Genomic DNA, 121,896 nt, shown 5'->3' on the forward strand with positions numbered 1-121,896 from the left:
TCAAACGGGTTGGCTGGCCCCCTCAGCTTTCTGAGCAGGGAGAGGGAGGGGGTGGTGGTGGTGTTAATTAATTGGCAGGTGCTTGGCAGCCGGTAAAGCTACACCTTTTCATCAGGGCAGCTCTAAGCCCTGCCCCCAGTGCAGTGGAGTTGTAAAAAGAGCCCCCGAGGCAAGGGATTTACTGTAGACTAGAGCTGGAAAACACAACCCCAGGACCCAGAGACCTAACTCACCTTAGGAAAGGATGCTGGGAGCCTAATTTGAGAGGTAAAGCAGAGAGATGCTAGGGGAGCCTTGCTACCTGTGGGACCCCCAAATCCACCAGAATCACCCTTTCAAAGCACATCTGTGTAAACAGTATCACATCAGGGTAAAACATTGAGGGGGGCAGAGGGAGCTGGTCTTTGAACCAAATCTTCTTAATTGCAGTGTTAAATCAAAGAAAATTAGATCAAAGTTGAATAATCCTTAAAGTGGGCTACCTGAAGTAGCCAGGGCTGGGAGCCCTGAAAGCAGGACCCTGTAAAACTCTGAGGATCACCTGTAGAAGAGGAATCATTTCAAGGTCAAATGAGGGCCTTGGGGTAATGGTCCAATTATCATCATCTCCACAGCTGGGGGAGCAGAGCTGGGCTAGGAGAGGGCAAGTGACTTGTCCTCAATCCTGCAGGAAGTGGAAGACCTGGAAACCTGGAACCCAGGCCAGGAATGCTCAACCTGCCAACCTCTGTCCCTTAGATTCCCCAGCTTCCTCCAAAACTCAGTTCCCCTTCCCTGAGAGGCCTTGCCAAGTCTCCCAGCTACCCTCAGTTAGCTTTCTTTCTCCTCTATTTATCCTGAATGTTCTGATAAGTCCTTTCTCTGTTTAGACAGGAAGCTCCCTGAGATCAGGGACTGGTTTTGCTTTTCTTTTACATTGGGCAGATAGTGAGCTTTTAATAAATGCATATGGGTCACTCATTATCTCTCCAGCACTTCTGGTAAACCTTGGGGAGGGGTCCCCAAACTCTCTTCCAGTACAGCTCCTTCCCTATATGCTCTGCTTTGTCATGGGACTTGCTCTTTGGGCTTATTCCTCCAAAATCATTTGTTCATCTGTTCCTGCCTCCTAGACCTTGAAGAATGGAAGGCAGTGATGAACACAAGGGTCAATGAACACAAGGGTCAATTTCCAGGAGCTGAAATCTAGAAGGGGTTTGTGGGTGAGTATACACCCCCACACACACATACACTACACACAGGTACATGTGAGTAGGTGCCCAACAAAAACACCAGTAGAAATCAAAGTGAGCCAGGAGGTTAGGGAGCAGCCCTGAGGCAGCTTGAGTTAGCTTTGCCCTCAGCTAGATGAATCTGGGATCCAACTGTGGACCTTCCCCTTCTCCAGGAAGATGAAGATTCAGCTCTAAGGTCCACCCACCCTAACTGCCTTACTTGAGGCTTATTCCATTCTGAACTGCATTCCTCTGGGAATCTTTGACTATATTTTCAAAAAAGGATCATTTATTGAAATCCTGTGGTTTTGAATGACCCACAGGACCAAGAGCATAACCATGATCAATCAATTCAGGGGGAGATGTGCATATATAGGTCTATATAGTGATGGGGAGCTGAGAAGGCATGAGGGAATATCATTGAAGAAAAATTAGGGTTTCTGAGAGGCCCCCTTATGAATTCAGAGAAAGCCAGGAGAACAGTTTGGGTAGATGGCAATATACAAAAAGACTGGAAAGCTAGAAGGGGTCAGGTTGTAAAGGACTTTAAATGGGAAACAGAGGCCTTTTTTATTTGTTCCTGAAGGTAATAGGGAGCCACAGGTGGTTATTGAACAATGGAGTGACGTGATCAAATTAGTGCTCTAGGAAAATCGGTTGGGCTGCTCTATGAAACGTGAATTGGAGAGGACTGAAGCAGAGAAATCAAGGAAGAGGAGTTTAGAATAGTACAGATGAGAGAAGATAGGGGCTCCCATAACTAGAGAGATGGCTGTGTGACTGAAGAAAAGGGGATGGATGTGAGGAGTCAAAGAGATAAGAACGACAAAATCTGGCAGTTGAGTGGAGAGAGTATGAGGGGTCAAAAATGATGGAAAGATTGAAGGATGGTAGTGACCCTGACAGAAAGAGAGAAATTTGGAGAAGGTTTGGGAGGCGGTATCCTTGTTAGATAGAATGAATGTAAACTTTGTAGTGGTGTCCATGGCATTTGGTGATGTGAGATCAAGGCTAGGGATCAGGGCATAGAGATGACCATTGAACCCACATAAACTGAGGAAGCATCTACAAGAGAGCCTGGAAAAAGGAGATAGTCCAGGGCATGAAGAACATGAAGAGTAGCCAGACAGGGAAGAGAAGAACCAAAGAAGAGCAGTGTCTGCAAACCCCAGACAGGAGAAGGCATCCAGGAGAGGATATGCTGTATTACACCAAAACATCCTAGGAAGGAGGGAGAGGCTATAAGCATCCTTCCTCATATTTTGCTTCAGTAGCAAAGGCAGAAATGAAGTTTAACAGTATTTTCAAGGAAGGATGAGAGTGCTACCATATGCAATTCTTTCTACAACCCCAATACATGGGCAGAAGAAGCATGATTATTTCTCCATACAGACAATGAAGAAAGATAGCTCATCCTAAGAGGGAGAGTGCTGAGTTTGAGTCCTGCTGCCTCTAAAACTTCCTGGCTTTGTCTTCATGGGACTGTCTACTAAGTTATAGGTTGGTTGCAATTGATGGGCCTCCACCAAGCTCACATCAGCCAGATCAGATAGAATGATTTGCCCAGGGTCACATACAGAAGTGGGAGGGTCCTTAATAACTGACCCTCAAAAAGGGTGGGGGAGGAGAGCAGAGGATAGGACATACTTTTTATTTTTTCATTTTTGTAAGGCAATGGGATTAAGTGACTTGCCCAAGGTCACACGGCTAGGTAATTATTAAGTGTCTGAGGCCAAATTTGAACTCAGGTCCTCTTGATTCCAGGGCCGGTACTCTATCCACTGTGCCACCTAGCCACACCTTGATAGGACATACTTTTAAATAAAATGCACATTATTAATATTTTTCAATTAATTCTTTCGTCTAAATTAAGACAATCCATAAAATAAGTCAAGCCCTGATTTATAAGGATATCTATATATATAGATAGATAGATAGATTCATATTTATCAGTTAAACACTTAACAATCAGCTCTAAAGAGCCTGTTTGAGCTGAATCCAGAATATCCCACTTTAGGGGCCACTAGATGTGAAGTAGATAGAGTACTGGCCCTGGAATTAGGAGCTCCTGAGTTCAAATCTGACCTCAGACACTTAATAATTAGCTAGCCACGTGACCTTGGGCAAGTCACTTAACTCCATTGCCTTGCAAAAATAAAAAAAGAATACCAGATTATGTCCCCTTACAGACTTGGGCAGAGGTGGTATTGAAGACAGGTCTTCTGATTCTTTTTGGTAACAGCAATGGATTGAAAGTCAAAGGAGCTGTTTGTGGCTTCTATAATTCCTTACCATGCACTGAGGATAAGTCTCTTCTCTCCTTTTCTCTGAGTTCACTTCCTACTCAGAGATATAACAGAAAAATGGAGGCTGGGGATAATGGAGAAGGACAATAAAGACAATGATATGTGGTGGTGGCCAGGAACAGACTGACATCCATTATAAACAAGGAGTTGCCTGGGACAGGTTGTATCCCATCAAAAAGTGAAGATTCAAAATGGCAGTCAGGCTAGGCCCATGGAGTGAGGCATGACCATTGGGCCATCTGGGTCATGAAAGAGAAGTGCAGGAAGGCTCCCAGCAGCAATGGGGTGCCCCCCCCATCTGTAGAAGGTCGTGGACAGGAGAGGCACTTCAACAGAAGCAGGCCCTGATGGGACACCACCACAGAGGATGCCTTGATTAACATGGCAACTAGAGTAGGAGGTTATAAACACCCCATACCTGGCCTACCTCCCACTTCTGGGATGGGAATGAAATAAGAAAAAATCCTGGGGAAAGATCTAACCGCCTGCCCTGAAAGATGTGTTGTGAAGAAAGTTCTGTTTACCTATCGACCTGTAGACAGTGCTTCAAAATATACTTTTTCAGCTCTGCCTTAACCAAATGGGTCCTGGCTGGTGTTCCATCCCCTTTCACAGAGGACCAGAATAGAAACCAAAAGATAAGGGTTCCCTTGTTTGCCCTAGTCATGTGACAGGAAAAGATAACACCAAAGCTTTGGGGTGGATTTTTTTTTTTTGCACATTCTGTGATGATATCATGGGAAGTTAAATAATTTTGAAGAGGGTTTTACAAAAGTTCATTATTCAGCTGTTGAGCACACACTGCAATCTAATCAACTTCAACTGGACTTCCTAGAGACCAGGCTGGGCCATGGTGTTGTACAAATACTCAGGACAATTTCCATTTCCACTAAAAGTCCTTCAGAGCATTTGCAGACAACCTCCAGGCTTGGGGGGTCCTTTGGGATCAGCCCAGTGGGGGTGGGGGCCAAGGAAAGAACAAGTCCCAGGATTTGCTTGGCATCTGTGTTTCCCAAAGGCAGACCTTGAGAAGTTCAAACTGAACATTTTGATTGTGTTCAAAAGAAGCACCATCTGATCAATTTTAGGCCAGGCCACAGAGTTAGAATAAATTTCTATAAACTTCCAGTGATGCCATGTTAAAGGTTTCTGAAGTCTTACAAAAATCACCCCTCTCCACCCACATCTCCCCCCAACACAGACACACACACACACACACACACACACACACACGATATTTTCTATGAATACTTTAGAAAGGAGATCTGATAGGAAGAAAAGGCTTCTTTCTTTAGCCATAATCAAAGTTGGTAATGATATAGCACCTTAAGATCAACAAATGCCTTCAATCATCTCATCACCCCAACCATAGAAGAATAGATACCAAGAGTGTCTTTCTACCTAGTTTACAGATGGAGAAACAAGTGCAGGTGGTTTAAGTGGTCTGGCAAAGATCACACAGCTAAGCCAATGACTGACCAGATTTGAACCCAGGTGTTCCTGATGGCAAGGGCAGCACTGCAGTTGCTGCTCCTCCCTAGTTGGTTCTCAATGCACTTTGGGTCACTGAGTATACTGCCCCAGATCCTGGTCTATTCAGTTAGGGAAAGGCTGCAGAGCTGTGCCTCAGTAGTCTGCCCATTTGTAATGTCTTTCTTGTAATGATCTTAAAGTCAGCCCATGTGGACAGTGGGGGTGTGAAAAATGCCTGCAGGTGGGTTGGATTAACTATATTCATTATTGCCTTGTCACATGACCTAAGACCCAAGACCATACATAAATAAGGCTCTCCAGTCCTTGGTTCTGAGAGTGAGAATGAGCACTTTATTTTTATTTATTTTATTTTTTCTTTTAGGATTTTGCAAGGCAAATGGGGTTAAGTGGCTTGCCCAAGGCCACACAGCTAGGTAATTATTAAGTGTCTGAAGCTGGATTTGAACCCAGGAACTCCTGACTCCAGGGCCGGTGCTCTACCCACTGCACCACCTAGCTGCCCCGAGAACGAGCACTTTAAAAGTCTGTGATCTGAGTCTTTTGGGGAGATGCTGCTAAAATTGGCCCTGGTTTTACCACCATAAGCAAATGAGTCCCTAATCAGTCTCCAGAAAACTGCATTCTTTAAGAGTAAAGTGTCACCATAAACATCTTAATCTCTGTAATTATCCAACTCTATAAATGCTACTCTACTGAATAAGAAAGAGCCAGGAATCATGTTTTAGGAAGTCAAGGAGGAAGAATGAACAAAGATTGGATTTGGGTTCCATTCTGATTCTGTTGCTTACCAGTGTGAGACAAGGCAAATTGCTTCCCCTCTGTGTGATTCAGTTTCTTCAACTTGAAAATAATGGGGTGGACAAGATGGCCATTCCCTTCCAATCCTGACCTTCCCAGATTGAAGTCAGACTGTCATAGTAAAAGGCATGAAGCCTGAAGGTAAGTAAATGGAATGGGAGTCTTTCAGGGAAGCCAAACTTAGGAGAGTCAAAAGTTCAATTTGCCCATTTCTCTCCCATGTCTACTAGCCTGTGATTAATGTGAATTTTGATGAGGGTGGCCCCTAACACACAGTCTCCCAGAAGGAGTGTGGCCTAGAGAATCACAGGAAAGGACTCTGAAGGTCCTCCAATCCAAACCATTTAACAAATTAGGAAACTGAGGCTCAGGGACATAAAATGCATCATCCCCCATGGTCACCCAGCAAGTTACTAACAGAGCTAGGAGGACTCAGATCTCCAAGCCCCCAGGTCCATCCTTCTTTCCCATACATCACCATGCCTTCCCTGTCAACTTAGACAAAGAACAGGGTGACAGAGTTTGGTCAAGGAACCAAACCCAGTGAGGTTCCTCTATCATCTTGATGCTGAACTTTGTAGGAGTGGAAAGGCAATTCACCTAAATGGGCTGCTCCCTTCCCCATATCACATCATTTTTGGGGACTCAAGCCTTTTGCCTGTGAAGGTGCAGTGGGGAAGAAAGGACTGCTTCCGGTGGCTCTTTGGAGAATCTATCTGTGTGGGGCATCTACCCTGGAGTCAGGAGTACCTGGGTTCAAATCCAGTCTCATACATTTAATAATTACCTAGCTGTGTGGCCTTGGGCAAGCCACTTAACCCCATTTGTCTTGCAAAAACCTAAAAAAAAAGGATCTATCTCTGTTCTTTCCTCCCCATTTTGCATTCTTCTTTGCTCAACCTGAATATGGGTACATGCCAAGAACACTGAGGTGGTGGGGCACAGGAAAACTGGTCAGATCAGATAGTTTTCTTATTAATTTTTTTATTGTTAGACATAATTTTATATAACTTTCTGAATAAATTCCCTCCCATCCCAGAGAGGCATTCTTGTAACAAGAAATAAGCAAGAAAGGAATAAAAGGCAGTCCAGTAAAACTGGTCAATGCATCAAATGGAGCTGATGGCACAGGCAGGATTCCATATCCAGGGTCTCCAATCTCTGCAGGGAAAGAAAGGAAGTATATTTCCCTATCCCTCCTTCAGGGATGGTTAACTGTACAGCTTTTATTTCCTCCTCTTTCCATGTCCATTGTTTTCCTTGTGTATGTTTAATTTCTCTCAATATCAATACATAGCTTGTGCCATCCATCCTTTGCAGAATGTCTCCTGTTTTTCATTTCTTACAGCACAGTGACATTCTGCCATATTCACAGTCCATAATTTATATAGCCATTCTCTATTCTGAATGTGCTCCTACAAATATTTTAGTGGTGGCAGGGGCAGGCTCTTGTGGTCTCTGCCTGTTTGTGCATCTCTCAGTCTCTTAAAACTCATTTGACTTATCTAAGGTTTTCCCTATAAGGGATTATCAGGTTCTCATTTTGGAAAAATCCAATATACAAAATAAATCACATTTAGGATACCTAGTCACTTTCTCTGCTCCAAAGTCATGCTTAAAACTTTACAGATTCATGAGTGCATATCAACAAAAAATTTATTTTCACTTTTACTTTGCACTGAAAAATAAAAAAACCTCATGAAAAGTCAGGGCTTGTCCTGCTCCTGGTAGTCATCTTTTTCTTCAAGAAGCCTTCTCCTACTACTAGTTAGCAGCAAGATCCCTAAGAACTAAAAAAAAAGAAAAGAAAAGAAAAGAAACTAAGTGTGAGATATTACATATGAAAAACTCAATAAATGTAGGGGTAAAGTGCACAGAATAAAAAAACAACAACTGGTTTTTGGTGGGTACAGAGGGGACAGATGATACCCAGCTTCACATAAATGTAGCTCTTCAGATCTGAGGTTCATGTATAATTGTAATGCCCAAGTTTAACTCCTATAGTGGCCACTGGTCTTGAAAAAAATCAGCATCTTAGAGACAATATTTGGTCACCTGTGCTCAGGGAAAGTGGCAACTCTTTCCCTAGCGTCTGTCTTGGGCTCACTGAGGTTGGCATATGTACTATCTGATGTACCAACAGTTGCCTTAGCTTCCCTATCCCATGGAAAGTCCAAAGGAGGGCTTTCAAAGGTTGAATAAAAAAAAAAAGAAGACAGAACAGAGAGGTTTTTTTTTTTTCCCTCCATTAAAGTCCTCTGAATGGGAGGATCTGGCTGTTCAATGATCAATTGTCTTCACAGGAGGGAGAGGTCATACAAGAGCTCACTGGGAGCCTCTAGTTGTTCTTGCTTTTTATTTAGTTCCACAGCCCTCAAGAAGTCAGTGAAGACCTATCCCCAAGCATGTTCCAAGGGATAGCTCACTGGTATATTAGCATAGCTGCCAAACAAATGTTTTCCAGAAGGATTGGGAAAATTCACACTCTATCAATAGCTTATTAGTGAGCTAGTCTTATCCCAGCCCTACCAACAATGGCTATTCAGAGAAGATAATTCTTATCTCTCTACCTGATAAAGGTTGACTGTCACCTGATAGATAGAAAGGACAAAAGAATAAATCAGAATATCTTTGATAAAATATCTTCACAGGCACCAATGTACTCCGGGTAATTAAAAACAAACAAACAAACAAAGATGCCACAAAACAGAGAAAAAAAACACACCTCCTTCCCTTCCACCTTTTCTCCCTCCCCCCCCCCCCACCTCTTTCTGTCTACATGGGGAATTATATCTTTATCTGCTCAAAGGAAAAAAAAAATTGATCACTGATGACTCGTAAGATCTTGGCATTTGGGGGTCAACTTTTTATTCTATTTTTCTCTTTCCTATTTATTCTATCATTAAAAAACTGGTATGATTAACTCTTTTGTTCCATTTAGTTTTCATTTATGATTGCTTGAAATTGAATTCTAGAAATCGGATTTTGATGAAGCCCATTGGGATTCAGGTGGAACTACTGGACCATGACTTAAGCTCCAATCACTCTGACTCTCTGTAATTGGCCAGTAATAGGTCCCATCCCAAGCCTCACTTGATCAGCCTTTGAGATTTGATGACTCAGAGTAAGTTTAAAGAGCAATTAATCCTCTTTATTAAAGGAAAACACATCTGAAACAACTGAATTATTATTGTTGTTGTTGTTATTATTATTATTATTACATATTCTTTTAGATGAATTATATTATATGTCAAGGTCTTTCCCTCCCTGATTTTCTTTTTGGAGTAGGCAAACCAAACCAACTTTTGCCTCACTTCTTGCCTGAACACAAGTCACTGAATGGCTGTTGCCTCAGACAAAATGAGACCTGGGAAAGACCTTTCTTAAAATTACCAAGTTCTCCCATTGCCTCTGGAGTCCTCTTCAGTCATCTTGCTCTATGTCTAGTGAAGATGCAACAAAATGGAGAATGAATCATACCTTCTCCCTCCCAGCAGAAAATTGGAGGACTTCTGGGTTGAACCTGGGATTCCAACCTTCTGAAACTTATTTTTGTTTCATTATGCTTGTCTTTTCTCAAAGGATCGCGCCATCTGGAGGAGGGCTGTGATAAGACAATGTAAAGACAAGGCATCCCTAAAAGGCATTTTTAAAAGAAGTTATGTAAGATTCTATGTTATCTCAAGATCTGGAACTTGACAGGAACTAGGGATCATAGAAAGCAGCTGATTTATTTTACAGAGGAAGAAACTAAGTCTCCAGAGAGGGAAAAAAATTTGCTCAAAGTAAGGGACAGAACTGGGTTTTGAAGTTAGGTCCCCTGCTTCCTAATCCATTATTCTTTCCAGGCTGCTTTTTCAAATAGCATCAGTAAACTTCAGAAATGAAAGGGCCATTGGAGTCCATCCAGGTCATTGGTTCTGAATTTTTTTTTATTGTTTTGCTCATAGCATAGCGTGACTTTTGTATGCTGCCAGCTATCATATCCACATTATCAGGAGAGTCAGAGAATTGTATTTGCCACAGAGTAAATTTTATACTCTTCAGGAGACCTGCCATGGTCTTTTACTTTTAGTTTTTAGTTCATCTAGTTAATTTGGAGCATACTAATGTACCAAAGCATAGCTTTGGAGACCATTCATGTAGCCCAATGTCCTCTTCTTGCAAAGGAGGGTAAGTGAGAGAGAGGAAATTAGATGCCCCAAATATTGCTGCTATTAAGAGTGAAACCCAAATCGGTTGCCAAATCCAGTAATCTTAGAAAATCTTTCAGTTTCTGCAGTCTTTCATTTCATCATTCATGTTTTCATCATGATGCATTTCTCATTTTTCTATTTTGGGCCAGATTCACTCAGATGAACATATTTTAAAATCCTGGAGGACTCATTGTTGAAGTTAGGAAAGTATCTACCCTTGTGGACAACAGAGGCTATTGGAGGAATGAGTCAAGGTCTTTCCCAAAGCAAAGTTCAACCAGTGGGAAAGATGACCATTGAGCTTCCATCTTTCAGAGCAGCAGATGTCCTCTCAAATCTAATTAACCACTAGAGGATACTATCATTCATCACATATACTGTCCAGTGAAGAAAGGACAGAATGGGAGGGGAAAGACTACATTGTTCATCTTTATTTTTTTAAGGTTTTTGCAAGGCAAATGGGGTTAAGTGGCTTGCCCAAGGTCACACAGCTAGGTAATTATTAAGTGTCTGAGGTCAGATTTGAACTCAGGTACCCCTGATTCCATCTCCACTGCACCACCTAGCCACCCCATTGTTCATCTTTATATTCTTAGAAAGACTGCTTTTGCATGCCACATACATACATACATACATACATATATAGATATAGACAAACTCCAGATGCCTCTCCTTAAATCACATACAAAAAAAAAAGTATAGCAGAAAAATAAGTGTTCGGGAGCTTAATGTCTCCAACATTTGACATATAATATAATTCACAGGAGGGAGAGGTCATACAAAGGCTCACCTGGAGCCTCTAAGTTGATCTTGCTTTTTATCTAGTTCCAGTTTCTGCAGTCCTTCATTTCATCATTCATGTGGTCACCATGATGCATTTCTCATTTTTCTATTTTGGGCCAGATTCACTCAGATTAAGAGGGCTCATTGCTGAAGTTATAAAAAGATATGCAATGTAATTATATAAAATAATAATAATTCAATTGTTTCAGTTGTGTTTTCTTTTAACAACCCATTTGGCATTTTCTTGGTAAAGATGCTGCAGTGGTTTTTGCCATTTTCTTCTCCAGCTCATTTCACAGCTGAGAAAACTAAGGCAGACAGGATTAAATGACTTGCCCAGGATCATACAGTTAATAAGGGTCTGAGGCCAGATTTGACCTCCTGCAGATGGGTCTTCCTGATTCCAAGCCCAGCGTTGTCTCCATTGTACAAGATGCCTAAGTGGCATGTATCGAGTACTCAAGACAATACTTATGGACTGATGAAATAAGCAGCTACCAGAAGACTGAGAAAATAAGGCTGCTGATGTTCAGAGATGGCATCCTTATTTCCTTTCCCACATCCTGCCTGGTCTTCCCTGGCAATGGAATGTGCAGATATTTTCAAGACAAGTTGCCCTATGTAAGAAAAGGAAAGCCAAGGGCAGGGCTTCCTGGGGAAACTCTGTATCCTCAGGGGACACTCCATTGAAACAGAGGAGGGTCCTGTTTAGGAAAATCATGTCACTACTAGAGTCCTGGCTTCAAAATGTCACCCCAGTGATTGGATCACAAGCAACGACCAAGTTGGGGAGGTAGCATGTGTCCAGACAAAGGGACTTGAATCTGCAGTTAGAAGAGCTACTTCCAATTCTACTTCTGACACTCACTATCTATGTGATCCTGAGCCTGTTTCCTCACCTGTACAATGAGGAGTTTGGACCTTAGAGGTCAAGTGACTCATCCAGGTTCACAGTGCTGTGTATAATCATCTCAGACATTTGAGCCCAGATCTTTCTGTCCCTAAGACCATTGCCCTATCCACTGTAGCACCTATCTACTCATCAAAGTTTGCACCTGCCACTTCCTGACATGAGACCTTGCTCCAGTCACTTCCTGTCCTGGGCCTACGCTGCCTCATCTGCAAAGGGGGGACAGACACACTTGATCTTCTTAATTCCCTAAGCAGAGGTTAAGGGAGAGAAAGCAGCAATGTATGTAAGTGTGAGCATTCCACCTTCCACAACAACCCTCTTTCAAGGTGACACCTTGAAATAAGAATCTGGACCCTGGGATCATTGCATAAGTTCTGCAAAACTGGGAAAGTTTACAATTCAGGCTCACAATACATTCTGTGTCTGGGGTCCAAGGTCTGTGGTGGAGTAGAAAACTCGATGCCACCTAGTGGCTCATCAGGGCAGGGTCCATAAATCTACCTGGCAAGGTGTGCACCTGCCTTACAGGATGGAGAAATCATAGACCTCTGGAAGAGTGACTGACACGTGCACATCACTTTATCTGCATGATCTCATTTGAAACTCATCCCAACCCCTTGATGTAATTATCACTAGTATTCCCATCACCATTTTACATGTGAGCAGAGATTTGGAAAGGGCAGAGATTTGAATCTAGGTCTTCCGGACTCCAATTTCAGCCCTCTTTCTCCTATGCTATGCTGAAGCACTATTCATCAGGTCTCAGGGATCATGATCTATCTCCTTGGCTCACTATTAATGAAGGATTCCTTGTATATCTCCATTGAATTCCCCACCTGGATAAATTGTGAGGGAGAAGGTCAGAGCTAGAGGACAAAGAAGCAACTTGTGTCTTTCCAAATCCCTGCATCATGCTCCCAGAGTTATCAAATGAAAAGCTCAAATGACCCTGGGCATTATAGAAACCAATCTTTCCTTTTTTAGGGGGGAGGGATAACTGAGGCCCAGAGAAGGGAGTAATTTGAACTAGATTTTTTTTTTACAGTTTTCAGGGCAATGGGGTTAAGTGGCTTGCCCAAGGCCACAAGGCTAGGTAATTATTAAGTCTGAGGTTGGATTTGAACCCAGGTACTCCTGACTCCAAGGTCGGTGCTCAATAGAGCACTGTGCCACCTAGCTGCCCAGAAGGGAGTAATTTGGTCAAAGTCATCCAGAGCAGAAACAGGGCTAGAACTGTGGGTTTGCTGTCTATGGACAGCATTAATGGTCTTCTGCTAAGGTCTTATTATCCACAAACTGAAAAAAAGTTCACTTAGGTTTGAGGGATCCCAAGATGATAGTTAGGGGTGGAAGGGACATTAAAAGCCAACCTCATTTTACCTGGATATTAGAGTAGCCAGAAATTCTTCAGGGGCCTGAGCTTAAACTCTGGGACTAGCCTTGAGAAGCCCAAGCAGATTTCAAACAACAGACCAGGAATGGGGTCAGTTCAAGAGTAGATTGTGAGCCCCTCATCTTTCCTGATTCATCTTGTGGCAAGAAATCTCATTTTAGGAGAATTCAGGATACAAGTCAGAATGAGAAACCACAGAAGGGTTCAGAAAAGGGGACAGATGAATGATGGAAATATGAACAAACTATAGAAAATCTTTATTACATGTCCACACTAAGCAATAAGGATACCAAAAAAGGCATTCCTAGTCTCAAGGAATTCAAAGTCTAATGGGAGAGCATTTACTATATTATACTTTTTAAAGTAGAGAAGAAAATCAATAAACTACAAATAAGAAGACATGAGCTCTAATCCCAACTCTGTGCTACAAACTCTATGGGACTTTGGGTCATTCATTTTGCCCTTTGGTTTTTGGTTTCTTCATCTGTAAAGGGATTGGGTGTAAGATAAAGTTACCTTATTTTTATTGAACCTCTCTATGAAAAGAGGAATGGGATGCTTCCAGAGATTGCTGGAAATAGAATACTTGTTCAGATGTAGATTGGATTTAACAGCCTCTGAGATTCCTGTGATTAGGTGATTGTATGTGATCCGATTCCAGCATGGTGTTCCATGATGATGTTAATGACATTGATTTGCTGTCCTTCTGCCATTGGATGAACTGTAAAATCCTGGGAATGTATGAGATTATCAAACTTTTCAACAGCAAATCTTGCCCAGAATATCTATTCTTCAATCAAAGAAACCAAAAACCAAAGGGCAAAATGAATGACCCAAAGCCACATAGAGTTCATGGAGTACAGTTGGGATTAGAACTCATGTCTTCTTATTTGTAGTTTAGTGATTTTCTTCTCTACTTTTAAAAAATTATAGTAAACATACATGTTTTTTCCTTCAAATGTAAGTACTTGCCCTATTTAAATTCATTTCAATAAATATTTAGAACCCTATTATTGGGAATAATATGGTAAGGGCCTATAGGAAACACAAAAGTAATTAATCCAATTCTTTCTATTAAGGAGAGAATTAACTCTAACTCACCCTCCCCAGGGAGCTGTCCTTGGTCTTTAACCTTGATTTTTTTTTAATCAATTATTTCATAGCTCATAATCCAGTAGGAAAAGATTATACTGATTTTCTTTTGAGGAATTGAATAATACTCCCATGGCATGTCCAGCAGAAAGGACACCATTGACTCTAACAATTCTTACCCCAAAGTTTAATCCATGTCAATGAATTACCAAAACAAGGAGATTAAAAGAACCCAGAAAGTGTCTTAGTCAGCAAAAATCTGATTGCCTTGCCACATGGAGAGGAGTGGCTATTGGAAGCAACAGCAGGTTAGCCTATCAATTTATTTGTAAAATCTGAAGGATGATTGTTCTAAGCCAGGATAAGGAAATCAGAGAGAAGCAGTGGAAGGATCAAAGTAGCTTAAAGAAAACATGGGAAGATATTCAAAAAAGCTACCTTGTCCCAAGGGTATGGTGGAAGGATGACAAATAGTAGAGAAATGGGAAGGAATGCAGAAATTATCATTTATAACAGACGTGTCCAACCCACGGTCCTGGGGTACATGCTGCCCTCAAAGCCCATTCAGGCAGCCGGGTCTCCAGTAGGAAAAGGAAGAAAGGATGGGCGCATGTGTCCACAGCACCAATCAGCTTATCTACGGTGACTTTTTCAAGTAACTAAGTGTCAGCCTCATTAAGCAGTTTATAGACTATAGCAAGCGTCGGCATAAGGGACGAGGAGGGTCTCACAGACAACTGGCATTCTCAAAAAGTAAAAACTGACACACGTTTCCGAGGAGCGTCTTGCCCACATTGTTCCCGTCGCGACAACCTCGGTCAATCCAGGCAGGGCTGCACGGATACTGAAAAGGCAGGCTGGGCTTCCATTAGAGACCGCACGTTCTCATTTTTTGGTTAAAACGCAAATGGTTTATTATTATTACGCCATTATTATATTATTATTGTACTTCTATAATGATTCTACTTATACTATTCTCTCCTCCTTGATCACCTGGCACTCACTGGCAAGGCGGGGCACGCGGTGCTCCTAAATAGGATTCTACGACACAACCCCGCCGCGCGGACCGGACCCTCCCTGAGACCACGTCTCCTCTGGACTTGGGGGGCTGAGACAGAGCACCAAAGGGCTCCTTTTCGGGGCCGCAGCGGGGTTCAGTGACTTGCCCAAGGTCACCCAGCCAGCACAAGGGGTCTTAAAGAGAAGCCGGCACTGAAGGCACGAAGGGATCCTCGGACTCCCAGCCCCCCCCCCCCACTCCGCCAGGTCCCAGGCCCGCGGGCAGGCGCCCCTCGGCAGAGAGCGCGGCCCGCCCCGGGCGCACCCCCCCCCCCACCGCGGCCGGCCGTGGCCCCGCCCCCTCGCCGCCCTTCCAATGCCGGGCCTCTCGCCGCGGCCCTTGGCCCCGCCCCCGCCTCCAGTCCTTCCAATCCCCGCGCTCCCCCCTCCCGGCCCCGCCCCCGCCCCGCTCCCGTTGTCGCGAGATCCCGGCTCGGGCTCCCGGGCCGTGCGGGCGGCCGCGGGGACGGCGGCGCGGCGGGGCCGGGCGATGGCGGCCCTCCGGCGGCTGCTGTGGGCGGCGCCGCGGCGCCCGGGGCCCCCCGTGGCCGGGCCGGGGCGGGCGCTGTCGGGGCGGCCGGGCGGCGAGGCCGAGGCGGCGGCGCGGGCGGAGCCGGAGGCGCGGCAGGAGGACGAGGCGGCCTGGCGGCGGCGGCGGCGGCGGCGGCGCTGGGGGGAGCTGGGCGCGGCGGTGGCGGCCGGGGGCGGGCTGGTGGGCGCCGTGTGCCACCGGCTGCGCGGGCCGCAGCCCCCCGCCGACCGGCCGGACGCCGCGCCCGCCGCGCCCCCCGCGCCCCCCGCGCGCCTGCCCTTGGCCGTGGCCGCGGCCGCCAGCGGCAGCGCGGTACGTGGCCCGGGGGGACCGGGGCTTCGAGGAGGGGGCGCGGCGGCCCTGCCCGCGCGGGCCGAGGCCTCGGGGCCCAGGGGGAGCCGGAGCCCCGCCCCCGGCCCCGCAGGATCCGCGTTTGGGCCCGAAGCCTGGAGGGCGCGGGGGGCGCGGGGGGCGCGGGCACGCGGGCACGTGCCAGGGAGGGGCCGGGCGCTGTCTCTGCGCCTCCCTCCGGGCGCAGCCACCGCGCTCGTTGGAAGGAGGGCAGCCGAGCAGCGGCGCCCGGCCTGGGGCGGCTGGCCCGGGCCCCGGCCGTGCCACGGGAGCCCCACAGCTTTGCAGAGCCTTCCGTGGCGTCCCGGGCGCTTAGCGCGGGGCCCGACCCCAGCACCTGCTTGAGAAACGGAGGGTGGCACCGGGCTAACGGGAGAGGAGGGGAGCTGAAGCGGGCTGGCCGCGGGGCACACCCGGGGCACGGGGCACGGCCCCCTGTTGGCCACACAGCGCAGACCCGCAGGAGGCGAGGCTCCAACCAGCCAGGTTGTTTTGTTTTTAATAAACTGGATCTCTTCCACTGACCCAAGCACCCCGTGAGAGCAAAGACCCCTCTGCTCAAGGGTAGCGTGGCTTGTGTCAGCAAGAGATGGCTTCGCCAAAGAGCAAAAATGAGATTCACCGAAGGTGACGGAAGAGGGGCTCTGAGCAGGCTACTAAATGTGACGGACTGCCGGGGTCCAGGACAAGACAAAATAGTCTGGACCGAGGGCCAGCCAGAATGACCAGAGGGGTCCTCTTAGGATAAGACAATTGTCGCACAATGGACCCAGGAGTCACAGGAATGGCTTAGGGTCTTTGTCAGGAGTACCCCCAAATCCATGAACCCACAGATCCTTTGAGTATTTGTAAGAAACAAGCACCTTACCAAGAACTCTGAACAGCCATGAGTGAAGTTCCTCCCGTGTCCCCAATTGACAGGGAATTGCCCGGGTCAAAGGCCTATCCAAATTGCTTCATTCTCTTCCCATGTACGCCCAAATTCCCTATCGCATCTCCCCTTCCCCACAGTTTAGCACCCAGATCATTAGACTCTTCTGCTCTTATCTGGATATATAACAGACATGTGAATCTGACACCTAGACTTGTACCAGTTTATTCATTAATTCACCCCCACGTTCTAATTTTATGGTTTCTTGCTTTCTTGTGCTAAGTTTCTCTGCTTCTTATCAGTATAAGCAGACACTATGGCTTCCCCCATCCTTCCTGTTATACATCAATCCATTTTATAGTTTTCTCCAACTTCCCTAGCTGTTTATCTGTAAAACATAGATTCCTTTCCTCAGCTTCTCATAAATGATGTAGAAATGAAAACTAATCCCTTATTACAGTATTGTTGGTCTTCCAGAGGACAGACTCATCACTCTCAGTCAGAGTTTGAACCCTTTACAATTTGGTAGGTAGGTCCTACTCGAACTGGTCCTTATTCCTGCTCAGAACAGATTGAAGGAGGACTAAAGAAGTGGGAAGGAAGATCATCTTCCTGATAAAGCAACTTGCCTTCAGCCATTTGTCTAGGTACAAAGGGGGATGAAAAATGAGAGATATAGTAGGATATAGTCAAAATGCCTCAGGACAATTTTTCTAAACATTTGGAACTAAGAGAAACTCAGTTTAACAAAGTTTTGTGGATTCCCTCATAATAGGAGTTGATTGAGAAAACACCAAGTAATAAAAAGCTACTATGAATCCAGTCACTCCTTTAATTGTGTTTATATTTGTTAAAAAAGCATCTTTATAAATTTCAAAACTAGAATTGCATGTAATTTATGCATGTGTGTATATGAAATGAATGACTGATTCCTTGTTATTCTAGAACTTTTTTTCAGGGTTTTTTATTACTAGCATTTGACCTTAGTATTCAACTGTTCTTTCCAACATTCCCAGAGGACTGTCAGTTCCTGAATCCCATGGTCTTTTCTCCTTCCCCTGTCTTCTTCACTGACCTCTCTGAGGCCCAGATGCTGTGACCCATCCTTGCCCCAGATACTCTCTCCTCTCAGGATTTTCAGGACAAGGCCTTCATTTGGTTCTCCCATCTGACTGATCACTCGTAGTCTCCTTTGTTGAATCGTTATCTGTGTCATTCTTCCTAACTGTGGGTATTCTCCAGAGATCTGCTTGGGATCTCTTCTTTTTCCCTTCTACACTCTTGCTTGGTGATCTCAACCACTGGCCATGATTTTAATTATTATCTATGCAGATGCATAACCCATCTACAGGTCCAGTCCCAGTCTCTCTCCTGAGTTCTACTTACACATTTCTCCAACTGACAACCATTCATCTCAGAAGGCATCTCAAATTTTGTCTGAAACAGAACTCATTCACTTTTTTAAAAAGATTTTATTTATTTTGAATTTTACAATTTTCCCCCTATTCTTGCTTCCCTCCCCCCACCCCCCCACAGAAGGAAGTTTGTTAGTCTTTACATTGTTTCCATGGTATACACTGATCTCAGTTGAATGTGATGAGAGAGAAATCATATCCTTAAGGGAAAAAATTAACTATGACAAAGCAAAATTACATAATAGGGCAACAGGGTTGTTGTTGTTTTTTTTTTTTTAAATTAAAGGTAATAGTCTTTGGTCTTTGTTCAAACTCCACAATTCTTTCTCTGGATACAGATCATATTCTCCATCACAGATACCCCATAATTATGCCTGCTTGTTGCACTGATGGAATGAGCAAGTCCATCAAGGTTGAACATCACCCCCATGTTGCTGTTAGGGTATACAGTGTTTTTCTGGTTCTGCTCATCTCACTCAGCATCAGTTCATGCAAATCCCTCCAGGCTTCCCTGAATTCCCATCCCTCCTGGTTTCTAATAGAACAATAGTATTCCATCACATACATATACCACAGTTTGTTAAACCATTCCCCAGTTGAAGGACATTTATTTGATTTCCAATTCTTTGCCACCACAAACAGGGCTGCTCTGAATATTTATGTATGTGATATTTTTACTCCTTTTCATCATCTCTTAAGGGTATAGATCAGTAGTGGTATTGCTGGATCAAAGGGTTTGTACATTTTTATTGTAATTCCAAATTGTTCTCCAGAAAGGTTGGATGAACTCATTAACTCTTACCCAAGACCTATACCTCTTGCAAACTTACCTATTTCTCTTGATGCTATCATATGGCTCTCACCTGGATTCACCACATCAGGGTGCCACTGATGTCTCCCTCAATCCACATAGTTAATCTGTTGAGCCACCATGGATCTTTTGACCTTTCCATGGTCATTGCTCCCACAGCCTTCACCCCCCCCCCCCAGTTTAGTCTCACATTTCAAATGCTCTGCTTTGCTTTAAAGCCTTTCCTAGTCCTGCCCCAGTCTACCTGACCAGCCTGCCTGGCCATGACTTTTTTTTGCCAGACCAGCCTGCAAAGTGCTCCTCCCATCTGCCATGCCTTCCAGAAAGTATTTTCTCATCTCAGTCTCCAAAAATTCCAAGTTTCCTTCAAAACTCATTCAAATGACCACATTCTACTTGAACCTTTTTTTTGCTTCCCCCACCTACTTAGCCTCCTTCCTCCCCTCCCCTAATTCATATAGATTTTTATATCTGCGTGACTTTGCTGGTTAGACTGTAAGTTCCCTGAGGGCAAATATTTCATATTTGTTTTCATATTCCCTTGGATATGAAACCTGATGCATGGATGGCACTTAATAAATGTGTGGTAGTTGGTTGACTAAACACCAAAATCTTTGATTCTGTAGTTGTGGCAACATTTTTTGTTCAGAATGCTAGCAGATTAAGTTTTCATTTTCCTGATGTTCCTTTGGAAGAGGACCTCTGATGTCACAGAGCAATGTCTTGATTTGAGAAATAAATTTAAGACAGGCAGAGCCTCCCAGACATCAATTTCACTGTCCCTCCTCATTATGTTATGTTGGTCATTGAAGTCCAGTGTCAGGACAAAAGGATCCCTGGCAATGGCTCAGGATAAGGGGAAGACCAGGGCACCCTTGATGTCTGACCAACCTCTAGGTGCTCCATTGCCTCCAGGAGTCTCAAATCCTTCAATCCCCTTAGTCTGATTTAGCCTATCTCCTGGAATGGTTTCCTGGGCTTGGCTGCTGAATATGCTAGTTTCTTGGAGCTTCAAGTGAGAATTAGGTGAATCACTGAAGGTGGATGAGCAGCCCTGAAAAAGGCTCAGGAGCCCTCCCACTTGAGGTCTAGTCTTCCTCAAAGCCCTCACCCACCCCAGTCTACCATTAAGGCACATACAGATCCAATGTATTAGATCAGATTTTCTGTTGGGAAACATCAGAGAGCTCCCCACCAAAACTGATTTGGTACCAATCTTGATGATATCAGTACCTTAAAAAAATAGGTTCTTAATATGGTGAACTATTTTGAACAGTTTTTCTTTTTTTTTTTTTTGGAAAATCTTATTTACTTTCCAATTTTGCTTTGTATCTAATACAATTTTACTCCAACATCAGTCCTTGGAGTCCTTGTTAATGTGCATAAAACACCATATATCAGAAATTTTGTGTTTTATGAGAATTGCAGTTTAGATTATGTTTATCCAAGTTAGCTATTTTTAGTACCATACTTAGGGAAATGTCACTCAAGTTCAAAATTCCAATCTTTATTGTGGTACCAAATCACGACACAGTATTTATTTTAGCTAAGCAAGTTTTGCCAAAATTTTTGTCAGTAAATGGGGACTGAACTTTATTCTACTGAAAAGAAGTGTTGATACAGTTTTATTGAGTTACTTGGTAAAAATCTTGTCTTAAAAGGGGCATTTTTCATGGTTGATAAACTTTAAATGATGCTTCATCAGCTCAAACTTTTTTTAATTTTAGTAGCATCTAATCAACATTTAACCTCAAATATCCAATTAATCAATAGACATTTATAGAATTGTTTGGTTTTAAGGCTTGCAAAGTTCTTGGTTTATGCAAACTCATTGGATTAAGTGAAGTGATTGAGTCATATCTGCACTTACTTACAGAAAATCACTTTATCAGCTGTAAGGAAGGTACATCAGAGTCTGGAAAAAACTTGAGATGACTTGGAGGACTGGGAGGTGATGACTTGGGTGGTCTGGTGTAGTGCAGATAGAAAAGGGTTGGGAACTAGATATATAGGATGAGGGATCATGAATCTAAATCAGTGCTGAAGTTATAATAAACCTGGAAGACTGAAATAAAGGAGAAAGATTTATTTGCCAAAAACAGGAAAATTTGGAGAAGGAGTAGTTTGGGGGGGAAATAGAATAATTTCTGTTTTGGACAAGTTGAGACAACTTGCCCATATGCTCAGGAGAATGACTATGTATATGGGGGAGTTTTGTATGTTTATATTCATATATATTATATATGTATATGTGCCTGTGTATATATGTCTAGAGGAGCTGACAAGGTCACAGAGAGATTATCTAAAATAGAAAGAAGAAAAGAGAGCCTAGGACATGGCTTTAGGGAACTTTCCTCTTGGGGAGCATAATCTGACTAAAGAATCAGCAAAGGAGACAGACATGTTGGATGGACACAGCCAAGCAGTAGGAGAAGAGAAGAAAACAACTATCCTTTTGAATCTCAGTGGAGAGAGCCTAGGACCCTAGCAACAATAGTTCCCCTTAATCCCCCAACTCACCAACCCTACTTCCTGCCCTTTCTTCCTTCTCACTGTCTAGGGAAACATCAACCGTAGTGAAGACTTAGCCCTTTCCCCCTACCCCCACCCATACCTCCACAGCTGTGGCATCATCTGATGGCTCAGACACTAAAGAGGGTTCATTACTGTCTGCTCTGCTGCCTTGCAACATTGAAAGCTTCTGCTCTCTTGGGGAAGTGGGATGGAATAGATGACTGGCAAGAAAGTAGAAAGGCTGGAGAGTGAGAACTGTTGATAGGAGGGAAGGAAACCTTGACTGGGCACCAACCCAAGGCGAGGATGAGGCAGCTCTGAACAGAGAATACTGTTGGGAAGGAGATAAGAGAATTTCCAGGACTGAGGAGTGAAGTTGGGAGGAATTCTTCCTTCCTCACCCTGTAAGGTAGGTGCTCTAATTAACCCCATTTTATATATGAGAAAACAGGATGACAGAGGTGAAGTGAACAACTCAGGGCCATATGGCTAGCAGGCTTTCTGGTCATCTCTAGTCATCTTGAGCCATATCTGGTCACTGAACCCAGATGACTCTAGAGGAGAGAGTGAGCCTGGTGATTTTGCACCCTCCCTCCCTCCACCACCACCACTTAAATCCAATTATTTGCAAGTCAAGACATCTCCTTGCTGATGTCATTGGTTCTCCTTGAGAAAGAAGGACAAACAACAGCACAATCTGAGCTCAGAACTTCCTGACTCCCAAGTTGAATACTATCCATTGAACCATGTTGCCCTCTCCCTCCCCCCATCCTATTAAAGCAAATAACAATTTTAAAGAAAAAAATCAAAGAGAAAAATCAACAAAACTGATTGATTCCTTAATTAAGTCTGAAAATCCCTACAGTATATCAGACCCATAGTCCTCCCTGACACCTCTGCAGGGAGTACCTTCTCAGATCTCTTCTTTGGAACTTCTGCTTTTGATTGCTAGGTGGTCACTGTTCTTTCCATTGACTCTGTTGTATTCCTTGTCTTCTTTGTTTTCTGGACTCTGCTAGAGAATTCAGCTTCTGAACTTGTTTTGTAGAATATCTTAAAAACTTTCTAAGTAGTAGAATTGTCATCCTGTCTATTTTATATATTTAAAAACATAATGCCAGGGGTAGCTAGGTAGCACAGTGGATGGAGACTTGTAGCTAGCTAGAATCTGAAGCAAGATTTGAACTCTGGTCCTCCAGACCACAATGAATCCAAGAATTTTTTCCTGCAAAACATTCTACTGCCTGGTCAAAGGTGATGTATATCATGAGGAGGGCTGACCTTGGCCTGGTTAGATTTTTAGGTTGGCTTTTATTTATGTGCTAATGAATTTTTTCCCCTTTTTTGCCTATTGTGTCAATATGGTACATGCTTTTACCCTCAATCTTCCCAGTCCTAGAATGCTCCCCCTCTTCACTGCGGCCTCTTAGAATCCCCTGTCTCCTGCCATACTCAGCTAAGATACCCTAAACTCTCATTTTCACCCACCCAGTCGCCTCCTCACCAAATGACATGTCCTTTTTCTTTGTATATGTTTATATAGGTCTAGGTCATCACCTTCATAGAAGATGGGCTTCTCGAAGGCAAGGGCTGTTTCATTTTTGTCTGTGCCCTTGCCTGGCTGATATTGAGTCCCTTAATAAATTTTTGGCAATCTTTTCAGAATGATGTCCCCCGGCTCATATTGAGCCCTATATTAATGTAAACTATCATATACACATTCAGCCAGTTTCATTTTTGTTAAGTCATTTTTCAGTCATGTCTTCATGACCCCTTTTGGGGGTTTTCTAGGGAAAGATACCGGAGTATGCCGATCCCATCTCCAGTTCATTTGTTAGATGAAAAAACTGAGGTAAAAAGTGACTTATCCTCAAGTTTTCCTAACTCTGGGCCCGGTACTCTATCCACTGAACCACCTAGCTTCTCTAATATTATTTCAGATGAATTAGTAATTCTATAAAGCAAACATTTAAAAGCAGAAGAAGCAGAAAAATCTCGTGATTAAAGCTTTTAAATGGTTTTCCCTTTTAATGGTGTTAAGTGAATTTCTGAGTCGAGGGGGGGAGGGAAATTATTTTATCATCTTTTGTAAAGATGTCTTATTCGACCTTACTAGAAATCTGACCTAAGCACTTTTTTAACCTATGATGTAATATTTAGCTTATATAGGAGGCACATCAAACATATAATACAATACTAATTTTATTCTTTGTGTTTAAACATGTTGAGCTGGTTTAAATTTGAGAACATTAGTTCTCAGTGGTTTCCTGTAATTGTTGTGCCCCAATAAAGAATTAAGTAATTTTATTTCCTGAAATATAAACTGACTTGTAATAAAGCAAAATATATATATATAAACTAATTTATAAAAACTATTTAGAGTGTTTGCTCTATAAAATGAAAAACCAGACTAAATAAAGATGATTTATATTACTGCACAGTTTTCCTAGACATATTTTCTCTACCTTCCTATTTAAGCTTTTTAAAAACCTCCATTATATTATTGTGTATTAGTTACTGTCATGTAAATTATACACAATATGCTTAGCACTTTAATGATCTATATTCTTTTTTTTTTTTTTTAGATTTTTCAAGGCAATGGGGTTAAGTGGCTTGCCCAAGGCCACACAGCTAGGTAATTATTAAGTGTCTGAGGTCGGATTTGAACTTAGGTACTCCTGACTCCAAAGCCGGTGCTCTATCTACTGCGCAACCTAGCCGCTCCTTAATGATCTATATTCTGAGTAAAAAGTAAATATCAAGTACACTAAGCTCCCTCTAGGAAAGCCCTATTCTGATACTTCATGCAGGTATAGACAAGAATGACCTTGAGTTCTCAGGGGCTTTCCTGAGGTCAAGTTCCCTTGATTTCTATTAAGAAAATGACCTTTCAGTCTGGTCATCAAAGGACCAGTCTAATTGATTTTTTTTTTGACCATAGCGAGTCATAAAGATCATATGATGCCAGAAGATGCTGATATGTTTACGGAGGAAGGAAGCATGGGATATTCATGAACTGGAGTCTTTTGAAGTAATCGAGCTCTTGAGTATTTTCTGATATTGATTATCTTTTCTTGTGGATATATTTGTGGATTATTCAAGTGTTGGTAGAGATCAATCCATGGATCACTTCTCCATTCTACTTGGCTTTTGAGAATTTCAGTACTATTGAAAAATGATAAAGACTATAAAAGAAAAATGAAATTCTGGTTCGCTTTATTTTCAGCTTTAAGAAAGGACTATCCTGAAATGACAAAGTCAGCTCACATTTGAAGTGAGTTCCCAGTAGACCTTAGATGCTACAATCTCAGAATCTGTCACCAGCCTTGTGGTCCTCGGGTGCATATTGCCCAGGTAGTCACAAGGTTGAGTACAACAGTCAGTCATATGGGGGGAGGGGTCATTGATTAATGAAGCCCCACTAGGGACTCAGATTGAACCTGCCACTAAAGATGTTTTGTTGTTGTTTTGCATCTGGTATCTCTGTGGAGAAATAGAACTGCTCAGAATTACACAACTTTAAAGACTACAGTGAGTAGCAGGAAGATGTGTAAAGTTGCACAGTTACTGATAGACAGACTTCAGGAAAATGCACAATCCTCACCCTTGTGGCCTTGGCTGGCCTTACAGCATGATTTCATAGGTGTCACCCTAAGAGAAGGGACTGTCTAAGGTCAGAGACCTCATTATCATCCTTGTGTTCCCATAGGGAGCCAGGAGAGTCTGGGTCCATGCTTCCATCGTGCAGGAAGCTGTGTTAGGACCACAGATCTAGTACTAAAAGGGCTTCAGAGTTGCTAATCCAGCCCCCTACCTTGTATGGATGACAAATCTGGACCAAAGATGCTCAGGGTCCCGCAGGTACTGAGTGGGTCAACCTGTTCCACTGCTCACCATGAGGTGCCTGGGGTCCAGGGCCCTGGTGGATCAGAAGCAGTACAAGGCACCAAGAGGCCTCAAAGACAAGGGTCTGCATTTCTTTTATCTTAGCTTGCTTCAGATCCAGCCAAGCCTCTGCCCTCAGAAAGAAGCCTTTCCAGGGCCCCTGAATCTTAATTTCTTCCCTCTTGGTGATGGGCTCCCCTTGGTCCTGTCCTAGCTTGTTTGTCTTTAGTGCTTTGCTAGCTGGCTCTGCTCCTGGACTGAAAGCCCCCAGCACTCAGCCCATGATCTGGACATTTAATAAATGCTTGTTGGCCACTTGGGATGTTGTCTTTGGCCTGGCAATGCTTTTGAATTGAATCAAATTATGATTCCTAAGTCATGAAGTCTAGTAGAGGGGGAGCTGCTAATTGTGCTGATAAAGTAGAAAACCAGGGAAGGGGCCATGTTCTGAGTTTTCTAAAGTGAGGGTAGGTGAGCTGAAGAAGACAAGGTCCTGGCTCAAGGTTGCCCACAGGGTAAAGTGGACATACACTTCTTCTGGCTTCTTGTGGGCATTCTGTCCCCAGTTATTCAAGTGCATCAATTAGGCCTGTGGAGTGAGGGCAGCTATCCAAAGAAGACAAGAGAGCTGCTGATCACTCTACAAGCTCCTTTTTATGAGAAGTGGGGAACCTGGAAGGTCCCTAAGTGCTTGGAGCATAAAAAAAGATACAAACTTGATGGAGAGAGGAAACTATCCTCTGACACTGAGGCAGAGTGTTTCATAGCTGAATGCAAATTAGTTTCAGATGAATTGTTTGATCTCAAGCACTGTCGTAACTCTCAGCTGATAATATCTCTGTCATTACTTACATCATGTTTGGGCGGTTGGTTAAAATGTGTTTACAGTATCTGTCCTCATAAATATTTAAGATATTTGTGAATTGTGCTTCATTCCTTTCTGTTTTATTGCTATAGCAATGGCTGTGAGGGGACCTAAGGTCTTAGGGCTCTAGACTGGCAGTTAAGGCAGATCTAGGTTCTAATTCTGTCTCACTAGCAGTGTGTCCATGGGCAAGATATTTAAGCTCCCTGACCCTTAGGTACCTCATTTCTGAAATGGGAATTATTTTATAATGAGGTGATACTATACATAAGCTTAACTTGTATGAATTTAGCTATGTGCCCTAAGGCAAGGAAAAAAGGCATCAGCACCTGTCATTCTATTCTATGAGCTATATCATGTAGTGAGAATCAGATGGAAGAGATGGAGCTTTTTTTCCCCCTCAACTGGTCCCAGTTGCCAGTTCTTGGTGTGAGCTTCTCCCCATGCTAGATTTTAGAATCACTTTATCTTTCCACAGTCAGATTGTATGATCTGTTTCATTTGATGGGGTGAACAAGAGAGGCCAACCATTAGCACTCCTGCTCAGCCCAAAGGCCCCAGCTGTGTTCCCCTGACTTCCTTGTGTCTTCTCTTGCCTGCTATGGCTCAAGATGGGTATCCTTTATTCAAAAGAATTGTCAAGGTAAAAGAGTTGGGGGGGTATTGCAAATTGAAATGTATATTCATATTAGAGAAGGAAGAAGAGGAGGAGGAATGAGTTTCTGTCCCTCCCCACTTTTCTTCCCCTCCCTGCTCATCTTTTATCCCCCCTTCACCTCTACTAACTGATCCTCAAGTATACTTCATGTGAGGGAGGAAAAATATCAGTACATTGATGCATTCCAAAAATGTGTTGAGTGTGTAACACCTGTGGACCTCCAGAGAGAGGAATGAGAAAAAAGTCAGCCCAATAACCTACTACACAGAGGACAAAGATATTTGTGGCCAGAGATATTGTCTCAGAGTGGAAATGCTTCTAGTCTCATGAGATTGAGAAGACCAGATACTTGCAACATGATCTACATTTTATACATTTCAGTTGCCTCAGACTTGGTCTTTATAAAGGCTAATCTGGTTTGATAAAACTTCAAACTCTTCTCTTGGTCACTATTCCATGAGAAAGAAAGGTAAACTGAGTTACAAAGAATGGCTTATTCAAATGTGGAAATCCAAATGGAGATTTATGGTGGAAAGCAATGGAAATAAAAAACAAAATTTGTCATTGGAGTACACTATAGATGTCCTAGACAGAAAGAGGGGGGGAAAAGGAATTTGGGGAGCAGACCACAAGTCTGGAATGGTGTAATAATGATAGGAGAACTTCAGTTATTCAGATATGTCAAAAAAAAAAAAACAAAGCAGTTAATACCTTGTTGCTTTGCCATCCTTTTTTTTTAAGGTTTTTGCAAGGCAAATGGGGTTAAGTGGCTTGCCCAAGGCCACACGGCTAGGTAATTATTAAGTGTCTGAGACCAGATTTGAACCCAGGTACTCCTGACTCCAAGGCTGGTGCTTTGTCCTACCAACTAAGATTTTTAAAAGAAATCTCTAGAAGAAGGAGAAAAGACCAGGGAATAGATAAATGAATGAATAAGTATAGCACACTTCTGTAAAAAAGGTCAGAATGAGCTGAAGTTGACAAGGGAAGCAAAAATGTTTGAGGGGACAGGGAAGGAAGGGTCTAAGAAGGGAGTGTGCAGCCTGGTTGTGCTGTCGAGAGAATAAACACTAGTCTTGGAATCAGGAAGATCTAATTTCAAATTCAGCCTTAGACACTTACTTCACTTCTGCCTGTCTTAGTATGATGGAGACTATTATCACCTATCTCGCAGGGTTGTTGTGAGAATCAAGGCACTTTATAAATCTTAAAGTGTTAATATTTTTTTAGATGAGATGTTGATAACTGACTACAGAGGGAAGGTAGAGCTACTTAACCTTAATTTGCTGCTATTTTTTTTTCTGCCAAAGAGAGGGGTCTTTGTACTAAAAATGACAAGCAGAGTGAACAATGTAAAGAGGAGACAACAAGAGAGCACTTAGCTCACTGTCCTTTTTCACCTTGCCCATTCTGGGTGAATCCAGAGAAAACTCACTGATGTGATGGTACCATTAGTAGAATTTAAAAGATCATGGCAAACAGGAGAGGAATCATAAGAGTGGAGAAAGCAGAATTTGTCCCATTTTTCCAAAGAGGGAAGATAAGTCAACAAATTGTAAGCCAGTGAGTTTTCTTTAGACTTCTAAACACAAGCAAACAGATCTAGAAAGAAAAGCAATGAGTCTAAAGATCAGCCTAGCTTCATCAAGAGTGGGCCACTCATTGGAACCTGGTCCCAGTTCCCTCTGAGTGAAAGAGGGGAAGCCTGGGGAAACAAGATTTCATAAAGTATCTCTTCCCTCCCTCTGAAACCACTATGGTTTCATAGATTCAGTACTGGTGGGATAGTTGGACTCAAAGAGAAGCCAAGGATAGTTCAATGTCCACTTGGCAGGAGTTTTTCAGGGGAATGTCTCACATATCTGCTTGAATAACCCTGTGCTGTTTAACATTTTTTCAGTTTCTTGGATAAAAGCATAGATGTTATTAGTGACATGCTGATAAATTATTAACAACCAGTCCTCTGGAAAAAATGTACATGCAACACTGCCCTTAAACTTTTGAATTTAATCTATTATTAACATTTTCTCTGTCACTTTCTTAAGTTTAGACAATTGACAAAACAATAAATCTAGTCCTGATTATCATTTCCAAGGTATCGATGCTCACCATTAAAATTAAACAGTTGGTTCTTGCAATCCTGTCTGATCCAGTTCCAGCCCAACCCTGTATGGGCATGCTCATTCAATTTGCAGAGAGCTGGATGGCTAGCTAAGACACTAGATAATAATCATGTTCTGAAAAAGAGCTCAACAGACTAATGTTGGAGGAAATCTAATAGGCATACATATATCAGTCTTGGGAAGGTCACAAAATCTGTTTCCCAAGGACAGGCTGGAGTTGGTATTCTTTTTTTTATCTTTAAATATTTTATTTATTTTGAGTTTTACAATTTTTCTCCTCTTCCCTCCCCCACCCCCACAGAAGGCAGTCTGTCCATCTTTACATTGTTTCCATGGTATCTATTGATCTAAGTTGAATGGATGAGAGAGAAATCATATCCTTAAGGAAGAAAAATAAAGTATAAGAGATAGCAAAATTACATAATAAGATAATGGGTTTTTTCCCTAAATTGAAGGTCTTTGGTCTTGGTTCAAACTCCACAATTCTTTCTCTGGATACAGATGGTGTTCTCCATCTGCCGTCAGGGTGTACAATGTTTCTTTGGTTCTGCTCATCTCACTCAGCATCGGTTCATGCATATCCTTCCAGACCTACTTGGGAGTTTTGAGTGATGAGCATCAGTCAGCTAAAGGTTGGCCTAGATGGCCTTGAGATCTCTTCCAGCTCTCAGGTTCTGTAGTTCTGGGATGATGTGGTGAAACAGGATGAAGTGGTTATTTGGGAGAAAAGTCATCCTGTTAATGTGTAGTAATAGGAAGCAAAGTCTCCACCAAGAAGTGAAACCTGAACAGAATTATTTTTTACTCTCATAATCAATTTTCCTACAGATATAGAGAAGTTTGGAGGGGCAGGGGTGGTTTAGGGGGGAAGGACAATGAGTTCTACTTTGGACATGTTGAATTTAAGATTGGAAATGTCTCAAAGGTAGTTGGTGAGCCAGGCCTGGAGCTCAGGAAAGAGACTGATCCTGGATCTCTAGGGACTTGGGAATCATCTCTATGAAGATGAGAGTGAAACCCTGAAGCTTGGAGGATACTACTAGAAACAATCAATCATTTGTCCCACTTTCCATGATTTGATGCTTATTGTTGATGGGTTTATTTGATTATTGTCTGATAAATCTGCATTCACTTCCTGTTCCTGTTACTGCCATATGTAATAGATTTTGCCACTGGACCTTAGCTCTGACTAAATAGCCAAGAAAGATGTCATTGATGCATCCTTGTCTTTTACTTTGAGATAATTCACTGTGAGATACTCGTTTAGAAGGTATTTCATCTAAAAGGGAAGACTGCATGGCCTGGTTCTCATTTTAAAAAGTTATTTCTCAAAAAAAAAAAAGTCGATAGTTCCAACTTTGATCTGATCACATACAGTGAGTCCTGAGGAAAGAGCTTTGCCTTTAGTGTTCAAGGCTGCACTTGAATCCAGATTGTGACCCTTTTTGCTTGGGAAAAACCATTTCACCTTTAAAAGACTTATTTTCCTCATCCACACGAGAGGGTTAGACTAGCCAGGAGTCAGAGACCTTTAAAAAAGAATGTTGATAACCACACTTCAATATAATACTGTGTATTTCAAGGGTTCCACCAGATGCCTAAGAGCTGCATGGCCCCAAAAGAGTGAATGAAGACCCTTTCGCCTGGGTCCTTCCAACTCTAACATCTGAGTTTATGATTTCCTTCTCATAGTTAGTGATGGCCACTATATGCCTTCATATTGGCTTGGACATAATGGTCTGAAAATTCACAATTGGTTATTCATTTTCCCCAAATCTGATAAAATGCTGAAAACCAACTAGGCATAGTTAGTTGCAGCCCAACTGTGGTCCCCTTGCATTATCAGTGTTCCATGGGGTTCTTCTTGGTGATCTAAACTTAAAGGTTGCGTCATCTGATGGCTTCTCTGGACTGAATTGTTTCTCATCCTACAACTGGGGCTGGGAGGGTTGCTCACTCCCTCTCCTGCTCGGACTGCTTCCCACGACTCATTGATATGGTGGCCTTACAGTCTACACTGGCAGTCCAGTCTTATAAACTCTAACAGCTTTCCATCTAAACACAAATGTACCACGTTACATTTTGCAACACTGCTCTTTGTTAGAGTCTTTATCTGATGCCACTGCAGAATATTAGTGACAATGAGTCCTCAAAGTCTCTATTGACAGACTATAAACTGCCAGCAGGTATGGCCCACCTAGAAAGGCTTAGAGACTGGAGTTCCATGTGGCACCTCTTGTCCAAGAAGAAGTCTGGTGAAGTTTAGAGAGGCTCCTTGCTCCCTGGTCTGTGGGCAAGTAGAGTTGTCAGTCACAGTAAACCCCAAATACCATCTATTCAGTAAGGTTGTGTTCTGTATCATCTAAGGGAGAAACTGTCATGCAAAATCAGAGATTCTTTATTAAACTATAAGCATGTGCTACATTTATTTAAGTTTTTATTATAGTTTGTTTTACTATCATGTTAATCTTCTCTATATTGTAGGTTGGTGAATTTATATCTTGTACCAATGTGCAAATCAAAATATGTACCATTTGACCAGACAATATATTGTGCTTGAAAAATAGTGAAGTTTGGGGCAAGGAGGAGGGATGTACATGAAATTAACTTTTGAAATATATATTGGATTTGGGTAAGAAAATGATAGGGCTTTGAGTTCAACCAACTTTATTTGAAATATCATATTATGCAAAGTAGGTCAGCCAATAAATACAGGTGTACTAGTATTAGTTTGACATTTGTAATATAAGGATAATGCCACTAATCGGAGATTCGTGACACTTTGCCCGAGGGAAACGGGGATGTTTAGTTTGTAAAAGGCACAGAGTGTTAACATGATACAAGATCATTGTAGTTTTCAGGCAAGAAAGACATCCAAGAGGATTAGTGAGCTGAAGTTTGGCTAACCTCCACCTCCACCCCTCCTTTATTTGTTAGCTGCTTTGGGTTTTTCCCTGAACATTCATAATGGTGATGTTGAAACTTCAAAAGATTTAAATTTAGAGAAACTCTGCAAAGTTCAAAAGTGAAGTCTACCATTTCTTGTGACACTGTGGCTTTCTCCTGGCCTGAGGCTTCCTCCTTCCCTACTGTTAATATATATCTAATATATAATATATATATAATATATATATAATATATGTCTAATATATCTAATATATCTAGTATCCTTGACTGAATTAATTGGTTCAACTTCTTGTACATTGAAAGGTTAAACAAGGTCAGATTACCCTGGGAGGACAAGGGACTTGGCTTCAAGTTAGATTGAAGATAAAGGAATAGGCTAAAGGCTGTTATTGATGGAAAGACCTAGCTATGTATGTAAAGGGTAGTTTAGTGGATACAGTGTTCAGTCAGGAAGACCTGAGTTCAAATCCAGTCTCAGATACTTTCTAGCTTTGTGGCTCTGGTCAAGTCACTTAACCCTATTTGTCTCAGTTCCACTGCAAGTTGGAGAAGGAAATGGCAAACCATTCCAGTATCTTTGCCAAGAAAACCTCAAATGGGATCACAAAGAGTCAGACCTGTGTGAATAATAACATCTATGTAAGAGACATTGTGAAGGAATTAATTAGACAGTAATTGCTTAGACATGGTGGAAGATGGTAAGGAGTAAAGCATATTCTACAATTTCCAGCCTGAATTTGTAAATGAGAATAAAACTGAGAAAAATAGGGAAGCAGGAATAGAAACGGCTGGCCAAAGGTTCCCTGAAGAGGACAAGGCTGCAGGCTCCTTTGGTATCTCTTGCAGTGCTGAGCACTCAAGAAGGACTTAAGAATTAATCACTTGTAAGTTGGATGAAGTGGAAAAGCAGGGCAGTGATTCCAAGGGTTCAAGGAAAGACTTTTGCCTCATATGGGCAAAAAAGAACATGCACATGGAGAGCTGTGGCTGAGAAGACTCTTGTCTCCAGCCTCCTCCCACCCCACCTCCAAGCCTCTAACCTTGATCAGAATGTCCTAGTCAGTCCTTGTCTCCTGATCAGTCTTTCTCCTCTTCAGTTTACCCTTCACAAGTTACCACATCAGTATTATTATTAATAATAAGGAATCAATAAAGACAACCCTGACTCTTCCAAAATCTTCAGTACTTCTCTGTTATCTTGAAGATTAAATAAACATTTCTCTATTTGGAGCTTAAAAACCTTCCTAATCTGAATTTTTTCTATCCACTCTCCCCATTCTTATCAAAATCTCTGAATTGGATGTAAGCACAGTATACATCCTGTCCAACTCACACTTGTCCAAGAATTTCCTCAATAATATCCCCAATGAATGATCGTGTCATCTTTAATTGAAGACTTCAACTTGGACTGGGGAGAGAAGGAGGTTCTCCCCACTTCAGAAATAACCCACTCCACTTTCCTGAGTCTCAAGAACTAGAAAGTTCTTCCTGATACAAAGCTTAAAATGAACCCTACATCTTCCACCATCTTCTTCTAGCTCTGCCCCTCCTTCTTCCATGTGAGTCATCATGTCCCCATAAATCTCCAAAAAGTATATGCAAAAGTCTTAAAGCCCTTCAGAGCAGCGGCATGTGATGCTACAGTGGACAGAGCCCTGGGCCTGAAGTTTGGAAGACCTGAAGTCAAATCCAGTCTCAAACACTTAATACTTGTGTGGTCCTGGGCATGTCAATTCACCCTGTCTGCCTCAGTTTCCTCATCTGTAAGATGAGAAGGAAATGGCAAACCACTCAAGGACCTTTGTCAAGAAAACCCCCACATGGAATCATGAAGAGTAAGACCCAGCTCTCCTGCGTATGAATATAACAACACCCAGAACAACCCAATTGAAGTGGGTGGAGGGAAAGTCCAGGGCTGCTGCTGCTTAGAAAAGGAAAGGCTGACTCCTGATTGGCTGAGAGAATGCTGAACACAATGATGCATCCCTGAGTGAAGCACAAATGCTTCAAGAGAGGACCTTGAGAACTACATATTGAGAGGCAAGGACCATAGTCTCAGTCACAGATTAATAGAGCAGCTGGCCCCCTCATGTTCCCTGATTCCCATCACTTGTGATTCAACACAGCTAGGAATGAACTTCATGACCTTTGACTCCCATCACTTGTGATCCAAAACAGTTAATAATGGACTTCTCTTTGGGGAGAGCATTTCCTTTCACCCTGTTAGAGATCTTATATTACTCTTAGTTGAAGAGCTCATTTACTCTTGTGTATTTTTTTATATATTGTAATTGATATATCGTCTCTCATTTTTGTGAAGTTTTGCTTTGATAAATGGGTTTACTCATTATTTGTAGGTAGGAAGGGGCTAAACTAGCAAGTTAAGGACTATCTTCCTCCTGAGGGTTAGATGATTCAGATAAGACTAATATTTCTGGTGTGAGACTACTTTCTACCTTTGCTGCCCACCTGATTTACTCAACTCTCACCTGTGGTTCCAAGAAGCTCACCTGTGATTCCAAGAAGCTATAGCATATAAGCAGCCACACCCAGTAAACCATTTGGCAGCAGGCTAAACCAGGTTGAGGGTAACCAAGGGGTCTCAAATCCTTCATTGAGTAAGTGGGCTGTCCACCTCAAGCCTGTGAAGACTTCCCCCAGTGGAATGGGTAGATGAGAATAATTTGTCCGAACAACCATGTTGGAACAGCTGAAGAAGGAGCTTTGACATTCTTTGGTTAGACATGGAAGATACTCCAGTCATCCATTGCATCTTGGGCCACTACCAAAATCACTGAATTGGATGTAATGACTTTTGTCTCACCACTGAACTTTGAGAAAGGAGGACGATGACTTGGCACAACTCTGCCTCACATCAATTTATGCATGAGTCAAAAGATTTCCCCATCCCATTTTACCATTTTTACCTGTCTCAAAGACCTGTGGCAACAGACAAGTGATAAATCAGTAGCTGCAGATACCCTGGGAGCTGCAGTCCCAACCTCATATATGGGCCATAGAGTCGTCTTTTCAGTAGACTGAAATAGTAGAGGGATCTGGCAGCCCCCCCGGGAGTCTGAGCTGCCTTATAAGAAGACTCTGCTCATGTCCTGGTGTGAGGGTGGGGTTAGAAAAGAGTGCCCTGGGGTAGCTAGATGGCACAGTGGATAGAGCACCGGCCCTGGAGTCAGGAATACCTGAGTTCAAATCCGACCTCAGACACTTAATAATTACCTAGCTGTGTGACCTTAGGCAAGCCACTTAATCCCATTGCCTTGCAAAAACCTTTAAAGAAACAAAAGAAAAGAGTGCCCCCCCAAACTGTCTGCTTACCCACCTGACCTAGCTAGGTTAAAATGGTTGGTAAAGTGACTTGGGGGATGTCTTTTGACCCACTCATAAATTAGATTGTGAAGTGAAGCAGAGCTGTGCAAAGTTTGGCTCCACAGTGCCTGCTTCAGCTTTGTCCATGACCATTGGAATAAGTTCTCATTGGCCCATTCTGCTGGGGGAAGCAGCTAGGAATGAACTTCATGATCCTTGTCTCCCATCACTAGTGATCCAAAGCAGTTAAGAGTAGACTTCTCTTTGAGGAGAGCATTCCCTTTCACCCTGTTAGAGATCTTATATTGCTCTTGGGCAGACACTCCCTATTCACCAATGGGTTTGACACATGTGGTACACTCTCATCCTGGTTAAGTCCATCTGGGGTGTTACTACTGCCCATGCTACAGCTTCCTGTAGCCACCAGAGAGAGTTGGATGAATCAGGTGGAGGAGAAGTCCTCCTCCAAAGTCCTAGTTCCTACATACCCCTTCACCTCCAGGATGAGTGAGCATCTGAGGCTAGCAGCAGCCATCTTTTCCTCTTGTTCTGTCCTGAGCATTGATGACAAACCCATCGCCCTAAGCCCTCTTGACGTCCTCTCACCCGCCTACTTGGGTGCTTGTCAGGTGGGAACTCCTTTGTAGCAAAGGTTGCCTGCTCATGGTCTCCACAGGCCTCTCGCTCATTTTTCTAGGGGTGATCCTCAACATCTCTTCTTTGGGCACCACAGTGTGCCATGCCTATGGTCAGATGCCATCACCACATCAGCACTAGTGGGAGGACCAAAAGCGAGACCATCATTACAAGGATTGTGCAGCTGACTTTCATTGTCCCATTTCTGAATCTCATCCTAAATCATCACATAGCCATTCCACTTGATTCATATCACCCACTGGCCCTTGCAGCTCCTCCAAGCCTTCAGGTCACTTTTCTGTCCTTCCAAATGTCCGCCATGTGGATCATCTCGAATTGTTGTCTTTCAGCTTCCGTGCTGATCTCCTAAAATGGCTTCTAAGCCCCTGGAGAGATGAAACCTGAGTCTCCTACTTCATCAATAGACTCTGCTCTTCATATAGGAAGTCTTTAATAAATGCACATTAACTAATTGACTGACCTTCTGACAAATGATGAAGTCCCAGACTATGTGGAAATGAACACAACAGGAAGCCAAGACCTTTGGCATGACCCACTCCTCCCACTCACCTGCTGGAAGCTAAAGGGAGCCATTCACCTGTCCTGTATCTGTCCAAGGGCTGAAGAACCTGTGAGCAGGCCAAGGGAAGTGCTGAGAGCTCCCCTCAGTGATAATCAATCTGGTCAGTCTGCCAGCCCCTTATTTCTTTAATGCTCCCTATGAGCCAGGCCTCTGGCATCTCAGGGGCTAATGTGCTGGTGCTGGGTGTCCTCTCAGTAATGTGGAGGCCCTGAGGTCAGCCAGGGTCTCTCACACCAGGTCTGGCCAGCATCAGGGACACAGCCAAGCAACCTCTCACCTCTCAGCAGCTGCAGAGATAAATGTCAGCTCGGACTAGAATTGTAGACAGCTAGCACCCTAAATGCCAAGCCTCCTGACCCTCCTCCTCCTCCCACTAGCCTGGGTAGTGACTTTTGTGTTCACACTCTCTCCTAGGAGGTTCCAGAAACCACCTCCAGTTGCCTTCCCTTCTCATCTCAGTCCATCTCCCAGCAGCCTCCTGCTTCAGCTCTGACCATGGAGAACAAATGTCTCTGTTCCCTTAAATCCTCCCAGGTCTCACCCTGCTCTCCTGAACCACCCAGGACAGACAGACTCCAACATTTGATTAGATAACAGTTGGAATAGAAGGGGTTTAGAACCAGGGTCACACACTAGCTTCTGAATGGCAACTGAAAGGACAGAGTCTGTTCATTCATATGCTTGTTTCTGTCTCTCTATCTCTCTGTCTTTCTCTCCATCTCTATCCTCCTCCCCCACTGGTCAGGAAAGAGACCCAGAAGAGAGCACCCACCCTCTAGTTGGAAATGTGCAGGTCTGATGGGCAGAGAGAAACCTGCACTTCCCCAGGCATCCCTGGCAAAGAGCTCAGACCTCAGCATCCCCATTTGCTATCAATCCCAGAGGGGATGTCAGGAAAAGGGGGCATCTCTCTGACCCTCCAGTTCTCAGAGCTGTGGGACAGAGGAAAGTTTTTGCCCTTTCATTTTCCCAGCCTGTATCTCATGTGTCACTTTCTACAGCCTCTGGGTAGCTGTCTGCCTGGTTGCCATATGTAACTTGGATGTTGTCCTCTGGCAACACTCCCTGACTGGCAGGCCAGGAAGGAGTGAGTGTCTCTGTAATGAAGCAGTCTGTGAGAATTTGAAATGAGCTCTTTTAGTGAAAAACCTTCTGACCATTCTGGCCATTGCTTTTCTTTTCTTTTCTTTTTTTTTTGCAAGGCAAACAGGGTTAAGTGGCTTGCCCAAGGCCACACAGCTAGGTAATTATTAAGTGTCTGAGACCGGATTTGAACCCAGGTACTCCTGACTCCAGGGCTGGTGCTTTATCCACTACGCCACCTAGCCACCCCTGGCCATTGCTTTTCAAATTACTTGGATCCTGTTCTGTGACTTCCTCTGCCCAGTATCTTAGAAAGGTGGCATAATGAACCCCCATTGCAGTTCTATGATCTTTTACCACTGACACCAAGATACCCCTGCTTTCAGGAAAGCTGTGCTAGGAGAGGCAAGCTCTAGTAAAATTGAGAAGACTGACCTGTGATCAGGGTTTCTTAGAGAGGCCTGTCCTCAAGAGCTTGACCACCAGGGCAAGGAGAGGCCTGGGTTGATGAAATCAATCTCTAAGGATCAAAGTAAGCATATTATCATCACTGTCCAAAGAGACATGTGTCCCCCTCCTCAGGATTACTTGTGTACAGTCTATAGACAAACTATGCTTGGAAAAAAAGAAATGACTCTCCTCAGTAGAGAAAGAATTCAAGTTAGTCTAAAGTCACTTTTCCAGGAGGATGATTTTTGATTCTGGCTCTAAGCCCAAGGAAATATGCATTCATGTAGAGGTTTTTGGTTTTCAAAGATCCTTCCAAGAATGTTGAATCTGATGTCAGCATTTTCATTTTAGAGATGTGCAAATGAAGGGTTTTGACTCAGGTCTCCTCTTTTGCCCTTTTCTGGTTTTTTTTTTCTAATGTGCTCTAGTAGTCCCAATAGAATCTTGTACAGAAATAATAAATTAATTTCCCAAGCACTGGGATAGAGGTTATAAAACCTCTTACTCTAGGTGTAAAAGTTTCCTGTAGTTATTTGTAGGAAATAACAGCAAAATGATGAATGATGAAATAATGAAAAATCTCGTCATGGATCCTCATCAAGTTTAGGAAAGCATGTTTTGGGCTTTGATTTTACTACAAAAAAAAGAACTATCTACCAATTCTGTCACAAATTAACTTGTAATGAAATCTCCAATTATCTAGGTTAACTAGAGGACCTTCCCCAGGTGGCAGAATTAAAACTTTATTTCCATTTTGTCTCTGCTGGTACAGGGCTGTGTGACCACTTCATATCTGTGGACCCCTTCCATCTCTTGTCCATACACAACTCTCCTGTTTATTTGTTCCTGTACATCATTGTGGTCCTTTCGGAGAAAAAACTTTCAGAAAACAACCCATGTGTCTCTCCCTTTTGCAGGGAGCTGCCGGTAAAGCAGATAAGGAAGACTTGGATATCTTTGCCACTTCTCGGGAGAGACGGTTTCGATTATTTGCTTCTTTAGAATGTGAAGGACAATTATTCATGACTCCACAAGATTTCATTCTGGCTGTTACCACTGATGAGCCCAAATGTAAGTACAAGTTTAAAACCAGTTTATCTACTTGGTTAGCTTTCATTCTTTGCAGTTGATATTTCCAGGCCAGGGAATGGCCTCAAGTGCAGTGACTAGGGTTCCAAGTGTGACTCTTTCCCTCCAGCCAAGACTCCTGAGGCTCAAAGAGAGGGATTCACTTGCACACAGTCACCCAGTTCCTTAGGAAGGCAAGATTCTAACCTAGGCCTTTTCCCAATTTCAGGTACAACAAACAGGGTCTTCCCATTGTGGTGTACTACCCTCCTCCCTTGTAAAATAAGCATTGCTGGGGTCTTGTAAAAAAAAGCATCTAACCGAACTTATAGTGGGCTACAAATGACAGTTTGGGATATTTTCCATCATCAATATAAAGGAGGTGATAACATGACAAGCAAAGGAACTGAATTTGGGAGGGGCGGGGCTGAGCTAAGTCACCAGCCTCACTATCTCCTCCAAAGCCATTTGGGTCCAGGGACCAGAGATGAATTAGGATGACTGGGGATGGTCCTGGATGCAGGGCAATCAGGGTTAAGTGACTTGCCCAAGGTCACACAGCTGATGAATATCAAGTGTCTGAGAGCAGATTTGAACTCAAATCCTCTTGATCCAAGGCCAGGGCTCTATCCACAGCACCACCCATTTCTTCAGCAGACCAGCCACCTCCTGCCCTCCAGTAGGTCTCAAGTGGTGCCCCCCCTCACTTAAAACTTGCACCCCTTGGGTTTGTTTTACCCCCCCAAAGGCCCCTTGGGGGTCTTCTAGAGGAAGCCTCAAGGCTCAGACAGAGTTGTTTATTGGCAATGAGCTGGCATTTAACTGACCCTATCATGTGATTCCCCATGGCCCTCCTGATCCCCCACAATTCTAATTTCTTGGGGACAGTGGTATTCTAAGATCAGTAACCAGAGAACCTTTGCCCCAGAAAGAAGCATTTGCAGTCTAAAAAGTACCATGCAGGCTCCAGCTGCCACCCTAAGGACTTCTTTCCAGTCTGGGCCTTCCTCACTGTCCATCTGCAGAGCTCATCCCAAGAGAACGGGTTCAGAAACTTTCTCATTGGGCAGGGTGCTTTGCCCTCCCAACCTCGGCCTTTGATTGTTCATCCCTGCAGCCAATTCCTTGTAAGTCACTAAGTCCTGCAATGTTCTGTTCCTTAGAACTGTCCAGTCATAGAACTAGAATAGAAAAGGACTTCTAAGGCCATCCAGTTAACCCCCTGATTTTATAGATGAAGAAACTGAGGCCCTGAGAGGTGTAGAGACTTGCCCAGGGTCACCCAAGGAGTAAGTGTCTGAGCCAGGAGTGAAATACAGGTCCTATATCTTCAGAATTAGCATTCTGTCTGCTATACCACCCTCAATAAAATATGATCTATAAAGAGGACCATCAGGAAGTCTTCCCCAAAGATGAGGAGCTGTCTTCCTGCTGTCCCTGAATAAGGTGAGTGACTTTGGGGAGCACAGGCTCCCTCACTGGTCCATGCCGTACCTCTCCTTGCCTCACCTTGTCTCTCTGTGAAAGAAACTTGTGGGGATCTGTTCATGAACACAAAAGTCTCCTTGGGGAGGGCAACGCTTCAGTGTAAGCCTGCTCCGTCGTCCCAAGGGGATTTTTTTAAATGGACAAATAATAACCATGAGGGGATTTTACATTCTCTGCACTTTTTGGTCAGTTTTGGATTAAAACTTTTGTCAACTACAGTATGGAATTCTTAAAGATTTTTGTAAAAGGGGCTGTGGAAAGAAGACAGAGGGAAAAGTTCTGGCCAAATTCAGTGTCCTCCCCCAGCACCTGAGAAACAGTCAGCAATACAGCAAGTGATACAGAAAATCAACAATTAAGAAAGAGGAATGAAAAGAAAACCCTATGCCATAATCCTTATGGGAAAAAAAAAAACCAGCAAAAGCCCCAGAGCCCGGCTTCTCCTTCTGCCTGGCTGCTCCTGACTCTGACCATGCTCACTGCCTCTGGACCGGTAAAAAGGATGGGAGTTCTGTCCCCTATGGGGGCTGCTATTGACCCCTACACAAACCCAGGAAAGTAGGGAAGAAAGAAGCATTTATTAAGTTCTTACTGTATGCCTGCCACTCTCCCAAGTTTTTCACAATCAGGATCTCATCTGATCCTCACCACAACCCTGTGAGGGAGAAGCCATTCTCATCCCCATTTACAGGTGAGGAACCTGAGCCAGACAGAAGTGAAGTGACTTGCCCAGGGTCACACAACTAGGAAGTATCTGAGACCACATTTAAATTCAGAAAAATGAGTCTTCCTGACTTGATACCCAGCACTCTCCACTGTACTGCCAAGCTGCCCAAGTCTCAACTAAGCCCAAATGCACAAAGAGGAGCCAAAGTCAGTGGCCTTCTTCACAGAAACATGGTGAGATAAGATCCATGTGTGCTCAGGAAGGGGGAATCCTCCTTCAAAAGAAAAGAAGTCATTAATACAGTAGGGAAATTGAGTCAGGAGGGCATCATAGGTGTTCAAATGAGAAGCCAGAGAGGAGAAGCACAAGGAAAGCACTTGGGTCAGGGTCAGGGAAAACCTAGAGGCTCATAAGAAATCAGTCACTCAACCAAGAAGAGGAGCTAGATCAAAAGCTCTGTGGGGAGGCCTGATAGAAGTGCTTTCTCTCCTGGCATAGGCCAGAATCCTTGGCCCAAAGCAGAGTAGGAAATCGATTTTAATGTACCTTCATCTTTCAGACGGTGGGAAAATGAACAAAAGAAAACCCATTCTGAGCTCAGTTGTCACCCACAAGGACAGAGCTGGCTGCTGGGGTAGAATTAATGGGAGGTTTCAGGAGGAATGACCACCCTGTCTTAGATGTTTGATAGAAAAAAGAAAGGAAGCAATTGACAAAGGGTTAGAGAATATAAACAACAGTTTTCAGACAAAGAAATCAAAGCTATAATCCTATGAAAAAATGTTCTAAACCACTATTGATTAGAGAAATGCAAGTTAAAATAACTGAGGCAATCACCTCACATCTATCAGATTGGACAAAATGACAAAAAAAGGAAAATGTTAGAAAGAATTTCAGAAAACTGAGGCACTAAAGGTACTGTTGGTGGAGAGCAATTTGCAGCACCTCTGGCTGGGTCTGTATCCCAAAAAGAGGAGTGCTTATTTGGACCAAAAATATTTATAGTGGCTCCTTTTGTGATGACAAAGAATTCGAAATCAAGGGTATGCCCGTTGATTGAGAAATGGCTAACAAATTGTAGTATGTGATTTTAATGGAATATTATTATACCATAAGAAATAACAACCAGAATGATTTCAGAAAAATCCTGAAAAGACTTTCATGGATTGTTGCATAGTGAAGTGAAGAAAACCAGGAGAACATTGTACGCAGGAACAGCAATGTTGTTTGATGAAGAACCATGAATGTCTTAGCAATAAAATGATCCAAGGCATTCCCAAAGGACTCATGACACTATCTGCCTCAAGAGAAAGAACTGATCTGTTTGAATACAAACTGAATCATGCTATTTTTTGATGTCTTACTTTCATTTTATTTGACTCTTCTTGTGAAAATGACTAATTTAGAAGTGTTTTACATAATTGCACATATATATCCTATATCTGATTGCTTTCCATGGGGGGGTAGGGGTGAGGGAGGAAGGGATAGAATTTAAAACTCAAAACTTGAAACAAAAATATTTTTTTAAGGTGAGGAAAAGGAAAGGAAGGAAAGTCAAGTGTAGTCTGATGTACAGTCTAGATCTGGGAAATCAGTAAACGTTTAGGATACCATAGACCAAAAACTTGTATGGGAAGTCAGAGGACAGAGAGTTCTCAAGTATTCACTTCTGTACCTAGCTGTGTGTTCTTGGGCAAGCCACTTAACCCCATTTGCCTTGCAAAAACCTAAAAAAAATTCACTTCTGGAGAAAAAAAAGAAAAGTCCTTCTGATAAGAAGGCAAAGGAGAAGCTGTTCTTAAGACACCAATCTCAATGCACAGGAAACTCATGCATCAACTTGGATTGGTAGAAGAGAGGTAGAGAAAGTGGAAGCAAGGACAAGTAAAGGAGGATGAACCAGAAGTATGGGGGGGTATGCCTTGTGAGAAAGGGGCTGAGTACTGATGCTGGAAGAACAGCCAAAGAGAACTAGAAGGGCTCTTCTTCAAGGCTGTCTACACTGGGGAGAGAGGAGATTGGAAGAAGAGCTTGAGCCAGTGCATCAGGCTTGCAAAAGATAACAGATAACAGGTAGAGGGAAAGTTGCTCAGTTCATCTTTTGTTTGTATTTTCTTTGCCAAGCAGGACGATCTCTGGACTGGAAAGAATAGAGCAGAAGTGGGTGGTGGATAAATGATAACTTGGGAGGTAATAGGAGGGCACCCAAGTGCCTTTGAACTATATTGAAGAAGCAGAGAGAGCTTCCTGGAAGGTGTGATTGCCAAACTGATGAAGCAGCAGAAGAGTAGAAGTAGTGTACTGAAAAAGGGTAAATGCCCCAATGGTTTTTAAAAGTGCAAAGGGGGTTAGTCAGTGCAGCAGCAACCCTTTTTTCCTCCACAGTGGTCAGTTACAGCCCCCTGGCCATGTTGAAGGGACCCACAGTTAGCGCTGATCTTGGCACCACTTATTCCTATGTGGGAGTTTTTCAACATGGGAAAAAGGATACAGCTCTGAAAGTTATGTTGCCTTCACTGACACAGAATATTGAATAGGTGATGCTGCAGAGAATCAAGTTGCAACAAAGCCCACCAACATGGTTTTTGTGTACAGTCAGACATGAAGCACTGGCCATTCATGGTAGTGAATGATGCAGGCCAACCTAAGGTCCAAGTGGAGTACCATTTTTACTGCTGAGTTCAAGTGAAAGCATAAATGCAAAGTGAACCCTCTCTTCCTTACCCAGGCCAGTATTGAGATTAGCTCCTTCTATGGAGGTATTGACTTCTACACATCAATCACTCAAGTTGTTGCATAGAGCTGAATGCTGATCTTTTCCATGGCACCCTAGACCCTGTGGAAAGGCAATCCGAGATGCTGAGTTAGATAAATCACAGCTTAATGACATTGTCCCGATGTGTAGTTCCACTCACACCCCCAAAATCCAGAAACTTTGGCAAGATTTCAATGGCAAGGAGCTCAACAAGGATATCAATCCTGAGGCTGTTGCCTATGGTGCAGCTGTCCAGGCTGCCAGTTTGTCAGGAAATAAATCTGAGAATGTGCAGGTCTTATTGATTTTGGATTTCACTCCTCTTTCCCTTGGAATTGAAACTGCTGATGGAGTGATGACAGTTCTGATCAGACAAAACCACCCTTCCCACCAAGCAGGCACAGACCTTTACCACCTATTCAGACAACCAGCCTGGTGTGCTTATTCAGGTTTATGAAGGGAAAAGAGTCATGATAAAGGATAACAACCTACTTGGCAAGATGAAGTTCACAGGAATCCCTCTAGCACCCAGGGGTGTTCCTCAGATTAAAGTGATCTTTGACATTGATGCAAATGGCATTGCACAGGCAAGGAGAACAAGATCACCATCACCAATGACAAAAGTCATCTGAGCAAAGAAGACATTGAGCATGTGGTCCAGGAGGCTGAGAAATACAAGGCTGAGGATGAGAAGCAGAGAGACAAGGTGTCCTCCAAGAATTCCCTTGAATCTTATGCTCTCAACATGAAACTACCACAGAGGATTAAAAAAAAGCAAAGCAAAATTGGCAATGAAGACAAAACAGAAGATTCTTGACAAATGTAATAAAATAATTGATTGGCTGGATAAGAACCAGACTGCTGAGAAAGTAGAATTTGAGCATCAATGGAAAGAATTGGAAAAGGTCTGCAACCCCATCATTACTAAGCTGTACCAGAGTGCAGGAGGATTGCCAGGAGGGCATGCCAGAAGGAATGCCTGGTTTCCAGGGGGTGGAACAGCCCCATCTGGAGGTACTTCTGGACCACTATTGAAGAGGTTGATTAAATGCACCAGAAGAAAGAACATTTCACACAGCTTTTCCAGAATCTTTTTTTTTTGCAATGCAATGGGGTTAAGTGGCTTGCCCAAGGGCACACAACTAGGTAATTAAGTGTCTGACGCCGGATTTGAACTCAGGTCCTCCTGATTCCAGGGCTACTCTATCCACTGTACCACCTAGCCTCACACAGCTTTTCAAAGACAGAAGGATTCAAATTTTAGCCAAGGCAGTAGCCATCTTTAAAAGGAACATTTAAACTACTATGTAAATCTAGGCATTCTGAATACATAAATGTGTGCAGAGGGAGAGAAGTGAACAACATTGCACTTTATCAGTACTATAAACAGAGGAAATGCAATTCTTGTCCTGGGAAAATAAAATCTATTTAAACTTGGCACCATAAAAAAAAGTAGAAAGGGGGACTGAGATTCAGAATCCATAAGCTGCCCATTATAGAACTTACTCCAATTTCTGGCAAAAGTCTAGAATGTCTTATTTTATGACTAGCCCCAATGGTCTAGAAGAGGAGACAGAATCCAACAAACAGCCTGGCTTCCTGCAGGCCAGGTCCTACAAGATTTCCCTTTTTGACAGTTTATCAAACAGGTCTGTCAACCAAAATTTAACAAACCATTGATATCCATGCTCTTCCTGTGTACCTATCAGAAGAGTTGTAAGCTAGATAATCATTATATGTAGATGGATTTAGAAGAGATTGAGAAATTGGACCCAAAGAATAATTATTAACAATTCCACATTCTCCTAAAAATTCCTTGTGGAATGCCCAACCCTGAGCTTGATTTCCATCAATAACTCCAAGAAAGGTATAGATGGTAGAACACTGCACAAGATTGATAGCTAATACATTGAGCACCATTGTCAGAGAGGCTAGGACACTGAGGCCCTGTCCCCAGATTGACACTTAAAGGGTAAATGTATAGTTTCACACATGGGTTCCATACAGCAACCTCACAAGCGCAGAATAAGAAAGCTTGACCAAATGGCAGTTTTTGAAGGACATTGGATATTTCAGTGAAGTGTGAGATCATCGAGAGTGAATGGTTTGTTGTAGTAGCCAAAAAAGCTGGCTGGATCTTCAGTTTAGTTAGTCAGGGTCTAATGTTCTGCTTTGGGAGGTGTTGCCAGTCCTCCGTGTTCTGCCAGTCAAAGATAACTACTCTGTGTCATTCCCATTGCCACACTTTTGGCAATATTAGCAAACTGAGAGTACCATATAAGGGCAACCAAGATGGTCAGAGGCCCATGAGCTCATATTACATGAGGATAATTGGAAGGAAATGGGGGAGGGCAGCCCCCATTTAGTGAGGATATGATAGCTGTCTTCTGGTATTTGACCTACTGTCAAGTGGGAAAGGGATTAGATTATTCTCCTTTACCCCAGAGACCAGACCTGGAACCAAGGAGTGGGATTTGGAAAGGGGTCAAGCTGGACTGAGAAGGAGGGGAATGTCCTAAATTACAGAGCTTCTTAAAAGTGAGATGGATTGCCCACGAAGTTAGGACTTCCCATTCATGGAAGGCCTTGGGGCAGAAAGTAGTGGAACTGAGCATCTTCTACCTCTCAAATTTGGTCATTTTGTGATCTTTGTAGAAGCATCTGGGATTACTCGTAGAACCAAATTCAAGCATCCCTCTTTTCTTACAGACAAAGAACCCCTGCCACCCCTTGTGGGAGATAAAGTATTTTCAGTGCTTGCTTTGAAAAAAATACAAAATGATATACATATAAAGTATAGGAAAAGTAACATGGGGGAAGAGAAAGTCTGGAAAACAAGAAAAAAGTGCTGACTTTAAACCAGTAGTTCTTTCCCTGGTGCTAGTGTGCACTAGTACTCTCCTTCTCTCTTAAAAGCCTCTCCTCAGGGCGGCTGGGTTGCACAGTGGATAGAGCACCGGCCCTGGAGTCAGGAGTACCTGAGTTCAAATCCGGTCTCAGACACTTAATAATTACCTAGCTGTGTGGCCTTGGGCAAGCCTCTTAGCCCCATTTGCCTTGCAAAAACCTTTAAAAAAAAAGTAAAGTGCGAGTGAAGCTTAGAGAAATGCAGGATTCTTGGCTTAGGTAGAAGGCAGAAGAAATTCAGTTTTACACTGATAGTCTGAAAACATTTTTAATGTCTAAAGACTATTTCAGGGTCAAAGAATTTTGGTGCATCTTAACTATTCAAGATTGATGGAGTCACACTGATTAGTAATAAGGACATGACATGATCCTGGAGATGGATGGAATACTTCCATAGCATTCTCAACAGATCATAATCAATTAATGCTTAAACCATTGACCAGAGACCTTGATGGAAATCAGTTTCTCACTAGCTGAATTTACAACTGAAAAAGATATTTTGAATGTCATTAGTCTCCTCTGTGTGACAAAGGTTGGTTCTATTCCTGTTGAGATTTAAAAAGTGAGGGTACTCATTCCCCAATTGACAAATGGTTAAAGGATAATGCAAAGGTAATTTACAGATGAGGAAATCAAAGGGATCCATAGTCATATGAAAAATTGCTCTAAATCACTACTTATTAGAGAAATGCAAATTAAAGCATCTTTGAGGTACCACCTCACACCTCTCAGACAGGCCAATATGAACAGAAAGGACAATGATCAATGTTGGAAGGGATGTGGGAAATCTGGGACACTATTACATTGTTGATGGAGCTGTGAACTCATCCAACCTTTCTGGAGAGCAATTTGGCAATAAAAATGTGCATACCCTTTGATCCAGCAATACCATTACTGGGTCTATACCCTGAAGAAATTATGAAAAAGGCTAAAAATATCACTTGTACAAAAATATTCATAGCAGCCCTGTTTGTGGTGGCAAAGAATTGGAAATTAAGTAAATGTTCTTCAGTTGGGGAATGGCTTAACAAACTGTGGTATGTGTATGTCATGGAACACTATTGTTCTATTAGAAACCTTCTGGAAGGATTTGCATGAACTGATGCTGAGCAAGATGAGCAGAACCAGAAAAATATTGTACACCCTAACAGCAACATGGGGGCGATGATCAACCTTGATGGACTCGCTCATTCCATCAGTGCAACAATCAGGGACAATATGCTATGGAGAATACTATCTGTATCCAAAGAGAGAATTGTGGAGTTTGAACAAAGATAAAAGACTTTCAATTTAGGGAAAAAAACACATTATCTTATTATGTACTTTGGCTATCTCTTATACTTTATTTTTCTTCCTTAAGGATATGATTTCTCTGTCATCACATTCAACTTAGATCAATGTTTACCATGGAAACAATGTAAAGACTAACAGACTGCATTCTGTGGAGAATGGGAGGAGGGAAGCAAGATTGGGGGGGAAATTGTAAAACTCAAAATAAATAAAATGTTAGGCAAAAAAGTGGAGGCACTGAAATTTTCTGGGTTCTATGGCAATAAGAGATTATCTCCCAAGAGTTTAAGGATGCCAAAGGAAATAGATTTAGGAGAGGAAAGTTAGAAGGCTAGTGATTGCTGGCAAGATTCTTTCTAATAGGCTGATCCTTCATCTAGAAGATGGCTACCTGCCTGAGTGCTAGTGTGACTTCAGAAAGGGCTGAGGAAATGTCAGTATGCCATTTGCTGCCTGATAACTCCAGGAGAAACATCAGGAGCAGAACAAAAGACTACACAGTATTCATCAATCTGATCAAGGCCTTTGATACTACCATACTCTTGAGGGCTTGTGCTAAATTACATCTAAATATTGTTGCCCAGAAAAGTTCATCAGTATTGTTGATCAGTTTCATGATGGCATGCTTGTCCAAGTTCTGAATAATGGATGTTGTTCTTGAGCTTTCTCAGGCACCAGTGGAGTCACAGAAGACTGGGTGCTTGTGTCCATGCTTTCAGCAATGTTGTCAGACACCTTCAACAGGATGGAAACAGCATCAAAGTCAGCTTGATTGTAAATTATGGTAAATATTTAATTTGAAAAGGCTACAAGCCAAGACTAAAGTGGAGGGAGAGGTGTTGTGCAACTTTTTATTCACAGATGATTGTACAGCCAATGAAGCCTCTGAGACTGAGATGCAACAAAGTATGGATTAATTCTTTGCTGCTTGTGCAAATTTTGGTCTAACCATTAATACCAGGAAAACACAAGTGCTCCATTAGCCAGTCCCACCAACTATACATGGAAACATCAGTTATAACAAATGGAGAAATTTTGAATCCAATGGCTAAGTTCACTTGCCTTGATAGTATACTTTCCAGCTATGTACATATATATGCTGTAGTTGACATGCACATTGCCAGAACTAACTCAGTGTTTGGGAGGTTCCAAAGAAAAGTGTGGGAGAAAAGAGGTATTAGACTACCTACCCAATTGAAGATCTACAGAGCCATTTTGCTGAACTCCTTGTTATATGACTGTAAAACCCAGTGCCACGCTAAGAACCGGAATTGCTTCCATTTGAATTGTTTTAGAAAGATTCTAAAGATCACCTGAGAGATAAGGTATTGGACACCAAGGTCCTTTCTTGAGCAGAATTGCCAAGCACTCAAACTTTCCTGCAGAGAGGCAACTCTGATGGGCTGGCTACATAGTTCAAAGGCCAAATGTACACTTGCCTAAAAGATTATTTTACAGAGAACTCACATAAGGCAAGTGCTCCTAGTGGAATCAGAAGAAACAATACAAGGACACTCTCAAGGTCTCTCTGAAGAACTTTGGAATTGACTGTGCTGCATGGGAGACACTAGGACCATCCAGCATGGCCTGCCCTCATCAGAGAAGTGAAGAATTGCAATAACTCAAAAGCACCATGCAATGTGGAAACTTAGAGAGACTTCTTAGGTCTAAAGGTTCATCTGAACTATTTGTAGCTGTGTTAGACCTTCTGAGCTTGTCCTGGTCTGATCAGCCACAATCAGACACACTGTACCTTGAACTTCAACAGAGTGATGTCATTTTGGTCCTCTTCAAGAATGAAGGATAATAACCAGTGACATGAAATGAAGTCAAGCTGCCCTTGCCTGAACTGATTCACTCAGATGAATAGTAAATACTGAAGTTTTATCTACCCCTGCTCACTCTGCAATTTGATTGATGGGTTCTATTTTTACTTTTGTAGATTACACCCACTCTAGTAAGGAAATAAAACTAATGATGGGGACAGCTAGGTAGTGCAGAGGATAGAGCACCAGTCCTGGAATCAGAAGGTCATGAGTTCAAATTTGACCTCAGACACTTAATAATTAATTAACCAACTGTGTGACTTTGGGCAAATCAGTTAACTCCATTGCCTTAAAAAATCAAAACAAAAAACAAACCAAAAAAAATGGTAATGATGCAGTGATCTCATTTGAAGGGGTGTGTCACACTCCCCATCTGTAGCATATCCAATGCACAATGGAAAAGCCATTTGTGATTTCCTGGGCAGAAGAAGTTCTTGGTGAGGAGACCCCTTCTACTCATGTAGGTGACCTTAGAGTGGTCCTTGGAGTCAGTCTGCATTAGACTGTGGGCAGTCTTTGGACCAACAATGCTGATTCTCTGTCCCTACAATTTCTTCAAAAAACAAAAAGGCAATCAAAAATAACACTTTGATGCAAATGTACTACCTCCCAGAAAATCCCATGTTTTTTCTTATATTGCTGTTTGAATTTACTTCTTCCTTTTTTATAGGACAGAGGGGAATGTTCAGAGTATATCTTTTTATTTCAGTTAGAATTTCAAGATCTCTGTTGTGATCGACCTTGTTAGTAACAAGTTCAAAGCAGCTTCTATAAGAACAAGCCCCCCCCCACACACACACACACAGCTCTGTGTGGTCCTGCAGGTCTGTTGTAAGGATAAAGTGTGATGTTCTCTAGGGAAAAATGTTTGTACAGTTTAAAAACTCTTCCAATGGAAGGTAGCCTAAATTATTGTTACTCACACTGAAGCTAAGAATACTGGTTTCTAAAAAAAGACTAGTTTGACCTAGTACTGAGCCAGAAATCCTTAGGTGTTTAAGGAATTAATGTTTTCAACTTAGTAACACAGTCAAATCCTTATGACCTCAGATAGAGAGTCCCTACTTTGGCAAAATCAAGCTAAAGCCTTGTGCTGCCAGCTGGCATTATGCCATAAGATGAGGCTACATTTATTTTATTTTTGAACCTGTACCAAAGCCAATCCTGCTACAGGAATGAGTAGGCCTCTCTCCTCCAGTCATCAGAGGTCAATGTCAAGACAAACATCAAGACCACTGGCCATGGCCTAAGATGCAGCAGGCAGCTAGGGGACCCTGGGCCTGGAGTCAGGAAAACCTGAGTTCAAATCCCAACCCCTAGATTTATGACTCTAGTCATGTAATTTGACCTTTGATTGCCTCAATTTTACTTGTAAAGCCCCTCCATCACAAGGTTGTTGTGAGAATCAAATGAGACCTTTGTCAAGGCCCTGAACCTGTTCTGACACAGAGAAACCACTATATCAATGCTAGCTATTCTGATTGTAACCTGAGAGAAGACAGTCTCCCTCCTCAGTGTCAGGGATCCCACCTCAGTGTTTGGGTCACCAACCGTTCCACCCCAATGGTATCTTAGCTCCATGAAGTCTTGGCATAGTCTGGCATGGATATATTTTAACTCATATGGTTGTTTGCTTATAAACCTATCTTGTGTATGTGTGCCAGAGCTACACCTTACATACAAATGTGTCAAATGGGTCTCCTTTTAGACTGAGATGCAATGGGGAGTCTTTATCATGGAGATAATGTAGATTTAAAAAAAAATATCCCCGAGGTCCTGAACTGGATTCCCAAAGCAAATGAAAAGCATTTATGAAAATTCAAGTTGACTATGGAAATGTAGGCTATTATTACTGCTTAGTTTAAATAAGCATTGCCTTAGAAAGCCTTGGTATTCATATCCTAATTTTTTGTTTGCTCATTTTAGGTGTTAAACAGTGGAGATCCCTTTCCAAACAGGTGAGAAGCATTTGGGGTATTCCCTCATAGACTTGGCCTCTCCAGGGGTGGGTGGTAGGTTTCAGAGTGAGCAAAAGCAGTTCCTTAAATCAGAATCTTCCAAATTCTATAAAAATGCAGACCCCTGAAATGGATTGAGGGCTTGTGCAAATTTTTCCGCAGGCCCCCAATCTTCCCTTCCACCCCTAAAACTCTATCCCCTGAGTTCTAGAATCTCTTCAGTCTTAGATTCAGGGTTTGGTAGTGATCCTAAAATAGGAGGAGGAGGAAGAAGAAAAAAGTCTGTATCCAGTACATTCAGATGCGATTGATGATAATTATACTGGCATCTGCTTCTGCCAGAAGGCTGAGCTGAATGTCTTCTTAGATTTAGCCTCCAGTTGAGAAACGGTCTCAGTCCTGTGTTAGTTGTTTGAAGCCTGGTATGATATTCAGCTCAAAGCCTCCAAGAGCAAATAGCTGGGCCACAGATGCATTTGTCCATCAATATTCTAGTGTTTCTATGATCCCTTGGGTCCATGGACGTGGGGATTCCCTCCAATGAGGCAGATCAGAGCTCATCTCTACCTACCTGCCTTTTCTCTGAGCTTCCAGTGAATTGGAGACCCTGCTGCATTTCTCCTGACACCCATTTACAAAGCTGGGCTTGGCTTAATATAGGTTGTCAAAGGATCCATTCCCCTGGGAAAATGAACTCTGAGTAAGTAACTCAGGGAAAGATGCAGATGAGCTACACGCATTCTCTCTAAAAAGCTCATAGCAGACTTGGAAGGGACCAAGAAAGCAAAGTGACAGAAAGGAAGAAAAGAAAATTGAGGGTTGGGGATGGGGGGGGGGAGATGAAGGGAGAAAGACAGAGACAGAGGGAGACAGTGACAAAAAGAGAGGGGAGTAAGAGACAGAGATGGGTGGGAGGGAGAGAGAGGAGGGAAGAAATGAGAGAAAGATGCAGAGACAGAAAGAGGAGGGAGAGAGAATGGGGTGTGGAGGAGAGAGGCAGCCCAGGGATATGGACCACTGACTGTGCCCTAGAGAAATGTAAGCCCCTTCCTCATGAGCCCTGGCACCTCACAGCATTTTGAGGGGCAAAAAATGCCACCAGCAACAGGAAACTTTAGTCAAATGCTATTGGCAAGTCTGGCATTCTCTGTTTTAGAAATCAGGAAGATTTTCAGTGATGCTCCCAAGGGACTCTGGGACCTCAGGGTGAGTGAGATCTGCAGGTCCAATAGTAGGTTCTTCTTCAGTCTCCATTCAAAATAAGACCCCACTCCACCTCCAGGGAGTAGGTAAAGCTCTCCTCTACCTTCAACTAAGTAGTCCCTGAGCAGCAAAATATAACAGTCCCCCCACCTAACCCTTAACTTCAGGACTCTGACAAGCAAAACACCCATTTACCTAGTCATAGACTGACAGTTTAAACTGTGCATTGGGGCAGCCAAGTGGTGCAGTAGATAGAGCACTGGCTGTGGAGTCTGGAGGACTTAAGTTCAAATCCGGCCTCAGATACTTAATAATACCTAGCTGTGTGACCTTGGGCAAGTCACTTAATTCCATTGCCTTAAATAAAAGCAAACTGTGCATCAGGATAAGCTCCAAATGGTTATTTGAATAGATATGCAGAAATCTAAAAAGTCATCTTATAAACAAGTTAGAGAAGCACAGAAGGAATTGCCTTTTATGGATAAGAGAAGATCTTACAAGGTGCAATAGACAATTTTGACTATATAAAATTTAAACTTTTTCACAAATATAATGTTAAACACAAATCTAAGAGGTCACCTAGGTGACACAGTAGATAGAACTCCAGCCTGGAGTCAGGAGGACCTGAGTTCAAATTTGACCTTAGACACTTAATAATTGCCTAGCTGTGTGACCTTGGGCAAGTCACTTAACCCCAGCACCTTGCAAATAAATGAATGAATAAATAAATAAATAAATAAATAAATGCATTGCTGCTTGTTTCTCTGATAAAGGTATCACATCCTATATATATGTGTGTGTGTGTGTGTATGAAACTGATGAAAATTCATAAGAATAAGAGCCATCCTATTGCTAAAGAGTCAATGAGTCTTCAAAGGAAGAAATCCAAGCTATGAACAAACCATACAAAAAAATACTCTAATTACTAATAATGAGAGAAATGCAAATTAAAGCAACTCTGAGGTTTTTCTCTCACTCCCAATGCCTGATGGCCTTATCCATTGGTTGTTGTATGAAAAGATTGTGGGGAGCATTAGCAGAAATGAGGGAATGGTTTAGGACCATCAAAATTGAGGGGCAGCTAGGTGGCACAGTGGATAGAGCACCGGCCCTGGAGTCAGGAGCACCTGGGTTCAAATCCGGTCTCAGACACTTAATAATTACCTAGCTGTGTGGCCTTGGGCAAGCCACTTAACCCCATTGCCTTGCAAAAAAAAAACAACAAACCAACCTAAAAAAAAAATTTCCTAATAACTTCCATTCAAGGTGAGCCCAGAAGTTTAAAAAAATGTTAAGTCATAATTCTTGCAGGCCAGACATATGACAGACATATCAGCAGCTTTTGTGTCTGTAAGAAAATTGAATTTTGAAATTTTTTAGATCCATCTGGGCTTGGACATCAGGGTGTTAAAGACTCCTACATCACCAATCAGTAAATTCTTGTGCTTAAGATTATCATGAGAGATAAAAAGAATGAGCTAAATTGCATTTGGGGAATTGTGTATCAATTTTTTTTTGTTTTTTTAGGTTTTTTTTTTTTTGTAAGGCAAATGGGGTTAAGTGGCTTGCCCAAGGCCACACAGCTAGGTAATTATTAAGTGTCTGAGACCGGATTTGAACCCAGGTGCTCCTGACTCCAGGGCCGGTGCTCTATCCACTGCGCCACCTAGCTGCCCCTATTAGGAAATGTTTTAACAGAAAAGAGAAATGAAGGCACATAATCAGAAACTACATGAATAGAATATATATAGGACACTGTGGTCTCTTGTATCTGACTGAAACCAGAGGAACAAAGTGGAAAAGAAGTTTTGAGAAGAACCATAATTCAATGATGACAGTTTCTCAGTTGATAAGAGTCAATTCCTGCTTCCTTCCATTGTCTCCATCACTGGTTTTAGATCTATAGGTATTCATGAACAGCTATTACAGTTGTAAACAGAAAGACAACATATGGGATAAATCGGACCTCTGTTAGTGACCAGAAGAGAATAATTTTTAAAAATAGGGCAAGACTTTCTAAGACAAGGTTTATATGTGTATTTAAACTTTTTAAGTCAAAATATTTGTACATAGATATTTAAATAACCACTTGTCCTTTGGTAAGTAGAATTTTTTTTACCTCATGCTCAATAATCACAATATTTTTATAGGAATTAAATGAAATGCTTAAAGAAACACCACCAGCTTGGAAAGGATCATCAAAACTTTTTCGAAATCTTAAGGAAAAAGGTAAATTACTTTGTTTTTTTTTATGACACTGATTTATGTTGATATGCTTTGGGAATGTTTCTCTAAAAACAATTCAGCTTTATTCTTCAGGGGACCAGAAGCATCAAGATCATGGTTTCCCTAAAGAAAATATCATTTAGGGGCAGCTAGGTGGCGCAGTGGATAGAGCACCGGCCCTGGAGTCAGTAGCACCTGGGTTCAAATCTGGCCTCAGACACTTAATAATTACCTAGCTGTGTGGCCTTGGGCAAGCCACTTAACCCCATTTTCCTTGCAAAAACAAACAAACAAAAAAAACCTATAAAAAATAAAAACAAAAATAATGTATGGCCCAAATCAGTGCACACAAAACCACACTGTTTCTCAGTACAGAATGGAACATGGAAATGTGCTTTGAGGAAATCATTTGGCAGCTGGCCCAAACATGTTCCTTCCAGCTTTTCCATCCTCTTTATTGTCTCTTCAGTTGAACACAACAATTTGCCACTTATTTTCCACTTAAATGCATTTTTTTGACAGCTTTGGGTTTTTATAATATCTTTCAGGTCTCTGTTGCCACCTTCCCTTTTAACAAGGAAATACAGTTAAGCCAAACCCCAGGCCCTGACCCCAGGAGCTGTCTCTTGCAGAGAGGGTGGGACCTCTCCTGCCCTGGCCTTCAGCTCTGGTCTGTGCCAGTCTCACTGGGTCATCAGCCTCCTCTTCCTGACCTTGCCACATGCATTTTTGGATCCTGCTCTCTTGGCTCTGTTGGTGGCCTCTACTCCAGCGCAAACAGATCTTCCCATGTGAAATGACTTTTTAGAGGGAATGTTTCGTTAAGCAGAGCCCATTTCCACATTGTCACATGTGTTCTTGTGATGGGAAGTGGCGTATTTAGGCCTTATTTTCTGCACATTGCTAGACCATTACAATGAAATACTCCCTCTTCCTAACTTACAACTAAAAGATTGTGTTTCCTTGATGATAGACTGTCTACATTTTCTCCAGCCTTGGAAGCTTGGAAAGCATTTGTTTTATGGTTTTCTTGATTAGCTGGTGTTTTTACTTTCTGTTTGTTACTGAATATCCCATGGCAAACTTTTTTTTTGGGGGGGGGGGTAAAATGGTGACTACCCTCATCCTGAACATATAGATCTTGGGCCTCTTCTGCAACCTCTTTGTGTATGAACCTTGAGTGAGTTCACATAAATGCTTGCCGTCTTGGGGTCAATAGGTGCCACAATTGTTCATTCATCATAAAGACTCTTTAGGTAAAAAACTGATAGTGAATGATTCTTGAACCTCTTTGCTCTAAATAGCCTCTAGGCAAAGAGGATCAAGAACCCATGCTGAGAACTTAGATCAGCCACACATCCATTTTCCTCTTCCTACATGTTAGTTCATTTTTGTTTTTCTTCTTTGAATGATCCTTATGGCCATGAATTACTGGGACATCTCAATGCACAGTGGCTAACCCAGAATCCTCCTCCCAGTTCACCCAAGGCAGCCAAGCAGAACTCTCTGCCAAGAGGTCACAACATTTTCATCCAAATGAAAGAAAAGAAGACCTTCAGGGCCTCTCCATAAACGCCTAACCTCACTATTCCTCAGTATTACTTTAATTCTCCGCCAAAAAGGGTACCTCCAAAAATCAATGACTGATAGATGATGACATGAAGCTTGCCACTCTTTTATCAGTCATCTGAACCTTAGATAAGAGAGGAAGACTTAGGGGAAGCTAGGTGGCATAGTGGATAAAGCATCGGCCCTGGAGTCAGGAGTACCTGGGTTTAAATCCGGTCTCAGGCACTTAATAATTACCTAGCTGTGTGGCCTTAGGCAAGCCACTTAACCCCATTTGCCTTACCAAAAAACCTTAAAAAAAAAAGAGAGAGAGGAAGACTTAATTTAGACTTTGGTTTCCCAGTCTTCCCTTGACCCATCCAGTCACAAATTCTAGTTTTATCTGGAGCAGCCCTGGAAATAAAAACCTAGCTATAGACCTATGATTCTAAACTTTTTGGAAACCTCTTAACTAGATCATGGGAAGCACAGGGGTCTTTGCTCAAATGTGGGAAACATTTCCATTTGAACCCACACACATTCACATATACTTTTTTTAGAAACTCATACTTAAGAAGCATTTTTCCTTCCTAAGAAATCCCTAACCATGACTTGGACACATGAAGAAGCGCCCAAAAGGGATGACTGCAGGCCAAGACCTGTCTTCTTTCTGAAGCAAACAGAAATCACATTCTAAGCAACATACCTAGCACGTCAGTGGTCTTTTCTGCCTTACCCAGTGCCTGAGCAGTTGAGCAGTGTCTCAGAAAACTGGGTTCTCCATCATCTGTACTGATGTTATATTAATATTACATATTGATGGATTCATAAAAGTGACCTTAATAAGAGGCTAAGGGAAATGGGATAACTCTTCCCTTTTCTAATCTTTGGAGATCATTAATAAGTTAATAAATTAATGATGAGTAATGTTATGAGCAGTGCTCATGATATGCCTTTCCATTAGTATTAATAAATATTAAGAAGAATTTGAAACCATTTTACTTAAGAGACTTTGACAATAAGAGATTAGAATCCATTTGGCTCTCTGGTTACAATTTCATGAAGTGGTATATTCAGCCTAACCCAAACTTTAGCATCTGCTTTTGAACTTTCATCTTTCTTTGCCTCTTAGTTCTCTCTCCATTCTTTTTTTTGATCTTTAAAGATTTTATTTATTTTGAGTTTTACAATTTTCCCCTAATCTCACTTCCCTCCCCCACCCCCCACAGAAAGCAATTTGTCAGTCTTTACATTGTTTCCATGTTGTATATTGATCCAAATTGTCTCTCTCTGTTCTTAGAGATCCATACAGATAGAGTAACCTTGCATTATTTTCTGTGAATGAGAGCTGATGATTGTTTTTCTTCCTAGGTGTGATTTCTTACACAGAGTACCTGTTTCTTTTATGTATTTTAACAAGTAAGTATATAAGTTACAATCTCTTGCTTTTCAGGTGAGTAGTATGGGGTCGATGTAAGATTCCTAACAGCCTTGTGTCACCTGCTCGATTGGGATCCCAAAGCATCATTCCACAGGAAGAGTCCACAAGTTCACATAGAGCAGCCAAGCATTTGTAGCTGTCTTTTCTGGAGGGTGGGAACACTCTTGTATCTATCTTTGAGAACACTTGGTAGCTCAGAAATATCTATTGTAGAATTAGTGTCCATGGGATCCACCTTATAACTCAGGCAGTAACAAGCCTTTAATAAGTGTTTACTGGATACTTGGTAATGCACTTTGGGCTAAAGATACAAAGAAAGACATAAGGCAGCCCTGCCCTCACAATCTAACGAGGGGAGCTAACTATGTAGAAGCAGGCTAAGAAACAGGAATCATTGCGATTGGCGGCAGAGGGAAGGCATTTCTAGGACCTCAGGCACAGTGAGACCACCTTGACCTGTTGCATCTGTGCCAATTAAAACCCCTTGGATGGGATCTGACAGAAGCTGGAGGTTGAATGCCATTCATCATGAGTGGTCTTACAAGGAAGTGCCAGAAAATTATTTTTAGTTTTGTTTGAAACATTGATGGTGTGAGAGAGTAAGAAGTCTTAGTGGAATGATAAGAGTTTGGGAAAAATAGTGAGTTGATAAAAAACTGGGTCACCTCCCATTGTTCTAGGATGGACAATGGTAATGGTGGTAGAAGCACAGTAGATACTATTGGGAGAATGAAAGAAGAGGGCGCTATGGGAGAGAAGGCTCAAGAGACTTGATGTCAGACCCTTCCAGTATTTTAATATTAGAAGGATCCATGATTTTGAGGAATGAGGCTTCCCTCTGTTCGTGCACTTCATAGACCTCATAGAACTTAATTGATCATTTGTGCAAGTTGTTGTGGCCTATTAGACCCTTGGAAACACCTGAATCTCAGCCTTTCCAAATCGCTTAGATAAACCTAAGGCCACATCATGATGAGCCCTGGAGGGAAGCATGAGGAGAGGGTTTGCTTTAGTTGGAGTAACTGGGCCTATGAGAACAGGATCCACAAAGGTAAGGAAGATCAAATAGAGGAGGAGCTGGGTTCACATCCCTACTCTGCCACTTACTACTTGGGGGCCTTGGGACAAATGACTTAGATTTCATTTCTTCCTCTATAAAATGAAGGGGTTTGACAGCTGAGGTCCCTTCCAGCACAACCTGTAAAATCATTTTTGGACCAATTGTGTAAATAATGGTGACCAAATGAAAAGAATGCTAAGGAGTAGAACCCGGCCATCCTAAGTTTGGGCTGATTGACCCTTGAGACAGTAGGGGGAGGGCACTGTGGGCCCTGTGGATGGCGGAGCAGTAACCCTGCGTGCTTGGTGACTCTTCTGATGCTCTAGAAACGTGAGTCTTTAATCCATATTAACACTGTGCTCCTCCAACTACCATCTGCTGTTCTGTTTTACTTCCATTCTTTCCATGCCAAATAATACTGATGATGCTGACTTTCTTTCCACTTGTATTTGCAAATCTACTTGACCAGATTTAGCACTAGATCTAGAAGGCAGCAGTAGACATTCCTAATACAGGACAGTCTTCCCTTCTTTCTTAAAAATCACCTAATGAAGTTTAGTGAACTTGTCTTTATAATGGCCTAGTCTTAAGCAAGTTTTAGTGATTTGTAAGAGTTGCCAATGCAGATTTAGACAATGAAGGTGGAGGGATGGTATGGGGCCTTTGCCATTGACAGGTTCAAGAGATTCACATTAGGTAATAACAATTCTATGGGTTGGAGCTTCCCTTTTTAAGCATAGTTCTCTTAGAAGAAAAGGTCAAATATTTCAAAAAAGGCAGTTTGGCAAAGTTCTTGAAGGGTGACTTCAGGGTTGCTCTAAGATATAATTTTTATTCAGATTCCTTCAGCTTCTTGGTTGGCCCTATATGGAATGGAGAGCATCTCAGGGAAAGTCCTCTTTTTTTAATTTTTATTAAAGATATTATTTGAGTTTTACAATTTTCCCCCAATCTTGCTTCCCTCCCCCCACCCTCACCCCACAGATAGCACTCCATCAGTCTTTACTTTGTTTCCATGTTGTACCTTGATCCAAATTGGGTGTGATGAGAGAGAAATCATATCCTTAAAGAGAACAGAATTCTCAGAGGTAACCAGATCAAACAATAAGACATCTGGGTTTTTTTTTTCCCGAATTAAAGGGAATAGTCCTTGTACTTTGTTCAAACTCCACAGCTCCTTATCTGGATACAGATGGTACTCTCCTTTGCAGACAGCTTAAAATTGTTCCCAATTGTTGCACTGATGGAATGAGCAAGTCCTTCAAGGTTGAGCATCACTCCCATGTTGCTGTTAGGGTGTTCAGTGTTTTTCTGGTTCTGCTCATCTCACTCAGCATCAGTTCATGCAAATCCCTCCAGGTTTCCCTGAAATCCCGTTCCCTCCTGGTTTCTAATAGAACAATCGTGTTCCATGACATACATATACCACAGTTTGCTAAACCATTCCCCAATTGAAGGACATTTACTGGATTTCCAATTCTTTGCCACCACAAACAGGGCTGTTATAAATATTTTTGTACAAGTAATGTTTTTACCCTTTTTCCCTCATCTCTTCAGGGTATAGACCCAGTAGTGGTATTGCTGGGTCAAAGGGTATGCACATTTTTGTTGCCCTTTGGGCATAGTTCCAAATAGCTCTCCAGAAGGGTTGGATGAGTTCACAGCTCCACCAACAGTGTAATAGTGAGGGAAAGTCCTCTTTCACCTGGACTATCTTTGTTTTACATTCCTGAGTGCTAGAACTTCTAAACTGCTAGGTATATGATGAGGTACCAGTCCAGACACAAGATCACAGTGTTTCTAGTTTCCTTGATGCTGGAGGCCATAAAAGGAATCAGTCTTAATAGTTAACTGCCACATCTGACCTCAGCCATTCCTTTCTCACCTGGTGAGAATTTTGGTGAATATTGCATTAGCCTTTTACAAATAACATAGTTTTGAAAGCTATAAAATTTTTAATGATATTTTATGTTTTCCAATTACACGCCAAGATAGTTTTCAACATTCATCTTCTTGTAAATTTTTGAGTTCCACATTTTTCTACCACCCTCCTTTCCTTCCCCCCCTCCCCATGGTGGTGAACAATCTGATAGAGGTTGTCCATGCATAATCATCTTTTAAATATTTCTATATTAGTCATATTGTGAAAGAAGAATTAAAACTAAAGGGGGAAAACTATGAGAAAGAAAAAATTTTAAAAGAGCTTTAAAAAGTGAATATAATATGCTTTAGTCTGTATTCAGACTCTATAGTTTTTTCCTTTGGATGTGGATGGCATTGCCAAGGCTTTTAGGATTATCCTTGATCACTGAACTGAGAAGAGCTGAGTCCATCATATCAATCATCTCACAATATTGCTGTTAAAGTACAATGTTTGTTGGTTCTGCTCACTTCCCTCAGTATCAGTTCGTGCACGTCTTTCCAGGCTTTTCTGAAGTTCTCCTGCTTATGATTTTTTACAGAATAGTAATACTCCATCACATTCATATACCATAATTTGTTAAGCCATTCCTCAGTTGATAAGTATTCTCTCAATTTCCAATTCTTTGTCTTTACAAAAAGAGTTGCTGCAAATGTTTTTGTACATGTTGGGTCTTTTCCCCTTTTTTGTGATTTTTTTGTGATAGAAACCTAATAGTGGTATTACTGAATCAAAGGGTATACAGGGTTTTATTGTCCTTTGGGTATAGTTCCAAATTGCTCTCCAGAATGGTTGGATCGGTTCACAACTCCACCAAAAGTACATTAGTGTCCTAATTTTCCCACATTCTCTCCAACATGAATCATTTTCCTTTTTAGTCATTTTAACCAATCTGATAGGTGTGAAGTGGTACCTCAGAGTTGTTTTAATTTGCATTTCTCTAGTCAATAATGATTTAGAGTAGTTTTCATATGACTATAGATAACTTTAATTTCTTCATCTGAAAACTCTGTTCATATCTTTTGACCATTTATCAATTGAAGAATCTTGTATTCTTATGACTTTGACTCAGTTCTCTATATGCTTTAGAAATGAGTCTTCTATCAGCAATATTAGCTGTGAAAAATTGTTTTCTAGCTTTCTGAATTCCTTCTAATCTTGGTTACATTGGTTTTATTTATCTAAAATATTTTTAATTTAATATAATCAAAATTATCCATTTTGAAATTATAATGTTCTCTATTTCTTTAGTCATAAATTCCTCCCCTCTTTATGGTATCACTGTTTTATGTCTAAATCCTGTAGAAATTTCAACTTTATCTTGATATATCAGTCCCTCATTCTGCTTTCTTTCTCCATTCCCCTCCTACTTCCCTGTAGGGTAGGAGAAATTTCTAAACCCAATTAGGAATGTATGTTATTCCTTCTTTGAAACAAATCTGTTGAGAGTAAGATATATCAATGCTCACCCCTTCCCTTCTTTACCTCTACTATAACAGGTGGTCTTTGTACCTCTTCTTTTGGTGTTGTTTATGCTCTTCTGTCTCCATTTTCTTCTCCCAGTATAATAATTCTTTCACATCTTAATTGTTTTATATCTGTCTTCTACTCACATCCTCTGTGTGGGTATATTCCTTTCAACTATCCTAATAGAAATACAATTCTCAAGAGTTACAAGTATTATCTTCCCATGCAGGGATGTAAACAGCTTAGTCTTATTGACTAACTTTTTTTCTTCCTGTTTATCTTTTTACACATCTCTTGAGTCTTGTAATTGAACATAAAATTTTCTGTTCAGTTCTGGTTTTTTTTTAATTAGGTAAGTTTAAAAGTTCTCTATTGAAAGTCCATTTTTTCCCTTGAAAGAATATGGTGAATTTTGCAGGCTGGTTGACTCTTGGTTGTAATCCAAACTCTGGAATATCATATTACAGACCCTCTGATTCTCTAATATTAAAACTAATAAATACTATATAATCCTGACTATGGTTCCCTGGTATTTAAATTGCTTCTTTTTGATTGTTTTGGTTGTTTCTCCATTAGTTGATAATTCTGACATTTGGCTTCAATATTTTTCGCAGTTTTATTTTGGGATCTCTTTCTGGAGGTGATTGGTGGATTCTTTCGAAGACTATTTTATCTTCTTGTTCTACTATTAGAGAAGTTTTCCAGGGGTGGCTAGGTGGTGCAGTGGATAAAGCACTGGCCCTGGAGTCAGGAGTACTTGGGTGCAAATCCGGTCTCAGACACTTAATAATGACCTAGCTGTGTGGCCTTGGGCAAAGCCACTTAACCCCACTTGCCTTGCAAAAAAAAATAATAATAATCAATGGACTACCTAAACTCATGATTTGGGAGCAGCTAGGTGGCGTAGTGGATAAAGCACCAGCCCTGGAGTCATGAGTACCTGGGTTCAAATCTGGTCTCAGACACTTAATAATTACCTAGCCGTGTGGCCTTGGGCAAACCACTTAACCCCATTGCCTTGCAAAAACCTAAAAAAAAAATGTTTTCCTTGATAATTTCCTGTAAAGATATTATCTAGACCCTTTTTTTTGATTGTAACTTTCAGGTGGATCAGTATTTCATAAGTTAGTTCTCTTGAATCTATTTTCCAGGTTGATCGTTTTTCCTACTTTACATTTTCTATTTTTTCAGCTTTTTGATTTTATTTGATGGAATCTTGTTTCCATTTGCCCAATTCTAATTTAAAAATTAGAATTTATTTAGGGCTTTATTTTCGTCAGTTAACTTTTGTGTTTCCTTTTCCAGTTGGTTAATTTGTACTTTCAAAGGAGTTTTCTTAAGTCAATTTTTGTGTTACCGTTTCCAGCTTTTCATATTCTCCTGCATGAGTCATTTCTTTTTTTCAATTTTTCTTCTTCCTCTCTTCTTTGGTTTTTAAAAATCCTTTTTGAGCTCTTCCAAGAGGACTTTTTGCATTTGAGACCAATTTAAATCCCCTTTAAGGCTTCACATGTAAGTGTTTTGTGCTTTCCTCTTCTGAGATGGTATTTTGATCTTTCCTGTTGCCATAATAGCTTTTATTGGTTAGTGCTCTTTTTTAGGGGTTTTTGTTTTTGGGGGTTTTTTTTGGCTCAGTTTGAAAGTTGATCTTGCTCCTGGGGCACAGGAGCTTTTTGTCTCAAGCTTTTTGTACTGAGGTCAGGAGTCTGGTCTCTGTCTTTATGTGCTAGCATCTCAGGTGCTTTGGCTTGCTTCCTGTGTTAGGGTAGCTTGACCCAGTCCTGCCTGTTGTCCCAGCATTCTGGGGCTCAAACTTTGCTTCTGAGCTGGGATTGGAGTCTTCACTGCTGGCCTGGAGCCAGGACCTTAACTACAATATGGCTAAGAGTCTCCTACTGGCTTCCTGGTTCCCTCACTTGCATTGGGCTGCATTCCCCTTTTACCCACATGAGTCAGACCTTTCCTGAAGTTCCTCCAAGACATCTTGAGCTGAAAATTTGTCTCAGTTGAGTTTTGTGCATGTTCTGCTTCCCTTAGCAATTTTTTTTTGTAGGTTTTGACAAGGCAATGGGGTTAAGTGGCTTGCCCAAGGTCACACGGCTAGGTAATTATTAAGTGTCTGAGGCCAGACTTGAACTCAGGTACTCCTGACTCCAGAGCTGGTGCTCTATCCACTGTGCCACCTAGCTGTGCCCCCATAGCAAAATTTTTAAAAATTATTTTGGAATTTGTTACCACCAGTGCCTTCTTTTCCCATACACTGACTTTATCTGTAAAGTTAATTCTAAGGAGATTAGGCAGCTAGATTCATGGAATTTAGGCAGTGAATGGAGAAATGTTATTTTTGTGACTGATACCATGAGATTTCATTGAAATTGCATCACTGTTTTTTTCCTGGAAAGTAAGAATTTTAGCATCTGAATTTGCAGTTTGGGGGAGGATTTTATTTCTTTTCCCAATGATTGTGTTTACAAAGAAAGATGATTGTCAACAGATTCTGGGAAACCTCCTCACCTTCTCTTTTGAGTCATAGAATTTGGAGAAAGAATTCAAATCCAGGTTTCTAGGCAGAGATGATTAGTTGCATTTTTAAAGTACAACATTAGATTATATTATACCCCAAAATTCTAGTTGAATAGCATATTTTTGGTTTTTCTTTCCATGACATCTATCAAGTATAATTATGGACCTTTTTTAAAAAATCATTGGATTCCCTGAATCAACCACCTTTGGTGTAAGCTGAGACAGTGTGGTTTGATAGGTAGAGGGAAGGGCTTGGAGACTGGCAGGGAGGCCTGGGTTTGGATCCTATCCCTGACACTTATTAGCTATGCCAGCCATTTGTCCCCTCCTCAGAGATTCCCTTTCTTCACAATCCCTTCACTATTGGGGAACTATGAAACCTTCATGATATCAAGTAAAGCTCTGGGTGACCCTGGACCATGATGTAGAGGCAGTAGGAACAAATAGATATCACCAAAACTTCTCTGGTGAAAAGGGAGGAGAGTTCATCCTAAGCTCAAGAAGTTTTTTCTAGAACTTTCTGGTTCCTCCAAGGACTCTTAGAGCTGGGAGGAATGGTCTTTCCCCTATCAAGACTAACAAGTGCTTCTCCAGCCTCTGCTTGAAGGCTACCCCTTAAGTTGGGGACCTTATTACCTGCAAAAGATATTTGATCCAACATGAGGCACCTCCATCAGCACTCTAAGCATCAGCAAAGATTCTTCTTCTATCAAGCCAAAAGCTGCCTCTTCAACAACCTAGGATCTCGTGATTATTGGATTAAAGTGGAATCAGTGGGAAATAGATGAGGAAACTGGGGTCTGGAGGAGTAAAAGGACTGCCCCAAATCAGACAGAAGCAGAGGTATGTTTGAAATCCAGAGCTCAAATCCTGAAAATCTTTCAAAGGCACCATGCCTGCTGGGGTCTACTTCCTTCTAATACACTGAAGATCATAGCTTTCCCATATAGGACCACCCTCTTAGTTGCTCCTCAGTTTGCCCTCGTTGGCTTAATCCCAAAGTGGCAACTCCTCTTCTAGGTTCTCGTATGGGCAGCTGTTCCTAAAACTATAACTTCAGAGCCCTTGCCAGTATTCTTCTCATTAACAATTAGCCAACAGGCACAATTATCTTCCAAGCAAAAGTATTTACTAATTTCAAATAGCAAGAACAGTAGCTACAAAATGTCCTTCTCCTCTATAAACCTGGACTGTGTTCTTCCTGGAAACAGTGGGCATGAATTTCAGAGAACAGTGGTACTAAGGCTTACAGAGAGGGAACCTGCAACTAGGACTAGCCATTGTTCCTATACGATGAACCCAACAAAACCTTTTGCTCCTAATAGAGACCTCATTAATCCTCCCTGCAGTACAGGTTACTCAGTGGCCTCCCAGTGGCCACAAACTCGATAGAATTAATGGCCAATTCACTTTTGACTGTTAGAGGTCTTGGCCTGTGATGCCTCTCCCTTTAGTGACTTCCTTTTTGTATCCAGGTCTGTCTGGAGTCTGTATCTCTACCCCCAACTAATTGTCTTAATTCTCAGACAAGTTTTCTTCTGGGTGGATAACTCTCCTAAAAGATACCAGAGCAGATAAGGGAAGGAAAGAGAAATCCTCCTTTCTTCTCCACAAAGAACACCCAGAGTATACCTACACCATCTCTAGTCTAGAGCTTAACTATCTAAAGCTCCCAGTGGCATGCCCCGTGCTCAGCCTAGTCAGTCATGTTGATCCTCCAGATTCTCTTAGAGAAAGATTTTCATCCTCCTCACAGTTAACTAACATCTTGATACCTCATTACCTCTGTTATTTGTTTCCTATGACTATGTAACCTAGGGAGGGGGAAGGGGGAAGAGAGACAATACCCTCCCCTTGCACTTTTCCCCCATTATCCTTTTCTTTTCCAGGCTAAACTTTGGATATTTCTAATGTGTAGGTGTGATCACATCATCCCTAGTTCATGAAGCTTCATTAGCTCCCTGCTGCCTCTGACATTTAGAACTCTTTCACAATCTGGTTATATATTATTCTTTTCAGGTAGAATGAACTCCAGTCTGGTTGGCCCACTCACTGTTTCCTGTACATGATATTCTATCTCCTAGATAATCAGACAGGCAGACGGATCTAGGGAACGCCATAGACATAATATGCCTATCTTTACATTTAAAATATTTGTGATATATATTGATGGCATTCCATTTTAAACTAAAATCACCTCTCCCTGATGTCCTAGAAAATATCCTCAATTCTTCTATACTATTTTACCCTGTCATTATAAAATTTCTGACAGTATGTTACTGTATTGCATCCTATGCTTTAGTAGAGTTATCACTGTCAATTTGTGTGTATGTATGTGTGTGTGTGTGTGTGTGTGTATGCGCATGTGCCTGGACCTATAAAATAGCAGCTAGGGAAGGTGATCTATAGAATTCCTTGTTTTCCTATAGTTCTCAGTCACTTTTTCCATGGAAAAATATTTGCCAGTATACCAAATGAAGAGGTAGCAGCTCTCCTAACACACACACACACACACACACACACACACACACACACACACACACTACTTCCCTGCATCGACCTTCATCAAAGGATTGCTTCAATGTCAGCTCTTCCTATCATTGTGAAGCAGGATTCACTCACTGATATAGGAGGGAAACCACATCCATAAGGTCAAGGACTCCTACAGCATCCAGACTCTGGACAGCACCATAGGATCCTGAAAAAGGCAATGAGAAGGATGTCTTTGTGCCATTCTCACTATAATAAACATGATGTACAAGTCAGGTCATCCTGGATGTAGCGACATGGTCCTCTTTGATAATGGAGAAGAAACATCAACATCAGCCTTGAAGGGAAGTTATTGGACCAGAAGTAAATGCTGTATCTAGCAGAGAATAGAAACGATCACCTGTAGGTTGAGGATCAAAAGGGTGTCTACCAGTTCAGGTTCTAAGGTGCCTAGTACATAGCACCACAGCACTTCTTAACAGTCAGCCAAAGGGGGCAGCTAGGTGGCACAGTGGATAGAGCACCGACCCTGGAGTCAGGAGTACCTGGGTTCAAATCTGGCCTCAGACACTTAATAATTACCTAGTTGTGTGGGCCTTGGGCAAGCCACTTAACCCCATTGCTTTGCAAAAACCTAAAAAAAAAAAAATCGGCCAAAAGACTACAATTAGTTCCTAACAAATGATACGGCTAGAACAGTAATTTGAAAAATTCCCTCTTTCCAATGAATGTAGACATGGAGAAACCTAAATGGCAGTGATGCAGATATATATTATACACATGTGGTAAAACAGGACCTGAAAGACTCTGTCTTCATAGATTTCTCATGCCACTTCCTTTGATTGCTGTTTTTCTCAAGGTTTGTTCCTCTCCATAGTCCCACTCTCAATTGCTAGAGTTCACACCCCTTAAAGTTGCTTATTCTCTCAAGAGACTGTCTCTCTCTCTCTCTCTCTCTCTCTCTCTCTCTTCTCTCTCTCCATATATATATATATATGCCTGCTTGGACTATTTGTCTCTGTTCTCTGCTAGATACAGTATTTTTCTCCTTGTCTAATAACTTCTCTTCAAGGCTGTTGTAAAAGGAATAGCAAAAAGAGAGAGAAACTCCAATCTCCCCCCCAAGAGCCTCTCTACAGGCTTTCAGTATCTCTTAGTCTCAGTTTAACACCTCATTAACACCTTGTGATTCCTTCTAGGCCTTCTGTGACACAGGGTGATGGGAACTCCATCCCTTAGAGAAATGTGCCTAAAATGCATATGGTATGGTGACTATGAGAATTAACTAGTGATTGAAAGTCCGTTTGTGTGTAAATTGAATGACTGCTCATAACTGATATGCATTTTATAGCTTACAATACATTGTGCTGATCTCATGGATCCCTTTTCTACTCTTTTGGCAGAGCCTCATGCAGGTTTTAAAATAGCTTTCAATATGTTTGATACTGATGGCAATGAGATGGTGGATAAAAAGGAGTTTTTGGTGGTATGTAAATTAGTAATTGCCTTTGATCACTGTTCAAATAGCTCATTATTTCATTTTCATGTTTGAATGCTACCCATTACAATAAAAAAAGGAAGGAAATATATGAAAATATCTCCTAGAATTGAAAGGGCTCCACTGCATCCAAAGTATGAAATGGTTCCCTCCCCTTAGTTTTCCCATTTGTTCATGTTTACATGCTACTTGAGCACTGTTGTATCTGTGTGTGTGTGTCTCATCCCAATACACACACATACACACACACATACACACACATGCTCACACCTGCATGGACCAGCTCATACTTAATAATTCTTTAAGCTTTAGGGAATCTATGAACAGACTATGGCTGAGAAAATGGAAATACAGTTTCTGTTCCTTGAGTTTGCTGCCACAGACCCTCAGTTGTTTTTTGCAGTTTTACCTCATGCATGATGCATGTTTGTAAATTGACTGAACTCCCCTCTGATGAGTGCATGCTATATTTTTCTGTCATGTTCCCTTCTTTCCTGAATTGGCCTGTTCTTTAAAACTATACCTCAGCATGTCCTTGGGGCAACTTCATGCCTACTGGGTCACTCCTGACCTCTCTCAATCACAAGAGTCAGACTATTTGTGCACATGTCCCTAAACCAGGAGGTTTAGATCTGGAAAGGGCCTTCATCCAACCCCCTCATTTTACAAAAGACAAAACTGAGGCCTAGAGAACTAAGGGGATACTGGGCATTCTTGGTATTTTTTCTCAACACCCCTTTTTTCCTGGCTATTTGTCCTGACCTTAATTTTGAGATTCTCTTTAGCAGCTTTTCTTGGTCACCTTCACTGACACTTGTTTTCAGCACTCTATCACCACTTTCAGTCCCCACTAACTTATGAAGACTGCTAAACTCAATCACCCTGATAACTTGCATTACCATTTGTCTGAACTTATATGCACATGTCTTCTAAGGTGTTTGAAGCCCCTATCTTGAACTGATTCCCCTTTCTTCTTAACCTACCGAAAGGGCAAACCTTTGTCCTATTAAAACCCAGAGTAGGCTGTCCCAAGCCAAGCTCTTTGTAATTACTCCCTTCTTTCCCAAACCTGAGCTCTGTGCTGCCTTCAAATGACTCAGCAGTGCACTTAGGAAATGTCTTCTCCTTCATCTTACACTAGGGCCTTTTTCCTCAACAATATATTCTGGATTTGTCTCCAGAATGACCTAAAATTCTAGTCTGATCAATCTTAAACCTGTGTCCTAATTCAGCACTAAATGACTTAAAAACATGAATTATACCCCCAACACACCCCCAGCTTCATTTTACTGACCAATTGCTTCTGGCTCACAATGTTGATTTTTCAACATGACCATGTACCTTTGGAGAGCTCCTTGTGAGCAGTTAGGTCATGAAAGTCCTACAGAAACCCATTGGTTTAAAGGTTTTACATACACCTCTGAGTACAGTATTCCCTCCAGGGTCACAAAAAAGCATTCTTCTGGGTTGTGGAACACACTTAGAGGAGAGATGTGATGTATATGCCCTCAGGAAAACTCTAGAGTTAGGACAACCCTCCTCTCCTTATCCACAACTGTTCAAACAAGACTTCTAAGGAATTGGGTGGTATGGAGCCCTCTAAGATGTGGCCTGCTTTCCTGGAAGCCATTGTTGGACTCTGAGGCTGGTCTGTGAAATGTGTCTCACAAAGGCAGACAGACTATGCATGGAGCTTTCCTACAAGCTCCCCTACTTCCATGAGCAGCCCTAGACAAGACTTTAGAAGGCCCTGGGGTCCTCACTAGAAGTGCAGGCACTTTGAGGTGTCTTTACTTCAAAGCAAATGGCACAAGTTTTGTGCATTTCCCATTCCATCAGTGTAAATGAGGTTAATCATAGTTTATAAAGCAGTGGGTTGTAAGTTTTTTTTTTTAAAAAACCATTGAGAGGGGCGGCTAGGTGGTGCAGTGAATAGAGCACCGGCCCTGGAGTCAGGAGTACCTGAGTTCAAATCTGGCCTCAGACATTTAATAATTACCTAGCTGTGTAGACTTGGGCAAGCCACCTAACCCCATTTGCCTTGCAAAAAAAATAGAGAAATAAAGTCACAGACATGTCAGTGACCTTGAAATAATAAAGGCCTTGAAATAATGGAGAAATCACCTTGGAAATGAATGGGTGGTTAAGTGGTGCCACTGTGGCCAGAACACTGGACCTGGATTCAGGAGGACCTGAGTTCAAATGCAGCCCTAGATATTTATTAGCTGGGTGACCCTGTGCAAATCCTTTTACTGTCCCTACTGCTGAGGGTTGTTGTGAGGATCCAATGAGATAATATAGCAGAGGACCTGGCACCTAGAAGGCCCTCTATCAGTACTAACTGCTATTATTATTTTTGTCATTACCATTATTAATGAGACACTGAGTAGTTAAGCACTGAATCCATTGTTTTGCAGAAATGTAGCTGACCTTCATCTGTGAACATTCCCTTGGCATATAAGCCCAGTGACTTCATCAGTAAATTTAGTTAGCTTAGTTTGGCAGGAGCTGGGCTTGGAGAATTCATGACATCCAGCTTCAGGTGGCACCTTTGGTAGGACTCTGGACAATACAGTATGTTAGAGCTCTGCCCAATCACATAGGTCCTGATATCTACATTCATGAGCCACGTCATCCTGAGCGAGTCATAAGACCTGAGACCTTGGGAGAGCCTCCCACTTTGTTGTAAAGATGAAGAAACTGAGGCTCACAGGAATGATGGCCAGGCTCTTTGAAATTCCAATCTAAAACATTTTCTATTCTACCTATATATCTATAAAATGTGGGTAAAATAGCCCTTGTAGTATGTGACTCAAGGATTCTTATGGGAGTCCAGTTCAAAGCACTCTAGTGAGGCAGGATGCCACTATTATTCATCCCAAATTTCAGTTGTTCCTCTGTAAAATGAGGGGATGACACCCGGCCCTGCCCCTCCTAGGGCGGTTAAAAGGAGAGTGAATGTCTGTGAGATCAGAACAGGTAGGGAAGGTGCTAACAAATAGAAAGGGCAACCACAGGGAATATAATATCTGATTTTATCATTTTCAGCTCCAAGAAATATTCAGGAAAAAAAATGAAAAGAGAGAAGCAAAAGGAGACGAGGAAAAGCGGGCATTGTTGGTAAGGGCGCTTCTCTAATTCTGTACTGGGGCTTTGCCAGGCCTCTGGGATCTCCAGGGATTAGGTAATCTGGGATTTCAGTCCTAGAGTGGTCTCCTTTCCTGCTCACTGCCTCAAGCTGCAGGGAGTACATCTATGGACACGAGATGTCAACCTGGTTATCAGGTGTAAAAATGGACTGTCACTTTCACAAGAAGTTTCAATAGTCCATTAAAGCATTTTTGGTAGCAGTGGGATCAAAAAAGGTGTTGGTGGAAGCATTGGACCTTCTATGAGGAAAAATGTAAAGGTGAATGTAGTTTTACATTTTATCTCCTCTGTCAAAGACATCCTTTTCCTTGGTCTTCCTGAGGCTGGGCCTGACTGAGGACCATGGGCACAGGTTTCATGTCCACCAGACAGAGTCATTACCAGAAGAGGGGGTTCTCAGCTCCAGTAGCTCAAGCAGAGCAACTACCAATGCCTATAACAGCTGAGAGCTGCAAACAGTCAGCCATTTCTTAGCTCCAGGGCCTTTTGTAAGGCTTCTGGTCTGGCCCCATTCTGTGCCACTGGGTTAGAAAAGTAGGCCAAGTTTGCTTGAGTGGTGCCTTAGAACAGGGTCTCTGGCCTTTGAAATCATCTGCCCCTATCAAGATTTGGGGAGAATTAGTGTTCCCAGTGCATGAGTTCAGCTGCTTCACTCAGGGTGAAGTCATAGCTGCCCCCTCAGGGGCCACTGTCCATCTTCAAAGGGCAGAGGGTTCAGAAAGTTGCACAGGGGAGTGGAGTGGGGGAAGTTGGAAGGTATGGTGATGGAGGAGAGTTTCATGGCTGACAATAGTAGGTAAAGATCCTTCCTTACTGGCTCACCACTCCCCCACACCAACACTTCAGAACCCAGGGACCTGTTCCAGGGCAATGCAAGAGTGGTTTGTGAAACCCAGGACACAGAAGGATGCTGGGGATGTGACAAAAAATTGCAGCTAGCTCCCTCCTGGTAGTTTCTTTTCTTTAATTCAGGATGAATCCCGAGCATTTTAATGGATGGGAAGGGAAGAGAGTATAGATGGGACTTCTTGAGATTCTCCTAGAGGAGCTAAAGAGGGAGACTACCCTGGACATGGGAACAAAGACTCAGGCCGGAGAAGAAATGCAACAGATAGGGCCCAGCACGAGGCCCACAGTCCCTCCTCCCCCTCCATCAGCTTGCTCTTCCTACTGCAACGCCACAAAGAACAATGAAAATTTCTGGTTCTCTCAGTGTTCTGACATTATACAAAACATGGGACATGGACATACATAGGTAGACACAAATATGTGCATGCTGATATACATGTGTGTATCTGGATATAGGAAGAATGCTTTAAAAATGGTTCTGATTCCTAGGGGTGGCTAGGTGGTACAGTGAATAGAGCACTGGCCCTGGAGTCAGGAGAACCTGAGTTCAAATCCCACCTCAGACACAATAACTACCTAGCTGTGTGGCCTTGGGCAAGCCACTCAACCCCATTTGCCTTGCAAAAAAAAAAAAACCTAAAAAAAAAATGGTTCTGATTCCTCTGCCTTCTAAAGACAACAGCTCCAAGGCCCTACCAACCTCCTCCTCTGTGCCCTCCCCAAAGGGAAGTAGCCCTAAGGAGCCCAAGGCAGAAAACCAAAGACTTAGCACATTGTTATTCAGTATGATAGAGAATAATTCCAACTAGCCAAGGGAGGCCCCTCATCACTGGTGAAAAGTATAGATTTGAGGAGTTGTATAAGTGATTTTACTTTCACCTAGACTAGCATGATATCCTCTGGTATAGGTAACTAGGGGTCTTGCTTTAATGCATAGATAAGACATGGAGCATATGGTAGGTTTAGAGTCAGCAAGATCTGAGTTCAAATCCTGCCTCTGACACTTATTTGCATGTCCACAGATAGATCCCCTAACTTCCGTAGGCCTTCAGTAACTCTAAGACATTTCCAAGGGTAGAGGTAGGCCACCATCTGAATCTGCACTGGTGAGGGGAGTCTCACCCCAGTAACTAGTCTTAACTTATACTTCTTTCCTTGACCACCCATGTTATTTCTCACCAGGTTCTCTACATTCCAATTAAAGGTTCCTACCTGCTGTTTCCTGAACTGAACATTCTACCTCCACCTCTGTATACATACTGCCCCCTTTTTCCTGCTCTGCTTTTCCTCCTTAACCCCACATCTTAGAATCCCTAGTTCCTTACTGCTCAGCACAAGGGACCCTCCTCCCTTATCAGTCAAGGCTTTTTTCTCATTACCTCCCTCCCCCATTGTTTGTTCTCCCCAAATTCTCTTAGACTGACTTCTCTGTATCCTGCTGCAGCCCCTCACTCACCACCCCATGAGGACAGGGGCTCTTTTGTTTCTGCCCTTGAGTCCCCAATGGTTCCTCCCACAAAACTTTGCATTTAACTAGTGCTGAGTGGACAAGTGGTAGTTTCCCCAGTCTAGCCCAGAGCTGGAGGACATTTGACAGTCTGCTAAGACAGCCTCCTCATTTTCTAAGTGCCATAGGATGGGAAGTGTCAGAGCTGGGGTTGGGACCTAGTTCTGCTCTCTGGCCTCCCCCTGGGGGGCTTTCTGCCCCAAGGAGTTAAGTGACCCCGCTCCCAATCTTGTATGTAGCAATCTTGAGAGGAGATGCAAAGGGAAGCTGTTCAGGTCGTTCCAAGTCCCCAATTCACAGGCTCAGGTTTTTACAGATTCCTTGAGTCTGTAAAACTGTGAAAGAGAGATCAGTAAAAGCTTCACATTCGTTCTTTTGACCTGCAGTTCCCTCTTGGCCTGTTGTTAATGGCCAGAGAGTGGCCAAGCTAGCAGCTTGTCCTGAATTCCCAGAGATGCCCTAATAGCTTTGTCATGATCCCCAAAGTGGGGAGTCCAGGCTAGCTTTAGAAGGAGTTTCTTCTGACACTGCCTCAGGAAGGATCCTCCTATTTTGAACTTCATCTGCTGGGGATAGCTTGGAGTTGAATGATTTACCCTAAGCCTAATAGACTCTTTTATCATCTTTCCTTTTCCTGTGGCTGTTCTGAAATGTGACCCTTCCTTTGGCCCTTTGTGCTGTGTGTCAGCGTGTTCAACTTTATGGACTCCGTACCTCTCCTAATAATGTATGTACCAACCCTCTTGGATGTTCTTTATGTTTCTGGATCTCACCGGGCTGGGGGCAGAGGGCTGCTGGGTAGGGGACAGGGGAGGGGGTGATGAGTTGTTTACTTTTTAGAAGGGGACTCACTCCTAATCATTAGGCTTGCCCCTTTTTGTCTGGGTGGTTATGGAGCCTAATATGAAGGAGGGAGAAAGTCGGTTCTGTCTAAAGTGAGGAAAGGGTCACCTCCTAAGAGAAACAACTGGAGAGGAGAGCAGGAATGGGAAGAATGGAAAATGAAGCCGTCATAACATGGATTTTAGAAGGGATTTACAAACTCAGAACTCATAGATGACCTTCTGAATCCCCTGTTCCCCTGATGCTGAATGTGGTTCTTTCTTCTTGTCTTCTCCCAACACACTGGAGCTTGTTGCCTTATCAAAGTAGCAGGTGCCCAGGAATGTATTGGGTCCCTTGGCAGCCCCCCAGTGCCTGACTATTTAATGGATTGAGGCCTGTGGCCCCACAGCCCAGGACACAGCTTTTCACCAGGGAGGACTTCTGTGAATTCCTCCTGACCCTTGTAGTGAATCTCTTCAGGACTGGATAGAAAGCAGTCAGGGGTAGAGCTTGTCTGTCCTTTGGTCTTTCTATGTTTAACCAGATACCAGCCACCAGGCCAGAAGATAGAAGCATTTGCATTCAAGGATACATTCCAGCAAGTCCTGAGATACACAGTCTCTTTCCACCATCTCAGATGCCTCAGTTTTAAAAAACCAAACAAGCCTACTTAGCAGTCTTTGAGGAGACCTCAGCTGCCCCACACAGATTTCAGCCAATTTCCCTGTACCACAGGACCACTTCCAGTTTGTGTTATAAAACCACTGGATTTGTGTTGTGAGAGTCCTTGGTGTCAGACCAGTGGGAGGAACCTGCCACTACTCTGAAAGGGTCTCTTGAGGCATTCTGGGAAGCACCTCAGTACAGAATCCAGAGGGTGACCCACAGAAGTAGCAAAAGCATCTTCCTCCTCATCACCATCACAAAAGCTAGCCTCTTGATGGAGCCCAATTTGGAGAGCAGAGATTTTAGTCTGATTCTAATGCATGGGATCTAGTTTAAAGACAAGACACATCTTGCATGATCTCAGTCTGGATGAGGCTGAAATGGGACGCATTTGTGACTCAGCTAATTAGTTTATATAAATTCATTGTCTTTCATAGTCTCATAAAATATAGCCCACAAGGAAATCTCATTAAGGTCCAGAAAGTAATGCCAAGGTGTTCCCAGAGTTTTCAGTCTAGTTGCCTGGGATTGTTTTGTGACTTCATGATTATACTCTCTGGAATTGATTGCCACATTCACATATCATGCCATGGTTGGAGGGAAGGGGAGATGGTCAGGCCTAAGACAGGGACTTCCCAGATAGATTTCATGGTGGGGCCACTTGCTGTCACAGACTGGCATTGCCTCCCATGATATTTGCACATCCAATGGAGGTTCAGTGGCCTCTCTCCAGTCTGCCCTCCCCTCTCCATCATGACCCCTTGGGATCTCCCTCAGGTGGTCCTCCTCTTCTTGAGGTCCTTGTCCCCTCATCCTCTTGCCTGCCAGACCCACCCTTGGGCGACTCACCACCCACCCCTCCCCTCCTCCTCCTCCCAGATTACTCAGAAAAGCTGGAGGAAGACACCAAGCCACGTTGGTGTGGCCTTCCCTGAGCATTCCTCCCTAATGACTTCATTATCCTCAATTCCACCAGTGATTCTTCTTTCATCCTTCTTCACATTCCCCATGACTTCCCCCTTCCCACTGTTGGGTGTGTTTATGCATGTCATTGTACCATGATCATAATAAAGGCTGGCAAGGTCTTACCTACTGGGGAATCCCAGATTCATGGGATCCTTACCTAAATAGGACTAGTTCAACCTGTGCCTAAAGAAAAACTCCCCTCTACAGAAATGTTCATCACTGGGGAGCCTGCTCCCTACTCCAGGTAGTGTTCCTTACTTCTACCCAAACTGGTGTCCCTGAGCAGTGTCTCAACCCTAGGTGGTTGTCAGCTGTTTTTTCGGTCTTGGCCCTGGAGCCTTTAGGCTTGCTCATCCAACTCCTTCTCACCAGAACTGAACACGATAGCCGATGGATCCCAGTCAGGCCAGGATAGAGCAGGACCTTGATCACATCCTGCTTCTAAATGTCACATCCCTATGAATATAGCAGAACCCCACCTCCAGCACTGCAGGGATGCTCTCCCTCCACTGGCACAGGTAGCAGCTGCCTCTACCTGTGTTCAGAGTTCTTGGGCATTTCCACCAGCCTGTCACTTCCCTAGGGAAAACCCTCTCTGAACTCACCTCCAGCAGTTGCAGTCGTTCCTCCAGCCTGCACTGAAACAGTGTCTTTCTCCCTTGGGCCTAATCCTCCAGTGCCCTATGGGGCGAGTTGGGGGTGGGGGTGGGGTGGGGGTGGCCAACTTTTCAGAGTGAGCAAACAACCACAGCCACAACCAGTGCCCCAGAGATCTGGTGATATCTTCTCAGTTAAATTCTAACATAAAGGACGCGTCATTGTTGTCATTGTCTCTGTGTCTGTGTCCATACATATATGTATGTATGTGTTTATATGTTCTGACCTGTGTACAACTAATCAGCACCTTCAGTGCATGTCTATAGACCAGGAGAGCTGCTTGAAGGGAGCCCTGAGGAGCTGCCCAGTGGGACCCCTTGGCCTGTCCAAGTCAGAGGCCAAAGGTCCTTCATATCTACAGAAACCAGTTCTTTCTCATTGTGGCTCCTCCCTGGGTCCTCAGCAGACCAAGGATGAGATCTTCCATTCCCTTGAGGGTGCATCTGCTGAGGTTGTGCCTTACAAAATGGGTTCAGCCAGGTCCTCTCACCTGGGAGGGATCCCTTTGGCAATTCCCTGGTAAGGCAGCCTTTGTCACAAACTTTCTAGGCATTCTTCATGTGACCTGACTGGCAGTGACATCTCTGATCATATACTCATATTAAAAGAAAAGGGGGCTGATTCTTATGGACATAGCTTCTTTGTGTCTAGTCAGGCTAATCCAAAAGAATCTATTGCCCCATTGAGAGTCCTAAGACTAATCAGCAGGGTAATAGAAGGGTGTGCAGCCCCCCACCCATAGACGGAGTTAGAGGGGTTTTCTTCTCTTTGAAAGTTGGTTACCAGTTCTTTCAGTGGGAGCTGCCGTCCTTGGGGATCCCACTTTCCATTTCACTTTTGCTTCTTAAAATTTCTACAGATGCTTAAAACAGGAGAGCTCATGTCCAGAAGCTATTGGGATACGCTGAGACGGAACACGAGCCAGGCCCTCTTTTCGGACCTCACCGAGGTATCAGAAAAACCCAGACCCACCAAGCATTGTTTGCCATTTTTATTCATTTGTAGTCCTCATTTCATTTCAAAATCAGTGATAGCATTAAAAGCTCATTGTGTATAACCAGTGGTTCTCAAAGTGCGGTCCAGAATCCCTGAGATCCTTTCACAGGGGCCTGTTGGATCAAAACTCAATTTGTAATAATATTAAGACTTTTCATTTACCATGGTGATTTTCAGTAGATAAAACCAGAAACAAAAGTTGGGGTGGGGGGAGGCTTTGGTTATTTTGAAGGCTGGAGGGGCTCTTGAGAATATAAGGTTTGAGAACCACTTGTTTGCCATTTCTATTTCACCTAATAGAAATTAAGATGATCAAATGATGTCCTCGGCATATAGTCCTTCCCGACTGGGAAAAGTAGATTGTTTCATTGTTTCATGACTCTCTTCAGCTGAGGCAATAGGAAACATCACCTTGGCCTTTTTGGATACTGGTAAAATGTCTTTTTTTTTTCTTACTTTGATCTGTGTTTTTTTAAAACTTGCATTTCACTCCATTGTGAAAATTACTGAAATTCTTTTATTTAGTTTATCAGAAAAGAGATGACTGTGAATCAGTGACAAACAACTTCTGACTGAAATCCACACAAACCCTTCAAAGCTGGGGTAGGGAACCTCTTTTCTGCCAAGGGCTATTTGGATATTTGTAACATCATCTGCAGGCCATACAAAATTCTCAGCTTAAAAATTAGCCTACTCTATTGGGTCACACATTTAATTAATTCACTCCTAAAAAGTTCCTAGATTTATTGAATTTTGAGACCATCCTGCAGGTTGTTTTGGCAGCACCAGACCAAATGATTTTGCAGGCCTTATAGGGCCACTGGGGAGGACCTTCCTCATCCCTTGCTTTAAAGGGTAAGGCTGGGGCAGCTAGGTGGGGCAGTGGATAAAGCACTGACCCTGGAGTCAGGAGGACCTGGGTTCAAATCCGGTCTCAGACACTTAATATTTACCTTAGCTGTGTGGCCTTGGGCAAGCCACTTAACCCCATTTGCCTTGCAAAAGGAAAAAACCTAAAAAAAAAGGGTAAGGCCGTTTCTGCAGAAGAGAGGTTTGGGCTTATTCCTAAAAGATTTTACTCAATTCGCAAAACAGAACATTTTTCAGACTTGAAATACTAAGCCATTGGACAGTAGCACTCTCCAATTGGTATTTGAAACCCTCTGCCTACCAAGACCGCTCTCTTTGTGGCATTAACAAGCATCTGCTGGGCAGTTTAAGAGAGCAGAGGTCTTTGGGGAGCCCCTCAGAGAAGCATTAGTGACCTCCTTTTATCTCTAAGGATACCCTCCCTCTGGGGTGCTTATCTATGCCAGGGACTCCTTCCCTTTCTCCCTCTGAATCTTTCTTCCTCTTTGCTAGGCAGTGGGAGCTTCAGGACCTGCTCCTGGTTTTTCTGTCCCTTTAAAGCAATACTAGCCACCTATGTGAACTGTCACTTGTCTCTGCCCCATCAACCTTCAGCTTACCACCTCAACCTCAGCTCTTAGAGTTACTCAAAATGGGAGGCACCCCTTAAGCTGAAGACATAGGAGGCTCCTTCATCTGTGCTAGATTGGAGTCATAGTTGTAGTAACATTGTACCATGCATTTAGGGTGCCCAAAGAACATGAGGGACAATGGGAGTGGATAGTAACACGATTTCTAGCTTTTTTCATTGTGTCTTCACCATAGCCCTGACTGGTAGGAAATCTTGCCAGATGAGGGAGTGGTATGGATTGAGGTCAAAGTAGGGGGAAGGGTGGAATCCCAGCTCAGTGTTTGAGAAAGTCCCCTAATTCCTCCATCTCACATGGGAGGAGAGGAAAAAGGGACTTGGCAGTGACGTTTGGCTGTAGTCCTAGGGTCCTACAGCACTCAGGTAACTCAAAGATAATCAAGAAAGAAAAGGAATCCAATTCTTCTAGAGAAGGATTTGGAACTAGGCCCAAGGGGCAATATAATCATGCATACCCTTTGACCTAGCAATCCCACAGCCAGGTCTGTTCCTGAAGAGACCAGAGTAGAAGAGAAAGGACCCATGTGTATAGAAATATTCATAGAATCTCTTTTTTTGTGGTGGCAAAGAAATGGAAATGGGGAATGACCAAGCAAGCTATGGAATATGAATGCTATAAGAAATGATGAAGGGGAGAGTTTCAGAGGAACCTCGGAAGACCTCTGTGAATTGATGCAAAGTGTAGTAAATAGCACCAGTTGAGGATCGTACAAGAATATTGTCATAATCACAACTGTGAAAGACTTGGTAATTCTGAAGATCAATACAATGACCTACCTCAGCTCCAAAGACTCAGGATATAAAATGCTGTCCACCTCCAAATAGAGAATGCAAGGGGGTGGCTAGATGGCACGGTGGATAGAGCACCAGCCCTGAAGTCAGGAATACCTGAGTTCAAATCCGGCCTCAGACACTTAATAATTACCTAGTTGTGTGGCCTTGGGCAAGTCACTTAACCCCATTGCCTTGCAAAAAAAATAGAAAATGCAAATAGAAGGGTGTTTTGGGGTTTGGGGATGGGTGGGCTTTTATTTTTGCTTCTTTTATTTTTCTTGGGGGTTTTTTTCAGGACATAGATAATGGGGATATATAATGAATATAATATTCCTTCCCTCTCAATGAGTGGAGGAAGGATTGTGAGATGGAGAGAATTTGGATTTGAAAATAAGAATTAATTTTTTTAAAAAAAAGAAAGTGAATAGCATTTACTCTGGGTTGAAGAATAAAAGCCAGATCCTAATAATTTCATGCACTAGGGCAGACAGACTGGTTATATTTTAAAGCTCCCTTAAAATACCCTCTTCCCTCAAATATAACTGTTGAATTTTCCCTATCAGAGATTCATCCTCTGGCTTAACAATCTACTCTTAAGGATTCAAGGAGCCATGGAAGAATTGGCATAGACTATTAATCCTTCATGCCACAGGTCCATGAGCAGCCCGATGTAGTCAGCTGTACTCTGGGGAAATTAGAGCTTTGAGCAGGCCAGGCTGGCAGGGAGAGGGCTGGGATTCTTAGAAACCCAAGGTCCTGAGGTGGGCACGAGATAACAGGAAAGGAAGGGGGAGGTCTTGAAAACAAACTCATCCTTTAAAGAAGGGTGAAGTCTAAGCATTGTGAACAAAGACTGGAGAAGATGGTGCTTTAGCTTAAGATAAAAGTATGACTCCCGAGGGGATACTCAGATACATAACCTAGCAGAGTGGATGCAGATCCACTGGTTACATGCCCATTTGGGGCTTGAAGTGCCACTGGACATTGTTTCCCTTTCATATGAGTTCCTACACCAATGAAATCCCTAGTCTAATCCCTCTCCCTGCACTATTACTTAGCTTTTTCATTGCTGGAACAGTACACTTTTCCTTATGACAAAAAGTTCTGTGTGTGTGTGTGTGTGTATCTGGCCCTTCAAAAGTAAAAAGCTGAAAAATGGTCAGTGTCCTGCCCAGATCTTTACTACCTCCAGACCCAGTGCTCTGACCACATCTCCCTCCCTTGGATCCTAGCCATCACCTCCTAACCTTACTAACAAAGGGCTCCACCCAGACAGTCTCTTGGAGCTAATTCCAACATGGTTCTTGTCCCCTGGCCAGAGAGCTGCTGTCACCCCCGTCCCAGTCAAGGAACTCACCCTCCCACACCAGTAGCTACTCTTTCTAATAGTAACTGTTTGGTTCTTCTCACCAGTTTTCTAGAAATCATTTCAATGGCAAAAATGGATTTTAATATGAAAAGTCTAACATCACAGAAGCCCTCATGAAGTGAACCTGGAAGTCTATTCTTGCCCCCTCTGCAGCACAGATGCACCCTGGTAGGCCTGCCTCTACCATGAGCCTGTAACCAAACTCTGATGGTCATCTGGTCTGGGCTAAGAAAGGCAAACTCGTGAGCCAAAGCTCATGGACTTAATGGAGAAGTGAAGCTTTTGGGGGCTGGAAAAAAGAAAACTCACATTCCTGAAAGGCCATTTAGTCACATGCCCTTTAGTTTACTTCCAAGTCAGTGTGTCCCAAGGAATTGTTCCCCTAGCAGCATTTCCGGAATCTTCATTTGTGCAAAGCATAGTATTGGACATCTGCTTATCATCACATTTTTATTCATTATAAATCACAAATTGATTAAGATTTTCCAGGTACTTACTTTTCTATATTGCTGGCAAATTTGAGTAGTAATCTGCCCCAGGCTCCAGGCCCAGAACTAGAGGAGGATTTGGAGAACCTCAGCAGAGCCCTATTTTAATAAGCTCATTTTTATTTTTGCTGAGATTTAGCTGCCCCACAGGTTGAAGCATGTCCCATTAAGTGTAGCTGCGTCTATAATTTCCCGCAGCATTGTATCGCTTACAATAGAAAAGGGCTTCAACAACTATTTTTCAATATTGCTTTACCATGCACTTTTCAGCTTCTCATCTACAGAGCTGGACTGAAATGCTAGGCCTTTTCCATGATCCACTTCCCAGTGTCAGAGTTGAGGGATTTTGTGTCTTAGATAAATTGTAGCAATAAAGCCAATTTATCTGAATGGATAAAAACCTTTGAAGTCACCATTTCTGTTCAAAATTCTCTTTTACTTTCATTTATGTATTAGAATTCAGTTCAAAATTTAGAGAGCACGGGATCCGTCTGTGTTTTATTTTTGCAATTATTTTAAGGAAATTAGATCAAAGCAAAGTGAAATAATCCCCTTCTGTGAAAATAGCATCTAGGGTTCTTTTTGTGGCTTTGGTGCCTTTTTGTTATGAAAACACCTGAATTCATTTTCTTCTAACAACAAGAAGTGGAATCAAAGGGCTCAGGCCTCTGGTTTTGTCTCACCCTTTAAGAGATTCAAGTTATATAATGCTGTAAGGGTACAGAGACCTACGTGGGTATAGTTTTCAACACCTAGGAACTGTGCTCTGTTTCACGGAATGAAAAAATGTTTTCACCATTTCCATTTACTGATTTTTTTTTCCCCTGATGTCAGATTGGAGCTCCTGGCCCTGTAGATCTGGATTAGCTGGATAAATGCAACCTAAATCTAATAAGATTTTGATGATGAAAGCCTGTAAGAAAAGATCTGATCTGCCCAAAAGCCATGAGAAAAACTAGTTCAATGAGGTCATTATTGAAAAGTTGTCCAAAATAAAGCTATCTACATTTCAATGTATTATGTTCTGAAAAGGAGGACTCTACTGGGAGAAAACACTATTCAGTCATCACTGTTCCTGAGTTCATGGAGTTTCAATGCCCTTATAATCTCTGATTTTAAGGAAACACAATAGTTTTTCAGACCTAGGATGCTCTTCATGGGACCTACAATTAAAAGTTTCTAAATAAGAATGGACCACATCAGAAATCAATATTATTATTAACAAAATTATTATGTAACCAAAGCACTATCTTGTCCTTTTGCTAACTTAGTAAAATGCTAGGACTCTCAGAAATGTGAAGCACATGAAGTTTGCCTTCAGGATGTTCCCTTCTTCCTTTCTTGTTCATACCTTCAGTGCCCCAAGCTTCTAAATCCCCTTTAAAGATCCAGTTCTCCTGACGAACAGCTAACCTCACTGAGCTGTTTTTTACTGTAGTATTCTCTGGTGTGGTGGATAGCACTCTGGGCTTGGGGTCAGAAGATCCCTGTGAAGGTCAGATGTGACCTCAATACTTATTAGATATATCTCTAAAATGAACTGGAAAAGGAAATGTCAAACCACATCAGTATCTTTGCCTGTCACAAAGAGTTAGACACAACTGAAATGACTAAGCAACAATAAAAAGTTAATATGCTATGTTAACTCTCCCATGATTCATTGTATTTTTGAGAATACATTGTTAATCCAAAGTATGAATCTCTGCATATAAAATTTCCTCAGTTATTTTTAAGGGAGGGAGATACTTCCTAACAGGCCTAAAATATAGGTGATCTAGCCTTCTCAGGTATGCTGAGTGAATAATATTATTGGAATTGGGAGATTTTCCTAAGTCCAGATAAAATTCACTTTCATTCTTTAATTTCTCTTAAATCTCTTCAAAATAATGGATTACACTATAATAACTATAATATAGTTTCCCCCCCTCCATTTAATATATTCCTATTAAGTTCTCCCATTTATGTTTTGGGGAGTTTTGTCTGTATTCACATCTATATATATTATCTGAATATCACTAGAAATTTATGAATGAACTAGGCAAAAGATAAAGTGACTTTCAAACCTGGACAAGGTTCTTCTATCTCTATGTGAATACTAGGAACAAGGACAAAGTAAGATGAGACAGTGACTAGATTTTCTGCAAACAGTTGTTTGCAGAAGGGAGCAGAACCAAGAGAACATTGTCTACATTAACAATAATATTATGAGTTGATCAACCTTGATGGATAACTAGTACAACCCTAGGAGACCTGCTAAGACAGTGCTGTCCATATCCAGAGGAAGAAGAACAAAACAAAACCCAAAAAACCTACAGTATCTGAATGAATACTACATTCATTTTTTTAAATTTCTCTTATGTTTTTCTTTGCTATCTCATGGTTCCTTTCTTTTCCCTTAATCCTAATTCATCATATAGAACATGACCAAGTGTTAAACTTATTACACACACATACACACACACACACACACACACACACAAATTGTCTTCGATTGATGTGCTGCCAAGAAGAATGAAGTCCTTCACAGTTGATCGTTGCTCAAAGATACCATTATTGTGAACACTGCTCTCTGTCCCTGCTCACTTCACTTTGCTTCAATTCATATTAGTCTAGCAGGGATATTTGATGGGGAAAGATCCATGACTGGGAAAGAATCTCCATCACCCAAGGAGAACACAGGAGCTAGAAGGGATTCTATGGGAAGAGCATTTAGGAGAGGTTCAATGGAGTGCAAAATAAAAGTGTTATCATCATTAGAGTATGCTGGAGACCAATTGGACAGAGATGAATTGGCAACTTGGCATGCCACAGTTAGTCAATGAGCAATTGTGAAGTATCTACTGTGCACTGTGCTAGTCCCTGCCCTGATGAGGGAGACTGATAAATATGTTCTAATAAGCTTCCAATGATGAATGGGAAAAAATGGAGAGGAGACACTAGACTTCAAAGGAATTGGGAAGACTTTGTGTAAGAAGGTAGGATTTCATCTGGGAGTATGAGCAGAGGAAGGAAAGCATTCAAGGCATGGGGGACAGGCTGAGAAAATGTCCAGAACTGAGAGATGATGTGTGTTGTTCACAGAACAACCAGGAAACTAATGGTACCAGACAACAGAATACATGCCAGGGAGTGATATGTGAGAAGACCAAAAAGGGAGGAGTGAGTAGTTATGAAGGGTTTTAAACTCCAAACAGGATTGGGTATTTGATTCTGAAGGTAATAGGGAGCCATTGGAAGTGACATGGTCAGATGCAAACAGAGAATGGGCTAGAGTGACCAGGTAGATCCATCCCAACCATTTCAATAGCCCAGGTGTGAACTGATGAGGGCTAGAAGAATGGTAAAATTGAGAAGTAAATTAAATTAACCAGAATCAGCAGTAGCTTTTTCTTCTCTTTTTTTTTTGGGGGGGGGGGAGTTGCAAGGCAATGAGTTAAATGACTTGCCCAAGGATGTGCAAAAATGCATTTCTTTTTTTTTTTTAAGTTTTTGCAAGGCGATAGGGTTAAGTGGCTTGCCCAAAGCCACACAACTAGGTAATTATTAAGTGTCTGAGGCTGGATTTGAACTCAGGTACAGGCCAGTGCTCTATCCACTGCGCCACCTAGCCTCCCAAAATGCATTTCTTAAAAGAGTTCAAAGGAAAGATAGAATCCCAGAGACTGAAATTCCACAGGAAAAAAATGTCCCTGGAGGTGTGGTAAGCTTTGAATAATAAAATTCTGGAGAGACAAACAATTCCATAGAGAGGGAAGAGGAGGAGGAGGGAGGAAAAGAGGAGGAAGTGGGGGAAAGTTATCTAAAGAGATGATACAGGGGACATACCAACCAGTTTAGGTTTTAAAAATGACATTTACAAAAGATGGATGATATTAGACAGGTACTGAAAACTGAAGTGGAGTGAAGGCAGATGAGGCAAGTACTCTACAAAGAATACAAAAGTATTGGGGCCTCTTTAAGAAAAATGCTAAATACTAAAACTCAGAATGCTCTGAGGTTGAGGATAAAAAGTAAAGACAGCTGGCAAGGGGGTACAGGGTTCATTTTACCTTCCTTGGGGAGAAAAGGAGAATTGAAGAAATAATAAAACCCATGTTCATGGTGGATGAGATGATGACTGTAGATAAGAGAAGGTGGAGTTGATTCATTCTTAGTAGAACCAAGTAAATACATAATAAGAAAATACTTACTGCCCTGATGCAGGCCTCAATGAAGTTACCTGATCTCAGTAAATTATGGCCACAGTTTGGGAAAGCACTGGGAGCTGTGATAACTGAATCACTCTTGGTGAAAAACAACATAATGTTGCCCTACTTTTTATTTTAAAGAGAAGAGATCTAGTGAGCTTGACTTGGAATTCTGGCAAAATTAGAGCAATGGAAAAAGGACAAGGAGATGTGATGGAGAGAAACACAAGATTAATCATCATAACCATAACTGGAGAAGGGTAGTTTAGAAAGCAAAATGGATCTGTAAGCTGCAAGAATTCATAAATGCAGACAAGACAGCAACAAAAAGAGTCCTGGTTAAAGGAAACAGGGAAAGTATGTTATTCACTCATTTCATTTGTGCCTGCCTCTTCATGACCCCATCTGGGGTTGACTTAGATATAAGAGTCGTTTGTCATTTCCTTCTCCAGTTCACTTTACAAAAGAGGAAACTGAGGCAAACAGGGTGAGGCTCTGAGACATAGGAAACCACAATCTAGAATCACAGAGTCATGCCTGCAGACTTGGGAGGGACTTCAGAGTCCATCGAGTCCAGCCCCCTCCTATGACAGTCCAGGAAACTGAGGCCCAGGGAGTCCTGCTCTAGTCATCATCAGAGATACTTTTTGAACCCAGGACTTCTGGTTCAGAACCACAACCCCTTCTAGTTTACTGCACTGACTGCTAGAAAGAGTAACCTAATAGGTTTGAGATAGCATATTTGAGATAAGTAAGCCCAGATGTTTTCTTCAGAATTCGAATTTACTAGAAAAACCGGGTGGTGTGTCTATGCTTTTTAACATATCAAAGGGCATAGAATGAGTTTCCTAGCTCATACCTGAAGTCACCGCACAGGATACATAAATGAAACAAAATGGGAATCTATCTGCAAGATGTCTTCTTCTCATGCTAATAAAACTCCTAGTGACAAAGTATACTCAAACATTTACATCTCTGAAATCTTATTTGACTGAATCCATAGTCTCCATGGAACTGGTACAGGGTCGAACTTTCAAAAATTGGTTTTTCTCCCATAAAGTAGACTATACAAACTTCCTTTGAAATAAGGTTGAAATGGCTATTCCAAAATAGGTACAAGGCAGCATTATCATCATTGAGTTTTTCTGTGGAACATCTTGCAACCATTCAAAAATTGTGTCAGAGTTACAGAGCTCAGTTGTACACTGACTTAAGTTGCTGCTTAAGCCTTTTAGAGACTCTTTTATTGCCTGAAGAGTTTTCAGTAGGATCCCAGTGGTCAGGAAATCTAATTCTTTAGAAATCCCTGAACTGGGGAAATCAAAATCTCTAGTCAAAGAGAAAACACTTAACCAAACTGTGGAGAGAACTGTCAGCTGCTATAGTTAATGTATGGATACAATAAAAGGCTTATTTTGGAAATGATTGTTTTTAAAAATTAAAGTCATGGGGCGGCTAGGTGGCACAGTGGATAGAGCACCGGCCCTGGAGTCAGGAGGACCTGGGTTCAAATCCGGTCTCAGACACTTAATAATTGCCTAGCCGTGTGGCCTTGGGCAAGCCACTTAACCCCATTGCCTTGCAAAAAAAAAACCTAAAAAATTGAAGTTATTAAAGTTTACACAAAATATTTTGATTATTTTTTAAGTAAACCTGTGATTTTATAGGATGCAGGTTGGCACTGCTTTGTAATGTATGGTTACTATTAGAAAATTTCCTGGGGATTGAATTATCCAGGGCCATTCAGGGCCAGAGGTGGGATCAGATGGAGGCCTTCCTGCTGGGTTCTCTTGGTTTCTGTCTCTGTCTCTTATCCTAGATAATGTCCTTTTTCAGTAAAGATCATCACCACTGTTAATATGCTTTAAAGTTATTGGGCAAAAGATGCCCAGACTTCTATTGAACAAGTCATTTCTTTTCCTGTAACTAAAATGCTTTGTCTTCATTTTCCTTTCCATTTACTGATAATCCAGTTTTTACTCCACTGTTATTCCTGGTCCTAATTAAAGTTCAATTGGGTTATTTTATTTAAGGCAATGGGGTTAAGTGACTTGCCCAAGGCCACACGGCTAGGCAATTATTAAGTGTCTGAGATCGGATTTGAACCCAGGTCCTCCTGACTCCAGGGTCGGTGCTCTATCCACTGCGCCACCTAGCTGCCCCAAGTTCAAGTATTTTTTACAGGGTTTTTGATTCTGTTTTGTTGATTTTTTTTTTACTGAAACTAACTTTTTTTTATTGTACTGTTTGAAGCGAGCCGATGACATCACAAATTTAGTGTCAGATACCACGCTCCTCGTGCATTTTTTTGGAAAGAAAGGCAAAGCTGAGCTCAACTTTGAAGATTTTTACAGGTAAGATTTAATGTACCCTTGGAATAACAAATGCAGATCTTAAGTATTTACTTAATAAGTTGAGGGTTTTTGCATTGAATCATAAAGAAACCATAGTGATCATATTGCATTATTTCCTTGCTTTATAGATAAGAAAAATGGCCTACCAAAAGTCAAGCAGTTAGCTAGTGGCAGAATCAGCCCCTAGACCACCAACCTCCAAGTCTGACTTTGTAGTTCCTTATATGCATTTGAAAAATACAATAAATTTATAAAAAAGGGAAGTGGGGCTCATGGTAAGGTTTTGCCTTAAAGATGTCAACAATGCCAGAGCTTTCCTTTTCTTCATTAGCAGACATCTAAAATATCTCTGATTTCTATTTTAAAAATAAAACTGAGAAACATAGATGGCAGTTTTTGGTATGACCGCAACCTTTTTGATGTTTAAATGAAAAGTCATAATGTAGCACAATGATATCAAGTTGTTGATTTTTTCCATTGCCTTTATATTATGTCAAGGAATGGAAAAGAATTCATACCTAAGGTATAATGTACTCCAATTGCCTAAGTGTCTGTATCTCTGTATTTTCTGTATCCCAGTTCTACTGCTAAGGCCTTATAATGGTATCATCATTTTAATTTTGAGGTCTATGAAACAATAGCACTCAAAGACCCAAATGAGTCTAGATCACAACCAGAGAGCCATTGATTCCTTGGAGGCTGTCCTGGGCACCAGTGTAGCCCCAAGGATGCCCACCTATCATCCATCAATCTTGCCATGTGACCTCCCCTCATCTTCCTTGCCTAAGATGGAAGTCTCCCATGAGTAGGAAGGAGTCTGAGGTAGAAGAAGAGGCTTCTGAAGAGTGAAGGGGGTTTTAACCAAGGAATAATAGGAAAGAAAGGTCAGTTATACAATTAGAACTTGAAAAGTGATTGGAGACTCTTGCTGAAAAAGAGAGTCTGACTGCTGAGGAGAAGGAGGACTGCAAGAAAGATATAGGGAGAGATAGAGGATGGAGGAGATGAAGAGAAGCTGGTGATTCCCTGCTCTGGACCACCGAAGCAGCTAGCTCTCTGCCCACCCAATCACCCCACCCAAAAGGCCTTTTGTCTTCCTGCCTTCAGGACATAGCCAAGAGGCTCTCCAGACTTGTGCCAGTGCATCCCCCCCACTTGTGGGGGATTCCCACAAAACGATTCAAGTGGCAGGCACTTTCAGGGAGAGTCTAAATAGCAGTTTACATCAAGTCACAGGCAGAAAACTGAAGATCACAAGGGAGTGGGCTATATTGTCCTCATTGTTGCCAATCCATTAAAGGCAAGGAATGTAGAAAATAAAAATTAATTTGGGATGGTAACAGCTGGTTAAGAAGGCAGTGATGGAGAACTGGATTTGGATTTCTGGACCATGGATAACATGTTGTTCACTTGATCACAAAGAAACCAGGATATCAGCAAAGTTGTTGTATATAAAATAAATTCAGAGCAATCAGCAGTATTTCTGTATGTTGCCAACAAAACCCACCAGGAAAAACTGGAAAGAGAAAATCTAATGTTTAAATTAACTACTGAATATACAAAACACCGATGAATCTCCATGAGACATCATACAAATACAACTTAGAAACTGAAACAATTGGAGAAATATGAATTGCTTGTGGATTATCAGCAAACATGCATTAAGCACATCAGAGACTGTGGCAACAAAAGAGACAAAAGACTGCCAGCTCTCAAGGAGCTCCCAGTGTAATGGGGAGATGATAGACCAGGTATAGATGGGATAAATTGAAGAGAATTAGCAAACAGAAGTCATTAGCCTGGAGACAGATGGGGAAAGTCTTGTGGAAGTCACAGGCTAGAACTGAAGGAAGCCAGGAGGCAGAGATGAAGAGGGAGAGAATTCCAGACATGGGGGTTAGCCAGAGAAAGCACCTGGAGTTGGGGGTGCAGAATGGCTTAGGGTCAGAACAGTTAGGAAGCTAGTGTCACTGTACGACCAACCACATGGGGCGAATAAAGTGTGGAGAAGCCCGGAAGTGGGGGAGAGGTATATGTTATAGAGGGCTTTGAACACCAGACACAGCATTTTGCCTTTGATCCCAGAGGCAACAGGGAGCCACTGGAGGGGTGACAGTCAAACCTGTCGTTTAGGACAATCACTTTCTTGGCCAAATGGAGGAGTAGAGGAGAATTGACCATGTGAAAGGGTGCCGAGGTCAGAAGGATGAGGATTGAGGCAGGGCTCTCCCCTGTTGTCATTTTCATCTCTGACCACTGCTTGGAACCCTTTGATGTCTCATCCATATCCCCGTGCTCTAATTTGGGGGGTTCTCCCAAAGTTCTAGGTTTGGTCTTCTTTCTCTATCCCTTTTTTCCATGACCTCATCAGTTCCCAGGATTTTCATCATCATCTCTCCGTGTGTTTCTTTCAGGTCTCTCTATCTAACCCCAATCTCTCCTGAATTCAGGCCTCAGTAACAGCCTGATGAACATCTCTACCTGAATATCCCAAAGGCATCTCATGCTCATTCATTATGTCCAAGACAGAATCCTCTTTTTGAAGTCAAAATTCCCCTCCATTTTATGTAGCTTGCTTTGTAAAATTAGGCAACAAATTCAATCTGTCGCTTTCACAGCAACCTAGTTTTGCCTGCATTTCTTTCTGACCTCTTATATGTATTTTTTAAAAGTTAGTATGACCCTCTTTTCTTTTTTTCCCTTTCATTTTGGTAACCCTAACCTAGTTTCCTTCTCCTTGAAAATAAAAAAAAGAAATCATAACCGATAAGCAGAGTAAAACCAAGCTACCAATGGGTCATGTCTAGAATTTGATTCTGATTCTGCATCTTTTGCCTGTCACCCTCAAAGAGTACTCTTACCTTTCCCCAATAACTTCCTTTCTTCCTCACTTCCCCTTTCTGCTAACATCACAAGTTTCCAAATCACCCAAGTCTGCCCCCTGGAGTCTTCCTTGACATTTCCCCCATCTCTCCTCTCATCTGTTCAGTTGAAGTCTTTGACCTGGGTGTCATTTCTGCTTCAGCAGGTGACCACTGGACATTTCCTAATGGATGTTCCTTAGAAGTCACAGATGGGGGTGGGGCGGAGCCAAGATGGCAACATGAAGGGATCGAGTCTTAGGAGCTCTCTGATAAAAACTCATAAATTAAGGACTCTAACTAAACTTTCAAGAGACAGAACCCACAAAGGGACCCAGTGAGGCAGTTCTCCTACTCAAGGTAACCTGGAAAAGAGCAGAAAGGCTCTGCTCCCCGGGGTCGGAGGAGTGGCCCGCCAGAGGGGTGGCCCACCAGAGCCAAAGAACTTCAGCCTCCCGGAGGCAGCCCCAGGGCGCTGGGAGATGCGGCTCACAGCAGCGGGGGAGTCTCCTGAACTGCACCCCGGGGAGCACTGGCACAAAGTGGGGGAACAGCGGGGGGGGGGGACCTCTGCCAGAGCGAGTATGTGGAGCCCAGCCCCCAGGGCACACAGCCAGCAGCTTGGTCTTTCAGCAGCCCAAATCCAGGAAACAGAAGCAGGCCGAGCCCGTAAGCAGGAGCCCCCAGGGCATGAGCCCATTGAGCTGAGGGAGGGGAGTGAAGAGAGAGAGACTGCCAAGCTCTGTCCTCTGCCTCTGGAACAGGACTCTGGGGCTCTGACCACATTCAGATCCTGATCCCAGTCTAGGCCCCCCCATAGAACAACAGGGCCCCCCCACCTAGGCCCCGTGGCAGAGGGGGGTGCTTATGTTCATTCACAGACCAGGAGGGAGGACAGAACCTCACACACTGAGACCCTTATGGGAGTGTCCCAAAAGTTCAGGAAGCACCCCAAAAAAACAGGCTTAGGCTGGGAAAATGAACAAGCAAAGAAATAAGAGAAAGACCATTGAGAAATATTTTGCAAATGAGCCCAAGAAGGATCAAAATACTCAGTCTGAAGATGAGGAAGCACAAGCTCCTACATCTAAAGACTCCAAGAAAAACAGAAATTGGGCTCAGGCTATGATAGAGCTCAAAAAAAGACTTTGAAAATCAAATGAGGGAGTTGGAAGAAAAACTGGGAAAAGAAAGGAGAGAGATGCAGGAAAAACATGAAAATGAAGTCAGTAGCTTAGTCAAGGAAATCCAAAGAAATGCTGAAGAAAATAGCATGCTAAAAACCAGCTTAGGTCAAGTGGATAAAACAGTTAAAGTTATTGAGGACAAGAATGCTTTAAAAAGCAAAACTGGCCAGATGGAAAAAGAGATAAGAAAACTCTCTGAGGAGAATAAATCCTTCAGACAAAGAATAGAATTCAAGGAGATTGATGAATTTACCAGAAATCAGGAATCAATACTTCAAAACCAAAAAAATGAAAAATTAGAAGAAAATGTGAAATATCTCATTGAAAAAACAACTGATATGGAAAACAGACTTAGGAAAGATAATTTGAAAATTATTGGAATACCTGAAAGTCATGATCAGGAAAAGAGCCTTGACATCATTTTCAAAGAATTACTACAGGAAAATTGCCCTGATATTCTAGAAGCAGAGGGCAAAATAGAAATGGAGAGAATCCACCGATCCCCCTGAGAAAGAGATCCCAAAAAACCAACCCCTAGGAATATTATAGCCAAGTTCCAGAACTCCCAAGTCAAAGAGAAAATATTACAAGCAGCCAGAAGGACACAGTTCAAATATCGTGGAGCTGCAGTCAGGATCACTCAGGACTTAGCAGCAACTATATTGGAAGCTCCTAGGGCTTGGAATACAATATACCGGAAGGCAAAAGAGCTTAGAATGCAGCCAAGAATGAACTACCCAGCAAGGCTGAAATGTCCTCTTCCAGGGAAAAAGATGGACTTTCAATGAACCAGGGGAATTTGAAATGTTCCTTTTGGAATGGCCAGAGCTGAACAGAAGGTTTCATCTTCAGATATAGGACTCAGGTGAAGCATGGAGATTGGAGGAGAGGGGGGAAATATGAGGGACTTAATGAGGATGAACTGCATGCATAGAAAAATGATACTGATAATATTCATATGAACCATCTCAGTTAATAGAGCAGGTAGAGGGAGCTTTTATAGTTGAAGCACAGGAGAAAGCTGAATTTGAAGATAAAATATGGTGTAAAAATGGAGTCAATAGGAAAAAAAAGGAAATGGAAAGGAAGAAAGAAAAAGGAGAGGGGGAATAGTCCAAGATATTTCACATAATGAGATTTTTTTTTTATTACGAGCTATTGCAATGATATGGAAGGGGGGAGGCAAGGGGGAATGAGGGAACCTTTGCTCTCATCAGAGATGGCTAGGAGAGGAAACAGCAAATATACTCAATGGGGTATAGACATCTGGAGTAAGAAGGAGGGGGGATGTGAATAAAGGAGGAGAGGATGGACCATGGGGGGACAGTGTTCAGATATAACACATTTTTTTTTACTTCTTGCAAGGGGCTGGGATTGGAAGGCCTGCCCAGGACCATAGGGCCAGGTGGATTCTGGGCTGAAGGGGTGGTATGGGGGCTCAGGGCTTCTTGGCCCCAGGACCAGGGATCTGTCTGCTGCACCACTCAGCGACCCTACAGCAGAGTCAGAGTGAAAGGAGAGAGAAAATATAGTACATGGTAGTGGAGAAATGAGAAAGGAGGGAGTCGCGATCAGCAATGGCAACGTTGGAAAAATATGGAAGTAACTTTTGTGATGGACTTACCATAAAGAATGTGATCCACTCACGACAGAGTTGATAGTGTTGGAACAAAGACTGAAGCACATTTTTTGTTATTATTATTTGGGGGGAGGGTGCAGGGCAAGTGGGGCTGGGTGGCCTGCCTGGGGCCACATAGCAGGGTGATCTTTGGGTGTCTGGGGCCGGATTCGGACCCAGGTGCTCCTGGCTCAAGGGCCAATGCTCTGCCTGCCACCCAGCCACCCCTACTATTATTACTATTTTATTTTATTTTGGGTCTTTTTTTTTTTCTTCTTTTTGGTTTTTGCAGGGCAGTGGGGATCGGGTGGCTTGCATGTCACATGGCTGGGTGATTATTGGGTTTACGAGGCTGGATATGGACTCCGGTGCTCGTGGCTCCAGGGCTGGTGCTTCGTCCACTGCGCCACCTGGCCATACCTACAATTATTACTATTATTTTTTTAATTTTAATTTTTTTTCTCTCCCCTTTACTTTTTCACCCAAGCAAGTCTATCTATATTCATGGGGGAGTGGTATTTTGTTTACTTGTAAACAAGTATATTTTATTAATGTAAAAAAAACCATTTGTACAAAATGAGAATAAAAAAAAAATTAGAAAATAAATAAATAAATAAATAAATAAAGAGAAGTCGCAGATCCACGCAGCCAAAACAGAATTCATGATGGGGTGGCTAGGTGGTGCAGTGGATAGAGTACCAGCCCTGGAGTCGGGAGCACCTGAGTTAAAATCCTGCCTCAGATACTTAATAATTACCTAGCTCTGTGGCCTTGGGCAAGCCACTTAACCCCATTGCCTTGCAAAAACCTAAAAAAACAAAAACAAAAAAGAAAAAACAACATGGCCTCCTCTGCCCCCCCTTCTCCCCATCCCCAACAAGCTCTTTGCTATACCAAATGTCCTTATTTCTGTTGACATCATCATTCTTCCAACCTGCCAGGTTCCATTTCTTCAGCATGATCCTTGATTCTTCTGCTGTCAAATCCTGACTTTTATATCTAGATAAGGTAACAGCTGCCATTTCACTGGCCTCCCTCTCTCAAGTGTGTTCCCATGCCAGTTCACCTTCTAAACTTCTGTCTAAGACCAGATCTGACCCCCATAAACTCGGGCCTCCATATTGCTTTTATGATACAATAATTCTCTGCCTCCACATCAGGGATCCAGGCATGGATTATGCCTCTGTGTCTGAAATGCCCTCCCTCTTCATCTCCAGAGTCCCCAGTGGAACCATCACTTTGTAAATGAAGCCCTTCCTGATCCACACCCCTCCAGCCACTAGTGCCCTTTCTCTCAGACCCTCTTGTGGGTGTTTGTAGTTATTCTTTTTATGTTCATTCCCATTATGCTAAATATGGATGTTCCTCATAAAAGGTAAGCTCCTTGAAGGCTACTATAGTTTTTTTTTGGGGGGGGGGGTTGCAAGGCAAATGGGGTTAAGTGGCTTGCCCAAGGCCACACAGCTAGGTAATTACTAAGTGTCTGAGACCAGATTTGAACCCAGGTACTCCTGACTCCAAGGCCGGTGCTTTATCCACTACGCCACCTAGCCACCCCGGAAGGCTACTATAGTTTTGATGTTGTGTTCGCCTCTCTAAGCCTCTGGTGGTCAAGGCCACCATAGGGACAGAGAACCCCCAAGGGTCCTGATCACACATGGCCTAACACAAGATAACCCATGCTCTACTCTCCCATTGGCCACTCATCACCTTCCCACAGCCACAGAATGAAAGCCAGGGCAATATGAACTTCCTTGGGGGAGTTCTCAGGTGCAAAAAGCACCTGCCTCAGGCAGTGTCCTCCTGAGTGAGGAAAAGGAGAGACCCCAGGCTTTGACCCTTTCTTAACTTTCAATGGTTCAGGGTCTTCATGAGCTGACCAAGGCTGCAGGCCCTCCAATGGTCAACTTGTAATCCTTCCAGGATCCCTGCAACCTCAGTGGACTTCTTCAAATAGCTAAAAGCATCTTCCCTCATATTTCTTAAACTGAGCTGCACCCCCTCATTAATCTTAAGACCATCTAGAAGCTTATTGCGTCGTCCTTATCCTAAACCTTGGAATCTTGGCCCAGTCGGGTCTTCCAAAGACCTATGAAAAAAAGCTGGGCCTTTCATTGGGAGTCCAACTTTCAGGACCCACTTGTGGCCTCACCCATTCAGGGCAATGAACAGAAGAGACTCTCAACAAAGTGAACTGTTTTGAGAATACATATTACTACTTAGACAATAAATATAATGTGCTTTTTTAAGTTCATAACTAGGCCTTTTCATTTTGTATTCAGAAACTATGTGCTTTTCAGTGCCAGGATAGAATTAATAAGCTGTTAATTCTTGCCTAATGTTAGAGTAGGTGAGATTTCCTCAAACTTAATTTGTGCTTGAAAACCCAGGAAAAAAAGATGTTTTACTAGGCTTGGTTAAAAAAAAGGGTTTCTTCTCTCTTAGTGCATCTTGTTAGGATTCCAAATATATTGGTTCAGAACATGGCAACGGTGGTTTGTCATTTGTTACCAGGGTTTTTTAATTTCTTTGATCCTTTTTTTCATTCTGCTTTGTTTTGTAGATTTATGGACAACCTGCAAACTGAGGTTCTGGAAATTGAGTTTCTTTCCTATTCCAACGGCATGAACACCATCAGTGAAGAAGACTTTGCCCGCATTCTCTTGCGATACACAAATGTGGAAAACACATCTGTGTATTTGGATAATGTGCACTACAATATGATGGAAGAGAAGGTATTTTTGGCTTCTCTTTGATTCTCTTGTTAAAAATAACCCACCCCATGGTCTGCCTGTGATTCCATTGGTGGCCTTGGCAGCCAGGCACACATCTGCATACACAGACCATGTGTGTAGCTCCACATGTATGCATATATATCCACTTGTGCACACCCATTCACTTAAGCTTCTCGGATCCTTAACCTCCCCAATCAGCATCTGATAGCTTCTCTTCAGGCCACTTTGTTCATCTCCAGAAGAGCCATCACAAAAACACCCTTTGTGGAGAGGCATTGATGAGGGGGATGATTTATCCCAGGGGTAGACGGGAAAGAACTTTTGTGAAGGGAGAGTGGGCAGTAGGAAGCCAGGTGCTGCTTCTTCTCCCTGTAGAGTAACCAACCCAACTGGGTCAGTAGTTTGGGGGCAAGGAAACCTTGGAGGGGCCTGGAAGGCTCCAATAGGAGGGGTGACCTACCCTGTTATAAGTTCTCTGACTGGAGAGGCAGGGTCAGACATCCCACCTTTCAACTCTGTACCCCAGGCTCGTCTTCTCAGTTTCTCCTATTTTGGAGGAAGTTGATTTCCACACGGTTAAGATGATCAGAGAAGGGGAAGGTTGAGGCTGAAGAAGTATGGTGGGCATGTTGAATTTGAGATGTCCATTGGAAATCTCTTGGTGATTTTAGGTGTTTGATGAATAAGACAAACCCCAAAGACTTTTGAGGTGGAATTTTAATCTTGCTTTATCATCACCCTATGACATAAAGCTATGTCTTCAGGTGAAGGTTTTCAAATGAATCTTAAGAAATCATCTTACTTGATGCCTTCTTAACAGCCAAGATATTTGCTTTCTAAGCTAAATATTGACACTGATGACAAATATTTTTAAATTCTTTTTAGTCATTAAATTTTGAGTGAATCATTTTGGTTGCATCATTCAAAAAAGAGCTTTGCTGATTTTAATGAAATGTTCTGAACACTTTCCATCCACTCCTGGCTAATGGAACTATAGAGAAAGAGCTTCTTGTTCCATTTTGAATAAGAAGTGCCAGTAGTTCTGAGTTCTGTCTTGAAAATGTCTGCTTTTAACATCCAAGATGAAGCTAGTTGGCAAGACCCTGTGGAGACCTGTCCCTGCTGCCAGGGATGGTCCTGATGGGAGCCATCAATGAGACCTCTCTCTGGGAGAACTCCTCCATCACCCCTACAACAGGATGGCAGACCACTAACCAAGGTTGATTTTAACAGGGCATCACGTTCGATGAATTTCGGTCCTTTTTCCAGTTTCTGAACAACTTGGAGGATTTTGCTATTGCCCTGAACATGTACAACTTTGCAAGTCGCTCTATAGGACAAGGTAGGAACTTGGCTTGTTGAGTAAAACTGCTGCAGGGAAAATAAACTGGGGTTTTCTAGGGAAAACCCAAATCATGCCCTTGCTTTGACTCTTTGGGGAAATGGGAGTCTTAAAGGGAGAACGAGACAGAGGCAGAGATGGAGTGACAGAAATAGAGTCAGAGACAGAGAGGGAAAAAGACAGAGATTGACAGACAAAGACAGAGAAAGAGAGAGAGACAGAGGGAGAGAGAGAGAGATGGGGGGGAGCTAGAGACAGAGACAGAGAGAGAAAAAGTGCAAGAATGAAAGAGCCCAGGAAAGCCCTCCCCCCCCACACAGTGGAGGTCCCCAGGCCCCCATGTCATTCTCAGGCATCATGTGTCCTCCTTTCATTTTAGATCAGCCACCTCTTCTTAAACTGAACCTTTCCGGAACCTTCCACACAGGGTGTGTGTGGGCTTCTTCCTGGCCCCTTCAGACCACACCCTGCAGGGCTCAGTTTCTCCCCACTATCTTCACCACATTCCTCCTTCATACCTATTTTATTGTATTTTTTTAAGAAAGGTTTTATTTATTTTGAGTTTTCCAATCTTTCCTCCAATCTTGCTTCCCCCCCCCCAGAAAGCAGTCTGTTAGTCTTTCCATTGTTTCCATGGTATGCATTGATCTAAGTTGGATGTGATGAGAGAGAAAGCATATCTTTAAGGAAGAAACATAAAGTATAAGATATAGCAGAATTACATACGATAATGGGTTTTTTCCCTAAATTAAAGGGAATAGTCCTTGGTCTTTGTTCAAACTCCACAGTTGTTTCTCTGGATACAGGTGGTATTCTCCATTGCAGACAGCCCCAAATTGCCCCTGATTGTCGTTGCACTGATGGAATGAGTGAGTCCATCGAGGTTGATTGTTGCCCCATGTTGCTGTTAGGGTGGACAGTGTTCTTCTGGTTCTGCTCATTTCACTCAGCATCCATTCACTTTATACCTATTTTTAAAAAGTGTCATTGATCCCTTCTATTTTCTCTGCACAACCATTTCCACATACATCCCTTGGGAATTTTTTTAAACAATTAAGCAGAAACATCTGACAGCCCCACTGACTGACCAGGGCTGACAGCACAGGCAGCATCCCCCTTCCCGCCCCAGCCCCCTGTAGGACCCCACCAAAGGAGGGAGAACTTTCTCATGCCTCCTTCTTTGAGCCTAGCTTTGTCATTGTCCAGTAATGTAACGTTCTTAAATTTCCATTTTCTCTGGGGGTTTGTGGGTCAGATTCTGCCACCTTGACTCACTGTAGCAATTCACACAGCTCTCACTATGTTTTCCAGCATTCCTCACATTTGTCATTTCTCTCTATTCCTTGGCTGTCATTACTTGCAGGCATTGCTCTCCTGAACCATTCCCCAATGGACTGATACACATTTTGGTTCCAGAAGAGTTTTAAAATATTGGGGTGGGAGGGAGGCCGAAGAAGAAGGCCTGCTTGGAGATCTGCCCAGCCACGGAGTCTTTGGGTGCTCTGTGTTCCTGGGTCTCAAACTTTCCTTTGGAATGGTCCCTTGTTCATCAGATTATCCAGAACAAAAAAGAGGAATGACCTGCTTCAACCCCCAGATGAGGAAACTGAGTCCCAAGTCATGGTCAAGATCTCAGAGGCAACCTCAGAGAATTCACAGCAGAGCTGGGATCAGCATTAATGACAATGATCCAGTCCTAGCAGGTTCACATGGTTATATATTCATACATAATATATATATATGATATAATACAGATGGACAGATAATTGTTCCAGGTCTTATAATGCCACATCTGGCAGACTTTCCATGTTGCTCTCATCCCCTTCATACTCATAGACAGCCACTCAGCCACCCCCTCCAGAAGGCCTGCCAGGCCCTCTCACTGATCAGAATCCCAAAGCTCTATGTGTGAGCCTGAGAATACCTTTGATGATAGTTACTGGTAGAGCCTGCTGTATGCCAGGCAAAGCAAGGGCAAAGACAGTTCTGCCCTCGAGGAGTTCATGGTCTCCTAGGGGAGATGGCGGCAAAAGGCCAAGTCCTCAAGCTTGGGTCCTGCAGGCAGGGATGGTGTCCTAGTCAAATAATCCAGTGCCAGATCAGTGTTCAGGGTCTTTATTATTATTATTATTATTATTATTATTATTATTATTATTATTATTTATACCCTTATCTCCCACTTCTGAAGACCTTCCTCCAATGGAAGGAAGGAGAAAGGAAGGAAGGAAGGAAGGAAGGAAGGAAGGAAGGAAGGAAGGAAGGAAGGAAGGAAGGAAGGAAGGAAGGAGAAAGGAAGGAAGGAAGGAAGGGTAGGAAGAGAGGGAGGGAGGGAGGAGGGAGGGGAATGGATGTGTGAACCCAGCTCTGCGAAGCACTTTGCAGTGTTGTCTCATTTGATCCGCACAGTGCCCCAGAGAGGAAGGTACTATCATCACTCCCTTACAAATGAGGAAATGGAGGCAGACGGAGACTAAGTGACTTGCTGAGGGTCCCCAGCTGGTCAGTGTCTGAGGCCAGTCTGGCATGCAGATTTTCCTGAGGGGAGGGAATGAAAGAAGAGTGAAAAATTTGGAACCTAAAATTATAAAAATGAATGTTAAAAAATGACCTTTCCCTCTAAATGGAGAACCTGCTGGCCTGGAAGTCAGGGAGAGCCAGCTTCTGAGCGGTCTCTGATGTTATTCTCTGAGTGATGCTGGGCAGGTAACTGGAAGTCCTCCAGCCTTCATTTCCTCAGCTCTAATGGGGACAAGGGTGTTGCAGCCCTGGTCTCCTGGGAATCTCTGAGGCTATAAAGGTCAAGGAGACAGGGCTCTGTGTAAGTTTGCCACCCTCAGGCATTGAGTTCCCTTCTAGAAGGGTAGCCTGGGGCCTCTCACCCCGTTGGCCTTGCCAGCTTGGCCTGAAGCTCTGGAGAGTGTGGGCATGCACACACATGCACACACTCATGCATGTACAGGGAGGAGCCAGGTGAACTGTTGGCAGTTAGTTGTAACTCGAAGGATAATTTGCCTCTGGTTCCTGCCCTTTGCCTAGATGAATTCAAACGCGCTGTCTATGTGGCCACAGGCCTGAAGCTCTCGCCCCACCTAGTGAGCACCATCTTCAAGATTTTTGATGTGGACAAAGATGATCAGCTGAGCTACAAAGAATTTATTGGCATCATGAAGGACCGGCTGCAAAGAGGATTCCGGGTAAGGAGAGAACCTGTCCCCGCCCCAGAAGGAGCAGGTGACTCTGCAACCCCACTGAGCATCCAGAGAGCTGAAGGATTTAGTTCTGGGACACCAAAGGGCTTCTTGGGAAAGGCCAGGTCTATGCCAGTGTTTGGAAAGATGCTCTGAATGATTAATGGGGTTGGGGGCTGATGAGCAGCAGCCTACACAGGGTCCCAGAAACAAATGCAAGCCAACTTTGCAGCTTTGGCCCAAAGGTCTCCAACAAAATGTAGTGCTGCTACTGATGGAGAAGGTGGCTCTCCTCTGGATCCCTGCCTCTCACTCCTCACCTCTATCATCTCCCTGCAGACAAGAAAGAATGTTTTCTCTCTACCACCTTGGCTGGCTGGCTACCTGTCTCCTCCCTCTTTCTCCCTCTCTCTATTTTTCTCTCTCCATCTTTCCCTCTTCCTTTTTCCCTCTGCCCCTTTTTTTCTCCCCCTCTTCTCTCTTCCCCATTTTTTCTTCTTCCCCTTCCCTTCCTTCCTTCCCTTCCCTTCCCTTCCCTTCCCTTCCCTTCCCTTCCCTTCCCTTCCCTTCCCTTCCCTTCCCTTCCCTTCCCTTCCCTTCCCTTCCCTTCCCTTCCCTTCCCTTCCCCTTCCCTTCCCTTCCCTTCCCTTCCCTTCCCTTCCCTTCCCCTCCCTCCCCCTCCCCTTCCCTCCCCTCCCCTCCCCTCCCCTCCCCTCCCCTTCCCCTCCCCCTCCCCTCCCCTCCCCTCCCCTCCCCTCCCCTCCCCTTCCCTTCCCCTCTCTCTTTCTCCTTCCTGTCTCATCCCCCCTCCATGTCAGAGGTGACTTTGGAGTAAGAGTCAGGGAGCAGATGCCCCACAAACAGACATGTTTCTAGGGTCACCACCAATACAGGAGGAAAGAATCAGGAGCCAAGAGATGGTTCTTCTTGGCAAACTAGCCTCTTCTGCTAAGAGAAGTAGAAATCCCTAGAAGTGGGCCTGTGATGGTGTGATGGTGATGGTCATAGTGGCAAGGCCCTTTATTTCTCAGGCCAGGCTCTGACACACACACACACTCAGTCTTGGGGAAGAGTGTGGGCTGTAAGACAATTTGGGTATGGGGGGGGGGGGGAGTCTTTGGCTTCTCCAACAGCCTCTGCCCTTCCCCACCAACCTTCTTTGCTTTGTCTTTTCACATCTGGGTTCTCAGACTTCTTGCCCTGGTCATTTGCTCGATCTCTTTCACAGGGCTACAAAACACTTCAGAGATACCCCACTTTCAAATCCTGCCTGAAGAAGGAACTCCACAGCAGATAGGTAGGTTCGCTTGTTGGGGTTCATGGATGGGCCAACCCACAGCAGGACAGGACCAGCTGCTGCTTCCCCCCACCCACTCCCCATTTATTGAGCTGTCCTTCAGGTGGTTCATCCTGCTCTCTCCATGTGATGTGGCCATGGGCCCAGCAAACACAAATCCCAGCAGTGCCTCAGGTGAGGCACAGTTGACTGAGGCCCTCCCAGCCTAGCAGAATGCAGGGGTATTCAGCACCACAGAGCTGGCCACCTCTGACTATGCAGGGGATGGCAATCCCTGGAGGAAATGGCATGATTGCCCCACCTTTGAGTTTGAAATGCTGAGATTCCATTGGCAGGAAGTCCCTCCATTAAGAGATGTCTACCATATCTCAGCAGCAGTCTTTCAGGACCCAGACCCATTCCAAATGCACCATTGACTGAGACCCAATAAACCCCAGTGCTTTGGAAGGTCTGGCCTGATCAATTGGATGAAAACAAGAAAAGCATGTTTGTTTCAAATCTTGCTAAAAAACGATTTCAAAAATGCATGAGTCCAATTTCTGAAGGAGTAAGGCTAGTATGCGGAATAATGTTGATTTTTTTGCTTACTTGTCCTTTATGCTATCACAAGATTCAAATGTTGGGAATCTCAGGGAGCACCCAGCCCAAGACCCTACTTTTACAGATGAGGAAACCAAGCCCTGGGGAGGACTGGTGATATGACTGCAGCCATCCATGCATTTGGTAGCCTTTGATAAATACTCACTGATATGATTTGAGGATAACATGAACATTTCCCATCAGTAAACTGAGCCCAGGGTGGAGCCTAGGCTTCCAGAGCACTGATGTCTAGGCAATCCAGGCTTCTGGTGCCTCAGGCCCCATTCATTTGTGGTTTGTCATCTATTTGTAAGTGGACACAAGTCCAGTTCTGTAGTTTGCTTCCTATCCTCACACTGTTTCTTATCCTCATGTTGTCTAGGAAGATTTACAGGCCAAGAATCCCAGACATTTCCAGAGTATCTTTTAGTTGACAAAGGACTTTCCCATATTGCCAGGTTGAACCCCACCACCACCACCCATAAAGGTCAGGTATTATTGTCCCTATGGCACAAGGAGAAAACTGGAGCTAGCTGGTTAGGGTTCTTTCCACTGCTTCACTTAATCATTTTAATCTCAGCACTTGCCTAAGATGGATCTTTTGCCTCTTTCTCTTTCCCCTCCTCTTTTTTGTGTTCTTTTCCAAATCACATGTCAAGATAGTTTTCAACATTAATTTTAAAACTATTAAAAGCTTTTGAATTCCAGTATTTCTCCCTCACTCCCTTCTCTCCACCCTCCCCAGTTAATCTTATATAATAGTTTGTATATCTACAATCATGTAAACATATCTTCATATTAGGCATGTTGTGAAAAAAGACCCAGAACAAAAGGGAACCCCAAGAAAGAAAAGAAAATTTAAAAAAATGAACGTGGTGTGCTTTGATCTGTATTCAGACTCCAGAATTCTTTTTCTGATTGTGAACGTTACCATTTGTGGCAGGTCTTTTAGAATTGTCTTTGATCTCTGTATTACTGAGAAGAGCTCAGTCTATCAAAGTTGATCTTCACCCAGTGTTGTTAATATATACAATGTTTTCCTGGTTCTGCTCACTCGACTCAACATCAGTTCTTGGAAGTCTTTTAAGGCTTTTCTGAAATCTACCTGTTTCTCATTTCTGCTTTTTAAATTTTTTCTTTATATATATTTATTCAGTTTTCCAACTACAGGCAAAGATAGTTTTCAACATTCATTTTTCTTTAAGATTTTGAATTTCATATTTTTCTCCTTCCCTCTTCTCTCCCTTTGATAATCAATAATCATATATAGATTATAATTATGTTAAACATATTTCCATGTTGTGAAAGAAGAATGAGAACAAAAAGGAAGTAAAACCATAAGAGGGATAAAACATAAAGAATAAATCAAATTTTCAAAAATGGAAAAATAGTCTGCTTTGTTCTGCATTCAGACTCCATGGTTTTTTCCTCTGGATGTGGATGGCGTTTTCCATTACAAGTCTTTTTTTTAGATCATTGAAGCTAAATCCATCATACTTGATCACCCCCCCCCAATGTTGCTGTTAACATGTACAGTGTTCTCCTGGTTCTGCTCCCTTCACTCAGCATCAGTTCCTACAGGTCTTTCCAGGATTCTCTGCTTCTCATGATTTCTTACAAAACAATTAGTTCTCCACATTCATATACCATAATTTGTTCAGCCATTCCCCAATTGATGGCCATCTCCTCACTGTCCAATTAAGAGCTGCTAGAAATATTTTTCCTCATGTGGGTCCTTTTCCCCTTTCTTATATTCTCTCGGGATACAGACCCAGCATTGGCATTCAAATGATATGCTCAGTTTAATTGCTCTTTGGGCAATAGTTCCAGATTACTCTCCAGAATAGGTGTTTCAGTTCACAATTCCACCAACAGCGCATAAGTGGCCCAGTTTGCCCACATTCCCTCCAATATTGATCATTTTCCTTTTTTTTGTCATATTGGCCAATCTGATAGGTGTGGGGTGGTTCTTCAGCTGTTCATCATTTCTTAGAGAATAATAATATCTCATCACATTCATATACCACAACTTGTTCAGCCATTCCCCCATTGATGGGTATGCATCAATTTCCAATTTTGTGCCACCACAAAAAGAGCTGCTACAAATATTTTTGTACATGTGGGGCCTTTTCCCTTTGTCCACAATTCTTTTTGTAGTAATGGATCTGGTGGAAGGAACAGGATCCCCCTGTTCTTTATCAGACATAGTTTTCTCTTGGGCTTCAGGGACGCCCTTCAGTGAGCTCTCCTGGGGTCAGGGGGCTGCAGTAGGATCTCCTATCTCAGCACCCAGTCCAAGATCAGCCCAAATGGAGGAAGGAGCAGCCCAGTATTGACCCAATAGTGACCAAGGTTTGTTAGATGTATCTCCCATTCATCCTAACCTAAATAATCCACTGTGTTTTCTTGTCTCAGGCTGTTGGGGACTTTCTTTCCCATCCCTGGGTAGCTAGTGATAGAAGCCAAAGCTGTGAAAGAATTGGGTTTCCTACTGTAATTTAACTGAAAAACACACATCTCAAGTGTGCATGCTTGAGAGGGAGAAAACAGGGTTGTTGCCAAGAAAGTGTTTGATAAGCCTCAGGTCATCCTGTGGCATCACATCAGATGTGATGACTGCGGTCAGGACTGGTGCCCCTTGGACTGGATGGCCCCAGAGGTGGCTTCATGGTTCAGATTTCATGTCCCTGGTTCTTTCTCTGAATGTCTCATTTTAAGAACAAACAAACCCAAGCTGACCTTGATGGAACAATTCTTGTTTTGACCAGGTCCTTTCCAGGGGTGGCTCAAAGGACAATTGTCCTGTCTGCATGACCTGGATCAACCTTTGAGAGCCTGCAGAGAATGTTTCATAAATAAAAGATGCTGAAATCAGAGGGGAGAGATGAAAAGTTTCAGAAACCACCTGTCGTGTCTGTTCTCTATCATGCCCACACAAGGCAAGGGCAGGAGATCTCCAGCCTGCCAGCTCTCTGGCCACTTCTTCCCATTCCCTTCTCAAGGCACATAAAGTCAAACAAGGATCCAGTGGGGAAAGGGCTGATGATGGTGTCCTCTGTTCACTTACTACTGCCTCCAGACATAGGGGCAATGAAGGAAGACACGTCAGAGAGGCGCTCTCCCCTCCCTGGGCCCAGCTCTCCAGGCCCCAGGGTCGAGGTCTTCATTGGTCAAGCTTCCTTCTATCCTGGTTGCCTCATGCCCGAGCTGTTGGCCTTTCCAAGGCTGCAATGAATGGGAATCTTTGTGGGAATCGCAGGAAACCCATGGGCTACCCCCACCCTCACCCCACACCCTGTCTACAGGTAGCCTAGCTCTCCTAGGCAGAGGCCCTTGTAGCAGTCAGGGCCTCTGCAGCATGTTGTCCTGTCGTGATTTGCATGAGAATAATATATTTTGTTCAGGTGAGAATTAGCCTAGGTGAATACAATTTGGTTAGAAAGACTGTTTATAGCATAATATTTATTGATAATAATTTATTCTTTCTTGGAAAAGGACCACATATAACAGCACGGCCTGCAGCAAGGTTGTTTTTACGTAAGCACTAAAACTAAACTAGAATTTATTATTCTTAAAACACTCTTTAAAGGACAGAAGAATAAATCTCTCTTAAAAACCATGAGAATTAGCTTTGCAAACAGAAAAGCATTTCATGCCTCTTGATTGATAATCGCAAAAGTGTTCATTAATGAAATGTTCCAACTTGATCATAATATTAAAACCTCCCCCAAAAGCTTTGCACACTGTGTCAGAAGTTGCTGTGAAACATGGTCTTAGCTCTGAGACAATTCACTCTTCATATTTGGTGTTGCTTCCATAATGAAATTGGGAATGTTGGTTCTACTTTTTAGCCACCTGGGTAGAACTCTGACCTTGGAGTCAGGAGGATGGGAGTTGGAATCTGGCCTCAGACACACATTTGGGCAAGGCACTTCACCCTGACTGCCCCATATCCAGGGTCATCTCCAGTCATCCTGTTTCATATCTGGCCACTGGATCCAGATGGTTCTGAAGGAGAAAGTGAGTCTGGGGACCTAGCACAGCACCCCTTCCTCACTTCAATCCAATTCATGTGCTTATCATGACATCCCCTCCCTGATGTCATGAGAATGAAGGACAAACAAAAACAAAACAAATATTTAACTGTAAGGATTTCCTCAAGGTGTCCCTTCTCCCACCAATCTGGGTGACAGTGACTTTCATGAGTTGTTGTCTTAAAGATAAAATCATCCCCTGGTGGCCAGGCTTCTGGGAATAAGCACCTTCGGGTGGGCAGGCCTGGAATGCCAGGCCTAGTCAGCCACCTTTCCAACAATATTAAAAAGGATGAGGAGATGCTGGCCACCTTTCCCTTCCAGGAGGCAGCTGAAAATAATGTCAGCAGAGGAGAGATGATCAAAAGAGCCAATAATTGCGGAATTTTCAAGATGGCAGCACCCATGGCACCATCTAGCTCTGACCCTGAGCATACCGTTCCCTACCCTAGTCTAGGAAGAGGCAAATCTGACTTTAAAGCATGACCTTGCTTTGATTCCGCTTGCACTTTAAGGTACAAATTGGATTGAGGAATGTATGAAAACCTCCTGTTATCCCATATGAGGTTACGACCTCTAGGTCCAGCCCAACTTAGAGCAAATTGTTCCCGGAGTTACCTCTTGATGGGAAAAGATGCTGTGTAAGTAACTGCCTGGCCACACAGCCCCAGGTCTGAGAGAAGGCATGGTCTTTCTGCCCCAGGTGTGGCCTCACTAGCTCCTGGTGGAGGCGCAGCTCGCACTCGCCAATGGCTCTTAGCTCTAGGAAGCAGACAAATGTCTATGTGTAATGTTACTGCCATATAATATTACTAGTGAATCAGCAAAATCTTGTCAGAAATTTCCTAAAATAGACTAGTCTTCTGCTGATGACAATGCTTCTCTGGGGACTAGCGATAGTTTCCTCTATAAAATACTTTATGGAAAGATTGATATTTAAGATTCCTGTGTCACACCTTTGCATCCATTGGGACAGAACTCCCATGTTCTACATGTGGCATCATGAAATAAAAGTCTGAAGTGACATCTCAGAATTGCCTCCTCATTTGTTTCTTCTCAGTCTCAATTTATTCCTTTTTTTGGTCTCCAAAGATAATAATGAGACACAGTAAAGAGCTGAGGTTTTGATACTGAGCCCAGGGATCGAGACAGGATCCCTCCCCCAAAGGGTCCAACACAAAAGAAGATAGACCAGTGGGTGTACACATACAGGGCAGGACAAGTTGATGGGTGTGCAAATACAGGGCAAGCTGGCAGCAGGAGGTCTAAGGTGGAGAGCCAAGGTTGGGTTGAGCCTTTACCCAGTGGCTCCCCTTCGACTAAATGGAAGCTTCAATAGCATCTTGCCCATAAGGATAAACTTCCCCTAGTGTTCTGCAAGTGGGGACAATTTCCTTCATGAAATATGCAGGGCAGGTGGGTGCCTGGCCCCCTGGGGCCTGAGAATGTCAAGGTGGAGGGGAAGTCAAGGTTTGCTCTTTGACTAGCTGTGCATAAGCCCTTGGACAAGCCAGATGATCACCAGAAACCTCAGTTTAATCCTCTGAAAAATAGTAGTAATAGTCCTTGTCCCTCTTGGGATTCAGGGAAACCTTGAGCAGATGAGGATAGGCATGGGAAAGTGAGCGCTGTCCCAGTTCTGGGATTTAATAGAACCGAAGGCCAAGGAAAATGACTTTCAAGACAGCCCTGGACCCTTCTAGAGTCAGTCCTTGTCTAATTATGTTTCCCTCTGAGCAGGGATGGATGAAGTACTGGCAGTGGGCAGACCCTGGAGGCAGAGCCAGGAGTACCCAGCCTTGCCTCATACACTGTGGATTCTGCTGGCTTCACCTGGCATAGGTCAACTATCAGTCATTGGCCATCGCCCACCACTCTGCTAAGGGAAGGAATACCAAGAACTGAGACTTCAGGCAGGAGATGGCATCTGTGAAAGGCAAGAATACCCCAATCAGGATGGGCCACCTTGACACCATTCACAGTCTTTAGCCCAATGACTAGCCCTGCAGAACATACATCAGGGACAAACAAGGTTGGCCAGGTTTATTGATAATATTGATAGAATTGTAGACAAGATTCCAAAGAGAGGTGTCAGTGTGCCCTTGGGTATCAGAACAAGCCTGTAGCCAAAGGGAAGGCCATGGAAACCTGGATGGAGTGTTCTCTCCCAGGGAGGGGGCCTTCATGGTAGCCCAGCCCCTGGCCTTTAGGGTGGCCCCTTCAACTCATCTTTGGGGGCTCTGAAAGGGCCACCACTGTAATTCCTATCATAATAGAAGACTAACCACATTTTAGTTTCTGGGGGGGAAAAAGGTTTTTTTTCCTCCCCCATTTGATATTTAGGGGGCTTATTTCCTTGGAAGCCTATTTCTAATGTTGCTAAGGGAATGAAGAAAATTCTACTTTATAAATGTCCTTGTGGGATGTAGGGGCTTAGCCACAGGGGCAGGCACTTCTACAAAACCTAGAGAACCTAGTTTGGAAGCCCATCTGACCCCAAGGACAAGCCACCTTCCCTTCCTGGGTCTCAGTTTCCTCACTTCCAAAGCAGGAGTGTTGGGCTAGCTGACCTCTGAGGTGTCTTCCAGCACTAAGTTCTCTGCTCTGTAATGATCTCACCCTAGAAGCTGGAGACCACTGGTCATGACCATCCCAGAGGATGGAATGACCCCCGGTGGGGGACAGGATGACCCCCAGTGGGGGGAGTACCAGGATTCCCTCCACAGAGCCTTGAAGGAAGGGAACAAGGGATAGCTTTCCTCTAGGGACATTTCTCTGAGCCTTGGAGGTTCAGAAAGTCTTTGTTATATCTGGGGATCCTCCCCACCCTCCAGCAAGGGGACCACTATTGTTTATCCTCATTTTGCAAAAAAAAATAAAAATAAAAAAAAATAAATAAAGCAAAAGACAAGAGCTGCTCCTGATGAAAAAGAATGGGATTCCTGGGGTGGAAGGATGAGCCAGGGACCATAGAGGTGGCAGAGTGGACAGCAGGCCTGCCTTGGAACTGAGCAGACACAAGTTCAAGTCCTGCCCAGACTGGACAAATGCCAGCAACATTGGCCAAGCCCTTTGGTCTTGTCTAAGGCTCCTGGGCGCAGAGGAAAGTGCATTGGCAGAGTGTTTCCTTCCTGGAAACTTTCTCTACCTCTTCCCTCTCCCTTATCACAAAGGGGAGGTGGAGGCTGGGTGGGCTCTGCTCCTCCTGCCTGGCTCCAGAGTTGGGTGTCATCTCTCATGGCCCAAGGGGGTCTGTGGCCACCAAATGCATGTAATTATAATAATGAGAATAATAACTCCCCTCTCTCCAGTGCTCAACATTGGCCAAGGGCTTTACAAACAGTCCCTCCTTTTCTGTTACAATATTATTAAGATCCCCATTTTACAGTTGAGGAAACTGAGGTAGACAAGTGAAGTGACCTGCCCAGAATGCCACGGTGCTCTGTGAATGTAGTGCCACTAGCAGCCTCCACCTGGGTCTTCCCATCTCTGCCCTCCCTCTATGCCAGACATCCTCCATTGCACTTCTCGGCTCCATGCCTCCTCTCCTCTAACATCTCTGGGACCCCTGGCCTCCCACAATGCAAGGCCCGGCCCCTGAGGCCGACCTCCAGCTGCTGCTGCTCCATCTCTCTAGGCTGGCCCCACTCCCACCCCACAAACCCTGCACTTTCCTCTCTCCACACTTTGCCCACCTGTGCCTGGCATGTCCTCTATCCATCCTTTTAAGTGCAACTCAAATGGCCCTCCTTCAGGAAGGCTCAGCTGGGGAGATAGGGAGCAGGACCTGAATTCAAATCCTACCAGCTGGGCAGGTCACTAACCTGCCTCTGTCTACTCAGTCTCCTCATCTCTAAAATGGGAATAACTAATGAGTGAATCTATGTGAAGTGCCGTATGAATGCTGGCTGGTTCTGCCCTTCAGTAGCAATCTCCCCAACCCAGCATACACATATAGCACCTTGTACCTCCCAACTCACTGTGAAAGAGAATCCCAGGGGCGGCTAGGTGGTGCAGTGGATAAAGTACCAGCCCTGGAGTCAGGAGTACCTGGGTTCAAATCCAGTCTCAGACACTTAAGAATGACCTAGCTGTGTGGCCTTGGGCAAGTCACTTAACCCCATTGCCTTGCAATAAAAAACAAAAACAAAAATAAAAAAAAAGAAGCAAAGAGAATCCCAAAAGTGAAAGGGCCTTCAGAGGCCATCTAGCCCAAGGCCTAACTGAAGTTTAAGCAAGACAAAGGGCTGGTCTTGGAGTTGGGAAGAGCTGGGTTTGAATCCCACCTCAGGGCAGCTAGGTGGCACAATAGATAGAGCACTGACCCTGGAGTCAGGAGGATCTGAGTTCAAATGCAGTCTCAGACACTTAATACTTACATAGCTGTGTGGCATTAGGCAAGTCACTTAATCCCATTGCCTTGCAAAAAAACTAAAAAACAAACAAAAAAAAGAGTCCCACCTCTGATGCTGACTTGAACTGTCCAGCCCAGGGAAAGTCACTTCCCCTCCATAGGCACCTCAGTCCCACATTTGTAAATGAGCAGATGGGCTGAGTGACCACTGAGGTTCCTCTGGTGGTCCCATGACCCTTCCTCCCATTTCTCCTAAAGCACCAACTTTGAGGTTCAGAGCCCGGCCATGGTGTATTGTCATTTCCTCTGATGTAGACACCGGTCACATCCCAGCTCAGCACCCTCTTCCAGTTGTTTCTGTCCCACAGCCCAGGTCTGCGAACAGAAGGGGCTCCATACATGAGTGCTAAACTGGATGGACTGGCAATTCCACACCCAGGTGTGTCTGTGACAGCCATTCCTGGGGAGGGAGGAGAGGAGGCAATAGGTCCTTCATCCTGGGGTTGGCCTAGATGACGCAGGACCCTGGGACCTGGATGAGCCTCAGCCCTGCCTGCCCTTACCTGGGGATGGGGAAACCAAAGCTACATAAGAGTCCTTAAGGCATCATTGGTCCTGCCCCTCTCAGTCCTCTCTGTGGATGGAGGAGGGAGCTGAGGCCAATCCAGGGAGGAGGAGCAGGGGGGAGGGCTTGGTGGTCCCTAGGTGACATTCCTAAGAGGTAAAAGTTGGAACTGAAAAAAAATCTACTAAAGAAAAGTTCCTGGAAGTTAAAACAAGTCTGAGTGACTGATACATTCATCCATTAGCCACTCAATAAGCATTGATTAAACACTTACAGTATACCCAGCACCATGGTGGAGTAGGACAAAGTGATGGCCACCAATGTAGGGCCGAAGTCTCACCTGCCCTGGGGACCTCCCAGAGTTCAGCACCCCAGGCCCCTGTCACAGGCATCAGCTGAGCAGGGTACAAGCAAAATGGCCCAAGGATTTATAAAGGGCCTGAAGTCCTCAGGACCAGCTGGTCCAGTCCCATCTTTCTACATAGAGGGAATCTGAGGCCCAGGGAGAAGTCACAGGTCTTAGCTCTAGAGCCTGAAGGGTTCTCAGAGCCCAACTGATCAACCCTCTTATTTTGTGATTTGAGAAGTTGAGACCCAGAGAGCAGAAGTGGCATATCCAAAGATAGATGTCCTGACTCCAAGCTACCCTAGCCCTTTACCTCCCTCACCCATTCAAACTTTAACTTTACAGGCAGCAGGAGGCAGGAGAAACTGTGGCACCGGGAGAGGTGTCACAGCAGAGGCTGAAGGACTGACCCCTTGTCAGGTATGGAGCACCTCATGGGCCCCTGACACACAATAGACACTTAATGTTTGCTTCCACCTCTCATATTCTGTCATTTTGAGATGATGCTACATGTCGCTCAGGATGAGCTCCAGTCCTGCACAGACCAGATGCACCCTAGGCAGTGGAGCTCCTCCCCTCCCCCCCTGCCTCATCATCCCTTGTGGACCCTTCTCCTTTGGAGGCATGCCCTCCAGTTCAGTGCCATGCACCTTCAGGAGCTTGGGCAGCAATGTCGCTCTGTTGCCATAGTCACTTCCCAGGGACTGTCTCCATGGCAATCCAGCCAGGAAGCAAAGTGAGGGTTGCACAAGGAAAACAGGCTGATAGAGCCAAGGACATCCTGGGGTGGTTGGGGAGAGATGCTGAGATTTCCAAAGAGATTGTGGGGGATGTGCCCCAGCCCCCTCACATCAGCATCATGACGCACAGAGGTGGGGAGGCAGGAGATGTCCCCAGGTCCATCTCATTATCATGGTTCTAGAGCTGGAAGGGACCACAGAACTTGCCTCGCATTTTTCAGGGGAGGAAGCTGAGGCTCAGAGCATTTCCATGCCTTGCCCAAGGCATGGATTTGGACCCTCTGATTCAAGAGTCAAAACCTTGGAGCTTTTCTCAGGACCTGCTAGATAGAGTGGGGTCTAGTCTCCCCTGGGGTATCCTTTGATCCTCCCCCCAAGGTATCACACTAGAATTTTAGTACATAAAAGCTCTCCTCTGCTCTCTGAGCTCCTCGGGCAGGGATGTCTCCTGCCTTTATCACTATCCCTAACACTCAAAACAGAGTCAGGTACACAGTAGGTGTTTCATTAATGCTTATTGACTTTCTAGTTCTAAAATTAACCTCCTCTGTAACCTGATGTCAAGTTCCTTGAGCTCCTTAGATCTCCTGAAATGTTGGCCAAGAGTCACTCCAGAACCATCCTAGTCTGGCACTCTTCACACTGTTGCTTGAGTCATGCAGCACCCCCCCACCCCCTCATGCACCAGCCCACAATTCCTCTACTCCTAAGAACACAAAGACCGCCTAGGGCCAAAACCATCCCCAACTGGTGATCACTGGATAATTTTGGAATCCAAATCATCATTGGCGATTGTCCACCTTCAGGAAAATAACCACCCCCACTTTTCAGATGCAAACAAAAATATATTTTCTAATTTAAAACTTCTACTTGATGCATAGCTGATTCAGAACAACAGATCATACAAAAGAAATCCCTGAGAGGAGTTCTCTCTTACAAAACTAGAAGTTGCTAGCAAGGCTGCTGTCCATGGTGCATAGATTCTCCAAGAAAGAAGCAATAGAGATGAGGTGTTTGGGGAAACTGATTCTATGTCACAGAAGCATGATAACTTCAGTTATCCAACCTCTTCTTGCTTTCTTTTCTTTCTTTCTTTTTCTTTCATTCTTTCTTTCTTCTCTCTCTCTCTCTCTCTCTCTCTCTCTCTCTCTCTCTCTCTCTCTCTCTCTCTCTCTCTCTCTCTCTCTCTTTCTATCTGCCAAAAGCATAATTTCTCTTAACTTCTTGCTTGATCTGTCATTAATGGTAATTTCATCCTTTAAAAGATGGAGGAAAGTTTATTCTAGATATCAGAGAGGAACAGGTTGCTGGGGTGGAAATGATAGGATCCCTGAAAGCAAATGAACATTCCTTCCTAAAATTTGTGGTGAATAAAAGGAAATCCATGCATATTCCCTAGATTTTGGTAAAGCTGATTATAAAGAAATTAGTGGAAAATTAGTTATGAACTGACACAATTCAGAGGAAGTCAGTCCAGAAGGAATAGGATGCTCAAAAATTACAGTCTGATCACACAAAAGGAAACAACTCCAGTAAGGAGCATAAAATGAGTTAAGTGTAGAGGAAATGTATGTGGCTGCACAGGGTGCTCAGCTATCAATCTGGATTTTTTTTAAAGCAAAAGTTGGAAGGAATAGCAGATTCAAAATGTTGACTATAAAAGTATGATGCAGTATTGGGTTTTTTAAGACAGATTTTATTTATTTAGAGTTTTACAGTTTTCCCCCAATCTTGCTTCCCCCCCCCCAAGGCAGTTTGTTAGTCTTTACGTTGTTTCTGTGGTATACATTGATCTCAGTTGGATGTGATGAGAGAGAAATCATATCCTTGTTGCAAGACAATGGAGTTAAGTGACTTGTCCAAGGTCACACAGCTAGGTAAGTATTAAGTGTCTGAGGTCACATTTGAACTCAGATCCTCTTGAATCCAGGGCTGTTGTTCTATTCACTGTACCACCTAGCTGCCCCTCTTCTTCCATTTTTTTATTATATATATATATATTTTTTTTGATCTTTAAAAATTTTATTTATTTTGAGTTTTACAATTTCCCCCACTCTTGCTTCCCTCCCCCCACCCCCCACAGAAGGCATTCTGTTAGTCTTTACATTGTTTCCTTGGTATACATTCATCTACGTTGAATGTGATGAGAGAAAAATACGATGCAGTATTGTAAAAAGAAGGTAGGGAAGGCTAACACTGAGAATGAGCTGAGCTGAAAGAATTTGGGAGCTAAAGAATTTTAAAAGCTTGCTGCTTTCAAAGGATAGCTAGATGGATCGCAGTGGATAGAGCACTAGTCCTAGCCTCAAGATGATCTGAGTTCAAATCCACTATCAGACATTTGATATTTACTAGCTGTATGACCCACAGACAAGTTGATTAACCCCACTTGCCTCCAAAAAACTGCACAAAAGAGTGGTATTTTCTTTTAGATATGAATTGGGATATAAAGATGACTCAAAAAAAGGAACATTTGCTTAGAATTGAAGGGATAATGGCAATAACCAATGGAGAAAAGGCAGAGTTACTTAATTCTTAATTAGCCTTTGCTCTGTCTGCTAAGGAGAATGACCCTCTGGGGCAGTTAGGTGGCGTAGTGGATAGAGCACTGGCCCTGGAGTCAGGAGGACCTGAGTTCAAATCCAGCCTCAGACACTTAATAATTACCTAGCTGTGTGGCCTTGAGCAAGCCACTTGATCCCATTGCCTTGCAAAAAAAACTAAAATAAAAAAAAAGAATGACCCCCCCCCCTTACTAAAATTGACAGAATAGCAATAACTGAGAGAAAGATACCCAAGGTGAGTAAGGAAATTGTAGGTGAGCACCTAAATGCCCTTGATCAATTCACATTCCCTAACCCAGATGAACTGCTGGGGACTAAAAGAACCATCCAATGGAGAGCAGTTTGGAATTACGCCCAAAGGGCCACAAAAATGTGCATACCCTTTGATCCAGCAATACCACTACTGGATCTATACCTTGAAAAGATGATGAAAAAGGGTAAAAACATCAGTTGTACAAAAATATTCACAGCAGCCCTGTTTGTAGTGGCAAAGAATTGGAAATCAAGTAAATGTCTTTTAATTGGGGAATGGCTTAGCAAACTGTGTTATATGTATGTGATGAAACACTATTGTTCTATTAGAAACCAAGGAGGGAGGGGAATTCAGGGAAGCCTGGAGGGATTTGCATGAATTGATGTTGAGTGAGGTGAGCAGAAGAACATTGTTCACCCTAACAGCAACATGGGAGTGATGATCAACTTTGATGGACTTGCTCATTCCACCAGTGCAACAACCAGGGACAATTTTGTGGTATCTGTGATGGAGAATACCATCTGTCTCTAGAGAAAGATTTGAACAAAGACTATTACCTTCAAATTAGAAAAAAAACCGTTATCTTATTATGTAATTTTACTATCTCATACTTTATTTTTCTTCCCTAAGGATATGATTTCTCTCTCATCACATCCAACTTAGATCAATGTATACTATGGAAACAATGTAGAGACTAACACATTGCCTTCTGTGGGGGTGGGAGGGGTGGGAGGGAAGTGAGATTAGGTGGGGAATTATAAAATTCAAAATAAATAAAATCTTTAAAAAGAAAACCTATTGAGGGGTGGCTAGGTGGTGCAGTGAATTGAGTACTAGCCCTGGAGTCAGGAGGACCTGAGTTCAAATCTGAAAACTTACTATTTGCCTAGCTGTGTGACCTTGGGCAAGTCACTTAACCCCATTGCCTTGCAAAAAAACTAAAAAAATCCCTCAAAAACAACAACAAAAAAAACATACTGAAGACAGAAGATACAAAAGGATCTTGCCAGACCATAATAGTTGACTGCTAAATATAATCAAATTCAATACAAATAAATTTAAAATCCCAAAAGGCTTGTCACTCTTTTGGCAAATCATTTTCTGAAACCCAGTCTTCTTTGACCACTCCCTTCAAGGCTTCTCCTTTTCAATGGATCAAGGCAACCCTAGAGATCTCTTGGGTGTGTTACTGGAATCCATTTGGGAAAAGAGGCTTCTAGATGGGTCAATGAAGAAACATTTACCCTTGTTACTTCAAGGAGTTCTTCCTGGACTGACCATTTAGGAATTGATAGTTTAAAAAAAAAAGACTCACAAATTTTCTTGTAGGGTTCCATCCAAAGATTTCAGATTAGCATAATTTTTAAATTTTTTTTTAATATTTCCAATGGAAAGGAGTAGGATGATGAGCTTTGTCTGCTTCCACCCCCATAATAATCCATTTATACAAATTTATAATAGATACCAGGAAAAACTTCTTATTCATGACAGCCATCCCCAAATAGGCTGGGATGTCTTAGCCTGAGCAGATGGTAGGCATCAGGGCTGTATGCCCCCATTCTGGTATCTTATAATGGGAAGTCTTTTCCTGTGTGGGTTGGACAAAAAGTTCCTTTCTTATTCTGGTACTCTGGGGTTCTCCCTGTATGAATCATCTTCTCCAGCACTGGGGAAAATAATTTACAGAAAGAAAAAACAAAAAACATTCAGGACATGTTTGCACTTTAAAAAGTGAATCTTTTTTTTTATAAAACCCTTAGCAAAACATGCTTTCCAGAACTGAAGCACAACATTTAATAAAAAGAATAAAATAAAATAAAATGTCACTAGAGGTACAGGGACGCCCTCTTGTGTTGGGATATTGGAACTCTAAGACAACTGTGGACCTTGGTAGGGAAAGGAACTTACTTTGAAGACTGTCCAACTCTTCCCTTTGCTGAAAAGGAGACTGTGTGACCAAGCAAACTTTGCTTATATCAAAACATTGCCTAAAGTTGCTGATATTGGCCATGCCCCTGCCCCTGACATTGACAGAACCATTATAAAGAGCAAAAGACATAATATTTGTCAAATTCTTTGCAAATTTTAAAATGTTATAAATGCTCCTCATCATCATTATTAATTCAAGGTACCAGAGGTCCTGAGAAATACATCTATTTGTGTTCTTGTTCAGATAATGCCACACAGGATGATCAGATGGTAAGCAATGCCCCACATCAATGCTCTCATTACATTAGCTTTCCCCTCAAACAACTCCTCTCTTGAATTTCCTGATTTCCATTGGGGACACCACCATATTCCATTCACCCAGGATTCCTCATTCTTAGATGTCCCTCCATTCCAATCAGTTGCCAAATCTTGATATTTCCTTCTCCATAGCACCATTGCATCTGGTCCCTTCTCCATCCTCACAGCCATTACATATTGGCAGCCCTCCTTACCTCCAGGCTCAATTATTGAAATCACTTCCTGGCTGGCACTCTGCCTCAAGTCTCTCTCCCTCCTCCCCTCTAGCAACCACTCACCTACCAAAGTGACTGTGTCATCAAAGTGACCCAGGTCTCTCTTCTGAATGACTCCCTCTTGCCTCTTCTGTTTGGAATCAAAATCCCTTTACAACCTGCCTCCCTCCTACCTTTCCAGGCATGGTACAGTCCATTTAGTCAAGTCAAACTGGCCTTACTATTCATCACACTTGGACAAAAATACAACAAAACTCAGAGGAATGGAAAACTAAAATCTGATACCATCCATTAAACAAAACCACATAAAGAGAGGAATGAATTTACCTTGACAATCTTCTGTTGAATGGAAATCAGAGATGATTCATTTTTTCTTGAGGTTTTGTCCCTGTGATTAGTTCGTCCCTCTGAAGTATATAGGATGTTCACAGAAGTCTAGTGCCTCTGATGTCTAATCTCTTTTCAGTACTTTTCCCCTTTGTTGTCCACCTGCCACCTAAATCTCATCTGTGGGTGCAAAAAACTGTGGCATGATCCGTGGCCATACGGATCATGGTAAAACCATCTTGGCAGATGATCTAAACCAGGTTGAGCATAACCAACATGCCTCAAATCCATTGATGATTTGAGAGGTATCAACCCCAAACATGTAAAATCTTCTCCAGTAGAATAGGTAGATGTGAACAATTTTTTCAAATGGGCTATGAAGGAAGCCAAAACAGGTTCTATGGAACTCTTAGAGCTTAGTCATACATGGAAGATACCAAGATCATTCACCGAATCCTGAGTCAACCAATTGTGCTGACTTTTATCTTATAGCTGGACTCTGATGATACTAGAAAAGAAAGTGAGGCTGACAGCTTTACACAATTCCACCTCACTTAAAACCTATTGTGCCTGAGTCAAGTCAAAGACATCATCTGTACCATTTTGTTATTTAGTTATTTTATTATTTTACTATTCAACTATTTTATTATTTTACTATATTGATATTCTAGCTAGCTAGAAGTCCTCTGGGGATGAGCTGATGACAAAGCAGCAGATGCAAATTCACTGGGAGCTGTAATCACAACCCTGTACACAGGCTGCCCGGGCTATAGGGTCACCTTGTCATTGGACTGAAACAGCAGTGGGATTCTGCAGCCTTCTGAGTGTCTGAGAAGCCTTTTTAGAAGACACACAACTTACCTCCCAGTGTGAGGAAGGGGCTAAAAACATGCTCTAAAAATTCTCCGCTTCACCCAACCCTAGTTTACAGTGGCAAGTGGGGATCCCACCCTGTGATCGAAACATAGTACTGAGGTCTGTACACAGACCTCAATCCAATCCAGCCTCAGGCTTTGATACCATCAGTCATGAGGCTTGTGGAAGACCAGAACAAAATGTGGCTGTCCAGAGAAATTCATCAGTATTGTATGTCAGTATAAGAGCATGACCATGTGCTGGATAACAGACGATGCTTCCACACTTCCCAGTAACCAATGGCGTGAAACAAGGCTGTGTGTGGTTCTCATGCTTTTTGTAAGATATTATCAACAATGTTGTCAGATAGTTTCAACAAGGATGAAAACAGCAGCCAGGTCAGCCACTACACTGACGGTAAATTATTTTACGTGAAAAGGTTGCAAGTTAAGACAAAATTGGAGAAAGAGTTGGGGCATTAATTTCTTTTGTTTGTAGATGACTGCAGATGCACTGGATGCAAGGTCTGAGACTGAGATACTGAGTATGGAGTAATTCTCTTCTGCCTGTGCTCATTTTGTCTTGATAATTAACACCAAGAAAAGTGGGGTTCCTCACCATCCACACCATTCATACATGAAACTATAGGTGACAACAAATGAAAAATTTTTGAACACTCTAATAACTATACTTGGCAGTATACTTTCCATT

General features: G+C 42.9%; 1 protein-coding gene across 4 annotated transcripts; it reads left to right on the forward strand.

Moving 5' to 3' along the window:
* Positions 1 to 15,738: 15,738 nt before the first annotated feature.
* MICU3 (mitochondrial calcium uptake family member 3) lies at positions 15,739 to 109,986 on the forward strand. 4 transcript variants are annotated; one of them, XM_074228176.1, is made up of 15 exons: positions 15,739 to 16,092; positions 39,174 to 39,327; positions 52,184 to 52,215; positions 55,569 to 55,647; positions 58,564 to 58,611; positions 69,498 to 69,580; positions 72,641 to 72,712; positions 75,787 to 75,825; positions 79,072 to 79,161; positions 89,778 to 89,878; positions 98,108 to 98,279; positions 99,513 to 99,621; positions 102,658 to 102,815; positions 104,038 to 104,106; positions 107,454 to 109,985. In XM_074228176.1, the coding sequence occupies exons 1-14, from the start codon at positions 15,739 to 15,741 to the stop codon at positions 104,104 to 104,106; spliced, it is 1,560 nt and encodes a 519-aa protein (XP_074084277.1). In that variant the 3' UTR covers positions 107,454 to 109,985. The 4 variants fall into 4 exon arrangements, with proteins under 4 accessions (XP_074084277.1, XP_074084278.1, XP_074084279.1 ...); XM_074228177.1 differs by lacking the exon at positions 75,787 to 75,825; XM_074228178.1 differs by lacking the exons at positions 75,787 to 75,825; positions 79,072 to 79,161 and having other exon boundaries at positions 107,454 to 109,986.
* The last annotated feature ends 11,910 nt before the right edge of the window (positions 109,987 to 121,896 follow it).

This window comes from Macrotis lagotis, chromosome 3 (assembly GCF_037893015.1).
Source record: "Macrotis lagotis isolate mMagLag1 chromosome 3, bilby.v1.9.chrom.fasta, whole genome shotgun sequence".
Taxonomy (NCBI): domain Eukaryota; kingdom Metazoa; phylum Chordata; class Mammalia; order Peramelemorphia; family Peramelidae; genus Macrotis; species Macrotis lagotis.

What these genes read in the sequence shown, in the direction of transcription:
- MICU3 (XM_074228176.1), top strand. Translation starts at nt 15,739, where the DNA reads ATGGCGGCCCTCCGGCGGCTGCTGTGGGCGGCGCCGCGGCGCCCGGGG. An exon ending in TACCACTGATGAGCCCAAAT is followed by an intron (nt 39,328 to 52,183) that starts GTAAGTACAAGT and finishes TGCTCATTTTAG; the next exon opens with GTGTTAAACAGTGGAGATCC. An exon ending in AACTTTGAAGATTTTTACAG is followed by an intron (nt 89,879 to 98,107) that starts GTAAGATTTAAT and finishes TTTGTTTTGTAG; the next exon opens with ATTTATGGACAACCTGCAAA.